Genomic DNA, 110868 nt, shown 5'->3' on the forward strand with positions numbered 1-110868 from the left:
GCTGCCTTCTCAAGCTCTCTAGAAACAGCAACATTTAATTTTATAACATAACCAGGGGGTTTATTCCACAATAGAAACTGCAACATTTGATACAAGCTACCCAAAAAAGGAGAAAGCCAAAATACAGCTGTGGCAATTCATTACTTTACAGACTCTGTGTTTCCTCTTCCTGTCTTCTACCTCCCTGGGCCATCAGTGACTCTAGGCTCTACCTCTGCTCCCTGTGCACCCAGACCAACGCTAGAAGCAAACCCCCTCTGAGAGTTGTCTTTCCAGTCACTGAAACCGAGACAGAGAAGTTATTGCTCAGATAAATAAACCTAAGTCTACAAAAAAAAACCCCAAACCAACAAAAAAAAAACCCCAAAGTGGGAAAAACCCCAAAGCAAACCCTGAAAGAGTCCAAAGAGAGTAAACAGAGGGAGCTCCTCCCAGGAGGGTTCATTGGAACACTGGTGGTGCAGGGGTCTGGATCTCTGGGCTGTGTGCACCTAGCCAGGGTGAGCTCAGGGGGCTGGGCCGAGGCCAGAGGTAACTGAACGCTGTACAAGGAGAGCTGCAAGTGTCCGGCGCCCGCCCAGCCCCTGCCACAGCCAGCATCGCCGGCCCCAACCGCCACAAACAGCTCAAGGGAAATACAAAAGTGTCAAAAATGGGGGTGGGTCGCTTGGGGTTTTTGTTTTGAGTTCTGGAAAAGTGATCCCATGAGGATAGAAGTAGCACCATTTGCAGCCTGGCTCTTCAGGCAGCCCCCGGGGCCCCGGCCGCAGTCCCGAGCGCCGCGGCAGCTTCACTTGCGGTGCTGAGAGTCCTTCCCCGAGCAGCTGGTGCAGATGTAGTCCTCCTTCTCTGCCAGCTCTGCAGAGATGCCCACACACACCTGGTGGAACCACTGGTTGCAGCTGCCATCGCACTGGACCCAGTCCACCTGGTGCAGAACAGACAAGGAGGTGCTCAGGGCAGGACCAAACACCTGCGGCCCTCGGCTGCCGCCTCTGCAGCACTGCTGCTGGGGACACAGCTGCTGCTCCCTGGCCTCCTGTGGAGCTGAGCAGGGAACTCTGCCCTTAGCCCTCCTACAGGCAGGCTGTGGATGGCAGTGCCACCAGGGCCCTCCCAGACACCCAGGGACGTCCCTGCTCTGCCTTCTCTGGCTGGGCCTGTGCAGAGCTCCGCTGCCTCCAGCTGCAGAAAGGCTGCAGCCCAGCCCTGCGCCAGGAGCAGAGCTCAGCACCTCCTCCTCCTCCTGCCTCCATGCAGATGCTTTGATGCCCACCTGCCCTCCCCAGCCCCAGCTGCACAGCTGCCCCTGGAGGAGGTGGGAAGCATGGCCCCAGTGTCCCAGCAGCAGCAGCCACTGTCCCTGCATCCCCAAGCAGCTCCTGCTCCTTTCTGCAGGGCAGCTGAGCCTCCTCAGCATGCAGAACCAGGCAGCAGCTCTGCCTCCACTGACCTCATCCCCCTCAGGCTGCAGGCAGTTCACGGCAGGGCAGATGGCATCCTCATCCTCAGAGTCCTCCTGCTCCGAGGACACGTCCGAGGCCAGCAGCTGGCTGTCACTGCAGCGCTGCAGCTCCAGGAGCCTCTCCCTCTCCACTCTGTTGCTGCTCAGCTCCTTGGAGGGGCTCAGTTTCAGCTTCTTCTTCTTGGGGGTTCTCACTTTTTTCACCCTGGCTCTCTTCTCCTCGCAGCAGCTCTCCCTCTCCAGGCGCCGCTTCAGCTTCCTCTCCATGGAGCTCATCCCCTCCCTCCTGCCCCGGCAGCACTCGGCCTGCTGGGGAGGCAACAGGGCAGAGCTGTGAGCACCCAGCTGCCCCCTGCCCTGGCACTGCTCTGCCCACCCAGCTGCCCTCCCCTGCCCTGGCACTGCTCTGCCCACCCAGCTGCCCTCCCCTGCCCTGGCTCTGCTGTGCCCACCCAGCTGCCCCCTGCCTGTTACTCCAGCCCCTGCCTCAGGCCAGGCTGCAGTGCAAGCACAGTGGCAGGGTGAATGCTGCAGTGGAAGGGGGAGCAAAGGCTGGGGGCACAGGGACAGACCTGCAGAGCCTACTGCTTCAGAGGCAGCTCCTTGGAAGCCTCATCAGCACTGGGCAAGAGTCAGCTTAGGAGATGGACTCAAACCAGTCCCCACAGAAAGCAGATTCAAGGGGCAAGGAGGCACTGGGCCCCGAGCTGAACAGTTTGTAACAAGCTCCTTATCACCTTCCTGCCCCTTCTGCACAGGGCAGAAGTCCTTCAGCCAGAGCCACAAACCTCCTTGCAGAGCTCATGGGTTGAGGTGGAGGCTTTGCTGCAGGGGCCCTGAGCTCCCTGCTGCTGCCAGACATTTACCTTCTCGTTGGTGGCTCCCACAGGTGACCTCTGCTCTGCCTGCACCCCAGGGCTTGGCTTTGTGAACAGGGCCTGGTACAGCTCCTGTATTTCAGGCAGGGAAACTTGCAGCAGCTGAGCTTCCATCATCAGCTCATCCAGCTCTGTGCTGATGACTGTGGTGAAAGACAGAGAGGAGAAGAGGAATTCTTCAGTGTCAGCACAGAGAATGAAAATCCTCTTGGGAGCACATTACAAAAGCTGTGAAGGCTTTAAAGTCTGCCCCTGTATGAATTAGCTCTGCTCTGGTCCCTCCTCCTCACTGCTTTGCTCTGTTCCTTCCTCCTCACTGCTCTGCTCTGTTCCTTCCTCCTCACTGCTCTGCTCTGGTCCCTCCTCTTCACTGCTCTGCTCTGTTCCTTCCTCCTCACTGCTCTGCTCTGTTCCTTCCTCCTCACTGCTCTGCTCTGGTCCCTCCTCCTCACTGCTCTGCTCTGGTCCCTCCTCCTCACTGCTCTGCTCTGTTCCTTCCTCCTCACTGCTCTGCTCTGTTCCTTCCTCCTCACTGCTCTGCTCTGGTCCCTCCTCTTCACTGCTCTGCTCTGTTCCTTCCTCCTCACTGCTCTGCTCTGGTCCCTCCTCTGCTCATCCTTAACAGCAGAGTTAAAAAGAGAAAGGCTGGGGCAGAAGTTCCTGCTGGGGCTCTGTGCCCTTCCACACTTCATCACTTCTGGCCCAAGGATAAACAATTCCTCCCACTCCTGGCAACTTCTCTGCCCTCTGAAGCCACAGGAGGTGTGATGATCCCCTCCCTGTGGCTACAATGAGCTGAGTGAAAGGCACAGGGGAAGCCAAGGGAGGAGAGGAAGAAAAGCTGAGAGGAGGAGCCTGGCAGCTGGGTGCTGCTGCAGTCACCACCTGCTTGCCTTGGGCTCCTGAAGCAGTCCCAGCCAGGGGAGGCCAAGGTCAGTGGGGCAGTAGCAGCAGTTCAAGAGGGAACTCAGCACCACTCAAACAGGGCCTGGAAAATGAAGCTGGCAGCAGAGAGGCCTTGTTTGGTTCTAACTGTGACACTGAACTGCAGTAAGCATCTTCTGTACTCTTGCAGGGGCTTGAAAAGCCAGAGGGGAGCCTAGCCCTGAGGCCCTGGAGCAAGGGGCACCAGGAGGAGAGGAACACAAATCACTTCTCCCAGCTGTGAAGTGATGCAGTTCACAGCAGCTCTGTGCCAGCCCAACACAAAGTCTGAGGCAGGGACTGAGCAGCCTGGAGCACAGAGCAGCCACAGCAGCTGAGAGCAGGAAATTCTGTGGGTCTGTGGCAGCTGTGCTGCAGCAAAGCTCCCCTGGAGGCCCTGGCCTCCAGCTCTGCTTCCCCATGCTGCTCCCATCCAGCCTCTGCCATTCCAGTGGTCTCTGCTCCCTGGCAGCCCTCTGGCTGCTCACAGCCCGCTGCGTGCTGGGCAGGTGGGGCAGGGCCAGCTCTCCCTGGCACCTCTGGGTGCTGCTGGCTCACAGCCTTCCGGCAGCTGTGTGAAACCTGCCCCCTCTGCCCAGGGTGGCCACCAAGTGCCCAAGGTGCCGAGGGGAGGGAGAAGCAGCCAGGAGCCGTGCAGGCAGCTGCCTCTGCGCCTCAGGCACCTCCTGCAGGCCCTCTCCTCCCCACGGGGGCGGCAAGAAGGGAGCCGAGGATTACAAACCATGCAGGGGGATGCAGGGCTGTCCTGTGCAGAAGGGAGAAGGGAAGGAGATGCTGCTGCTGCTGTCCCGGTCGTGGGGCACGGAGAAGGACATCGCTCCGATGGGCTGGGAAACCTGGGGAGGGAAGAGAAGCAGCAGCTCAGGCACTGCAACCAGCTGCAGCTCAGGCACTGCAGCTCAGGCACTGCAGCCAGCTGCAGCTCAGGCACTGCAGCTCAGGCACTGCAGCCAGCTGCAGCTCAGGCACTGCAGCTCAGTCACTGCTGCCAGCCACAGCTCAGTCACTGCAGCTCAGTCACCGCAGCCAACTGCAGCTCTGTCACTGCTGCCAGCTGCAGCTCAGTCACCACAGCCAACTGCAGCTCTGTCACTGCAGCTCAGTCACCGCAGCCAGCTGCAGCTCAGTCACCGCAGCCAACTGCAGCTCAGTCACTGCAGCCAACTGCAGCTCAGTCACTGCAGCTCAGTCACTGCAGCTCAGTCACTGCAGCTCAGTCACCGCTGCCAGCTGCAGCTCAGTCACCGCTGCCAGCTGCAGCTCAGTCACCACAGCCAACTGCAGCTCAGTCACCGCAGCCAACTGCAGCTCAGTCACTGCAGCTCAGTCACCGCTGCCAGCTGCAGCTCAGTCACCGCAGCCAACTGCAGCTCAGTCACCGCAGCTCAGTCACCGCAGCCAACTGCAGCTCAGTCACCACAGCCAACTGCAGCTCAGTCACCGCAGCCAACTGCACCTCAGTCACCGCTGCCAGCTGCAGCTCAGTCACCGCTGCCAGCTGCAGCTCAGTCACTGCTGCCAGCTGCAGCTCAGTCACTGCAGCTCAGTCACCGCAGCCAACTGCAGCTCAGTCACCGCTGCCAGCTGCAGCTCAGTCACTGCTGCCAGCCGCAGCTCTGTCGCTGCAGCCAGCCGCAGCTCAGGCACTGCTGCCCTGTCACTGCTGCCAACTGCAGCTCAGTCACTGCTGCCCTGTCACTGCTGCCAACTGCAGCTCAGTCACTGCAGCCAACTGCAGCTCAGTCACTGCTTGTCTGTCTTGCAGTGGTTTCCATCAGTGGAAACTGCTCCACCTGGCACACCCAAACCCTTCACCCACAGCAGGCAAAAGCAGCTTCGCTGCCACAGCTGGCAGGCTCCAGGGGACTCAGTGATCAGTTCCAGAGGGCAGACACCAGCCCCAGGGTGCAGAGCAGGGCCTGAGGGGCAGGCACTGTGGGGATGATCCAGGCTCCATCTCCAGGGAGGACAGCACAGCCTCCTGCACACTGTGTTGGTCCAACCAGACCCTGAGCTGTCCCAAGGCCATTCCCTGCCTCAGCACAGGGATGTGCCAATGCAAACCATGTCCTTAGTTGGGCATAGGCCACAGGCTGCCAGCCTGGGCCCTGTGAGTGTCAGGCACCTCACCAGATGCCTGCCACAGTGTGGTCTGCCTGGCAACCCCCAGTGTCTGGGCCCCTTCCTAAAGCTGCTCTCCTCAGCCCTCACTGCTCCTCCTCATATGCTCCACACTCCTCACTTCAGCCAGTGCCCAGCTCCAGCTCCTCTGGGGCATCACCTCAGGGAACAGGGCAAACAGAACTGGTGCAGGACAGGACACTGCATGCACCAAAATCACATCTCAGATCCACCAGGAACAAGATTCAGCTCAGTGCCTGTGCTGAGATAGCTCTGGGGGCTACCTCTGACCTGCCCCCAGCACCACTGTCCATAGCAAAGCTCCTCAGCTGAGGCCAGGCAGGGACCCAAGCTGGTGCCCATGGTCAGATGCTCTCCCACTGAGCTCCCCTGGCACTTCTGCTGTGGGAAGTGCAATCACAAGGGCCTGGAGTAGCTCTGTTGGAGCCACCTCGGTTTAGGAGGTTTCCTGAGTTGAGCTCCAGACTACACAGGAATGGTTAAACTGCTTCCAGGCTGGAGGAAGCTCACAGTGCCACACTCAGCTATGAAACTAAGCTCACTGCTTCCAGTTCTGGCCCAAACCTCACCTGACCTGCCTAAAACACTGCCCAGTTCCTCTCAGCTGTTGTGGCTCTGCTGAGGAGATCCTTTCAAATGATCAGACAGATTCCTGGGTGTCTGAACACAATCTTCCTTCCCTGCCTGTTGAAGAATCTGCTCAGCACAGGCACCTTGGAACAGCTCCCTGGGAAGCAGCTCCAGCATCTCTTCAGGTGTGTGGCAGCTCTAATGTCTGAACACAACTGAGTGTGAGAGCACAAGGCACAGACCAGCTCTGACAGGCCTGGGCCAGCAGAGCTGAGGGTGTCCCTCAGAAAGCAGAAGTGCAGCTCATTGTGGGGGGGGTTGATGCTCCTGGTGCTGCACACAGCTCTTGTCTCAGGGTTTCTTCCTGCATTTACCCTCTCAGGAGCACCAGGAATGCTCAGCCCACTGCCCACTCTCCCTGTGTGCTTTGCTGAAGGATCTTTACTGGAGGAAGTCTGAGACTCCCCCACGGCCACAGCAGGAGCAGCTCCTTAGCAGTGAGAGCAAAACATCAGCTGTGAGTGCAAGTGATAAGGGAATGGAGGAGCAGCAACTGATGGAGATGGCCTCTGAAGGCAGCCCCAGCCTGAGAGCTGAGCTGGTGACACTCTGCACACTTGGAGCCTCTCTCACCAACTCTCAGCACTGAAAACTGCATTGCAATACCTGCAAGCACAGAGTGGCAAAGCTAAGTGACCACTAAGCACCCCGGGATCCATGGCTCCAGCAGCTCTGTGCTAACAGCACCAGAGAGCAGGACATGGGAGGAGGAGAAGGGGAAACAGACCCTGAGGGGTAACTGCTCCCAGGACTGCAGCAGAAGAAGCTGCTGCTGCAGGACACCATCCTGGCTAACAGCCAAGGCAGAACCCAAACTCCTCTCTGTGCAGCAACACAAGCAGTGCTTCACAGAATCACAGAATGCTCTGGGTTGGAAGGGAGCTCCAAAGCTCCTCCAGTCCAGCCCCACTTCAGGGACATCCTCCACTGGGTCAGGCTGCCCAGAGCACTGTCCAGCCTCACCTTGGATATCTCCAGGGATGGGCCCCAGCCCCCTCCCCCTCCCTGGGCAACCTGCTGCAGTGCTCCAGCAGCCTCCTGCTGCACAACTTGTTCCTCACATCCAATCTCAATCTGCTCTGCTCTCATTTCAAATAATTGCCCCTGGGCCTGGCCCTGCAGGCCTTTGGGAACAGTCCCTCTGCAGCCTTCTTGTAGCCCCTTCAGATACTGGAAGGCAGCTCTAAGGTCTCCCTGGAGCCTTCTCTTCTCCAGGCTGAACACCCCCAGCTCCTTCAGCCTGCGCCCAGAGCAGAGCTGCTCCACCCCCACAGCCAGAACCAACCCAGAGCACTCCTGCTGCCCACCCCCCCGCAGCCCCTCACCTTGTTAGCCTCTGGCAGCTGCCCTGCTGTGGTTTGCCACCTGCTGTACAATAATCCTGAGCCCATTTTGTCCTGTATGAGTTTGAGGTTCCCTGAGTAGAGCATCTGCTGTGCCCTGTGCTGCCAGCTGACAGTTCTCTCGATCATGTAGCGCAGGGCATCCCCCTCGGGCAGCCGCACTCGGATGCGCTGCAGGGCGGCCAGCAGGGGCAGGATCCTCTCCAGGGGAGGCTTCTCGGAGCGGTGGCACTGCGGGCACAGCCACACGGCAGGGCCCTGCGGCAGGCCGGGCGCCGGGACGCAGGCGGTGTGGAAGAAGCCCCTGCAGAGCTCACACTGCAGCATGGGCGCCGCAGGCTCCTTCTGGCACAGGCAGACCCTCAGCTCCGCCTCCTCCTCGCCGCCCAGCACCTTCCCCTCGTTGGCGGCCCGCAGGGAGCGCAGCGCCTCCATCTCCTTCAGCCTGGCCTCCCCCAGCGTGGCCATCTGCGAGGGACAGCAGAGGAAGGGAGGTCAGCTCAGGGGAGCGCCGCTGCCCCCTCACCCCCTCCGCGGCCTCGGATCACCTCCGGGCTGCTCAGCCCCCAGGCCTGCCCCTGCCTCGGTGCCTGCAGGGGAGCAGGGGGGCAGGGGCAGCAGGGGAGCAGGGGTGGCAGGGGCGGCAGGGGGGGCAGGGGAGCAGGGGCGGCAGGGGCGGCAGGGGGGGCAGGGGAGCAGGAGGGACAGGGGGGCAGGAGGGGCAGGGGAGCAGGAGGGACAGGGGGGCAGGAGGGGCAGGAGGGGCAGGGGAGCAGGGGAGCAGGAGGGGCAGGGGGGCAGGAGGGGCAGGGGAGCAGGGGGGCAGGGGGGGCAGGGGAGCAGGGGGGCAGGGGGGGCAGGGGGGCAGGAGGGGCAGGGGGGCAGGGGGGGCAGGGGGGGCAGGGGGGGCAGGGGGGGCAGGGGAGCAGGGGGGGCAGGGGGGCAGGGGAGCAGGGGGGCAGGAGGGCAGGGGGGCAGGGGCGGCAGGGGAGCAGGAGGGGCAGGGGAGCAGGAGGGGCAGGGGGGCAGGAGGGGCAGGGGGGCAGGGGAGCAGGGGCGGCAGGGGAGCAGGGGAGCAGGGGGGCAGGGGGGCAGGGGGGCAGGGGCGGCAGGGGAGCAGGAGGGGCAGGGGAGCAGGGGGGCAGGGGAGCAGGGGGGCAGGGGAGCAGGGGGGCAGGGGAGCAGGGGGGCAGGGGCAGCAGGGGAGCAGGAGGGGCAGGGGAGCAGGAGGGGCAGGGGAGCAGGAGGGGCAGGGGAGCAGGAGGGGCAGGGGAGCAGGGGGGCAGGGGAGCAGGAGGGGCAGGGGAGCAGGAGGGGCAGGGGAGCAGGAGGGGCAGGGGAGCAGGGGGGCAGGGGAGCAGGAGGGGCAGGGGAGCAGGAGGGGCAGGGGAGCAGGGGGGCAGGGGAGCAGGAGGGGCAGGGGAGGCAGGAGGGGCAGGGGCGGCAGGGGAGCAGGGGGGCAGGGGAGCAGGAGGGGCAGGGGCGGCAGGGGGGCAGGGGCGGCAGGGGGGCAGGAGGGGCAGGGGAGGCAGGAGGGGCAGGGGAGCAGGGGAGCAGGGGAGCAGGGGAGCAGGGGGGCAGGGGAGCAGGGGAGCAGGGGGGCAGGGGAGCAGGGGAGGCAGGAGGGGCAGGGGAGGCAGGAGGGGCAGGGGCGGCAGGAGGGGCAGGGGAGCAGGGGAGCAGGGGCGGCAGGGGAGCAGGGGGGCAGGGGAGCAGGGGAGGCAGGAGGGGCAGGGGAGGCAGGAGGGGCAGGGGCGGCAGGGGGCAGGGGCGGCAGGGGGGCAGGAGGGGCAGGGGAGGCAGGGGGGCAGGGGCGGCAGGGGGGCAGGGGCGGCAGGAATGTGAACTCAGTTCCCTTCTGCTTCCTCATCAGGCCCAGAGACACGAAGCTAATTCCTTTGTAAAGCACAACCTTGCATCTCCCTCCCTCTCCAAATCTCCTCAAACCCCTGACCAAAACAGCTTCAGTTCTGCTGTGGCTTGCAGCTGCTGCTCTCAGCCTGCCTCTGGCTGACCACAAAACTCTTCTGGGCAGTTTTCAGGAACACAAAAGCATCTCTGGTGTGAGCCATGCCCAGAGCCCTGCCCTGAGCCCTGCCCTGCCTCATGCACTCCCTTTGGAGTTTGTAAACCCCAGAGGAGCTCAGCTGTGCTCCAGAGGATGTCACAGAGTCATGGAATGGGTTGGGTTGGAAGGGACCTTAAAGATCTTCCAGTTCCAACCCCCTGCCGTGGGCAGGGACACCTCCAGGGAGACAGCAGCCACAGCCTCCCTGGGCAGCCTGTGCCAGAGTCTCCCCACCCTCACTGCCAACAATTTCTTCCTCCTCTCCACTCTCAGTCTCCCCTCTCCCAGCTCAAAGCCATTGTTCCTCATCCTGGCACTCCCAGCCTTTGTCCCAAGTCCCTCCCCAGCTCTCCTGGAGCCCTTCAGGTCCTGCAAGGCTGCTCTGAGGTCTGCCTGGAGCCTTCTCTAGGCTGAACAGCCCCAGCTCTCCCAGCCTGTCCCCACAGGGGAGGTTCTGCAGCCTCTGCTCATCTCTGTGGCCTCCTCTGGACCTTCTACAGCAGCTCCAGCCCCATCTTGTGCTGGGGGCACCAAAGCTGGAGGCAGTGCTGCAGGTGGGCTCTAAGCAGAGCAGAGGAGCAGAATCCCCTCCCTGTGCTGCTGCTCTCCCTGCTTTGGATGCAGCCCAGCACAGGGTTGGATTCTGGGCTGCCAGTGACCATTGCTGGCTCATGTTGAGGTTTTCTGCCCCTCCTACACCATGACCCTTTCCTCAGCTTCAGCACCAGCTATTGAAGGCAGCAAAGGATTCCAGTTTCACAAAGGCAGCTGGGAGCAGCTGCAGCTAACAAATCCTCTGCTTTCAGTTATGTGTCTATCAGTAACTATGTACAGGAGGGTTTCTAAATCCTCAGACCCAGGTATTTCACACATCAAGGCTTTGAAATGTGATGACTGGAGAGAAATCAGCTGTGGAAGCACTGGGCAGGTGCCCTAGCACAGGCAGCACTAGGGCAGAGCATGGGTGCTGAGTGCTGCAGCTCCAGCACTGGGCTGTGAAAGGAGCCAAACCCCCACTGCAAGAAGGTTCGTGGTCCCTTCATGTCAGAAACCAAACCTGGCACACAAAATGCATTGTCCTGGGTGCAGCTCATGGGAGCCTGCTGCTTGTGCAACATCCCAGCTGTGAACAGGAGATTACAGCACTTGGAGAGATGCAGCCTTTAAGTCTGGATTTCCAGACCAGGGAGGCCTAGAGGAAAGCACACAGCTGGCACCCAGGGAGCACCCCCAGAGCTGGCACCCAGGTTTCAAGCCATAGGTTCAAACTTCAATGGCCCATACCCTAAGGGACAGTTAGATTCAAGGCCTACTGCTCCTCACTGCTCATGGGACCTTGCTCAGCCTGACCATGGTGGAGGCTCTGCAGCAGAGCCTCTGGGATGCAGCACTTCAGCCCCAGCTAAGCCTGCTCCACCCAGCACCAGAGCTCTGCTGACTTCATAATGCAGGAGGCTCTCTTCAACCATTTGTGGCCTTTCTTTTAATCATAAATGGTGCTGGGCTGTGTTCTTGGAGAGGCCCAGACTGGAGGAAGCCCCTTCTGTCTTGGCTGAAGCCCCATCCAGCCTGTCTTGAGAAGGCTGTGGCACTTCCCAGGCCTCCCCGTGCTTGGGCAGCCTGCAGGCACTCTTTGCCTACTGCCACACTAAGCAGAGACTTTGATTACTTTTTCCCCACTAAAAGCAATTTGGGGCAGCCTGAAGCAAGCACAGAAAAGCAGAGTCCCAGAAGGCCTCCTGCAGAGCAGAGGGGAAGGTGGCAGCGCTGCAGGGGAGGCAGCAGGGGGTGCAGGGGGCCGGGGCGCAGCCCTACCGCTGAGGCTGTGTCTTTGCTCTCCGACAGCGCCCGCTCCAGGTCGCTCAGAGTCTCCAGCTTAGTGCTCTTCTTCTTTCCACCTGGGACTGGCTCCTTCAGCTTCTTCTGCTTCCTCTTCAGATTCAGCATGCCGATGTCACAGCGGGGACACAGCACCTGCGGGGCAGAGCAGCACTGCTGCCGTCACCTGCGGCGGGGTCGGGGCCTCCCTCCTGCCCTCGCGCCGCCGCAGACCGCTGCCCGGCTCAGGGCTGGCTGGGGGCCTGGCTGAGCTCAGCCGGGAAGTGAGGAGAGCTGCGAGCTTGGAGACTCAGTTTCATACAACAGGCAGACCTCTGTGTTTGCCCTGGACTGCTGGTACCTGAAGAGCCTCCAGTGAGTCAGGCTGCAAGCCCTGGAAAGCAGCAGCGGATTCCTAGGGCTGTGCTGCACTCCCACTGGCCCCACGGGGGGCTGGGGCGTTCAAGGGGCTCAGCACAGACCGGGGAGAGGAACTCAGGTGGTCACACAGGCTCAGGGTGCAGCTGCAGCAGAGACAGCCTCACCCTCACCATGGCTAAACCCAAGGTGCCTCAAGCAGGTTTGCAGTCTGGCAGCCGCAGCCTGACCCTCTGCAGTGCCCTCAGCACCACAAAGCTGCCACCACTGCCATCTGTACCCTGCACAGGTCAGCCCGGGGCACTGCTCACTCTCATTACCACTCATTAAAAGGAGCAGAGAAAGCACAGCTAAAGCATCAGCACTTGAAAAGTTTACAGAGGCACAGATTGCAGTGGGCTGGAAGGGACCCTCCAAGGTCCCCTTGTGTACCCCCAGGGACACCTGCAACCAGACCAGGCTGCCCAGGGCCACACTGACTCTGATCTTGAATGCTCCAGGGACAGGGCCTCAATCACATCCCTGGGCAGCCTGTGGCAGTACCACTGCACAGGGTGCTGGGAGTTGGGTTGGGTTCCTTATACCCAACCCAAATCCACCCTGCTCCAGCTCAAAACCATTGCCCCTTGTCCCACTGCCACCAGCCCTTCCAAGCAGTCCCTTCCCAGCCCTCCTGCAGTCAGCATGAAAAGCACAGGCCAAGCTAAGAGACTTCATGCTCAAATCATTAACAGACTCCTATGAGATAATCAATGTAAGCCAGCAATGAGTATCACTCAATGATGAGTGTAACCCAGTAACTGAGTGACAGAATGCACATGCTCAGAGGATGGTATTAATTCTTTTGCAGGATTGTATTCATGGCTTTCTTGGATTGTATTCAGAAACCCCTAGGCCAGTTCTGGAGATGTGCTGAATGCTCCCTGAGGCAGCAAAGCTCTGCTGTGCTTTGGCCTCTCTTACCTCCAGCAGGGAGTAAGGGGAGTTCTCACACAGGAAGGTATTTGCTGCACACTCCTTCCAGGCTTGAACTTCTGCCACCAAGGCCTCCAGCCTGGGCAGGTAGTCCAGGTGCACTGGGATAGACCTGCCCCTTGTGACCAGCTCTGCCAGGGTGTCCAGCACAGGCACACGTCCTCCAACCTGCCAGGGGAGAAAGGAAGAAGTGCCTGAGGTGTCACAGCAGTCAGCTACACTAACTGCAGGTACAGCCTGAGAACACAAAGGTACTGCTCAGACACTTGAGGCACCTGCAGAGCTTCCATTTGTGCTCCTCATGCTCAGGAAGCACACAGCAAAGGCAGTCAGACACTATGGGGGGAGAACAGAACACAGTCACCAAGGGAGAGTTCAAAGGGAACAGAGAGGCTGCCAGCCTGGCAATCAGCATTCAGAGCACAAAACAAATCAGTTTTAAGCAGACCCCTGAGGCAACTAACCCAGTCCCTGCCATTCCCAGGAACCATCTCAAGTGCCCCATGTGCCATCTGGAAGTCTGCCCTCCTTGCAGCCCATGCCTAAAGCCACCCAGCCACCAAAGCCCAGCAGGAAAGCAGCACCAGGAGCTGACTTCCAAACCAGACAGACCAGAGAACAGCTCCTCCAGAACAACCCCAACAGCTCAAAGCACTGACACCAAGAACTTCCTGCAAGTCACAAAGACAGCAGGGACTGGGCCAAAGGCAGCCTGGGGTGGATTAGGAGGAATGTGGTAAGTCAAGAGACAGAGGTTCTCCTTCCCTTCTACTCTGCCCTGCTGAGGCCACAGATGGAATATTGTGGCCAGTTCTGGGCCCCTCAGGTCAAGAAGGACCTCAGGGAACTCCTTGAGAGAGTCCAGCACAGAGCCCCAGAGCTGCTGCAGGCAGTGGAACATCTCCCTGGGAGCACAGCTGAGGCAGCTGGGGCTGGGAGCTGGGAGCAGAGCAGCCTGAGGGCTGCCCTCAGTGCTGGGGATAAAGCTGTGCAGGGCTGGAGCCAGGCTCTGCTCAGGGATGGCCAAGGGCAGCACAAGGGGCACTGGGGGCAAGCTGGAGCAGAGCAGCTGCCAGGGGAGCAGGAGGGAAAACTTTGTCCCTGGGAGGGTGCTGGAGCCTGGAGCAGGCTGCCCAGAGAGGTTGTGGAGTCTCCTCTGGAGCCTTTCCAGCCCCACCTGGATGTGTTCTGGGTGCCCTGCCCTGGGTGCCCTGCCCTGGCAGGGGCTGGGACTGGATGAGCTCCAGAGGTCCCTTCCAGCCCCTAATGTTCTGTAGTTCTGTGACTTGCCACAACCTCTGCAGAACTGAAGCCAAATGTCTTGGCCCTCCCAGACACATTTTCCATTTCAGGAGGCAGAATGTCAGAATCCAAAGCAAGCAATTAGCAAATGCCAAGAACTGAAGCCCTCTCAGGACAGCTCTCAGGCACAAGTGACTATTACAGGAGCTTTATTCCTTCAACAGTTTCAAGCCCAGGACAACATTTTGCTGCTTCATCTCCAAAGCTTCCAATAGAAGCTTGATCCAGGTCACAGAGCTCTGTAAGTCTCAGCCAGAGTTCACTTCATGGACACAAACAGGGGGACAAATGAAAATGTAAGGAACTGTTTGGCAGCCTCTATTAGAAGTTGAACTTTGGGCTATTCCAGTCCAAGCCTTTCCTCATGGGTGCAGTCCCACTGACCCCTGGCTGGAGCTCTTGTGAGGCTGAGCCATGAACCACTTCAAGAGTCAGCTCAGGCTATGTTGACTCACTTGGCCTTGAGCCAGTGCCTGCTGCAGGAGCAATCCTGCTAACACAAGGGGGGAGGTGGGAAGAGAGAAGGGAGATTGAAGCTGACAGGAACTGTACAAGGAGCAAAGGACCTAAAGAGAACAGGAAAGAAAATTGGATGGACAAATAGAACTGGGGGGAAAGGGAAAAGCAGCTCTGAGTGGTAAGTGCCAGAAGCCAAGGTGAAAAACTGTGCAGGTCTCTATCAGACTCTGGTTGTGTTCCCAGCCACCAACATTGCTCACCTGAAGAGCTGCCTCAGGGTGTAAACATGGAAATGGAAACCAAGGCTGAAAGAAGCCTTCACAATGGAGGAAGTTAGAGGGGAGAGGGGAGGAAGAAGAGGCCAGCCAGCAGCTTCTGCCTCAAACCACAGACAGAACTGCTGCAAAGTTAGAAGCATTCAGTCTCTGAAATGCAAGGCTGACCACACAGGGCCTTGGGACTGGCTAATGGCTGTCACACAGGGGAATGCCTCTGCATCAGGATGGCTGAAGCAGCCCTGCTGAGACAGATGTGGGAACAGGAAATGAATTCTAAAGGGCCTCAGAAGAGGCAATTTCAGCACCAGTAAGGATTAATAACCTTGTGGCATCAGGTCTGGGGGAGACATGACTGCAGTGCAGCACATGAGGAATGAATGCTCCAGAAAGCTGCATTCAAAACTGGAGAGAATACAGACAGGAGGCCAGAAGCACTCCTGGATCAAGAATGTTCCTGGATCAGGGAACAGCCTTTTCCCCTCTTTTTTGAAGATGCTAGAGCAAAGTTGTTTGTTTAGTTGAGCAAATGAAGGCAGTGGAAAGCTACAGCTGCTGACTTCAAACACTTCAGGTGATGCTGTGGTTACTCAGGAGTCAGCAAGTGGAAGTGTGACTGTGCCACCTGCTCCATCCTCTGTGTGCCAGGAGTGCAGCAAGAGGATTGCAGGTAACAATGAGAGACTGATCAAAACTTACCTTGAGGTTCCATCATGTAATCTTTTCACCTTTAGTTCTGGGTTGCTAGCTCCTTTCTAGGTTTTAGCTGCAGTCAGTTAATTGCAGAGGGGAAGGAATGGAGCTCAGGCCCCGAGGCAGCAGGAAAGGGACAGCGCCTGTGTGTGTGCAGCAGCAGCCACCCTGGCAGACACTGAGGGTGAAGCTCTCCTCCTCGCCCAAGTGCACAGCCTGGGGCTGTGACCCTGCAGGGGTTAGTGTCCCTAAGAGCACAATTCACCAACCTGCAGAGCCTCCACCTCCTGCAGCCAGTCCTTGGCCTTCTGGACCGCGTCCTTGAGCGCGGCGCCGCTCGGGAGGTACGCAGGGATCTCCTCCAGCTCCTTCACTGCCGCTGCCAGGCTGCTCAGCGACTGCCGGGGCCTGGGGGGAGAGAACAGCTCAGGCTGCAACCCTGCAGCACACCTGGGGCTGCTCTACTCATCTGACTCAGCAGAACCTCAGGGTTAGACCCAAGAGCGATGCTGCGGCCAGCCCCAGCGAGGCGCTGGGCAGCCAGGGCGCTCCCGGGGCAGGGCTGCTCCGCTTGCTTGCCAGACACAGTGCTGCTTGTGGGCACTGACTTCTGAGTGCAAACCCCTTGGGTCCTCAAACACAGCCTGAACCCTACAAGTGTCAGCTGGGAGGCCCTGCACTGGAAAGGTAAAACCCCCAAGGATGGTTCTCCTGTGTTTCACCATTTGTGATGCCTTGGAGAGGTACAGAAATGCTCCTCCACTCTGCAGGTCAAACCCAAGCTGCTCTCAGTTTGCTGCCCTGTGAAGCTACCACTTGCAAACTGCTGTGGGTGCTACACAGCAAAGAACCACTGAAATGCTTTGAGACTGGGGGAGGAAGGTGAAAAAGATATACAAGCAATTGAAAAGTCAGAGATCCTGAGAGAAGAAACTCTGCAGCCTGGGCTCTGCTTGTGCCACCCTCCTGAGCTTCCACAGCCTGGGCTCTGCTTGTGCCACCCTCCTGAGCTTCCACAGCCTGGGCTCTGCTTGTGCCACCCTCCTGAGCTTCCACAGCCTGGGCTCTGCTTGTGCCACCCTCCTGAGCTTCCACAGCCTGGGCTCTGCTTGTGCCACCCTCCTGAGCTTCCACAGCCTGGGCTCTGCTTGTGCCACCCTCCTGAGCTTCCACAGCCTGGGCTCTGCTTGTGCCACCCTCCTGAGCTTCCACAGCCTGGGCTCTGCTTGTGCCACCCTCCTGAGCTTCCACAGCCTGGGCTCTGCTTGTGCCACCCTCCTGAGCTTCCACAGCCTGGGCTCTGCTTGTGCCACCCTCCTGAGCTTCCACAGCCTGGGCTCTGCTTGTGCCACCCTCCTGAGCTTCCACAGCCTGGGCTCTGCTTGTGCCACCCTCCTGAGCTTCCACAGCCTGGGCTCTGCTTGTGCCACCCTCCTGAGCTTCCACAGCCTGGGCTCTGCTTGTGCCACCCTCCTGAGCTTCCACAGCCTGGGCTCTGCTCCGCTGCCCTTGGTCAGTCAGAAGGTCAAAGCAGTAAGGAAGAGATTTTTTTCTCAGTAAGGATTTATTTGGCTTAATTCCTTCTCCCTTGCACCAACTGACCAGGAAAAATCTCCTGAATGTTAGAAACAAAATGTTCCCAGTTGGTGGTGTGGCTCTGGGCTGCATCTGGACATGCCCCCTCCAGCCTGACAGCTGGGAAGGGCAGCAGGTGAGAAGGAAGCAGGAGGTGTCTTAAAGCCCTTCCTAGTGGCAAAGGGAGAGTTTGCACCACAGACACTGCAAGCCAACAGCAGCTGCTCAGTCACTCATCTCCAGCCTCCATCCCTGCCCCTTCTGCATGGCACAAGTTTTGCCTTCCTGTTGTGAACTGGATGACCAAGACAGGTCCCATGGAGGGGACAGGCTCTGCTCCATTGCACCCTGGGATAGGACAAGGGGCAATGGATAGGGACTCCAGCACAGGAGGTTCCACCTCAACGTGAGGAGGAGCTTCTGCCCTGTCCCAGAGCCCTGGAGCAGGCTGCCCAGGGAGTTTGTGGAGTCTCCTTCTCTGGAGCCTTTCCAGCCCCATCTGGATGTGCTCCTGTGTGACCTGTGCTGGATTCTATGCTCCTGCTCTGGCAGGGGGGCTGGGCTTGATGATCTCTGGAGGTCCCTTCCAACCCCTAGCATCTGTGATCCTGTGACAGAGCCCCTTCAGAAGTGAAGCCAACTGCCTGCAGCCTGAGCAGCTCCCGGAGCTCCCAAACTCAGCACCAAGCTTCAGCCTCTACCTGGCCTTCAGCAGGTTCCTGGCCTTGTCATCCCAGTGCTCAGACACAGTAAGGAGCTCCTGCAGCTTGGCCATGGCTTTCTCCACTGCTGGGTAGGGAGCCAGCCCCACACCCGAGTCGATGAGGCGCCTCATGTCGTCCAGGGTGAGGGAGCTGTGCTCGGCGGACGCCAGCTGCACGTCCTGCAGCCAGCGCGCCTGCTCCAGCCGCGCGCGCAGCTCCGCCAGCTGCGGCAGCTCCACGTCGAACTCGAAGCTGACGTCCAGCAGCTCCTGCAGCTCTGCAGCGCTGGGCATGTCCTCAGAGAGCAGCTTCTGGCTCTGCTGCTGAAAGGCCTCCACACGATCCAGAAGATCCTGGAACGCAGGAAGGCAAAGAGAGCTCAGGAGCAAAGCCACTGGCAGAGCTCGGGAAGGCTTCAGCGCAAGCCTCCTGCAAGCACAGCCTGCAGCAAGCACAGCCTGCAGCAAGCACAGCCTGCAGCAAGCACACCCTGCAGCACCCAGGCTGCAGGGCAGAGCACTGCCACAGCTGCAGCACCCAGGGTGCAGGGCGGAGCACCCAGGGTGCAGGGCAGAGCACCACCACAGCTGCAGCACCCAGGGTGCAGGGCAGAGCACTGCCACAGCTGCAGCACCCAGGGTGCAGGGCAGAGCACCACCACAGCTGCAGCACCCAGGGTGCAGGGCAGAGCACTGCCACAGCTGCAGCACCCAGGGTGCAGGGCAGAGCACTGCCACAGCTGCAGCACTGACACAGTGCCCTCAGCACACTCTGTATCAGCAGCTCCTCACACAGATTGTGGCCATGAGGCTGAGGACCTCAGCACAAGGGCATTGCCCTCCAAGCTCCTTTGGCTAAGGGACAGGTGTCAAAAAGAGGTCTCAGAAGGATGCAGGGCCTGGCCTTGCCCTGCAGTGAGCTGGAAGGCTGCAGAACTGCAAGGTTAAGGTTACAAAGGCTTTGAAGACTGCTGGGAAGGGCACAGAGCTTCTGGGGTCCGTTTGTGCTGCACTTCAGGGGTTTGAGCTGGCACACAGCCCCAGCAAGCCACAGGCACTTTCCTTTCCCATGCAGTTTAACTCCTCTGTTTTCAAGTGCTCCACAGCCAATTACCCCCAAAAGGCAGCTCTGAGGCTGCCTGCACAGCACCCAGGACAGCAGGAGAGAATTCTTTGGGTTGGCAAAGCCCTCTGAGATCCCCCAGGCCAACCCCAACCCAACCCCCCCATAGCCACCAAACCATGGCCCCAGGTGCCATGGCCACAGCTTGCTGCAACCCCTCCAGCCATGGGGACTCCACCACCTCCCTGGGCAGCCTCTGCCAGGCCCTGACCACTCCTCCAGCAAAGACATTTTGCCTCCTCTCCAACCTCAGCCTCCCCTGTCAGGCCAGTTCCTCTCCTTCTGTCCCCTGAGCCTGGGGAGCAGAGCCCAACCCCCCCTGGCTGCAGCCTCCTCTCAGGGAGCTGCAGAGAGCAATGAGGTCTCCCTCAGCCTCCTCTGCTCCAGGCTCAACCCCCCCAGCTCCCTCAGCTGCCTCTCCCCAGCCCTGCTCTCCAGACCCTTCCCCAGCTCTGTTGCCCTTCCCTGGCCCTGCTCCAGCCCTCAATGTCCTTGTGGGGGACCCCCTTGGAGTGAGGGGCCCAAAGGTGACAGGCAGTTAGGCAGAGTGTGCTCACTGCTCCTGCTGCCACTGCTCTGCATCCAGCCCTCCTGCCCAGTGCCTCCAGGGCTGGCTGGAGTGCTGCTCCAGCAGGGAATTCTCCCTTCACAGCTGACACCTTGGGATTTTGCCAGCTGGGTTGTTTGCCAGGGGAGGCAACCTGACTGTGATGGAAACAAAGCCCTTGCAGAGCTACAGTGCTGATCTCCAGGAACTGCTTCTCATTTCTGTGAGCAGCCTCACTTGCTGCAGAGCATGCAGCAGGGGTGGGAATGACAGAAGAGAATCCCCTGACCATATGTGTTGGATATCTCCCTGCTCAGAATGCCAGATGGAGAAGAACTGTTTGCATGTCTGGCACTGCTGAACTTCTGCTTTTTAACTAGCAAAACAACCTCAGAGCTGCAAAGCTATAAACAAATCACTGCAAGCAGGGTGACAGCAAAGCTGATCCCCAGGCTGCAGACCTGGGAAAGCTTCTCCAGCAGCAGGCAGAGAGCTGCCCTCAGCTGGGCTGTCCTGACTCAGCCACACAGCACTGCCTGGGTTCTTGGTGGTCTGTGGACACTGCAGAGATGGTTCAGGAGCTGGACACAGCAGCTCTTGGTTCTAGGAGTCACAAACAGTCCAAGCAGGGCTGTACAGAGAAATGCTTCAAGCTGCTGACAGCCTCAGGGAAGAGGAAGATGATGAGATCTGGAGTGGTGGAGCTTTGCAGAGCACACTGTGATGGAGCTCCAGCCTGCACAGCTCACTGCTGTGGTGAGACCTCATCTGCAGGCTGAGTCCAGCTCTGGGGTCCCCAACACAGGAAGGACCTGGAGCTGATGGAGAGGGTCCAGAGAAGGGCCAAGAAAATGCTCAGGGGGTTGGAGCAGCTCTGCTGTGGGGACAGGCTGAGGGAGCTGGGGCTGTTCAGCCTGGAGAGGAGAAGGCTCCAGGGAGACCTTAGAGCAGCTTTTCAGTACAAGAAGGCTGCAGAGGGACTGTTCCCAAAGGCCTGCAGGGACAGGAGCAGGGGCAATGGCTTGAAATTAGAGCAGATTTAGACTAGATGTGAGGAACAAGTTCTGCACCATGAAGGTGGTGGAACACTGGAACTGGTTGCCCAGGGAGGTGGCTGAGGTCCAATCCCTGGAGATATTCAAGGTGAGGCTGGACAGGGCCCTGGGCAACCTGATCTGGTGGAGGATGTCCCTGCTGAGTGCAGGAGGTTGGACTGGATGAGCTTTGGAGCTCCCCTCCAACCCAGCCCATTCTGGGACTCTGAATATGTGAAGTCTTTCTCCTTTAAGATTGGATTTGCAGCTGCCCAGAATCTATGTTCTTATTTTGCCCAATTCCAAACCCAGCTCTGGAATTATTTTCAGCTTGTCTGAGGGCTGATCATCAACAGCAGCATGAGCTGATGGTGGGAGAGGGAGAGCCTCCATCAGCAGCAGGCCCTCTGCTGGAGCAAGTGTTGAGCTGTGGCCTGGGTTCTCTCTGTGCTTTCCTGGGCCAGGGGCTGGCAGCAGGAGGAGGCATCCAACTGCAGAACCCTGAGGAAGCCAACTGTGGGTGGAGAAAGGAGGACAGGGCTGTGAATGGGAGACCTGTCACTGGCAGCAGGATGGAGCTGTGACTGTTCTCAAACCTAGCTTCATTCTGAAGAGGAGACCCCAGTTAACTGACCCCAAACATCTTATCTGCAGCTCCCCAGGCCACCCTGCTGCTTCTTTCACATCACCTGGTACAACATCAATGCTCTGATTGCCCTGCACCAAAACCTGCTGACCATGAACACCAGCAGGGCAGACAGCTCCCTTCTTCAGCAGCCCCTGTGCATGCTGCCCAGCACTGATGGCCCTAAGGTGTTTATTCTTGGAGCAAACAGAAAGGTAGGAAATGAAAGTTGGGGCTGTTCAGCCTGGAGAAGGCTCCAGGGAGACCTCAGAGCAGCTTCCAGTACCTGAAGGGCTCCAGGAGAGCTGGGGAGGGACTCTTGACAAGGCTGGGAGTGCCAGGCTGAGGGACAATGGTTCTGAGCTGGGAGAGGGGAGACTGAGACTGGAGATGAGGAGAAATTGTTGAGAGTGAGGGTGGGGAGAGACTGTGGCTGCCTCCTGCCTGGAGGTGTTCAGGACCAGGCTGGATGAGGCCTGGAGCAAGCTGTGCTGGGGGGAGGTGTCCCTGCCCATGGCAGGGGGCTGGAGCTGGATGCTCTGGAAGGTCCCTTCCAACCCAACCCCTTCTGTGACTGAAATCCATCACTATACCAAATGCTGTGCTCCCTCCCCGGGCAAGCTGCAGGTTACCTTCAGCAGGGGGGTCTGGCTGAGCACACAGGGCAGGGCATAGAGCTGCCTGACGAAGAGCCGCAGCTCCGTCACCGTCAGCTGGTTCTGGCACTTCCCTCCTCCGGAGCGGTACCTGCAACGACACAGCTCAGCTCGTGGGGGCCAGCACGGAAGGAAAGGAACAGCCTGACCTCCTCAAACATCTGCTTGTGAGTCCTTGGAAGCCAAGCTTCAGTCACAAGTAACAGAACATTCAAAAGCACCCAGGCAGCCCAGGGCTTCCCCAGCTGGGCAGCCAGGCTGGCTCCAGCAGCCTATTGTTGGATGTCCTCACATGGAAGGGGACTCTGGAACAGCTACTCGGCCTTGGAAGAGCAGCGCTGGTTATTAGGCACTAAAATTAAGCTCTTTTCCAGAACACAAAGCAGTTGTGGATGAGCCATTCAGCTCTGTTGCAAGAGCTATTGTAGTAAGCTCTCCCCATGCCCATAGCTACAGAGGACAAATCCCAGCCCTGAATGGGTTTTCCATTTGCAGGTCGTGTAGGCACTTCTGAAAAATCCTCTTCAGGCTGAAATCATCATTTCCATTTTCAGCTCACTGCTGTGGGCCCCTCCAGTGGCTTAGGAGTGTTAACAAATTGGCCAATGCTAAACCCCTCTCTAAAGTCCAGCCAATACCAGCTAGGTCTGAGCAGCCCAAACAGAAAAGGAAAGAAAGCTCTTACAGTGCTGGCTCCAATTTAATCCCCACACAAAAGAGGCACCCAACCCCCCCAGCAGGACGTGCAGCAGGCCTGGAACGTGAGCACTGTACAACAAAGTCTCATTTGCCATTCTGTGTTAAAAATAGGCATTTTTAAAGGGTGTGCAAAGATCACCTTGGGAGTTCCAAAGCCCACAGGAAACTGAGCAATGAAATGGATTCCAGGGCCCAGGAGCAGCAGCAGCTGGGGGCTGGGCTGCAGGGTTTCCCTGGGATTGGTGGAAGTTCTGCAGCATCTTCCAGGACAAGGCCCCAGCTGAATAAGTGACTCAAGATCTTTGTCCACACACACAGAGCCAAACTCCAAGATGGTTTTGATAACCAGAAATTACATCAGCCTGCAAAAAGGCACAGCCAGAACAGCCCAGCCCCAGCCACAGAGACCTCTGCACTCTACAAAGTGCCTCACAAGCTCCCTGGACTCCTGCAGGAGACTCCCAAGAAGGAGAAAACATTTCCTGAGACCTGAAGTAGGGAAGGGCTGGACAGTGAGACAATCCCTGTGTGCTTGCTCTGCTGCCACACTGCTCCCTGCAGTGCCCCAGAGAGCCATCAGACCAATCCTCCAAGCAGCAGCTGTTGGGACTCTGCAATCACCCATCCCAGAGAGAGCCAAAGCAGACAGGGACGTGCAGCCCTCCTGCTGCTGCCACAGAGAAGATGGTGAGCAAGAGTCTCAGCATTTACTCTCAGTATTTATCATCTCTTTTGGTCTTTTCTCCCCATCAGCTGCTGTGTGTTCTCCACAGGAGGAGATCCTTGAGTGTCACCAACTACCATGATTAACAGGGATGAACTTCTTTACCTCACTTCTTTACAGTGAGGGTGCTGGAGTGGAACATCTCCCTGTGGGCACAGCTGAGGCAGCTGAGCTTGGAGCAGAGGAGCCTGAGGGCTGCCCTCAGTGCTGGGGATAAAGATGTGCAGGGCTGAAGCCAGGCTCTGCTCAGGGATGGCCAAGGGCAGCACAAGGGGCACTGGGGGCAAGCTGGAGCAGAGCAGCTGCCAGGGGAGCAGGAGGGAAAACTTTGTCCCTGGGAGGCTGCTGGAGCCTGGAGCAGGCTGCCCAGAGAGGCTGTGGAGTCTCCTCTGGAGCCTTTCCAGCCCCCCCTGGATGTGTTCTGGGTGCCCTGCCCTGGGTGACCCTGCTCTGGCAGGGGCTGGGTCTGGATGAGCTCCAGAGGTCCCTTCCAGCCCCTCACACTCTCTGATTCTGTGCAGTTTCCAGTGGAGTGAAGCCTCCTGCAGAACTCTTCCAAGCTCAGGATCAGGACAAAATGCTGAGTCCATAAAGGCAAGCTTGCCAAAAGCAGGAACCAAACTCTGGGCAGAATCCTCATTCCTAACCAACAGCTGGCAGCTGGTGTGATGAGGACTGCTCAGGTAAATGCTAAGAGCAGAAAGGACTCTTGGAAGAGCTCATCTGGCACAGAGCAGCTGGGAAGGGCCTGGCTGCTGATCCAGGTTCACCCTCAGGAGGCCTGAGCAAACAGCAAGGATGGAAGAACACAGGCTGGGGAGGCCAGAATGAGAAGAGATGGCTCACAAATAAGTCAAGGCAGAGATGGGGAGGGGACAAGCAGTGCCATGAGTCTGCTCTGGAAATGACCTGTCTGGCAGAGGCTGTGTCTGTTGGGGGTTTTCATCTCCTGTCATATTTTCACACCACTGACAGAAGCTTCACCCTCTTGTGTTTGCAAGACAGTGGAGGTGAATTCTCATCAAGCCCTTGCTGCAAAGCCTTAGGCAAGGATCACTAGGAAAGGAAAGCACAGCTGTGAGAATCTACTCCCAAAGTCCTTCTGAGTCAGCCTTGAAGGCACTGCAAGCACACAGGGTGTGAGGAGCTGCAAGGTTCCTGCTGAGGACACCACACAGCTGCACCAGCACCAGGAGCAGCTGCCCTGACAAACAGCAGGCTGTCCACAGCAGCAGGAACAGGTGAAAACTGTCCAGAGGGGACAAGAGAGGAACAGTTCTCCTGAAGCACTTCACACCATTGAGATGATTGCTCGAGTCCAACACTGTCCTCCAGGACTTTCCTAGTAGGCTCTTCCCACCAGGCCAGATGCAGCCATGGGTGCTCTGGGTGGAGCACCTGCAGCAGGAGGTGGTCATCTGTGACCCCTGAGAGGAAGGTCAGCACAGAGTCACAGCCAGACTGAGGCAGTGAGGAGATCTGACCTGGCACTTCTGGATCTTCTGACTCAACCCATTTCAGACACAGAGGGTCCCAGCAGGACCAGGCAGCCAAGCACCCAGTTCTTAAAGAAGGCTTTACCCAGACCTGGCCCTGCCTTCAAACTCTGTGAGCAAAGCTCCTGGCTAGAAGATGTAACAGGAGAGCTGCCAAAGGGCCAGCACTACTCAGAACAGTGTTTGCATGCAGTGCTCCCATCACAGAGTCTCTCTGGCTGGAAGAGGCCTCCAAGCTCACCTAGCCCAGCCCTCCACCCAGCACTGCAGGCTCAGCACCAAACCATGACCCTGAGCACCACAGCTGCTGGAACAGCCCCAGGGATGGTGACTGCAGCACTGCCCTGGGCAGCCTCTGCCAATGGCTGAGATCCCTTCCAGGGCAGAAAGATTTCCTAGCATCCAGCCTGAACCTCCCCTGGGGCAGCTTGGAACCATTTGCTCTGCTCCTGTCCCTTGCCACCAAGGAGCAGAGGCTGCCCCCTCCTTGCTCCAACCTCCCTGCAGGGAGCTGTAGAGAGCAATGAGGCCTCCCTCAGCCTCCTCTTCTCCAGCCTGAACACCCCCAGCTCCCTCAGCCCCTCCTCACAGCCCAGCTGCTCCAAGCCCTTCTCCAGCCTCCTTGCCCTTCTCTGGAAGTGCTCCAGCCCCTCAAAGTCCCTCCTGGAGTGGGAGGCCCAGAACTGGACACTGTATTTGAGATGTGGCCTCCCCAGTACTGAGCCCAGGGGGATGCTCTCCTCCCTGTGTCCCTGCAGCCACAGTGTCTGACCCAAGCCAGGCTGCCCTTGGCCTTCTTGGCCCCCTGGGCACTGCTGGCTCAAGGTCAGTGACTGCCAACCACCACCCCCAGGTCCCTCTCCAAGCTGCAGCTTTCCAACCACACATCCCCAGGTCTGCAGCTCCCCATGGGGTTGTTGTGACCCAGGTGCAGGTCCTGGCCCTTGGCCCATGGCTCTCACCTGTCCAGATCCCACTGTGAAGCTTCCCTACCCTCATGCAGATGGACACAGCCTCCAGCTTGGTGCAATCTGCAGACTTGCTGAGGGTGCCTCAACCACATCATTCATACAGACATTGAAGGGAACAGGCTCCACTGCTGAACCCTGGGGAGCTCCAGGAGCTAAGACACTTTATTTCCCCCCAAGGACAAGCGGTCTGGGAGCTTTGTTGTGCTGGGTGCTGCTTTGTCTGGACATCCCACCCCAGTCTCCCTTTCAGGGATCTTTAGCTGTCAAACAGAGGAGGCAGAGACTGAAAGCTCAGCTACAGGCAGCAGGGGTGAATGGCCCTGTAGAGAGGCCTCTGCTGTCCATTTTCAAGCCCCACAGAAGACCCCTGGCACCTCTCTGCCCACTGGCACCTCTCCTTGGCGCCCAGGCACCTTTACCTGGTTTGTCTCTTGCCGTTGAGGAGCTGCTGTGCCACCGAGGCACATTTGTCTGCGTCCTGCGTCACCAGCCGCAGGTGCCGCAGCAGGTCGTTGTCTGGGAACTTCTTCACTTCTGACTCTTCTATCAAAGCCTTAAAGCTGATGAGACCTTGGGGAAAGATCCCAGGTTAAAAGCCTTCCTTTGCTGAGGCTGAGTAACAACACTTTCAGTCTACTGCTGTTTCAACTTCAGTTCAACTTGGTGCCAAAGTGATCTCCAGTCTCCTCCCAGGGCAGGCAGACTCTGGGACTGCAGCAGCTACAGCAGAGCCTCTAAACCATGGAGTTACCTACGAGTTCCTCTGCTTGCTGCTACAGTTTAGGGGCTAAAAAGGAGGAGATTTGCCATCTAAACCTGTGTAGCAGACAGCAGGGCAGGCACTCTGTTGTAGGTTAAGGGCAATCAAGAGTTAATTGGTATAACCATAAAGAAAAGCCCTCCCGAGGCTAGAGAGTCCCAGGGGGACAGGCAGCTTGTCCCAGGAGGCTGGAGCCTGTTACCCTGCTCTCTTTCCCTGTGCCTCTCTGCTGAGGCCAAAGCTCTCTCTCTTCTCTCCACCTCGGGCTGTGTGCTGCTATCTTGTGGTGGCCTCGGCCGGCAGTGAATTTCCTGCTACAGCACAGGGCCTGGGGAAGCCTGTAGGAGGCATGGGTCTAGCAGGGGGGCAGGGTGGCCTCCTCTTGGGCCTGCTGAGGCTGAGTGGGGGGAAGGTTTTGGCCTGGCAGGCCCAGGTCTGAGCCTGGGCTGTGGCCTGGATGCCTTTGGGGTAGCTTTGTAAGGAGAGTTTCCCTTTAAACTTCCCAGCCAGGGAGCAGTTTTGTTTCACTCCTTGGGAAGGGTAAAAGATCTTTCGCCCTGGGCAGCAGGGACACAACTCACTCTTCTTGTTGTTGATCTTGGCCTCCAGAGCCTCGCTGACGGCGGCAGCCCACTCGTTGTAGGACTCTGCGCGCAGCTTCAGCGCAGCCATCATGGGGTAGAGCTCCTCCAGGCTGTAGCGGAACCTGCAAGCGCCACAGGGCAGCGCTGGGCACCGGGCAGGAGTGCCGCAGGGCAGCCCTGGGCACCGGGCAGCAGCCCCGCAGGGCAGCGCTGGGCACCGGGCAGCAGCCCCGCAGGGCAGCGCTGGGCACCGGGCAGCGGCACCACAGGGCAGCCCTGGGCACCGGGCAGCAGCCCCGCAGGGCAGCCCTGGGCACCGGGCAGCAGCCCCGCAGGGCAGCGCTGGGCACCGGGCAGCAGCCCCACAGGGCAGCGCTGGGCACCGGGCAGCGGCCCCACAGGGCAGCCCTGGGCACCGGGCAGCAGCCCCGCAGGGCAGCGCTGGGCACCGGGCAGCAGCACCACAGGGCAGCGCTGGGCACAGGGCAGCAGCACCACAGGGCAGCGCTGGGCACCGGGCAGCAGCACCACAGGGCAGTGCTGGGCACCGGGCAGCAGCACCACAGGGCAGCGCTGGGCACCGGGCAGCAGCCCCACAGGGCAGCGCTGGGCACCGGGCAGCAGCACCACAGGGCAGTGCTGGGCACCGTGCAGCAGCACCACAGGGCAGCGCTGGGCACCGGGCAGCAGCACCACAGGGCAGCGCTGGGCACAGGGCAGCAGCACCACAGGGCAGCGCTGGGCACCGGGCAGCAGCACCACAGGGCAGCGCTGGGCACCGGGCAGCAGCACCACAGGGCAGTGCTGGGCACCGGGCAGCAGCACCACAGGGCAGCGCTGGGCACCGGGCAGCAGCCCCGCAGGGCAGCCCTGGGCACAGGGCAGCAGCACCACAGGGCAGCCCTGGGCACCGGGCAGCAGCACCACAGGGCAGCCCTGGGCACCGGGCAGCAGCACCACAGGGCAGCCCTGGGCACCGGGCAGCAGCCCCGCAGGGCAGCCCTGGGCACCGGGCAGCGGCCCCACAGGGCTGCGCTGGGCACCGGGCAGCGGCCCCACAGGGCTGCGCTGGGCACCGGGCAGCAGCACCACAGGGCAGCGCTGGGCACCGGGCAGCAGCCCCACAGGGCAGCGCTGGGCACCGGGCAGCAGCCCCGCAGGGCAGCGCTGGGCACCGGGCAGCAGCCCCGCAGGGCAGCCCTGGGCACCGGGCAGCAGCCCCGCAGGGCAGCGCTGGGCACCGGGCAGCAGCCCATCAGGGCAGCCCTGGGCACCGGGCAGCAGCCCCACAGGGCAGCGCTGGGCACCGGGCAGCAGCCCCGCAGGGCAGCGCTGGGCACCGGGCAGCAGCCCCGCAGGGCAGCCCTGGGCACCGGGCAGCGGCCCCACAGGGCAGCGCTGGGCACCGGGCAGCAGCCCCGCAGGGCAGCGCTGGGCACCGGGCAGCAGCACCACAGGGCAGCGCTGGGCACAGGGCAGCAGCCCCACAGGGCAGCGCTGGGCACCGGGCAGCAGCCCCTCAGGGCAGCGCTGGGCACCGGGCAGCAGCACCACAGGGCAGCGCTGGGCACCGGGCAGCAGCCCCACAGGGCAGCGCTGGGCACAGGGCAGCAGCCCCGCAGGGCAGCGCTGGGCACCGGGCAGCAGCCCCGCAGGGCAGCGCTGGGCACCGGGCAGAGGCCCCGCAGGGCAGCGCTGGGCACCGGGCAGCAGCCCCACAGGGCAGTGCTGGGCATGGGGCAGCAGTGCCAGGCTCAGGGCAGCGGCGCCACAGGGCAGTGCCAGGCATGGGGCAGCAGTGCCAGGCACAGGGCAGCAGCCCCACAGGGCAGCGCTGGGCACCGGGCAGCGGCCCCACAGGGCTGCGCTGGGCACCGGGCAGCAGCCCCACAGGGCAGTGCCGGGCATGGGGCAGCAGCACCACAGGGCAGCGGTGGGCATGGGGCAGCAGCACCGGGCACAGGGCAGCAGCACCACAGGGCAGTGCCAGGCATGGGGCAGCAGTGCCAGGCACAGGGCAGCGGCGCCACAGGGCAGTGCTGGGCACAGGGCAGCAGCGCCACAGGGCAGTGCTGGGCATGGGGCAGCAGTGCCAGGCACAGGGCAGCGGCGCCACAGGGCAGTGCCGGGCATGGGGCAGCAGTGCCAGGCTCAGGGCAGCGGTGCCACAGGGCAGTGCCGGGCATGGGGCAGCAGTGCCAGGCACCGGGCAGCAGCCCCACAGGGCAGTGCTGGGCATGGGGCAGCAGCACCTGAGAGCTGCACACGCCCCAGGGGCTGCCTGGGCAGCTCACACTGGGGGGTGCAGAGCTCCCTTCCTCTCCTGAGGGGACCAGGTTGGTTGGTTGGGTTTTTGATTGAGGGCACACTGCCATTCACTGCGGGGGCAAGTTCAAGCCACTATGATAATGAAGGCCTAGAGCCAGGCTGGTTTCCTCCCGAGACAACTGCAGCGCTGCTTCAGTCTTACAGCTGAAGCCACTGTGGCACTGTCTGAGGGAAGCTGCATTCATCTGGGACGAAGATGCAACAAGAGGAAAGGGAAGATGACCACAGGAAGGCAGCAGAACAAGGACTGCCTGCAAGGGCTGGGTGTGAGGGAGGATGACCTGGCTGTTGCACATAAAAAAGCCAAACTCCTGATGCAGCAACTCTTGCCACTGTAGAGCAAGGAGGGCTGAATGCTGATCACAGAGTCCTTGTATGCCAGCACCAAAAAGGGATTTGGGGGCACTGCATTGGCAAGAGGCAGAGAGAAACAGAATCCTGAGCCTGGCACCGCTGGCAGAGCAGAGGAGGCACCTCCACTGCACCCCCCCAGAACACAGGGGTTTGGCTCTCCAAAGCTTACCCCAGTTTGTATTTGTAGGTGGGACAGGAGCAGAGGTCCTCCACGTGGTACAAGCAGACCAGCAGCCCAGGCTTGCAGGGGCAGTAGACAGCAGACATGAAGCAGGTGGTTTTACACTTCACACACTGCCGCTCGTCGTCGGGCAGCAGCTCGAAGGCCACCCTCTCCGAGTCAGTCACTCCCTGCAGGAGAGGGGGGACAGCACTGCAAGGTCTGGGGCAGAGAGGATTGTTCCAAGCTAAGACATCAGCAGCTGAATTTATCAAAGGAAAGGAGTCAGAAATCAGAGGTAAACCCCAGGCGGACAGAAAGCTGCGCTCAGGAAAAGCCATCGGTGGCTGTTCTGCCTCCATCAGTGCCAGAAGAGCTCTGACTTGAGGAGAGGCAGCGATGGGAAAGGGCAGCTGCTGAAACTAGATGCACCATGAACAACTCCTCACCCAGGTGGTCCTTTGAAACCAACAGTGCTGCTCAGGAGGGTTCTGTGTAGAGCTCTCAGTTATTGAATTACAGAAGGGAAGGGGTTGGAAGTGACCTCTGGAGATCACCCAGCCCAACCCCCCTGCCAGAGCAGGGTCACCCAGGGCAGGGCACCCAGGTGGGGTTTGAATGTCTCCAGAGGAGACTCCACAGCCTCTCTCTGGGAAGCCTGTTCCAGTGCTTTGCCACCTTCACAGTGACAAAGTGTGTTCAAATTTATGTTCATTACCTCTTGTCCTGTCCTGGGACCACTGAGCAGAGCCTGGCCCCATCCTCCTGACACCCACCCTTAGATATTTGTAAGCACTGACAAGATTCCCCTTCAGCCTCCTCTTCTCCAGGCTATCCAGCCCCAGCTCTCAGCCTCTCCTCATGTGAGTGATGTCCCAGTCCCCTCAGCATCTCAGTGGCCCTGCACTGGACTCTCTTCAGTAGTTCTTCCTTCCTGAGCTGGAGTGCCCAGAACTGGATACAGTACTGCAGGTGAGGTCTCACCAAGAGAGAGTACCTGAGAGGAGGGTGGAACAAGGAGAGGGCAGCCTCCTCTCCCTGTGTCAAGCAATGGGACCAGAGGAAATGGTTCCAAGCTGCACCATGGCTGGAGAAGAGGAGGCTGAGGGAGACCTCCTTGCTCTCTACAGCTCCCTGCAGGGAGGTTGGAGCAAGGAGGGGGCAGCCTCTGCTCCTTGGTGGCAAGGGATAGGAGCAGAGCAAATGGCTCCAAGCTGCTCCAGGGAAGGTTCAGGCTGGATGCTAGGAAATATTTCTGCACTGGAAGGGATCTCAGCCATTGGCAGAGGCTGCCCAGGGCAGTGCTGCAGTCACCATCCCTGGGGGTGTTCAAGCAGCTGTGGCCCTGGTGCTGAGGGCCATGGTTTGGTGCTGAGCCTGCAGTGCTGGGTGGAGGGCTGGGCTGGATGATCTCTGAGGTCTCTTCCAACCAGATGTATTCTGTGACTCTGGGGAGAAGAACCTCCTTTGACCTCCTGGCCACACTCCTCTTAATGCACCCCAGGCTGTCACTGACCTCCTTGGCTGTGAGGGCACAGTGCCAGGCGGTGGTCACCCTCCTGCCGTACCTGAGAACAGGCCCCAGGCCGCTCTCGCCCTGCCGCTCCACCTCCCGCGACTCACCAGCTTGTCCACCTTCTCCCGCAGCCTCTTCTCCTCCTCAATCATGATGGCCATGTCCTTCTGGACCGTGGAAGCCACCACCACATCCAGGACATCTGCCTTGGAAGCCATCTTGCAGATCATCTCATCGTGGGAGAAGACGCAGTAGCGGTTCAGCAGTCGGTAATGCTCCACGCACTGGCGGCCCAGGGGCAGCTGCAGGGGAGAGCAGATCAGGAGTTCCCCTGGAGATGACACTGCAGCAGCTGCTGTGCTGCTGACCAAAGCCCACCCAAGTGAGAGAGCAGGACAGCTCCTCCTGGCAGCAGAGCTCGTCGTTCAGAGCCGGGAGCCTGAGCTGCTCGGAGCTGTCAGGGAGGACACTGCGAGATGTGGAGCTGGGGTCAAGGATGTGGCACCTGGGAGAGACCACCACGAAGGGCTGACTCCATGAACCACTACAGGCCCCAGCCTACCCCAGGGAGAGCAAACAGCTCCTCATGCGCTGGGCAGGTTACCTGTAGCTTGATTTTAAGGCTGTCAGTGGCCAGGCACACAGCAATGCTGGCACAGGTGTGAGGGCCCAGTGTGAACCTCATGGGAAGCCAAGAGGAAAACCAAACCAAATCCAATGTGCAAAGAGCACAGAAAGCTTTCCTGCAGTTTCAGTCATCTCCCACTTGCCAGTGATGCTTTTTGAACGTTTTAGATGGGCTGTGTTTACAAACAGCCCAGACCTGGGGGTGGGGAAAGGAGAAATCCCAGGAGGAGCAATCCGGAGTGTGAGCAGCTTCAAAGGGTCTTCCAGGGCTCGAGCAACTCTGTGTGTCTGAGATCTGCTGGCAAGGAGAGATCATTGCCTGCAGCTTTGGAGCAACCATCCTTTACCTGCTTTTGCCTAGAAGAAGGCAAAGGCCACTGAATTCCTAGAACCCACCAGGACTCCTGTGTGCCTGTCTGGTTTCAATGAGCTCACTCCCAGAGCACTGCTCTGTACTGCTCTGTACACCCTGCTGGAGCATGGAAATGTTCAGTTCCCTTCTCTTCTCAGGAAGGTTCTCTTCCCTACAGCCTACAGCAGCACCTCTGTTACCCAAGAGGCTGTACTCACACTGGATGCAATTCTGCTTCTCACCCTCTCCCTCTGGAGGACTCTCAGAGTCTTTAACTGTTCTTCCTGGGTGCTCAATGTGTCACTGATTCAGTCACACAGCTACAGCACAGAAGTCTGAGCTGGCTTTGCTTTTTAGCTTACAAAGCACCTGGTAGAGAACTCCCAGTGCAATGAACAAAGTTCTTCCCAGCTCCTGACAATCTGGAGGGAATTTGGGGACACAGAAGGAGCAGATTCCAGCAGCTGTGGTGCTCCCCATATCCCAGCCATGCCCAGGACCCTGCCTGCCTCCTGCAGCAGAATATGCACCAGCCCTAACGTGTGGCTTCAAACCAGCGCCTTGGAAGCAGACGAGGCCACAGCTCACTGCATGAGGGACAGAGCCTCAGCACATTATGCTTCCAGGACCAGGCTCCTTCTGATCTGTGGACTGGATTTGTGCATCAGCAGTAAATTAGAGCTGCACAGCAGCTAGGAACAGCTTTGGAACGGAATGTTAATGAACAGCTGGGTTTGGAGCTTACCCAATCGACCGTGCAGAAGTTCACAGCTTCAGCAAAATTGAACCCCTGATTGAAGCCACTGTGGTAAGCTCTGGGAAAGGTGATGACAAACTCCCCAGCACACTGGTTGGTTCGATACACCTAGGAGAGGAGACACACAGGCATTAGGTCAAAGCTGAACAGAGCTGGGGCTGTGAAGAGAAGAGGGATTTCCAGCTCCTAGAAACTTCTGTGAGGACTTTGGAGAACTTCAAAACAAAGCCCTAGAAAGCAAAGGGCTTTCATTCAGCCATGCCCTCCCCCTAAGCCAGCCTCAGTCAGCTGCCTGTGCCTCCTGCACACTTACATGGGGGAAGCACAGGCAAGGCTCTGCCCAGTGTGCAGCTGGAGGGGAAGAGCAATTTGGAATCTACTCCACAGTTCATCCTGCTGCAAATCTGCTGCTGCTATACAGCCAGCGTGGAGCAGGCAGCTCTGCCTGCACCTTTCCATTCAGGAGTCTCTCAAAGCACAAAGGACACCACAAATTTTGCTACTTTTTGCAGATTTCCTTTAAAGCCCCAAGGTCAGCTAGCCAAAAGCTAATGAGGTTGTAAAGGGACATAATTCCCATGAGGAATCCAGCACGGAGCATGATGGAAACTGATGGAAAAATGCTTTTAAATACCTAAGAACTTATCCAGGAAAAATAAGAGGATGTGGATGACAAATAATGGAGGAATGGGCTTTGCCAAAACAACTGGTGTCTGATCAGGCAGACACAGGAAGAGCTCCTGCCAGTGCCTCAAAGGTGGAGACTAAACTTCCCATCTGAGCTCCTGAACCAGACATGGGCTAAGGTGACCTCCAGAGAAGAGTTTGCCAAGCGGTTCCAAAAGCAATGATCCCATTGCCCATCTCTTCACACTGGCACATTACACTAGACAAGGAAGAGACAACACACAGGGAAACTACCACAGCATCTCTGCAATACAAGAGGTTTCCATTAGCAGCTTTGCAGCAGAATTCAGTGCAAATGCCAGGGGGTGGCTGGGGGGAGGTAGCACAGGAGTCCAACGACATACAGGCACTCCGTGGGCCATCAAAGTATTCGGGTTCATTATGGTGACAAGTTGGTGCAAGAGATCTGGCTGAGATTCAAAGAGCTCTGGAGCAAGCTTCTTCATTACATCCTCCAGCTGTTCAGCTGCATACCCTGGGGCTCCATACCACGTTTTAGGCTCCCCCCTGCAAGATTATTAAAAACAGTTACATGTAAGCAGTCTTGTCAGTCACACCTTCAGCCTCCTGCCTGCAAACCCTCTGCCAAAGGAAGGCTCCAGCACCAGGGAGGAATGCAGGCATTGCCTGGCTTCCTGCATCCTCCCATGCCACACAGCTCCCTCCTCCAGCACCAAGCTTTTAACTGCCTACACTTCTGAGCACACACTTAGAGTATTATGAGAGGGGGGGGGAAAAAAGAGCCTGAAGAAGTCCTCAGTGAAGTTCTGCTGATTCCAGCTCTTTGTCCTTCACCCTCAGCACAGACCCTTGGATCTAACAACCAAAGGCAGCCCCTTCTGTCTCAATGCCACAACAGCAACTTATCCTGAGCAGGAATCAAACTTCTACATTATGCAGAAGACATCAAGAAAAAAAGTAAATGAATCCATATCCAGGATAGGAACAAAGAGCTCTCAGCAACAGCTTGGCCCAGTGCAAGGCAGCTGAGCAGCTGAGGGCTGTGCAGCTGTGCCCAGCAGATGCTGCTGCAGGGGGACCGTGAAGCTGCACCATCACTGCAGCACAGAGGTGCAGATGCCTGCCAGCCCCTGCTGAAGAACAAGGGGAGAAAAGGCCTTTAGAAAAGAAGGGAACAGGCAAAGCTCCTTCCCCCAAGACTCCTGAAGAGCTGGCAGAGTAAAGCTGTCCCAAGAGAGTTCATTTTCCCCACAGATCATGAAGCAATTGGGAGGATTCCAGAAGCAAAGAGCAGTACCAGTCCAGGAGCACATCCCTCAGCCCTAGGAGCTTACCCTGTGCTCCAGCAGCACATCCCTCAGCCCTAGGAGCTTACCCTGTGCTCCAGCAGCACATCCCTCAGCCCTAGGAGCTTACCCTGTGCTCCAGCAGCACATCCCTCAGCCCTAGGAGCTTACCCTGTGCTCCAGCAGCACATCCCTCAGCCCTAGGAGCTTACCCTGTGCTCCAGCAGCACCTCTGTCATGGGGAAGAGGACAGCCAGTGGGAGGGTCTGTGGCTGGGCAGCTACACTGCTGTCACAAGGAGCAGCACAAGTGGTCACTAAGCAGTGGTAAGTGACTGGGCAGCCTTGGACCTGGCCTGCAACCATTCCATGAATTCATGGGGACCAGCCACAGATGCAGCTACAAACTGCCCCATGTCCTGACCCAGTCCCAGGCCAGTCAGGAGCTCTGCTCCTCGGTGTGTGCCAGTGCCAAGGAGGGGATGCAGTGGACTTGGGCCAGGATGCTGGTACCAGGGGCCTGTGGACTTCAGGAGAGCAGCCAGGGAGAGAGCCACAATCCTAGGGGGTGTGCTCAGGGGTCAGCCTTAGGGAGGCAGAAAGCTGCAGGAATGGATGAAGGTGACAGTTCCACACCTGACAGAGCCACACTGCTTCCTTCAGAGATGATGGCAAGTCTTCCTCTGAGCAGCACTGGCATCTTTAGAAGCCAAAGAGTTTGCTGTCCCCCTTTCATTAGTTCAAAAGCAAACAGAATCTAGAGCCATGCAGGAGAGCTGTTGCCTTCAACCCTGTGGAAGGGCTGCTGCTGGAGCCTGCTTCACCTGGGACTCCCTGCTCAAAACACTCTACCAGGACACAAAGCTCCTTGGAGGCACAACCCTGAAGCTGGACATGCCACCCCTGGTTTGTTACAACAACTCCCTTCTGAAGCCTTCTCAGAGTAGGCAGCACTGTCTCTGCAGCAGCAGCTCATGAAGCCTGACTCCTCTGGCTAAGAACAGCAGCAGCCTCAATTACACTCTGCTCTTGAACAGGCTAAAGCCAGACTTAAACCTCTAAGCTGACAGGAAATAGAGGAGAACATCTGCAGAGGAAAAGGAAAGACATCAAGAGCTTGCTTGGGGGAGAAGTGAACTGAAAGCATGGAAGGGCAACCTTCCCAGGGGTCTGTGAGGGTCTGCACCCCTGTGGGCACTGTCCTGGGGGCACTGTCCAGCTCTGCACACCTGGGTGCACTGTCTCTGGGGGCACTGTCCAGATCTGCACACCTCTGGGCACTGTCCCTAGGGGCACTGTCCAGATCTGCACACCTCTGGGCACTGTCCCTGGGGGCACTGTCCAGCTCTGCACCCCTGGGGGCACTGTCCAGATCTGCACACCTCTGGGCACTGTCCTGGGGGCACTGTCCAGCTCTGCACCCCTCTGGGCACTGTCCCTGGGAGCACTGTCCAGCTCTGCACCCCTGGGGGCACTGTCCAGCTCTGCACCCTTCTGGGCACTGTCCCTGGGGGCACTGTCCAGCTCTGCACACCTCTGTGCACTGTCCCTGGGGGCACTGTCCAGCTCTGCACCCTTCTGGGCACTGTCCCTGGGGGCACTGTCCAGCTCTGCACCCCTGGGGGCACTGTCCAGCTCTGCACACCTCTGGGCACTGTCCCTGGGGGCACTGTCCAGCTCTGCACCCCTCTGTGCACTGTCCTGGGGGCACTATCCAGCTCTGCATACCTCTGTGCACTGTCCCTGGGGGCACTGTCCCTGGATGCACTTCCACACCTTGTGGCCTTGCACACACGTTAGTGCAAGCCAGGACAGGTCACAGGGCAGAGGATGCCACTGTCACAGCAGTGAGGGAAGCTCTCCTAGCAGAGATGTTGCTATTGCAAACCAGACAACCCTCCTCTCCTCCCCAGATTTTTCAGCATGACTGAAGACCCAGACCAAAAAGAAAGGCAAAGAGAAGGCAGCTCCTTCCTAGCTCCTTTGTGCAGTGCTGATCCTGATCACTCATTGCCTTCAGCTCACTCCAACGTTTGTTTGAATCATGTCAAGCACCCAGGAAGAAAGTGACTGAAGTTGTTGACTGCTCAGGCTGTGCTGCAGCAGCTATTTCAAGGAGCAACGATTGAACAAGCAGCACAAAGCTGCTCCTGCACAGCTGCTGGGATGTCATCTGCCCATTTTGCTGAGCACTTGTGTGAACAAGGCAAGGCAAAGAGCTTGCCAGGCTTCAGGAGGAGTGGCAAGAACTCCTCCAGCAAAGCTGCTGTAAGGTGAGGAGTTGAAGAAGTTCAATCTGCTCAGAACATCAAAGGGATGGCAAAGGTCTGTCCTGATTACAGCTGACAAGAGCTTGCTTGATGAGAGGATTTATGACAGAATGATCTAACAGACAAAAAAGGATGCAGGGCCCTGAGGTTGTTAGTTGAAGCTAGATGGTGTTCAAACAAAACCTGCATGGGTTTTAGTTTCACATTGAGCAGAACCAAACACTGGATGGAGTCTGCTGCAGCTCTCATGGATTTGTAGCACTGGGAATGGATGTCTCTTTCCAAAACATGACCTCTTGGTCCCAAAGCAAATCAATGCACCCTGCTGCTAAGGACCCCACAGGTTACCTGTCTGAACTCCAGGAGTCTGCTTTGACTCCACTCATTAAGAGGGGGAGGAGGGGATGAAAGGGAGATTGCTTCTCAGGCTGAGTGTATTCCTCCAACTCACCAATGCAGATAGTTAATGGAATAGCTCCAGTGGTCCTCTATGTGCCAACAGAAGGAAGAGAAGCACATTCCCACATACAGCCAGGGCAGCTTCATCCCACAGATGTCTGCAGTGATGTGAGCAAGCACAGACTGCTCCATCACAGGCATGTTGTTTAAATTCCAGCCACTGTCAAGGTACTCCTGAGAATGGAACAGAGCAGTCACAGCCTCATGGAACACGAAGTGAACAAAGCCAGGACAAGCCCTGCACTGCCTGCTCCCTGCACAGCTCTCAGCTGAGCTGCTCTGCTAAAAGGAGAACTTCTTGGGGTTTTGTTTGGAAGTTATTCATTAATTCCCAGGACAAACCCCTGGCCATTAATGTCTGAGCACAGCAAGTTTGATTCATCCAACCCTCTGGTGCACTTCTCTTCAAGTGCTGTGCCAGACACACAAAGCAAGCACTCTGCAAACCACTGCTGTGCAACACAAACCTCTACAGTGAGCCAGTCAGGACCTACCTCTTCATCTGCTCTAACTTTGAATTTCCCACCCCTGACTGGGAAGCCACTGCCAAATTCCTTGGAAGCAATATCAGCTCCATACTCTACTGTCACATCCTCTTCAATGGTACTGACAAGTCTCCAGAACTCCTTCTCAACCAGCTCGGTGGGGACCATCTAGAGGTGCAGAGAAGAGAAAGAAGGACACAGATAAAGCTCATGTGCATACCAACTGCCCCAGGCAGGAAGCTCCAACCAGCTGAAATATTGCCCTGCTCCAAAATCATTTCAACAAGAGGGGAAAAAAAATGCAGTAGATAAAAGTTTCCACCCAGGACACAATCACAGAATGCTAGGAAGGGACCTCTGGAGATCATTCAGGCCACCCCCCTGCCAGGGCAGGATCACCCAGGGCAGGGCACATAGAACACATCCAGATGGGTTTTCAATGTCTCCAGAGAAGGAGACTTCACAATTCCCCTGGGCAGCCTGCTCCAGCCTCTGTCACCCTCACAGTGGAAACATATTTCCATGGCACTTCCTCTGCCTCAGCTTCCACCACTGCCCCTGGTGCTGGCATTGGGCATTCCCCAGCAGAGCCTGGCTCCAGCCTCTGGGCATCACCCTGCACAGCTTCATCACCAGCAAGGAGGTCACCCTCAGGCTCCTCTCCAACCTACAGAGCCCTCAGCTGCCTCAGGCTCTCCTCACAGGAGATGTTCCACTGCCTGCAGCAGCTCCATGGCTCTGTGCTGGACTCTCTCAAGCAGTGCTTCTTGACCTGAAGGGCTCAGAACTGGACTCAATATTCCAGACATGGCCTCAGCAGGGCAGAGCAGAGGGGCAGGAGAACCTCTCTGACCTACTCACCACAGCCCTTCTAATGCACCCCAGGATGCCCTTGGCCTGCTTGGCCACCAGGGCACGTTGCTGGCTCAGGGTCAACCTTCCACCCACCAGCACCCCCAGGTCCTTTTCCCCTTTCACTGCTCCCCAACAGCTCAGTCCCCAACCTATCCTGGTCCAGATGCTCTTTAGTCCAGGTCATTGATGAATATACTGAACAGTGCTGGTCCCAGTACTGACCCCTGAGGGACTCCAGCAGACACAGGCCTCCAACTAGACACCGTCCCACTGATGGCTCTGGCCATGCTGCTGCTTTGCTCTTTCAGAGAAGGGTGACAGAGAATTCTCTTTCTGCCAGGCACCACTCATGAAGAGAAAAACCCAAAACAACCCCCCCAAGAAGCTGGTGGAACTAGGACCCACGACACCAGCAGGAACAAGGACTCACTGACACCCAGGAGAACCTCTGCTTTGGGATTTCACTCCAGCAGAACCAGAATTCTCCCCTCCCTCTCAAAAGTCACAGATTTTAACTGAGCAAGAAAAAACCCCAAAACAACAACAAAAAAGAACTGCAGCTGATGGCATCAGGCTCACAGATGTCAGGGGCTGGAAGAGACTTCTGGAGATCTTCCACTCCAATCCCCCTGCCAGAGCAGGAGCATAGAATCCAGCACAGGGCACACAGGGGCACATCCAGACAGGGCTGGAAAGGTGCAGAGAAGGAGACTCCACCACTTCTCTGGGCAGCCTGCTCCAGGCTCTGGGAGCCTCACGTTGAGGTGGAAATTCCTGTGCTGCAGTTTCCATCCACTGCTCCTTGTCTGCCCCAGGGCACAGTGAGCAGAGGCTGTCCCTGTCCCTCCCTTCCTGACCCCCAGCTATTGATAGACATTGATCAGCTCCCTCTCAGCCCTCTCCCAGCGTGCAGAGCCCCCTGCTGCAGCAGCTGGACCTACATGCACGGGCATGTTGAAGTAGTCTGACTTGAAGGCGTCGGCCATCTCCCCGAAGGTGCGCAGGGTGTAGTCTCTTGCTGCTTGCTCAAAGCCAAATGCCTCTTGAGGTTTGTTACACTCCTGCAGTGGGAAAGACACAGAGCTTCAAAGAGTGGTTTGGCTTGGAAGAGACTTAAAGATCATCCAGTTCCAACCCCCCTGCCAGGGCCAGGGCCAGGGCCAGGGCCAGGGCCAGGGCCAGGGCCACCTCGCACTAGAGCAGGCTGCTGGAGGTTCCATCCAGCCTGGGGACAGCCACAGCCTCCCTGGGCAACCTTCTCCCAGGTCTCCCCAGCCTCACTGCCAAGAATTTCTTCCTAATCTCCAGTCTAAACCTGCCCTCCTCAAGCCTGAGATCCTTATTTCTGTCAGGTATTGTGGTGGGTTGAGAGAGAAGGCCCAGCTTTCCCTCCCCCACTGAGAAGGAAATGGTCACAGGTGTATTCTGTCAGCCTGCTCAGGTGTTACACTACTGGGCTGCTGTGGCAGCAAGCAGGACACCTGACCAACAACTGCCCTGAGTCCCAGGGGTCAGGGGAAGAAACTGCTCTGCCTCCTTCAGCAAGTCCCAGTCCTGATGAATGAGCTGATTCACATCTCTGCAGATTTGTATGGCTCATTTCTCCTTCCCCCAGCAGAGCCAAGCCCCTGAAGTGCTGAGCTCTGTCAGTTTTTGTGGAGGTCTCCCTCCCCTCACACACAGAGGGGAGATGCCCACTAAACCCCACTGCATTCACTACAGGCACAGCAAGTTTTGGCTTCCCACTTTGTGCAGGCTCCATTCCCCCTCTCAGCTTCTCTCCCAACCTGAGTTTCTGCTTCCCTTTGTCTCTCGTATCCCCAGCACCAATTGACATAGAACACCAACCCCAAACATGAACCCAAAGCCTCACAAACCCCCTCAGGCTGCCTTGCCTGCTGTGTCAGCTTACCTGAGCCAAGCACTGGGGACACCTCCAGTCCCCTTTGGGGACATCATGGAGGGGAGGGATCAGGCAGAAGGTGTGGTAGCTGTCGTCGCAGCCGTCGCACAGCAGCAGGCGGTCCTCGTCGTTGCCGCTGCCGCACAGCAGACACACGTAGAGATCCACCTGGGACAGACAGCCCAGAGTGGGGATCACAGCCACAGCATGGGAGGGGGTGGAAGGGACCTCTAGAGATCATCCAGTCCAACCCCCCTGCCAGAGCAGGGACACCCAGGGCAGGGTACCCAGGAACACATCCAGGTGGGTTTCAGTATCTCCAGAGAAGGAGACTCCACACCCAGCCCGGGCAGCCAGCTCCAGGCTCTGGCAGCCTCACATGAAAACCTATTTCCATGGAACTTCCACTCTCAGGTAGCTGGCTGTAGGTGTGGATTAAACCAAAGAACACTTCTGGGGTTAGGAAGGATCCAAGGAGTGGCATGGGCAGGAAGAACCATAGAATCACAGAACAGTTTGGGTTGGAAGGGACCTGCAAAGCTCATCCAGGCCAACCCCCTGCACTCAGCAGGGACATCCTCCACTGGAGCAGGTTGCCCAGAGCCCTGTCCAGCCTCACCTTGAAGATCTCCAGGGATGGGCCCCAACCACCTCCCTGGGCAACCTGCTGCAGTGTTGCAGCACCCCCATGGCCAAGAGCTTGTTCCTGATATCCAATCTCAGTCTGCTCTGCTCTAGTTTGAAGCCACTGCCTCTGGTCCTGTCCCTGCAGGCCTTTGGGAACAGTCTCTCTCCACCATTCTTGTAGCCCCCTTCAGGTACTGGAAGGTCACTGTTAGGTCTCCCTGAACCTCAGCACCAGCTCCTCAGAAGTGAGACCAAGTCCCATGGCCTTCAGCCTGGGGTTTTGGGGGGTGAGTGGTGGTGTGTGGAGAGCTGGGGCAGGAACAGGCTTGGTATTTTGGGAAGCATTTGAGCAACAAAGTTTCCAAGGCAGTGCTGAAACTGTGGAGTAAGTGGCAGGTCTGCTGGGCACCAGGTGCCAAGCTTGGCAACAAAGAGCAATAGGGAGAAAGATGACTTCAGTTTGGACTCTTCTCACCAAATGCTTATTCTGAGACTGTACCTTGAGAGCAGGAAACAAGATACAAGACACTGAACTCCTCTTATTCTCAGCTTTGTAGCACATGAAGCTTCAGAAGCACAGAAACTGCTTTGTCTCACCCAGAGGGTGACAGGAAGAACCCAGGAGCCCCAGCCAAGGCAGGGCCAAGGCAGCTGCAGGCCCTGGGAAGCAGCAGCAGCAGCAGGTTGTACTCACAGCATTTGTTGGCTTCTTGGCTCGGACTTTGGATTTGTCTCTGTCTGGCTCCCCTGCATGCTCTTTCTTCTCAGCAAGTTTCACTGTGCTGTGCAGCTCCTTTTCTGCTGTACCAGGAGAGAAACCATCAAAATGGAGTTGTCACAAAAGGCTTTGATGTTTGGCATTTCTTGTTACTTGGTAGACTGCCTTGCTCCAGGCTCCTTGCTGCAAGGCTTTGTACCCTTGTTCACACTTGCTTCAGCTAAAGGCAAGACTGGAAGCCCTGCAAGGCCCTCAGAGCCCTGCATCACAAACACCAAGCCAGCAATGGCTACTGCTGTCCACACCTGAGAGGGTATCTGAAACCCCACTGCAAGGAGATTCTGGCTATCTTCATAAGCTAAGACTTTGTTTCCATGTGGTGTTAGCAAAGTGCTTGGATTCCTCCACTGACTGCACAGCAGCATGGCACATGGAGGCATGAAACAGGACCACAGCTTCCTCTGATCATCCTCACCCTGCACCTTCCTGTAGTGGCAGCTTCCATGAACACCTAGGAGAGGTGAGCATGAAGCAAAGGTGGCCTGACAAAGCAGCAGCTCCTCTGCATTCCTCCACTCCTACCTCACCTGAGCAAATCCCTCCTCCAGGCTTCACTCCTGCCATGACACAAACCCCCTAAACCAGCAAACCAAACCCCCAAAGCCAACCTGCTCCCCCTCCAAACAACAACAAAGGGCAACACCTCCCCCCCCAGTCTATCCAACAGAGCATGGAGAGTGCCAGGGCTCTGCTGCTGAGGGCAAAGGACAATGAACACAGAATGCTAGGGGTTGGAAGGGGCCTTGAAAAGTCCAACCCCCCTGCCAGAGCAGGAACACCCAGGACAGGGCACACAGAACACATCCAGACAGGGCTGGAAAGGCTCCAGTGAAGGAGACTCCACAACCTCTCTGGGCAGCCTGCTCCAGGCCTCCAGCAGCCTCACACCAAGGAAGTGTCTCCTCATGTCCAAGTGGAACCTCCTGGGTTCCAGGTTGTACTCATTCTTCCTTGCCCTGTCACTGGGCACCACTGGACAGGGCCTGGCACCTTCATCCTGACCCCCACCCCTCAGATATTGATAGACATTGATCAGATTCCCTCCCAGGCTTCTCTTCTCCAGACTGACCAGCCCCAGGGCTCTCAGCCTTTGCTCATCACAGATGTCCCAGGCCCTCCAGCATCCTTGCTGCTCTCTGTCTCTCTCCAGCAGGTCTCTGTCTCTCTTGACTTGGGGAGCCCCAAACTGGACACAATATTTCAGGTGTGGCCTCACCAGGGCAGAGCAGAGGGGCAGGAGACTCTCCCTAGACCTAGATCCAGCAGTGTCAAGCCTGTCACTAGAGGAAGGCCACTGAGGTGGGCTCAGGGCTCCACAGGACAAAGGCAGGTTAAGAAAGTAGAAACTTGCAGCTGAAATGACCTTCTGCAAGCACAGCCAAGCACTGAAAACACAGAGCACACCATTCCCAGAGCAGGAGGCCATCTGCACAATTAGCTCCAAGTTAATAACAATTAACAGAAATATTCTCTTAACCTATTTTGCATTGCTCCAAGTGCTGAGCTCAGAGGAAGCTTCTACCAAGGAGCAGAAGTGGCACCCAGCTGCTGCTTCACTCCCCACACTCAGTGTTGCCCTGCTCCCCATTTGCCACTCACCACTGTCACACTTGGGGGGGGCACAGCCCATCCTGCGCCTCAGGTTGTGAGTTCTGGCCTCTGGAGTGTCAGATTCACTTTTGAGGTTGGTTGCCTTCAAGAAAAGGAAAACAGAATCAGCAATGACCTTAGCAGGGAGGCTTTGGTTTCACAGCTCTACGTGGGACAAGGCTCTCTGCCAGCTGCAGCCAGGCCACTTGCCTGCAGAGACTCCAACCATTTGGACTCCATCTGGCCTCTGCCTGCAGTGCTGCAGGGAAGGCTGCAGACCCTAGGAGATCCACCTGCATCAACCCTGCCCCCCTCAGAGCTGCTCTGGCTCTGAAGAAGGGAAAGAGCTGACTGTGCCCAGCTCTGGGAGTCCTGACCAGAGAGGGTCTGTTGAGATCCAAACCATGCTCTGCCAGTCCCTGCTGCTCAGCCAGCTTGGGTGGCAGAATCACAGAATGGGAGGGGCTGGAAGGGACCTCTGGAGCTCATCCAGCCCCAGCCCCTGCCAGGGCAGGGCACCCAGGGCAGGGCACCCAGAACACATCCAGGTGGGGCTGGAAAGGCTCCAGAGGAGACTCCACAGCCTCTCTGGGCAGCCTGCTCCAGGCTCCAGCAGCCTCCCAGGGACAAAGTTTTCCCTCCTGCTCCCCTGGCAGCTGCTCTGCTCCAGCTTGCCCCCAGTGCCCCTTGCGCTGCCCTTGGCCATCCCTGAGCAGAGCCTGGCTCCAGCCCTGCACAGCTTTATCCCCAGCACTGAGGGCAGCCCTCAGGCTGCTCTGCTCCCAGCTCCCAGCCCCAGCTGCCTCAGCTGTGCTCACAGGGAGATGTTCCACTGCCTGCAGCAGCTCTGGGGCTCTGGGCTGGACTCTCAAACAGTTCCCTGAACTCCTTCTTGAACTGAGGGCCAGGACTTGGCACCATATGGCAGATGTGGCCTCAGCAGGGCAGAGCAAAGGAGCAGGGGAACCTCTTAGACCTATTCACTGCAGCCCTTCTAATGCACCCCAGAGCAGAGGGGGAGAACCCCTCCAAGATTTAAAATACAGATTCCAACCCTCTCAAGAGCTGAGAGAAGCACAGGGAAGAGAGAACAACTTTGACTTTCAAATTAAAAACCACTCTTTCTTCAGCCACTCTGATTAATGCCACGAGAGGAGTGCAGAGCTTCTGAGAACAAGCTGCTGTGAGACCCAAGCACTCCACTGAGCTAAAACAGAGGTCTTCAAACTTGTAAGCTGGCTTGTTGTAGGCCAGGCAGGCAGGTGGAAATCAGATAAAGCTTTGGGGACTTCATTTAAGCTCAGAGAACCATTTCATACTCACAAATGACTAAGGCTAAAAAGGCAACCTGCACTTCTGAAAGGCTTCTATTCCATTCTCTAACACAGCTCAGGGAGAACTGACAGGGGAACAAGGGAGAGAGATTTGAAATGAAAGCCTGCAAAGCCTGTGCCACTCACACCTCACTTTGAGTTCAGCTTCAGGGGAACTTGATGAGAAGCAAAGCAGCAGCAAGGAACTTTGGGCTGTCAGAGATTCCCTTTCCCTCTGCAGAAGCTCCTAAGCAGGAGCTCACTGGGCAGCATTCAACACAAGGTGGCTCCCAGGTAATCCTCCCCTTCCCTCTGGGAAGCTTTCACACTGTGGGAAGACAATTCTCAGCTCCCCCTGTGCACAGAGAGCATTCTCCAAGGTTGGCTTTTCTGAGCCTAATTTCTCAAGGCAACTCACAGAGGCCAGGCCACTATCAACCCCTCCCTGAAGCCCAGGCAATGGGACTTGGCCAGGCTCTAGCCGCAGCTCCTCTGGCCCAATGCATCCTCAGCTGTGTGAGGGGCTGGGGGTCGCTCCTGTTCTGTTTGGGGTTTTCTGTGGGCTCAGCTTGTTGCTTGGTTTCAGTCTGCACAGTGGTTCTGACATTCCCTTCACTCTGTGTGTTCTCTTTGCCCAGGTTACTCTTTCCATGGGACAGGCAGAGGTTGCAAACAAAATGCTGTTTGTCATATTTAGTGATAGTGAACTGGGGTCAGCCTGCACTCAGGCAATGCAGTATCAGACAACCCATGCTCTGCACCTCTACCTCCCATGAGTGTCTGGATTCTGTGCTTAAGCCTCACAAGGGCAGCTCTTTTTCTCAGCCCAAGCCCTTTCATCACTTCATCTCACTTTCACTTCCTCAGCACTGCTCTGGTCTCTACCTCTACCCTTTTCTCCATCAAACAGCTAAGTTCTCCTCATTTCAAAACCAGCCTGCAGCTCTCACTGCCCTTCTCTAATCATGAACACCTTCTCCTCAGCATTTGCTCACCAGGCAGGACAGCAAGGCCAAACTATCTCACAGCTGCCAGCTAACCCTCATCCCACAGGCTGCACTGTTTGCCGGTAAGAATCATTTACAGCACCTCCCTTCAGCTCACTTCCTGAAAGGCTTGCAGGAGGTGGTTTAAAGCAGCCTTGAGATGCAGGAAACGTCAAGCCAGTGAACATGAGAATAACTCAGGTGTTACAATGCAAGACACTGGCAAGTCCTGGCATGCCTCATGACAGCAAAGTCATTAACCAAACGCTGCTGCTCTGCAACCAGAACAGTGCACAAACCACCTGCTTGTAGCTTCAGTGTAGAATGCATTAAATGAGCTTGCCTGGCTTTGCACTGCCCTGGGACAGAACAATCACATCAACACATCTCAGCTGTTGCAACTTACTGTCTTAAAACACTACAGCTGCTTGATAAGGGAATCAGCCCTGCTGCTCAACTCGGCCCCGGCTGCTCCGCTCAGACCGGGCTGCTCCCCCGGCCCCGGCTGCTCCGCTCGGCCCGGGCTGCTCCCCCGGCCCCGGCCGCTCCCCCAGCTCCGGCTGCTCCGCTCGGACCGGGCTGCTCCCCCAGCTCCGGCTGCTCCGCTCGGACCGGGCTGCTCCCCCAGCTCCGGCCGCTCCGCTCGGCCTTGGTTCTCTCTCTGTGTTTTCTTAACCAAGCATTTTGTTGCCACAACAATTCGGCTCTTGGCCTCCCCAAGGAAAGTGCTGGGAGGGTAGCTTTGTGTTTTGGCTAATTGGGAGCAGTTAGCAGCGACAAAAGCCTGCACTGGGCGGTGTCACCCAACACCACAGTCAGAGGAGCAGCTGCAGTCTCAGTGTGTTTGCTCCCCTTTAAAGGAGAGGTGAGAAGCAGCATCTCTCAACCACAGGCAGATGCTTCAAGTGGGAAGTTTCAGGCCAAACTGTCACAATCATAAATCTGCTGGTGGCTGGCTATTGGAGTGGAAAAGCTTTAGAAAACCTTAATTGTAACTTACTAACTAGGAACAGTCCCAGGCAGGACTTGCAACAGCTAAGCTGAACTGCTCAGTAGTAACAAAGGCCAAGCCTAGAACCGTTGGAGTTAACAGAGGGTCTGAAACAAACTGAAACAGGAACCTGGATGGGGAAGGAAGAGGCAATCATGACCTTCCCAACTCATGATGTCATCACTAACAAATCCATCTCCTGGGAATGAGCCTCCTCTGCTCTTCATCTGCTCTAACAAAAGCAAGTAAACTCTCTGAAGGCAGAGCCTGGGGAGGCTGAAATCACAGCACTGCAGTTTTCCAGCAACATGCCTCAAATGTGGCTGCACAGGAGAGCTCTACACAGAGCCAGTAAAGGTTATGCTTAGCCAAAGACGTGTGATTTCTGAAGCACAAGTTAGACAAACCCTCTCTGACTGTGCACAACCACACTGACTTGGTGCTGGGCAAGCTTTCCCTTACATTGCATGGGCAAAGTATCTCAAATTGATTGAATTGGGACTGAAAAAAGCTAATGCTGGAACAGAGCTTCTCTGCTCTATCATCTAGCTTCATAACCTCACAGATTCAAAGAAGGGGTTGGGTTGGAAGGGAGCTTAAAGCTCATCCAGTTCCAGCCCCCTGCCATGGGCAGGGACACCTCCCACCAGCACAGCTTGCTCAGGGCCTCATCCAGCCTGGCCCTGAACACCTCCAGGCAGGGCACAGCCACAGCCTCTCTGGGCAACCTGTGCCAGAGTCTCCCCAGCCTCACTCTCAACAATCTCTTCCTCCTCTCCACTCTCAGTCTCCCCTCTCCCAGCTCAAAGCCATTGTCCCTTGTCCTGGCACTCCCAGCCCTTGTCCAAAGCCCCTCCTCAGCTCTCCTGGAGCCCCTTCAAGTACTGGAAGGCTGCTCTGAGGTCTCCCTGGAGTCTTCTCTTCTCCAGGCTGAACAGCCCCAACCCTCCCAGCCTGTCTCCATAGGGGAGATTCTCCAGCCTCTGACCATCTTTGTGCCCTCCTCTGGACCCACTCCAACAGCACCATGTCCCTGTGTTGGAGGCCCCAGAACTGGAAGTAGTGCTGCAGGTGGGGACTCGGCAGAGCAGAGGGGCAGAATCCCCTCTCTGCCCTGCTGCTCTCCCTGCTTTGGATGAAGCCCAGGACATGGCTGGCTTCTGGGCTGCAAAAGGACATTGCTGGCTCACACTGAGTTTTTCAGCTCATGAAAGACTCACAGAAACCTCCCAAGACCTGTCCAGAACAACTGCTGTCAGTCTGGGTCTGCTCTGAGGGAATGACAGAGATCAAAGCTGCTGAAGACAAACTTCATTCCTAGCATCTGCCACCTGTATTTTCACCTGAGCCCCACACTATTTCCAGTCCTGCTACAGACATGAGAGCAGCCCCTCACAGCTCACAGCCTCAGCAGAAAGCCTCTCGGCACTCCAGCCCTCACCAACACCCCTAGGGCCCCACACAACCCTTACCACATTCGCCATGGGCTAGGTGTTTGCAAACATTCCAGCAGCTTTTACAAGGCAAAGAAAAAGTTCAACAGCTCCTTGCTGTGCTCAGACATCAGTGAGCAGATCAGAATGGCATCTGGCCTGGCAGCTGCTGGGGCAGCAGGGGCAGCAGGGGCAGGTCCTCTCACCTCCGCTCGCAGGCGCTTGGCTCGCCGCGCCGGGGGGCAGCTCTCGGACGGCTGCACCGACTGCCGCTGGGGAATGTCGTGGGGCTTGTACTCCTTGTCCTTGGTGTCACTGCTGAGGTCTGGCTTCTGCAAGCACTGAAGAGACACAGTTGGATTACTTAATGTCTTCGTTTTAGGGAGCGAGACAGATGCTCTCCAGCCCTGCCCGCAGGAGCCGAAGGCTCCCCAGGGGCGTGGGAAGCATTGGGAGTTTAAAAGGAAGTTATTCATCGCTGCAGGGAGCAGCACAGAGCACACAGAATGCACAACTCCATAGTCCACCTCGGTCATGGCTCTCCAAGAACCTCCTTAGGCCAAAGCCCTCTGCAACTTCCCTCCAAACCAGGCCATAACCCCAGGCCTCCGTGCCCCCTCCCCACCAGACCTCTCTCCGCCCCCCATACCAAACCCGCAGCTGAAACTGAGCTAAAGGCTGAGGCCAGGCTGCAAACCTCCTCCTCACAGCACAGGGAAGGTTTGCACCACGAAGGGGAGAGTGAGGGAGAAGGAGGAGGGGAACCAGCTTGTGCTGTTCCCTTATAAAGATGAGATGCAGGCATTCTGCCACACTGTTCCTGATGCAGGCCAGGCTGCCCTTGGCCTTCTTGGCCCCCTGGGCACACTGCTGGCTCATGTTCAGCTCCTGCCAACCACTACTCCCAGGTCCCTCTCTGCCTGGCTGCTCTCAGCCACTCTGACCCCAGCCTGTAGCACTGCCTGGGGTTGTTGTGGCCAAAGTGCAGCCCCTGGCACTTGGGACTTGTTGAATGCCATCCTGTTGGACTGTGCCCACCTGTGCAGCCTGGCAAATGCCAGCTGACCACACAGCCCTGCCTTCACTGCCACACAGCTGTGGCTGAAGGACATGGCAGAAGCTGCATTCTTTGTATGTTTTGGAGAGGACAACTCTGCTGCATGAATTAAGGGCAGAAAGGAAGAAGATGATGCAAGAACTGTTTGAGTTCTCTCAAGCTGCTGAAGGAACACATTTAATTGCTGAAAACTGTGCATACATTTAGCAAGGAGAAAAGAATAATTCATGACAACTCCAAGCCTGCCAAGCCTCACAACATCCAGCAACAGCAGACAAAATCTAGCAGCTCTAATGAGTAAACAACAAAATCACAGACTGGCTTCAGTTGGAAGGGACCTTTAAAGATCACAGAATCATAGAACACAGTCACAGAATGGTCCAGGCCAGAAGAGACCTCCAAAGCTCATCCAGGCCAACCCCCTGCATTCAGCAGGGACATCCTCCTCTAGATCAGGTTGCCCAGGGCCCTGCCAAGCCTTACCATGAATATCTTCAGGGACAGGCCACAACCACCTCCCTGGGCAACCTGTTCCAATGTTCCACCACTGATAAGCAATCTCAATCTGCCTTCCTCCCCTTTGAAGCCATTGCCCCTGCTCCTGTCCCTGCAGGCCTTTGCAAACAGTCTCTCTCCATCCTTCCAGTAGCCCCTTCAGGTACTGGCAGGCTGCTATTAGGTCTCCCTGGAGCCTTCTTTTCTCCAGGCTGAACACCTCTAGCTCCTGTGCTGAGGACTCCAGACCTGGACCCAGCACTACAAGGGGGGTCTGACCAAAGCAGAGCAGAGGGGTAGCATCCCCTCCAACATACTAGAAGAGCCTCCTCCTGTCAGCAAGTGTTTCACCCAAACTGATGGATCCATGTCTCCCCAGCCCTGTTCATCTGTTCCCATTAGCAGCATTATCTCAGGAAGAGAGAAACAGGATGGGGACTGCAAGAGCCACTGCAGCAGCAACAGGGCTGATGCTCTGCACAGAGCATGGAGATCAGACTTTCAGAAGCAAATGAGTCAGAGGAAGGGACAGAAAAGGAGGAAAAAGTGGTATTGTAGGAGAGAAGTCCATGTGTTCAGCAGAAAAGAGCTGCCAGTCAGGAGCAGCAGAGTGGCATCAGCCACCAAGCACAGGCAGCCCACAGACTGCCCCCAGAAACCTGCACAAGCTCTGCTGTATTTAGAACTGCCTTTAGGCTTGGTCTTTGTGAGCTCTAGGCTTCATCTCTGAAAGCAAACATCTGACTTCATCTCAACACCAAACACACCCAGGCCCCCAGCCCTGCACAGCTCCTGCACAGGAGCAGCAGGCCCTGGCTGGGGCTGGCTCTGCTCCCACGCTGCGCACGGAGGCCACGGAGCAGCTCGGTGCAGCTGGCTCGCAGCAGCAGGTGCCCAGGCAGCTCCCACAGAGGATGCTGTGGGTTGTGTGAGCTCCTGCACACTAACATCAGTGGGAGGAAGTGACAAAAAAAGGACAGTTTCTCCTGACAGAAAATGGCCAAGCAGGAAAGGCAAAGTGAAAGCATGGGAGTGAGAGAAAAGGCCGAGAGCAGCGCCAGGCTGAGGGCTCAGCAGCTCTGCTGCCTGGCCCGGTGGCCTCAGGTGAAACACAAACCTCCCACTGGGAAAACAAACTAGCAAAGAATAAAACAGTTTCTCTTCCATCCAGTAACAGAAGACCCTTGGAGGCACACAGCCCTTCCCGGTCAGGAAGCCTTGCAAACCAGCAAGCAGATTCCTGAAGGCTGAGGTTCCAACAGCAGCTGAGGCAGAAACAGCTCCCAGTGCCTCAGGAGCCCAAAGCACAGCAGGGCTGGGAAATGCCTGTTGATCAACACAGAATCACACAATGGTCTGGGCTGGAAGGGAGCTCCAAAGGCCATCTAGACCAACCCTCTCTGCACTCAGCAGGGACATCCTCCACTGGATCAGGCTGCCCAGAGCCCTGTCCAGCCTCACCTGGAACAGCTCCAGGGATGGCCTCAACCACCTCCCTGGGCAACCTGCTGCAGTGCTCCAGCAGCCTCCTGGTGCAGAACTTGTTCCTCACATCCAAGCTCAATCTGCTCTGAAGCCTTTGCCCCTGGTCCTGTCCCTGCAGGCCTTTGGAACGGACTCTCTGCATCCTTCCTGTAGCCCCTTCAGGGGGCTCTACCTAGGAGCAGCAGAGGTCTGTGTGAAGGGTGGGAATTACTCTGAACCTTCTTTACTCCTGGACTGCCTGGTTCAGTCTATGCCAAGCCTGCATTCCTAACCAAGGACACTCACTGCCATCTCTGCAGGTCTCTCCCAACCAGCAGAGCCTTTTTGGTAAGGTTAAGCTTCTGTCCAGCATGTACCAGAAGCTGATCCCACACACTGTGATCTCCTGTGACCATGAGCTCATTACCATCTGAGAAGATGGCTGCACAGCACAGCCAAAATGGTGGCAGACAGCAAGTTAAAAGCCCCTCAGCTGAAGGAGCAGCTCCTCTGGCAGGCAAAGGACACAGCAGGAACATTCACAAGGCCTCCAGGATGTCAAAAGATGGGGAAAAAAACAAATGGGGATGCAAGAGTCCCTCAGGTCGAGATGTTTGTGGGTAGCAATTCACACACAAGCTAATCATTCAGGTTCCCTTGCTGGCACAGTCTGCCCAGGGAAGCTGTGGCTGCCTCCTCCCTGGAGAGGCTCAAGGCCAGGCTGGATGAGGCCCTGAGCAAGCTGTGCTGGTGGGAGGTGTCCTTGCCCATGGCAGGGGGTTGGAACTGGATGAGCTTCATGATCCCTTTCAACCTAAGCTGTTCCAGGATTCTACTTACAGTCACAGAATTGTTCCAGTTGGAAAAGCCCTCTCAGATCATGGAGTCCAACCATCAACCCAACCCCACCATGGCCACTAACCCATGTCCTGAAGTGCCATGGCCACACTGCCCTTCAACACCTCCAGGGATGGGGACTCCACCACCTCCCTGGGCAAGAACACAACTGCTCTACCCCTGCTGTGTACCCACTGTAGCCAGCAGACTCTAGAGGTGCTCATCTTGCTCCAGTAACAATAAGGGGTCCCAGAGAACCCTCTCACACAAACACCTTCAGCAGAGATGTGCACACACAAACCTGTGGCCATGTGATGCCACTCAGGAGGTCAAAGCCTTAGTTTGGAAGAGACCAGACCCAGAGTTACTGGCCCAGGTGTATGCACTGAGAAAGAGCACCACAGGGCCATGCCTGGCTCCCCCACATGCAGCTGCACTCAAACCACACCAACATCTGGACAAGGCAGATGGGCAGAACAGGCTCTGGACATCTCAGTTCATGTAGGGGACATTAATGCCTCTGAGCACACAGCCTGGCTGAAGTGTCACACTGATGGGCACTAGGGATAAGAACACAACCAAGGCACCAGTATGAACCAGTCCACCAAGAGGTTTCCTACAACTGCTCTAAGATCTGTGCAGCCCAGGGCTTCAGGGTAAGGATAAATACAGACAGCCCTGGGGAGAGCTGCCTTGAGCATGACTGAAGGAGCTGCTGCTGTTTGACTGAAGAAGAGCTTTATCAATCCATGCTACCTGCTCACCTCTGGGCAGCTCCACAGGGTCTCACCAGCTGCACACATCCATGGGATCCATGGTGTGTGCCCAGCAGGGACAGCTGGCAAAGTAACTCCTGCAGCCAGTTTCACAGAGATTGAAGCCACAAAGAAGCAGTTAAGGCTATACAGAGCTGGGTTTAAGGTATGGAACAGTCATCAGCAGAAACTACATGGCTTTGGCAGAAGAAGAGTCACAGAATCACAGCAAACATCTGGTTGGAAGAGACTTCCAAGCTCACCCAGCCCAACCCTCCACCAAGTACTGCAGGCTCAGCACCAAACCATGCCCCTCAGCACCAGGGCCACAGCTGCTGGAACAACCCCAGGGATGGTGACTGCAGCACTGCCCTGGGCAGCCTCTGCCAATGGCTGAGATCCCTTCTAGGGCAGAAATATCTCCTCATGTCCAGCCTGAGCCTCCCCTGGGGCAGCCTGGAACCATTGCCTCTGCTCCTGTCCCTTGCCACCAAGGAGCAGAGCCTCCCCAGTGCTGATCCCAGGGGGATGATCAGCTCCGGGCCCTGTAGCCAGTGTCTGCTCCAAGCCAGGAGGCCACTGGCTGACTCTTGCAAGCACTATCAATCACAGATCACTGAGTGAGTGCAAGCACATGAGCAGCCTGGCTGCTGGAGGAGCTCTCAGCAGGCTCATGGAAATGTCACAGGAAGGCACCAACACATCTCAGACTGACAGCTGTCAGACTGAATAGCTTCATCTTCTCCACAAACAAACCTCACAGATGTTTGGATTCCCAGGCAAGCTCTGCACAGACACACATTAAAATGGACACCTACACAAGAAGCATCTGGGGAAGCACCAGACCCTCAGAACACAGGGAAGGAAGCCAAAGAGAATCTCAGCTGAAATTCTTCCTCAAAAAGGGGACTGCAAACCAAGCTCAGCTGGAGGACAACATTGGCAAGGAGGAAAAAACCCAGGAGTCAAATCTTGGTGTGAAAAGTGAGCCCCAGCCAAGGTGCTCCTGGGGCTTCTCTCAGCTCCTCGAGGCACATCTCTGCCACACATGGGAGGGCAATGCTTGCACAGCTTTGGGGACAGGAGTCAAGCAAACAAAGTTAGGCAGCAGGAAGATTTTTACACTGTTTTAGCTACAGAATCAGTGGCCAGGTTGGAAGGGGCCTCAGAGCTCATCCACTCCAACCTCCCTGCCCAGGCAGAGACACCTCTCAGCCAGACTTGGTAGCTCAAGGCCTCATTCAACCTGGCCTTGAACACCCCCAGGCAGGAGGCAGCCACAGCCTCCCTGGGCAGCCTGTGCCAGAGTCTCAGCAGCCTCACCCTGAAGAACTTCTTCCTCAGCTCCACTCCAGCCCTGCTTTGCCTCAGCTCCAAACCCTTCCTCCTTGTCCATATTTTGTATGCTCCTCTTGCAAACCACTCAAACCTCCACAAGTTAGGTTATTTTTTGAGCTGTTTCATCATGGAGCTAAATAAAAACTCTTCCATTCAAACCTTCCTTGACTTAGGCAAAAAGCCTCCCTCGTTTCTGCAGCTCTCTGGAAAAGGTTGGTGTTGATTTCTGTGGACAGGGACAGCTCTGTAGCAGGATTAGGGCTCTCACAGCTTATAAAAGGTCAAGACTCCTTTCTTTGAAAGATCATGGCAAGAGTGTTTCAGACAAATAAAACTGGATGCTGGCAAGGGCAGCCTGTGGTCTTGCAGATAAATGAGTGCTGCTCTAAAAGAAAAGCAGAGCTCACACTGCTTGCACTCAGCCAGCCCTGGAGTTAGCCTTAATGGCCAAATCTAAGCAGGAAGGATGAAGATTTGAGCTTGCAAAGAAAGTCACAGGACCATAGTGTTAGCCTGCAACATCCATGGAGCACTCTTGCACGTGGGCACCCTTGGTGAAGGGAGGTTACTGCCACAAACTGCCCTGCTGGGCTACAGCCCCTCAGCAAAGCAGTGCAAGTGATGCAGAGCACACCTGCTCTGTCAGAGGGGGGCCTGCAGGGACCTGCTGGCTTTAGCAGAGCACTGCTGTGGCAGGAAGTCTGGGAGTCCATTAGCATGAGGCTTCTGTAAACTGCAGAGAGAAAATAGGAGGAGCATTCAAAGGAGTCAGTGAGAGGTTAGAATCACAGAATGGTTTGGGTTGGAGAGGAGCTCCAAAGGTCATCCAGCCCAAAGGTCATCCAGCCCAAAGGTCATCCAGCCCCAAAGGTCATCCAGCCCCAAAGGTCATCCAGCCCCAAAGGTCATCCCAAGGTCACCTTGAGAAGCCAGATTCCGCAAACTCTACTTTTGATGAGAAGTTGGCCTATGCCCTGCTGAGTTGCTTGCATCAACAGCACAGAGTGCACCTTGCCACCTGCATGCCACAAAGCATCAAATGCAGTCTGTGGAAACACTCCAGCAAGAAAAACCCCAGCAGCCTGGCTGCTAAACTCCAGCACACAGAATAAACCAGGCTGGAGAAGACCCTGGAGAACACCAAGTCCAACCTCTCCCCCAGCACCATCTGATCAGCTAAACCATGGCACCAAGGGCCTCAGCCAGGCTCTTCCTAAACACCTCCAGGGATGGGGACTCTACCACCTCCCTGGGCAGCACATCCCAAGGGCCAATCTCTCTTGATGGGAAGAATCTCTTCCTAACATCCAGCCTGAACCTCCCCTGGCAGAGCTTGAGACTGTGTCCCCTTGTTCTGCTGCTGGGTGCCTGGGAGAAGAGCCCAACCCCCACCTGGCTCCAACCTCCCTTCAGGTTGTTGCAGAGAGCAAGGAGGTCTCCCCTGAGCCTCCTCTCCTGCAGGCTAAGCAACCCCAGCTCCCTCAGCCTCTCCTCCCAGGGCTGTGCCCCAGACCCCTCCCCAGCTCTGTTGCCCTTCTCTGGACACCTTCCAGCAGCTCAACCTCTTTCCTGAGGGGCCCAGAGCTGGACACAGGACTCGAGGTGCTGCAGGCAGCTCCAGCACAGCTTACCAGGAGGCTGGCTCCAGACTGGAAGAGGTTGTAGGGGTAGAGGATGCGCTCGTAGTGGGCGCGGATGTGGGAGCCCACGGCCTTGCCCGGCGCGAAGCCCATCCGCGTGGCGATTCGGGTCCACTTCCTCTCCTTGCACACCACATCGAATCCTCCTTCCTCTGCAACTAGCTGAAAAGGGGAAACAAAGTGCTGAGGTATTTACTACTGCTGTGATCAGCATGCAAGGGAAGCACTGCTGCTTTAAAGGGCAAGGCACCACCACCACTGCTGAGTGCAATCAGAGCAGCAGAGACCGAACCAAAGAAACGAAGCGCAGGAACCGCAGAAGCTGCTGAAAAGCTGTAAGTGGAATATCTCCAACGGGATAGGAACTGCAGACTGGTTGAGTTGCTCTACACCCAAGTCAGCAGCTGGATTAGATGTCCAAGCAGTCATTCAGGCTGCTCTGGAGAGCTGGGCTGGCTGCAGTGTGCCACGCCTCCAGCTCTGTATCCCAGCACAGCACGATCCGCTCCTCCCTGGCACAAGCACTGTGAAACAGGCTCAAAAGCAACCACATAAAAACTAGCCCAGGCATAAAGAGAAAGGAGAGAACACATGCTTGGGGCCAGTGAATCCCACCCCTTCCCATCAGCATACACAAACACCTCTGGGAGTTTGCCAAGCTTCACCCTAAAAGCCACTGGATCTCTTCTCCCATATTTCCGGAGGGAAATTGTTTCCCTCACTGCTGTCCTGGCTCAGCAGCTTTCTCCAGGTAAGCCTGAGGTCTGTTCTGGACCAGTTTGTGTCCAGTCTTAAGGAAAAGCTGGAAGTGTCATTGGCTCTCCCAGCTCAGATGGAGACTCCCACTGCATTTGTTACCATTTGGTCCCATCAGCTCTGTTGGATTGCACAAAGCAGTATCCTCAAAGCTCCCCTGAATGCCTGGGATCCCAGCACAGCAGCTGAAGCCACACAACAGCTCTCTAGGCCAGGTGTCTCCCCTGTTAGCAGCCTTACTCTGTTAAGCTGAAATAAATCCAAGATCTTCCTCTCCACGTGGGGAATTTTCAGTGTGCATCCCTGAAGCTCCCAGAACTTGGCAATCTGGTCCAGGAAGTTCAGCTTCACACGAGTCTGGGCCTGAAAAACACCAACCCACAAACAACAAATGAACTGCAGGCTGAGTGCAGGTGGAGCTTCTGCAGCACACTGCCCACAGCACAGCAGCCCCAGCTGCCTGCCTGGCTTCATCCTCTGCAATTCTGCATCTTATTTCTGTCATACACAACCCCCCAAAGCCTTCCTAGCAGCACCCCCAGGGCTTCCTCAAGTCTTTAACTTTCCATGGAAACACAGAGTGCCTCAGCTTGGAAGGGACCTCAGAGCTCACCTACCCCAACCCCCCTGCCATGGCCAGGGACATCTCTCAACTAGACTTAGTTGCTCAAGGCCTCATCCAGCCTGGCCTTGAATGCCCCCAGGGAGGGGACATCCACAGCCTCCCTGGGCAGCCTGCTCCAGTGCCTCACCATCTTCATACTGAAGAACTTCTTCTTGAGATCCAGTGTAAACCTATTCTCCATCTTCCAGCCATGCCCCCTTGTTCTGTCTCTGCACACCCTGGCACTTCACAGAACCACATCAGGAACTTAGCAGCATGAGGAGAAAACTCAGGCAGGCAAAGAGTCACCTTCAGTCCAACTCATACCAGCAGTGAGCTAAGGGCTGTGGTTAATAGGTTAGAGAGGTTTTCCTTCCCCTCCATTCTGCCCTCCTGAGGCCACAGATGGAATATTGTGGCCAGTTCTGGGCCACTCAGGTCAAGAAGGACCTCAGGGAACTGCTTGAGAGGGTCCAGCACAGAGCTGCTGCAGGCAGTGGAACATCTCCCTGTGAGCACAGCTGAGGCAGCTGGGGCTGGGAGCTGGGAGCAGAGCAGCCTGAGGGCTGCCCTCAGTGCTGGGGATAAAGCTGTGCAGGGCTGGAGCCAGGCTCTGCTCAGGGATGGCCAAGGGCAGCACAAGGGGCACTGGGGGCAAGCTGGAGCAGAGCAGCTGCCACTCTGACAGAGCCTGGAGCAGGCTGCCCAGAGAGGCTGTGGAGTCTCCTCTGGAGCCTTTCCAGCCCCACCTGGATGTGTTCTGGGTGCCCTGCCCTGGGTGACCCTGCTCTGGCAGGGGCTGGGGCTGGATGAGCTCCAGAGGTCCCTTCCAGCCCCTCACACTCTGTGACTCTGTAAGCAGGGCTGCTCCTTCCTCCATCCTGAATTCATGCAGGCAGTGAATGAAAGTTGCTTGTGAACAGCACATTTCCACCAACTGAATGCAGAGTCTGTAATTGTCTCTTCCCAAAGGCTGTTATTTTTATGGCACTCTGGAGATGTCTCATCTCTTCTGCTTTTAAAAGATGCTGCACATGTGCAAAATGCAGGCACAGATCTATGGCACTTGAGAAGTTGAGTTTAACCACTTCTAAGCCTCTCTCTGAGGAAAAGGCCTGAGCTGTGCTCCTTTCATCAGCACTAACTTTGCTTGCAACGTTTTTGACTAGGTGCTGAGACAGACAGCTTTCTGTGCTAATTAAAAACTGAGGTTTCAAGGTCCTGAGTGCTGTCAGCTCAAGCCAAACACAGCTCAGGGTCAGGCTAGTGGAAAACAGCACCTCTCCAAACAAAGAGTCAACACTGGGAGCAGGAGGGATGCTCAGCTTTACAGCTTACCTCTAGCTCATTGAGCCTCTGGATCCTCGGTGTAAAGTGAAGCTTATCAACATCACAGGCAAAGGGAGGCTGCCAGTCCTGGGAAAAGAGAAGAGCTTCATCAAAAGACCAGGAACATGCAGGGATCTTCTCTGCCTGACACTCAAAAGCATGGGAGAGGCATCCCCAGCCTCCACACCCTGCTCAGCCCTAAGCAGCACAGCACACTGGCTGCACCCCAGCCTGCCAGCCATCACACCCCACCACTGCTCCAGCCATGCTCAGCTCACCTCTCCTTCCAAACTGCTCTGTGTGGAACAGGCCTGGGAAGCAGGAAGGATGAGAGATGTTGGGTGAGCTTTAAAAAGGTCACTGTGCCCTTCAAAGAGAGAATGAAGCCAGAAAAGCAATGAGAGTGGGGAGCAGGGCCTGCACCTGGGCCAGGCCATCTTCCCCCTACCCACAGAATCCCAGAATAGTCCAGGCTGGAAGGGAGCTCCAAAGCTCATCCAGTCCATGCCCTGCAGTCAGCAGGGACACCCCTAACTAGATCAGGCTGCCCAGAGCCCTGTCCAGCCTCACCTTGAAGATCTCCAGGGATGGAGCCTCAACCAGCTGGCAACCTGCTGCAAGTGTTCCAGCAGCCTCATAGTAAAGAACTTCCTCCTGATAGCCAATCTCAATCTGCCCTTCTCCACTTTGAAGCCATTGCCCCTGGGCCTGTCCCTGCAGGCCTTTGGGAACAGCCTCTCTCCATCCTTCCTGGAGCCCCTTCAGGTCCTGGCAGGCTGCTATTCATCTCCCTGAGCCTTCTCTTCTCCAGGCTGAACACCCCCAGCTCCTTCAGCCTGGCCTCACAGCAGAGCTGCTCCAACCCCCTGAGCATTCTCATGGCCTCCTCTGGACCCTCTCCACCAGGTCCATGTCCTTCTTGTACTGAGGGCTGCAGACCTGGACACAGTACTGCAGGTGAGGTCTCACCAGAACAGAGTGAAGTGGCAGCACCACTCCCCTGGATCTTCTGGCCACACAGCCTTTGATGCAGCCCAGGCTGTGATTTGCCTTCTGGGCTGCAGGCTCACACTGCCTGCCCATGTGCAGCTTCTCCCCCACCAGCAGCCCCAAATCCTTTTCCACAGGGCTGCTTTCTAACCCCTCCTCCCCCAGTCTGTATTGATGGTGAGGATTGTTCCAGCCCAGGTGCAGGACCTGCACTGGCTCTGGCTGAGCTCCTGAGGTTCACCATGCTGCCAGCTGAAGGTGCTGCACAGCCTCACAACAAACAGCAGCTGCACCAGGAACAGACACAAGAACTTCTTTTCTTGATGCCTGGCCTGCAAGCACTCAGCACCAGCTGGAATAGGACCAGTTGGAAACAATTCTGCTTACTGCTTTGCCAAAATACCTGCAAGTGGGAGTGTTATTTATAAACACAGCTACACAGCAGCTTTATCTCTCAGATCTCTGACATCCATGCCATGCAGTTGCTTTGGCACTGCACAGCTCCACTGAACCAAAGCAGATGTGAGTTCAACTTGACAGTCATTTATTGCACATAAAGCTATCTTATTATCACTAATTACAGAAGGAAGATAACACACAGGAGAGCTGCTGATAGTGGAGTAAGACAAGAGCTCTCTGCTAGGACAAGAACCTTTGCTGGGTGCCTGTGGTGTGAGGCAGCCAAGCAAGAGCAGCACCACCAGCAGAGTATGTGTGACTTCAGCAGACACACACAACATGGCAATCAGTGTCAAAAGCAACCAAAAGGTAACTGCTCCACAAATCCTTCAAGTGCAAACACTGAGGCTCAGTTCTGCATCATGCCAAGCCCATCCTGCCACCACAGCAAGCCCACAGCCACTGGAGAGAGGCTGCAGAGCACAGAGGGACAGCAGCTGTGCATCAAACACACCAACCACTGCAGACCTCTGAAGCTCTCTGATCCTCCAGTAATCAAAGTCTGGAGAGAAGGCTGAGAGGGAGCTGATCAATGTCTATCAACAGCTGAGGGCTGGGGGACAGGAAGGGAGGGACAGGGACAGCCTCTGCTCACTGTGCCCTGGGATAGGACAAGAGGCAATGGATGGAAACTGCAGCACAGGAGGTTCCAGCTCAGCATGAGGAGGAACTTCTGCACTGGGAGGCTCCCAGAGCCCTGGAGCAGGCTGCCCAGAGGGGTTGTGGAGTCTCCTGCTCTGGAGCCTTTGCAGCCCTGTCTGGATGTGTTCTGTGTGCCCTGTCCTGGATTCTGTGGCCCTGCTCTGGCAGGGGCTTGGACTGGAAGATCTCCAGAGGTCCCTTCCTACCCCTGACATCTGTGATCCTGTAACTGGCAGTTAGGGGACAAGAGAGGGATCAAGATGACCAATTCTCAAGAGGCTGCTCAGTCCCCAGGCAGTGGGAGATGCTTCTCCCTCACTTTGGTTTTAAGCACAGGGCTATGGCTTGGTGATCTCTGCACAGCACCAGACACAAGGAAAGCAGCAAAGCAAATCTCTGCCATCCTTTTGCAGAGCTCTGCCAGTCAATGAATATTCATGGCCCCAGGATGAGGAACATGACTGGGCACAGTGAGGGCAGGGTTTGAAGTGTCACACTTCAGCAGCACAACTCCAGCTTCAAACTGAACCAATTGGTTTCACCATCTGTCAAAGTCTGGAGTTTGCTGTGTGCTCAAAGAGAGACAGAAGGACAGACAACCAAACCAGGAGAGGACACATTGTGGTGATAGGATAGAATAGAATGAACCAGGCTGGAAAAGACCTCAGAGATCACCAAGTCCAACCTCTCCCCCAGCACCATCTGAGCAACTCAACCATGGCTCCAAGGGCCTCAGCCAGGCTCTTCCTAAACACCTCCAGGGATGGGGACTCCACCACCTCCCTGGGCAGCACATCCCCAGGGCCAATCTCTGGCTGGGAAGAATTTCTTCCTCACCTCCAGCCTAAACCTCCCCTGGCACAGCTTGAGACTGTATCCTCTTGTTCTGGTGCTGGGTGCCTGGGAGAAGAGCCCAACCCCCAGCTGGCTACAACCTCCCTGCAGGGAGTTGCAGAGAGCAAGAAGGTCTCCCCTGAGCCTCCTCCTCTCCAGGCTAAGCAACCCCAGCTCCCTCAGCCTCTCCTCCCAGGGCTGTGCCCCAGACCCCTCCCCAGCTTTGTTGCCCTTCTCTGGACACCTTCCAGCAGCTCAACCTCTTTCCTGACCTGAGGAGCCCAGAACTGGACACAGGACTCCAGGTGTGGCCTCAGCAGTGCTGAGCACAGGGCAGGATGAGCTCCCTGCTCCTGCTGGCCACACTGTTCCTGCTGCAGGCCAGGATGACCTTGGCCTTCTTGGCCACCTGGGCACACTGCTGGCTCCTGTTCAACCTACTGTCACACAACCCCTTTGGGCCATGCTGGGGACACTGCTGAATGGAGAACTGTAAGCTCCTAAGTGCTTTGCTTAGGCTGAGAGAGTAAATGAAAAGAAAGAGGCTGCCTGGCTGCTTAGCTAAGGAGTAAACTGAGGCTGCAGCAGCCCCAAGGCCACAGACTGCCCTCAGCCAGGACCCTGCAGTGAGGATCTGCAGAGGACAAGAAACAAGGAGTAAGTGAACAGGAGCAAGACTTCAGCTCAGGGCTGTTCCTGAGCCTGACAATGTGCTCAGGGCTGTGCATGGCAGATGAGCTGCTGGCAGACTGTCAGTAAAGCCAGAGGAGGGGAGGGCAGGAGACTGTCCCTGGGCACAGAGTCTGCTGCCCTGAGGAGAGTCTCCATCCTAGTGGGGCACAACAGGAGGAACAGGAGTCCCACCTGTGCCTGCAGCCTCCAGCTCATGCTCAAAGAAACAGACAGGAGGCTCCCCAGGCCTGCTGCAGCCTTGGCACCCACTGCTAGAAAGCAGCCTCCAGAGAGGACAGAAGCTGGTCCCCTCCTTTTAGGAAAGCAAAGGAGGAAGCTGCCCTGTGTCCTCTCACAGAAATACCTCACTGGCAGCACAGTGTCCCAGGAGATGCTGCTCCAGACTCACCTGCTGAGCCCCATGCCTCTGCTGCTCAGTGCTGGCTGCTGCACCTTTGGGGGCACTCTCTCCTTTTTGGCTCCAGCCCACACAAGCTTCCACAAGGGCACCTTCTGCACCCTGCAGCGCTGAAGTTTACCACCACTGCCTGAACACTGCCCACACCAGAACCCTCTGCTGGGACCTCAGCTGCTTTACAGAGAGCAGCCCTGGAAACCCCATTACTGACCACAGGCCTTGCAGGCTGGCAGGCAGCTGGGGCCCTCCACCAGAAACAGAGCCCTGGCAGCCTGCAAATGTTTAACTTTTAGCAAGGGGAAAGTCAGAGAAAGAACTTCTGCTGAGACAGAGGAATGGTCTAGCAGGAGGCAGCCCTGGGTTTACTCTGGCTGGGGCCATTGTGGGCAGGCAGAGCCGAGCTGAGCACAGGCTGTGTATTGCATAATGCAGCACAGGAGATTATTATGAAGCCCCTGCTGACTTCAGACACCCTCAGCTGCACATCCCATGTGTCACCAACTGCTTCCTGAGCGGTGGGCACAGGCACACAACCATTCAGCACCTGGAGCGAGTGCAGCCCGTGGGGTAAGCAGGCCTCAGTGCTGCCCTCGGAAGGCACAGCCAGCTGCTGCTGGAGCACCTCACCTGCCCCAGGCTGAGGGAGCTCTGAGTAACAGTTCCCACTTCCCACTCCAGGGGTGGGCAGCTCCACAGCTCCCACACAAGCTGCTTTCAGGCCTCCTTCACTCGGTGCACCGTTTCCTCCACCAAAGCCTGCACACGGTGGGAGCAGAACTCGCTCAGGGCAGCGACGCTCACCGGCTGGCTCGGGGCAGCGATGCTCACCGGCTGGCTCGGGGCAGCGACGCTCGGGGCAGCGATGCTCACCGGCTGGCTCGGGGCAGCGATGCTCACCGGCTGGCTCGGGGCAGCGATGCTCGGGGCAGCGATGCTCACTGGCGGGCTGGGGGCAGCGATGCTCACCGGCTGGCTCGGGGCAGCGATGCTCACCGGCTGGCTCGGGGCAGCGATGCTCACCGGCTGGCTCGGGGCAGCGACGCTCACCGGCTGGCTCGGGGCAGCGACGCTCACCGGCTGGCTCGGGGCAGCGATGCTCGGGGCAGCGATGCTCACCGGCTGGCTCGGGGCAGCGATGCTCACCGGCTGGCTCGGGGCAGCGATGCTCACCGGCTGGCTCGGGGCAGCGATGCTCACCGGCTGGCTCGGGGCAGCGATGCTCACCGGCTGGCTCGGGGCAGCGATGCTCACCGGCTGGCTCGGGGCAGCGATGCTCACCGGCTGGCTCGGGGCAGCGACGCTCACCGGCTGGCTCGGGGCAGCGACGCTCACCGGCTGGCTCGGGGCAGCGATGCTCACCGGCTGGCTCGGGGCAGCGACGCTCACCGGCTGGCTCGGGGCAGCGACGCTCACCGGCTGGCTCGGGGCAGCGACGCTCACCGGCTGGCTCGGGGCAGCGATGCTCACCGGCTGGCTCGGGGCAGCGATGCTCACCGGCTGGCTTGGGGCAGCGATGCTCACCGGCTGGCTCGGGGCAGCGATGCTCACCGGCTGGCTCGGGGCAGCGACGCTCGGGGCAGCGATGCTCACCGGCTGGCTCGGGGCAGCGACGCTCGGGGCAGTGATGCTCACCGGCTGGCTCGGGGCAGCGATGCTCACCGGCGGGCTCGGGGCAGCGACGCTCGGGGCAGCAATGCTCACCGGCTGGCTCGGGGCAGCGATGCTCACCGGCTGGCTCGGGGCAGCGATGCTCACCGGCTGGCTCGGGGCAGCGATGCTCACCGGCTGGCTCGGGGCAGCGACGCTCACCGGCTGGCTCGGGGCAGCGACGCTCACGGGCTCGGGGCACTGGGAGCGGCGCCGGGAAGCTCTGCCGGGGCCTCGCCAGGCAGCAGCACCACAAGAGGGAGCTTTGTCCTGCCGAGCTACTGACCCACATCAGGAGCTCTGCTGTGGAAAGAGCACCCACAGAGCAGCTCTGCAGGGCCACTGCCCCTCACTTCGTGCCTGGGAAGCCTGGGAGCCTCACCGCCTCCATCCACCGGGCACCTGCAAGGTCCTCACAAGCAGCTGGCTCGGGTTCCATTTGCCCTCAACAAGCACTCAAAGCACTACAATGAAGGACATACAAAGAGCAGAAAACCTGAACTCCCTGAAGAAACCAGAGGAGATTTTACAGCACCCCGACTCTCCCCCTCAAACCATTTGGCTGCTTTCTGTCGCCCACAGAGGATTGCCAGAGACCTGCAAGAGAGGAACAATCCCCTGCCCGGGCTGGGGTCAGCTCGGGAGCCAGAGCCAGCTGGCCCCAGGAGCAGGCCGTGCAAAATGGGACTGACAGCAGTGCCCAACTGCCCTGCAGGCACACTCACCCAGTGCAAGCTGCAAATGGCCAGGAGAGCTGTTCTGTACCATTTCTCCATCCCTCCTTCCAGATGTGCCAGAGGGATGGCAGCAGCCTCAGCAGCTGCCAGACCTTGCACCTCACTCAACCTCTAATGAAATGTGCCCACCCCCACGGCTCCAAGTGAAGATGAAATCAGCAGTGTCACTGGGAAGCTGTTCCACAAGCTGGTTAGCTTCCACTTTCCCTCTCCCCTCATCCTCCTCTCACTTTTACCCAAGGATCTCATCTGTTTAGTGGCCAGGGAGCTGCCCAGAAGGCCTCCTGGCAGCCACATTTCAAGACCCTCTTTAATAACCAAATCTCCTCCTGCCTCTCTTTCCAGGAGCAGCTTTTCAGCCCTGCAAAAGACTTTCCTCAGGCTCTTTTTCAGTCTCTCCTTTCTTCCCCCCCAACATCTTTTGAGCACTGCAAGCAGCATTTCAGCTGCACCCTGGCCAGTGCCAGCCACACACAGAGACCTCACTTCCATTCTTTTGCCAGACAGCTCCTCCTAGTCAGGTCCCAAAGAACATCTCAGCACTCCCTGCCAGACAAACACAAACTCATTCACTGAACTATGGCAATTCACTGCTTCCCAGGATGCCCACCCTGCCAGCCTGACCTACATTCTTTGTTCCTGCCTTTGCAAAGGTGTTTCATGAGTGCTGCCTCCAAGAGGGAGGCAGGCTCAGTGACTCAGGAGGTCCCTTCTGCTCTCCTGGTTTTATGACTCTGGTGAAAACAGGCTCAAGAAAACCTCCAAAGGCAGAATCAGTGCAGAGCTGGTGGCTGCTGCCATTTATGGCCCCAGCACTCTGTCCACAAAGCTTCCTCCTGAAGGGCAACTAATCCCTCTCTGACCCTGTTAGGAGGCTAACATTAGTTGGGACTCCAATCATCAGCTAACCCACTTTGTGCTGACACAGTCCTGGCCTGGCCACCCTGGGTGCAGGTGAGGAGCACTGGCCTGCTGCTTGCTAGGAAGGGAGCCTGGGTGCAGCAGCACAGCCCAAGTGCCAGCTCCCCAGGAACAACCTTGGGGGAGTATTTCTCATCTGAGACAAAACTGAGCTCTCTTATGTATTGCAGAGACCACAACCACAAATCCTTCCTGGCTAAGGTCCTCAGCCAAAGAGAAGCTTGTGATGGGAATCACCTCTTTAGATCCCAGTGTTTCTGTACCTGCTCCAGCTGGGAGGGAGAGAGAAGCTCAGGTAAGCTGGAGATGATTCTCAAGGGTTACAGCTCCCTGGAACACAAAGGCAGAGGATGGAAACTACAGATACTGTTTGACCATCAACAGGCAATAGGAGGCATGGTTTGCATGCAGGAGATACCAGCCTGGCCTCCATGGAGGGCACTGCATGCAAGGACCAGATATGGAGGCTCTGGCAGCACCAGGCAAGAACCAGCAGGGTACCAGCAGCACTGCAGGCACAGCTGGAGAGCCCTGGGGCATTGGGGCAGTGCATTGGCAGTGACTCTGGGATCCCCAACTCACTTCAGAGGCATTGACCTAGACCTTGGAGCAGAGCCTGGGGCCAGGCTCAGCTGCCAGTGACCAAGAGCAGCACTGCCATCTTCAGACACAACTCTGTACAGTGTGGATGGACCTCTGCTCTGATCCTGCAGAACACTCCCAGAGGGTGCAGAGTGGCAGAATGTTTCTGGAGCTCTTTGAAGACAGTCTGTACCCTCTCTAGATCTGCAGCCAACAGCTGTCAAACCTGGATTTCAATGCCATAACTCAGATTAAGCAAAGATCTGAACCTAAGAGGCAGCCCAGAACAGAAGCAGAGCAGCTACAGACAATGCCACTGGCTCCAGAGCAGCAGACATGGAGCCTCATCTGACCAGAGCTCTGCTCTGCCCAGGGGCTTCTCCTGTGACTTCCACCATCTGCTCCCTGGGCAGCAGCTGCCCCAGCCTGAGCCACCACCCTGCATGCACTCACTCAGGTTCACTGTCACTTGCAAGGCTCCTTCCAGCAGAGGGAATTTCCCTGGACACATCCTCTGATACTGGAAATTCTCCATGGCTCAGTGTGGTCTCCTACACATGTGCACAGCACCACCCCCAGCACCTCCCACACTGCCCACTAACGTGGGCCTGGGGGAGAGCACATCCCAGGGGACCTGTGGGCATCAGTGAGCTCCATGGGTGAGCAGCTTTAGCTTCAATGCCAGGGAAGTGAACTCTGCTGAGTCTGAAAGTGCTAAACCTCCCCAAATCTGCACCTACCATGGCCCCACATAGAGAGTTCCAGAGTGAACTGTTTCATCTTAAACCTTCAATGAGCTTTAGAGAGCAAGTGCTGAAAACCCCTCACTGGAAGAGGCTGAGTCAAGGAGACAAAGTTCTCCCTGCTCCTGAAGCACACTCCAATGTTCCAAGTGCAGAAATCGCCCTGCTGGTGCCCACAGCAGTGCTCTGTGTGGCAACCATTAGCAACAGAATATTCCTTTCCCCTATTTTTCTGCTAATTAAAGATCAGAGATTAACCTACTCTGAATTTACTCAGCATCACTGATCAACCTCTGTACTGAGCACTGCAAAGCCTCCACCTGGAGTGAGAACTTCCTGATGAGATTTGGTGACTGATCTCCTTTGCTCACCAGAATTTGGCAGCACATGAGCAGGAGGCTCAGCACTCAAACATCTCTTCCCCAAACCTTGATACCAAAGGCCAGAAATGGCCAAGTCCACTCATGGAAAGGTTTGGGTTGGAAATGACCTCCAAAGCTCAGCCAGTCCAACCCCCTGCACTCAGCAGGGACATCCTCCACTGGAGCAGGTTGCCCAGAGCCCTGTCCAGCCTCACCTGGAATAGCTCCAGGGATGGCCTCAACCACCTCCCTGGGCAACCTGCTGCAGTGTTCCAGCAGCCTCCTGGGGCAGACCTTGCTCCTCACATCCAATCTCAATCTGCTCTGCTCTAGGTTGAAGCCATTGCCCCTCCTCCTGTCCCTGCAGGCCTTTGGGAACAGTCTCTCTCCATCATTCTTGTAGCCTCTTCAAGTACTGAGATGTTGTTATTAGGTCTCCCCAGAGCCTCCTCCTCTCCAGGCTGTCCTTTGGGTGTTTTCCCCAGCAGCTGATCCCCTTCCAGGCCCCATGGTCACTCTGCAGTGGACCTGGCTGACGCTGAGCAGGAACCAGCAGCTGCAGTGCTGCTCACCAAGCCTGACACACAAGGCAGCACCTCTGCTGGGCTGCCCAGGAGGCTCACTCTCAGCCTGCAATGCACTTATCTCTCTGTTTTCTTTTTGATAGAATGGACTGGCTGAGCCTCTGAGCATTATCAAATCATGATCAGCTTCCTGCTCAGGTCAAAGTATAAAACTCCTCTGCATTAATTCCTGGGCTAGCCCTGGAATGCTTTGCAGCTCCAGCATGGGGAGATTGCCAGGCCTGCAACAAAGTTGCTCCAAGAGTTATTGGTTCTAGTCCTGAGCTGCATGAAGAGGGTTTGGGCTGCTTTGTGTTTACACTGCCTTCATCAAAATGAAAACAACAGGAGGAAGCAGCAGGAACAGACACTGCTTGAATCAAGGATGCTGCTGAAACCTCACCCCTGGAGCAGCAGCTTCACCCTCAGAAGCCAGCCCTCACCTTTGGGTTTCACCACTCAAGCTTTGCCAGGGTTGCATTTTCCAACCTTTGCTCTGCCATGTGCAGAACTTTCCTGACACTTCTCCCTGCCCTCTCTAGCTGACAATCTTCTGAACATCCTGGAGCCAGTGCAGCATCTTCTGCTCTTCAGGTACCTCAGAGTAAAATCCTATTTCTCGCCCAGATGCTCTACAGTTGCCTCCAGCAGTTCAGCCAAATTTGCTCTAGCCTTACAGTGATCTCCTCCAGGATGCACAGCTCTTTCCCTACAGCCCTCCCTCCTCCAAGACTGATCTCTGCTCCTTTGTTCTTAAAGGCAAAACCTCAGAGGGAGTCCTGCTTAGTGATTACTGTTTCATAACATCCATTGTTTATTGGGCAAGCAGGATCCCTCTGACAAGGAGCTGCCCCTGGAACCTGCCAGCTCTGTGGAACCATTTCTTTTGCTCTTCTGGACTCCTCATGAACATCAGACACCCTTGGCTTGAGACCCTGGAAGATCATTAGACTCATAGCCTTTGTTATTAATTGTCATCAATAGCTGCAAGGATTTGCAGCTCCTTCAGCAGGGATCACTTCTGCACAGTGACAATTACCATAACTAGAGCACTGAAGCACACTCCTAGATCTCAGACCAGGACAACACAACTGCCTTAACCCAGCCTCACAGAGCACAGCAGCACCACTCTGCAATGCCACTTCTCATACAACCAGAGTGGAGCTCCTGCCCAGGGCTGTGCCAATCCTCCTTCCACCCTGCACTGAGAAGTGCTCAACAGCTCTTGCACCCTAAACAGTTTCAACCCTGGAGGAAGTGGATTCCTCCTACCCTCTCCAAAGCTTCCCCTCATTCCAGGATGCACTGAACAATGTGAGCCAACAATGCAGAGATCTCCACTGGCAGTTCCTCCAAGCTTGCAGCTTTCTGATCTCAAAAGGCTGAGTGTTATCAGGGCTGAGTTCAGGAGGTCATAACAGCACATCTCCATATTCACAGCATTTTAAAGCACTGAAACTGGCTCTGCATCTTCTGCCTGGCCAGGACATCCCAGCATTTCCAGTCCACTGTACAACACTGCAGGTTTGGAAGCAGATTCACGTGGCAAACCAGGCCTCAGGAATGGCTGCTGGCTGCTTCTTCATGGCAGCAAAACAACCACACAATGAACTGGGAGGAAAAGTCCATTCCCAAGAACAGCATCACATGCTCAGCCTTTCACCTTCCATTCTTTGCTGGACTGTGTGCTTCCATTAATTACTGGTAATTAACTATTGCTTGACAATGGTACCAGTGCTCAGTGCCTTCAAGAATCTTCCAGGATTATCAGGCCACCACTTGACACCCCAAGTTCTTGACTAAAGCACTGCTGAAAGGAAGAAACCCTAACAAAGGCTATTTTCAGTGCCTGGAAGAAAACTCCAGGTGCAGGACCTGATGGATTGCAAACCAGCTGCACACCACTCTGCTCTCCTGCACCTGGCTCCCCACCTTCAGCTCAGCAGCAGAGCCAAACCCCCTCAGCTTGGGTAGCATCTCAACTGCAAGCAGCAAGCACCACTGGTCAAGCCCTGCACCTCATCTGGACACCCTGCTGCCAGTGGGGCTGTCTGCTTCTGCTGGAGCTGCTGGCAGAAAGCCTTGGCCTGGCAGTGCCAGTGAATATGAGCATTGTTGCACCCTCCACAGGACAGTCACTGCAGGATCCCAGAACCATCCAAACAAGAGCAAACCAAGTCAGCACTGCTGCCTGGAACAAACTGAACTGGAATGAGGAGGCAGAAAGCTTCTTGTGAGTGCTCCATTGGAAGCTGCTATGCAGACACTGCACCTCCTGTGGTATTCCTGGTCCTTCTTTCACCCCATGACCATGCAATGACCACCCAATGCCTACAGTACCTCAGATACCTCCATGCCCCCTCGCAAAACAGTTCACTCTCCCCAAACCCTGCCTCACAAGGACAGCTATCACAGATGTGCCCTTCTCCAAGCTCTCCCAGTGCCCAGCTAGTGTTAGCAAAAAGACAGCAGAGCGAAGGATGACCTTGGTCCCTCAGAGAAGGGAGCTCATCGCTCGGTGGTCTGCTGCTGAAACATCAAAGCTAGCTCAGGGGTAAGGACTTCTGCAAGGGCCCACGGGGAAGCTCCCCTTGGGCTCCAGCAGCCTCGCTCCACGTTATTCCATAGCACAGCTCCGACACAAAAGCACAAACTCCTCTGCTGATCATCACTCAGCAGAGTTCAAGCTGAAAGCAGGCGAGCCCAGCAGCCAGATTTGCCATTCCCTGCCGGGCACAGCTCCTGGCAGCGCTGCCGCCTGCTCCCCGGCACGTACCCGCCCCAGGGGCGCAGGCAGGCGCTGCCCTTGGCTGCAGGCAGAGTTCCCTGCCCCTAAACAATGCCCCCGATGGAGCGCGCAGCGTCGTGAAAGGGCTGCCGCAGCCTGCAGCTCAGGGCACCACAAGCCCCTCGACCACACCGAGCAGAACAATCGGGGAGCGCTCACTGCGGCTCCGGCTTTCAGGAACTACGTCAACTCGAAGGCTTTTTGTGGTGGCTCTGGAAGAGCTCCCTCTATGCTCTAGGCCAGAGAACGAGCAGCCAACGAGCAGCCACCTCGCACCACTCAGCCAAGTCATTATCTAGGGGAGATAAGAGCCACGGCAGCTAAGCTCCCTGGAAGCCAGGCTCCATACAGCTGCTGGGTGTTCAGCCCTCGGCAGCCCCAACTATTTCCATCCCACTTCTAAATCCATCCAGCGAAGCATCACAAACACAGGGCAGGTCTTGGCTCCTTGGAGAGGCTGAGGGCATGCTGCAAACACAGCTGGGCTGAGGGAGTCCTTCCTTGGGAGGAGAGCTATTCGCTTCAGAGTCTCTAACAGACAGCACAGCTCACACCAAGCCTTTATTGAAGGGTTTGGGCTTGTTCTGCTTTTCTACACAAGCAGCCAGGACACAGAGATGAGGTTAACAAAAGAGAAAATCACAAGAGGGGAAAAAAAAACCTTCATCAAAGTTGTGTTCTGCTCACAGCTGCTGAGATGATGCTGACAAGACAGAAGCCAGAGAGATTACTCTACTCAAAAAGGTTACATAAGTTCCATGGTGGCTGTATAATGAAAACCATCTCAGCCCCTCAACTGTGGCAGCGTTTGGCCACGCTGCATGGAGGGAGGCTCTGCCACATTCTACCTACACACAGCCTCAAGAGTGTCCTTCTGTGAAGAGCCTCCACAGCACTGCAAAGCAGGACTCTTCCTCAAGAGCTCTTCCTCTCCCGACAAGATCCACTCTGCCACAAGCATTTCTATCCCCTCAGTAACGCAGCCAGGGAGGAGAAGGAAGGTTACCAACAGGAGTCCCAGCAGCAATCGCCACACAGGGCTGAGCAGCGTGCGTGGCTGAAGACGATTCCTTTGAACTCCAAGGCTCTCTCTCAAAACTTCGGGCAGCGGCAGCAACGTTTTGGCAGCGGCAGCTCTTGCTGGAGGGGCTTAAGGCTCTCGGTCGCTGTTTTGCGTTCTGGTTGTTGCCGTCGCGTTAACTACCTCCAGCCAGCTGCACCACCCCAGCCTTGCACCACCCTCCCCTCGGTGCAACACAGCTTCGCTCCAAATAAAGGTGGATCCCACAAGCTTGCTCTTGAGATTTTGCACCCCCAGCAGCCCCTCTCTGCCCACCAGTGCTGTTGGTTGTCCCTTTAAATGAACTAACAATTCGGACTACACAAACTAAGGCTCTAAGGTCTCCACAGTCATTCGTCAGGAAACTGAGTCGACCGACAAAAGGAAACCCAAATTCACAGCCCAGTTTTGAGCTTACTGCACCACAGGTCGTGATGATGATGATGGAGATGAAGGCTTATTACTCTTCCCACTGTGTGTTGCATTCTAAAATGGTGGCCATGTCTGTCTAGGATTCGGCTCGCAAAGCCACCAGCCAAACTCACTGCTGCGGAGTTTGGTGTTGTTCAAGTTGAAGGAACAGTTACCTGCGTTCAACCCGGGCCAGACCGCGGGCAGGGCCGGGGAAGGCCGCCGGGGGACCAGGGGCGGCCGAGCAGAGGTCCCCACAGCCTTCCAGCACCACAATGCCAACATGGAGGGCAACACCCAGGCAGCTGCCTCCTCCGGGGCTCGGCACGGGGACCGCTCGCCCCCCGCGGCCGCGCCGGGCCCGGGGGTCTGCCCAACTTGGAACTTTTGGGGGTCGAGCAACGGGGGCAAGAGGGAGGCCGGGGCCGGCAATTGGGGAGCGCGGAGCGGCCGGGCAGCCGCTCGCCCATCGCACCCCCGGCCGCTCCGGCGACTTCCCCGCCGGGCAACTCCGGCACTTGGGAGCGACTTTGCGGGCGGGGACGGGAGGGCGGCCGCCCCCCAGACTCGCGCCCCTGGCCCGGGGCCGTTGAAACTTCAGAGCGGCGGAGGGGGCGGCCCCGCCGGCCCTCCCCGGCCGGCCCCACCTGCCCGGGGGTCACCTGCGCGCCCGAGGGCGGCGGAGCGGCCGCCGGCCTGAGCGGGGGCGGGAGAAGGGGCGGGTGGTCGGCGGTGCGGGCCGGGCCGGGCCGGCACACAAAGGCCGTTCCCCGGCGGCGCCATGCGGGCACTCACCGGCGGCGGCCGCACCTTGCAGATGCCGGTCTGCTCGGCGATGGGCCGGATCTTGTGGATGAAGGCGAAGGGGTCGGCGAACTCCTCCCAGCTGGGCTCGAAGACGGGGCACTCGGGCGGGGGCAGGAACTCGGCCATGGCCCGGGCCAAGGGCCGCTCGCCGCCGCTCCGCCGCTCTCTGAACAATCCAACAGCCGCTGGGCCGCCGAGCGCCTCTGAACGGGACGTGCACCTCCGCCGGGAGGGAGGGTGGGGAGGGGGGCAAGGAGCTCGAGAGCGAGAGAAAAAGAGTCCGCCCCGGCCTGGGCGGGGGGAGGGGGCGCGGCCGCCCCGCCCCGTCACGCGCCTTTGTGAGGGGGCGTCGGGGCCGGACCCCCGGGAAGGGCCCGGTGCCACCGGGGCGGCCCACGGGCAGCGCTCTCCCACCTGCCAGGCGGCTGCCGGAGAGGTGTGCGGGGCGGGAGAGCCGCTGGCAGCTGCCCCTACCGAGGGCCGAGGCCGGGTCCGGTCAGCGCCACCTCGGCCCCCGCGCCGCCCTCAGGCTGCTGCCCGGGCTCGGCGCTGAGCGCGGCCTTGAGAGCGCCGCTCGGGATGGCTACCCGAGCGGCCTCCCGACGCGCCGCTGCCCGGCCAGGCCCCAGCCCGCCGCTCCCCTCTCCCGGGCCAGCACACGGCAGCCTTTGTGCGCGGCCCCTCGCCCCGGGCCTCAGGCTCGCCCGGCCCCTCTCGTGACCGCTCCCCCAGCACCGCTGGTTCGGGAGGCCCCTCGGCCCTACACTCGCGTACTCCGTGCCCTCCGCTCTGGGCCACACCACTCCCCAGCACAGCTACCCCCGCTCCGGGGGCCGCTCTCTCCGCACTGCCGGGGCCGGGCGGATGCGGCGCAGCTCGGAGCCGTTAAACCGCCCCGCGTCGGCGAACGGCACATGGAGCCGCGGCCCCTCCGCAGCTCTGTTTACATGCGCGGAGGGATCCACCACAGCTGACAGCAACCGACGGCCGGCGCTTCTTTTTTTAAAGAGCCTCTCCGCTCGTCGCCATTGGCTCTGCCGCGGCTGCGTCACCGCCGGGGCGGGGCCTCGGGCTCCGCGCGGCTGCATTGTCTGGGCCCGGCCCCGGCAGCCCCCGGCGGCCCCGGCGCGGCCCCTTTGTTCCGCGTCCCGCGGGGGGGGTACACCCGAGCCCATTGTCCTGCCGCCGTGGGGGTACGGCGGAACCCCTGCGCCGGCCCGGGGAGCACGAGGAGGAGGCCCCCCCGCCGTTAAGTCTGCACCCCGCTCCCGAGGGAGCCCAGTAGGGCGCCTCTCTCCCGGCACAGGCTGTTAGCTGTGCTCCCCTCCACCCCGCGGGGGGCTCGGTGAGGCTCATCCTGCCCCGGTAACCGGGCTGAGGGGGGCCCGGCCCGGCAGCCCCTCCCCCGCGGGGCAGCAGCAGGCGCGGCACGTAGCGCACGTGCGTGGCCGGGCGCCCCGCCCCCCCGGGCCGCAGCGCTCCGGCCGCCATTTAACGGCGCCCGGGGAACGGCGGCCCCGGCTCGGCCGGCAGTCACCCGGCGTAAGGCGCCGAGCGCCTTCCGTTTCCCCGGGGCAGTGCTGCGGGGCAGCGAAGCTTTGTGCCGGTGCGGCTGGCGCCGAGCAGGAGCGCGCAGGGCCGGAGCCGAGCGCCCAGCGCTGCCCTCGGTGCAGCTCGAACCAAACTTCGCTGATTTGAGCCAAGATCTTGTCCAGAACCTGGAGAGACTCTCACCGCTGCGGGCGGTGGCTGTCGCGGGTGACACAACATTGGGTGGCAGCGTCGGTCTGGAGGGCTCTGCAGAGGCAGCTGGCCGGGCTGCATCCATGGCTGGGGTTAACAAAGCCAAGAGCTGGGTGCTGCTCCTGGGTCACAGCCACCCCATGAGGGCTCCAGGCTTGGGGCAGTGGCTGGAAATCACCCCGCAGAAAAGGCCCTGGGGGTGCTGGTTGACAGCAGCTGAAGATGAGCCAGCAGTGCCCAGGTGGCCATGAAGGCCAGCAGCAGCCTGGCCTGGATCAGTAGCGGTGTGGGCAGCAGGAGCAGGGCAGGGATTGTGCTCCTGTGCTGGGCACTGCTGAGGCTGCACCTCGAATACTTGTTTTCAGTTCTGGGTCCCTCACTCCAAGAAGGACATTGAGGGCTGGAGCAGGGCCAGGGAAAGGCAACAGGGCTGGGGAGGAGCAGCTGAGGGCGCTGGGGGTGTTGAGCCTGGAGGAGGCTGAAGGAGACCTCATTGCTCTCTGCAGCTCCTGAGAGGAGGCTGGAGCCAGGTGGGGGTTGGGCTCTGCTCCCTAGTCACAAGTGATAGGAGAGGAAATGTCCTGAAATTGTGCCAGGGGAGGGTTAGGTTGGAGAGGGGCAAAATTACTGTGCTGCAAGAGTGGTCAGGGCTTGGCAGAGGCTGCCCGGGGAGGTGGTGGAGTCCCCATGCCTGAGGTGATCAAGAAAGGTGTGGCCATGGTGGGGTTGGGTTGTTGGACTGGATGCTCTCAGAGGGCTTTGCCAACCCAAGCCAATTCGGTGAAGTCACAGCCACATGTGGCTCCCAACCACAGGAGCAACAAATGATTCAGGTCCAAGCCCCTCAGGTGGTTCCATCCACTGGAAGCTGCCACCAGCCACAGCCCCTGGCCACATCAGTCCTGGAGCCTTTGGTTGTTCCCCTGTACCACTGAACACTTTCCACATGGACTGCTTTGTGGAAGGAGGAAGCTGTCAGCTGTGAGAACTTCTTGCCCTCAGAATACAAAACAAGAGACACCCAGAGCACAGCTGAGGGTGAGGAGCCTCATTCTTACAAATGGAGGAGGAAGGTAAAAAGGGAACTGCTTTTGTGGGGTGCATCTGTGCAGAGAATGGCAGAGGGAGGGCAGCTCCACTCTGCCCAGCAGCCCTGGAGCCTTTCCAGCTGCAAGCCTGGAGCCGAGCAGGACAATCGCTGGGGCTGCTGGACAGCCCTGGCACAGCAGCACTGTGCTGCCCAGGGCACAGACAAGGAACATGCCCTGAGCCCAGCAGCGTGGCCCCATTCCTCATGCCAAGGGCTCAGAGGCCATGCTCAGGCAGGGAAGGTGCCAGGTGTGTGCTGGGCACTGGCCTCACAGCACTTTCTGTCAGCACCAAGGGCTGAGCTCTGCTGAGGGAGAGGATCTGGCTGGGACCACAGCTTGCAGCAGGAGTGTGACTCCTGGGACCTAAGAGCCAAGCTCCTGTCCCCAGAGCCCTGGGGACATCCCATCCCCTGGGAGCATCCCCTGGGAGCATCCCAACTTCCATGAGCTCTGGAAGAAGCTCCTGCCATCTTCTTTGCACCTACAGCTGCCAAGGCCTTGGACAAAAGCAGCAGCAAGTTCAGGCAGAAACCTCGAAGCCTGCCTGTGAAATGCACCAGGCCTGCTGGTTTGTGCTTTCATCTCACACCAAGGAAAGCTCCACTATAAATCAACTACCTCACATCACAGTCTGGAGAGAACCTGAGCTGCTCATTCACCTTCAAACAGCTGCTCTGCATCACATCCCAACCTCCAGGGTCTCCAGCACAGAGGAGAACATCTTGAGCAACACTACTTTTGTGACTTTGGGTCTGACAGTTTCCCCAGGAGCTTCAAGGATGCTTAAACAGCAGTGGCTGCTGGTGTGCAGCAGGGAAAAGCTTTTTGGTAGCAACTCCCTGAGGACTTGTTCTGTCAGGGCTGGAAGGACCACGTTTAGCAGGACCATTTCTGCTGATACAATCACACACAAATGCCTCCTGAGGGATTCTGATGGGAAAAAATACTCCAGACACAGATGCTTTAACTGGGAAGTTATGATGGGGGAGGAAAAGCACTTGCTACAGAGATCTAATGGTTAGCAGAGCAGGGAGAACAAGACATAACCCAGGGATAAAAAGCAGGTGCCTTGAAGGGAGGGTGAGGTGGCTCAGGTCTGGGTAAGATGGAGATTTAAGGCAAGGAGTAAGCCCCGGAGGGTCTTTCTTGCCCATCAGGCTTCTTGTCTTCCCAGCTTGCTCCCTGCTGGTGGAAGTGCTCCACAAACACAGACCTCTGCTCCCTGCCTTCTCTTGGATCCAGCCTCCTCCTGCTGTGACATCTGCAGTGTTTGCTGTGTCCAGGGGATTAACGTGGCACAGTTCTGTCTGGCTTAGAAATCAACAGCTCAGGGTTCTGGGATGAATTCCCCAAGCACTACAGGAGCACGAACTGCAGAAAGGAAAGCAGATTTCACTGGGCTGGAAGGAGGCTGCAGGAATTCCTCCTTCATGGTTCAGCTGAGTGTCATTAATTAAAGCCTTTTATTAGAGAGGCTTTCTTCAAGCCTGTTGTATTTGTTCCCAGGGAGCAGCAGTTCCCCATTTGCTGCTGCTCAGTATTGTACCCAAGAGACACAGCAGATGCTGGCCTGGCAGGGACTGAGCAGAGACAGCAAGGAATGAAGGATCTCTTGGCCCAAGGAGAGGAGCATCAAAACCTCTTGACTGAAGCTCAGTCACAGAATGGTTTGGGTTGGAAGGGACCTCCAGGGCTCATCCAGACCAACCCTATCTGCACTCAGCAGGGACATCCTCCACCAGATCAGGTTGCTCAGAGCCCTGTCCAGCCTCACCTGGCCTCAACCCCCTCCCTGGGCAACCTGTTCCAATGTTAGAGCAGCCTCCTGGTGCAGACCTTGCTCCTCACATCCAATCTCAATCTGCTCTGCTCCAGGTTGAAGCCATTACCCCTGGGCCTGTCCCTGCAGGCCTTTGGGAACAGTCCTTCTGCATCCTTCTTGTAGCCTCTTCAGGTACTGGGATGTGGCTCTCAGGTGCTCACTGGGCCAGGGATTTTTCCTTGGCAGTTCCTCCACCCCCCCCTCACACAACTCCCAGCTGTGAGCTCCATCCAGAGTCCTTCAGTCACATCACTGTCCCTTGCCACACTGCCCCAGCACAGCTTTCTCCACTTAGCATTTGCTTGCAGAACTCCAACCACCCTGTAGGGACATTTAGCTCATCCTAGTTTGTGTTTTCTTGGAGGGGAACCAGCCTGGGTGCAGCCTGGCCTCCCCCTCCCTCTCCTGCAGTGGCCATCACCCCTCTGGAGCACCTTCAGGTCCACAGGGACTTGCTTGCAGTTCTTTGACCCAGACACTGGGAAAATAAATGGAGGGAGCTGAACATCTTCCTTATGAGGAGAGCCTGAGGGAGCTGAGGCTCCCCAGTGTGGAGAGGAGGAGCCTGAGGGTGACCTCATCAGTGTTTATGTGGAGGGTGAGTGCTGGGGGGATGGAGTCAGGCTCTGCTTGGGGATGCCTGGTGGCAGGACAGGGGGCAGTGAGTGGAAGTTGAGGCATAGAAGGTCCATGTGGACATGAGAAAATGTTTTTCCCTGTGAGGCTGCCAGAGCCTGGAGCAGGCTGCCCAGGGGGGCTGTGGAGTCTCCCTCTCTGGAGATACTCAAACCCCACCTGGCTGTGTTCCTGTGGGGCCTGCTCATGGTGCTCCTGCTCTGGACTGGATGAGCTTTTGAGGTCCCTTCCAGCCCCTCACATCCTGTGAATTCCTCCTTTGTTTCTCCCCCCTTCTGTACCTGCTCAGGCTCCCCAGACCACCCTTCCCCCCAGGAGAGGGCTGGCTGCCAGCTCACACAGCACTGCCCAGGGAGTCAGCACTAACTCAGACTGGTGACTGGTCACATCCCCTCTGCTCCCAGGCACACACAGGGCTGTGAACCCCAGTGCTGAGAAGGGGCAGTCCTGACAGGGAGCAGCCAGCCAGGAGCAGGCTCCTTCCATCCCCCAGCCTGCAGTCTGCTCAGTTTCATCCCACAGCAAAGGCTCCAACTGCAGCCAGGCCCCTGGCACCCACAGAGTGCTGCTTGCATCAGCCTCAGACAACAGGAGATGAGCTTTAGGAGAGGCTCTGCCCTGGCCCTCCAAGCAGGCAGAAGGGATCTGCACTTTCAGCACTGCAAGGCTAAACTGCTCCTAGAGGCTCCACCGGCAGCAGCAAGGTCAGGAGAGATGCTGACATGCCCCAGGCTTCAGTGCAGCAGTAGCTGGAGGAGATCCTGGCCCTGAGTCAATGTCTTTATCAAGGACCTGGAGCAGGGGACTGAGTGCACCCTCAGCAAGCTCCTGCTGATACCAAGCTCCTGCCAGGCTGTGCTGCCCTCCAACAGGAGCTGCACAGGCAGAGAGCTGGCTGCAGGCAAACCTCAGGAGGATCAGCAAGGACAAGTGCAGGGTCCTGCATCTGGGGAGGAACAGCACCAGGCACCAGCACAGGTCAGGCAATGCCCTGCTGGAAGGCAGCTCCATGGAGAAAGACCTTGGAGTGCTGCTGGGACAGCAATGTGCCCTGGGGGCCAAGAGAGCCCATGGGATCCTGGGGGGGCAGCAAAAATGTGGCCGGCAGGGCTGGGGAAGTTCTGCTCCCCCTCTGCTCTGCCCTGCTGAGCACAGCTGCAATCCTGTGTCCAGTTCAAGAGAGACAGAGAGCTGCTGGAGAGAGTCCAAGGGACAGCCACAAGGATGCTTAGGGGACTTGAGCATCTCCCCTGTGAAGAGAGACTGAGGGCCCTGGGGCTGTTTAGTCTGAGAGGGATCTGACCAATGTCTGTCCATAGCTGAGGGCTGGGGGGCAAGGGGAGGGGGCCAAGCTTTTTTCAGTGGTGCACAGTATTAAGACAAAGAAACAGGGACAAGCTGGAACAGAGATTTCACCTCAACATGAGGAGAAACTTCTTTGGTGTGAGGGTGCTGGAGCCTGGAGCAGGCTGCCCAGAGAGGCTGTGGAGTCTCCTGCTCTGGAGCCTTCCAAACCCACCTGGATGCATCCCTGTGCAGACTCCCCTGGGGGATCCTGCTCTGGCAGGGTCATTGGAATCAATCTCTGGAGGTCCCTTCCAACCTCTCACGTCCTGTGGGAGTGGAAGGCCAAGAACTGGACCAAAAGCTGCCTGCAAACTCCACAAGTTATGGGCAGGTGAAACTCCACTGGAGTCAAAGCCTCATTTCATCAGCAGGGCCTGGCCTCATTAAAACTCTCCCTGCTCAGATGATCACAGCAGAGGGCAGGGAGGGAAAGATGCTGATCCTCTCAGCCCTTGTAAGAAAATAGGTTCCTGGGAACAAACAGATTTGGTAAGCAGAATCTGTGACAGATCAAACCAAACCAGTCTGCCTGGGCAAACCAGCAGCCTGCACCAACCTGCAGAGCTCTTTCCTCAGCAGGGCAGAGCCAGCAACGTGTCAGGCCTGGAGGAGGACTTGCACAGAGCAGCTGCAGGCTCTGCCTGCTGGACAGAAACCTGGATCACCGTGGGTGCAGCAGGCTGGGGACAGCTCCCAGGGGACTGAGTCTTGCTTTGATGCCCAGGCTGTCTCTCATTGTGTCCTGGCTGGCTGAGTCTCACCAGCATCGCTCTCGGCTGCAGACCTGGGTACTCTGAAGCAACTTTTGCTACAAGAGGAGCAGTGGTTCTGGTACAAAGATGCCCTGGTACCTTTTTGCCCGTCCTCCAGAAGCTGCACTCCATGCCCCTGCCCTGGCTCCACGTCTCCATGCAGCCTCCTGCACTCTGGGGAAGCCTCCCAAGCCCCCCCAGCTCTCAGCTCTTCAGCCTGGAGATGTCAGCCACAGGAAACCACGCAGAGGGGCCACGCCGAAGGGGGAGGCAGGAAATCTGAGCCTCCTTTGTGGACTACAGCCGAGCTGGCTGAGGAGGGAAGTCCCCCAGCTGCAGGCAGCTCCTAGTGGGGACTATGTCAACAGCCAGGTAAAAACAGCTGCTGAGCATGTGGAGGACTAAAGACCTCTGCTGAAAGGGGGCAGGTCCTCTGCAGCTGTGCAACTGCCTCCAGCATTGTTTTGATTAATAAAACTCTTCAAGCCCCATACCCTCTCATTAGCCACTATTAAAGGCTTGAGCAAAGCCTTACTCCCAGTGCTGGGCCAGGCTGCCTGCCACAAGGCCGAGGATGAGCCAAGCCCAGGCGAGGAAGCTGCTGGGGAGGAGCTGTTCTCACGCCTCGCTGTGCTCCCGGGCAGCTGCTGACTCAGGCTGCAATCAGGGCTGTGCCTGCCTGCTCCTTGCATGCTGGTGGCAAAGGGCAGCAGCTGTGCCAGGCGGCACAGCCAGGGGCTGGCAGCGTTCTGGTGCAGTGTGGAGGCTGACAGGGGCCCAGTCATCACCTGAGCGCTTGGGCAGGCCACGGGGGTGAGGCTCCAGGGTTGGCTGTCTTACAGGTGTCTAAAACAGGTCAGAGAAGCCTCACCCTAAGATCCCTTTACTTCTGCATTGACTGCACAGGGAGCCTCCAGTGACTGCTGCAGGTCCAGACCTTGGGGCCTGGGAAAGTGGAGCCCACTGCAGAGCCCTGGTGGCAGCAGAGCAGCCTGGCAGTGCCACGATGCACAAAGCCACCAAGGGTCTCCTCCTCAGAAGTGAAGGTGCAGCCTTCCCACCCCTGAGCCCTCTGCTGCAGCACACCAGACAGCACCACCACTGCTCCCCCCAGAGCAGCTGCACCCAGCTGTGGTTTCTGCACAGGGTGAGCAGAAGCAGTGCTAAACCTCTTCCTCTGCTGCCAGGCCTGCGGAGCTCAGTGCCGGTGGCGACACCTGGCACCAGCCCTGCTCCCCACAGCACAGGGCCCCAGCAGCAGCTGCTTTTGCAGAGTGTTTCATTACCAAATGCTGCTGCTAGTTACCAGTTTCCTGCCTCTGCTGCAGCTGGAACCCTCTCAGTCCCCCAGACATGCTCCAGGCTTCAGTGGCTTTCAGACACAGCAGGGGAGAAGAGAGGCAAGGAGGAGACTTCATGAGCGAGTGCCAGAGCACAGGATTCAGGGGACCTTGTGCTCAGGTAGCCTGCAGCTGTGTTCAGGAGGGATTTACCTACCCAGGCCAAACAGAGACTGCCCAACCCCCCCCCCAGCAAGCTGCTTTCCAGGCTTCAAATGGCAAATATGGACAAAGACATCCAGGTCCTGGTGGATCACTACAGTAGACTAAAACCCTGCAGCCCAGGTGGAACAGAGAAGGAATCAGAACATAAAGAGCCTGGGTTTAAACCACTGCCAGTCACTGATGAGGCCACATCAAAACTGCTTCTGGAAGGGATTTGAAGCTGCACAAACAGCTGCAGATGGCTCAGGCATGCTGGGGAACCTGAGAGAGCTCAGGAAGCAAGGCAGAGAAATCCTGATGACAAAGGTCCCAGAGTCAGCAAAGCAAAGGTGGTAAGAAGCCACATGAATCACTGCAGGCAGTGGGGCAGCAGCTGGGAGATGGCACAGGTTTAAAGCCAGCTGGGCAGCCAGAAGGCATTCAGAGGGGACAGGAAGTGATTGAACAGCCTGGCAGTGGAAAGAACTTGGGAGATCTACAGTCAAGCAACTACCAAAGCACACAGAGCTCAGGCCCTCAGAGTACCAGATCCTGAGGGAATTCCCAAAGGAAACTTGGCTTACTGTGCTCCTCTGGAAGCACAAACAGCTGCTGAAGGTGGTGTCCAGGGTGAGTGCCAAGAGGCTGGAGCCAGGCTCTGCTCAGTGATGCCCAATGCCAGCACAAGGGGCAGTGGTGGAAGCTGAGGCAGAGGAAGTGCCATGGGAACAGGAGGAAAAATGTTGTCCCTGTGAGGGTGCCAGAGCCTGGAGCAGGCTGCCCAGGGAGGATGTGGAGTCTCCTCTGGAGCCTTTCCAAACCCACCTGGATGTGTTCCTGGGTGACCTGCCCTGGGTGACCCTGCCCTGGCAGGGGCTTGGGCTGGATGATCCCTTCCAGCCCCTAACACTCTGTGATTTCAATGTCTGCAGCAGACTGCAGAGCATCTTTCACAAGGAAGACTGAACAAGAAAAGCTTCCCAGTGACCACAGGTAGCAGGAGGAGGATTGCTCTTGATCTGCCAGACCTGCAATTAGCCCAAAAGGCTGGATCAGCACCGGGGTGCTTTGGAGAAGTGCCTGCAATAAGCACAGGAGTGTTTGATACAGCCCATGGAAAGTAAACAAGCTCTACATCAACATGCAGCCACCAGGCTGCCCCACTCAGCCTCAGCAGGCAAATCTAACACATGCAGCCACTCAGCAGACATGAGATGCTTGCAGGCAGTGAAGATAATGAAGGCTGTGCACATATGCTGCCAGAGACAAAGCTGGGACTCAGCACACTGTTGATATCTGCAACAGCAGTGAACAAGGAGAGAAACAGACAGGGGATTGGAAAATAGAGAGGAAGATAAACACTAAACAGCCAAATGTAAAACAAGAAACAGCAGAGTGCTCTGCTCAGCACTGCCAGAGCTGAACTGCTGCCTGAGTGAGGAGGGGAGGCAGGGAGCAGAGCCCCTGGGTGCCACATGTGCTGACTGCCAGGCACCAGCAGCATCTGCAACAGCACCGCTGGACAATGGCAGAGGCTGCTCTCTGATGTGCTCTGGGACGTGACTGGGACACTTCCAGGCCTCCATCCACATGCTTCTGTTCCACACAAGCACTCCATGCAAGTTGGGAGGAACAAAGGCAGAAAGCATTGTGTCCCCAGTCAGCAGAGCACAGCCCAGCTCCGCGGACTCCCTGCAGCTGATCCGGGGCACCCCACGGCCCCTGAGCCCCACTCCAGCACCCAGCTGAGCCCACACTGAGCCAGCAAAGCCAAAGCCAGGCCCCTTCTTCCCCCAGGATGCCAGTTTCACACAAACCTTGGTGCCAGAGGCAGTGTAGGAGCAAACACACAACTGCATGGGTGAGAACAGGGGGAGGGCTGGGGTGGCAGCAAGCAGCAGCTCAGCTGGTTTCAGAGCAGCCCCAGACACAACTCAGAGCAGCCCTGCTTGGGACACAGCTCTGAGTTTGTGCAGTTACAGCAGATCAGCTCCAGAGCTGCTGGAGAAAGCACTGGCTGGCTGGGCCCAAAGAGCAGTGCCCAATGCAGTCAAATCCAGCTGGTGGCTGGGCACAAGTGGTGTTCCTCAGGGCTCAGTGTTGGGGCCACTTCGATTTGACATCTTCACTGAGGGCAAGGATAGAGTGGTCAGCAGGAGGCTGGCAGACAGCACCAAGCTGGGTGGCTGTGCTGATCTGCACCAGGGCAGGGAGGCTCTGCAGGGGCTTGGGCAGATTGGATCCATGGTCAATGAGCTTCAACGAGGCCAAGAGCCAGGTCCTGCACCTGGGCCACAACCACCCCAAGCAACACTGCAGGCCTGGGGCAGTGTGGCTGGGAAGGGTCTGGCACAAAGGGTCCTGGGGGTACTCAGGGACAAGCAGCTGAAGAGGAGCCAGCAGTGCCCAGGTGGCCAAGAGAGCCAAAGGCCTCCTGGCTGGGATCAGCAATGCCACAGCAGCTACCCCAGAAAGAAGTCTCTCAGCTTATAGAATCACAGAATGGTTTGAGTTGGAAGGGACCTGCAAAGCTCACCCAGGCCAACCCCCTGCAGCCAGCAGGGACATCCTCCACTGGAGCAGGTTGCCCAGAGCCCTGTCCAGGCTCACCTTGGATATCCCCAGGGATGGGGCCCAACCACCTCCCTGGGCAACCTGCTGCAGTGTTCCAGCAGCCTCCTGGTGCAGAACTTGTTCCTAAGCCTGAGCACTGACAGCCACCAACCTCAGAGGGTCCTTGAGAAGTTCACAGATTCACTGCAGGGCAAGAACAGCTTCTCAGGAAGTTTGAATTGCTTTGGAAAGATGAATTGGGGCAGCAAGGCTGGGGAGGGGTCTGGAGCACAGCCCTGGGAGGAGAGGCTGAGGGAGCTGGGGTTGCTTAGCCTGCAGAAGAGGAGGCTCAGGGGAGACCTTCTTTGCTCTCTGCAACTCCCTGAAGGGAGGTTGGAGCCAGGTAGGGGTTGGGCTCTTCTCCCAGGCTAGCAGCACCAGAACAAGAGGACACAGTTTCAAGCTGTGCCAGGGGAGGTTCAGGCTGGAGGCGAGGAAGAAATTCTTCCCAGCCAGAGAGATTGGCCCTGGGGATGTGCTGCCCAGGGAGGTGGTGGAATCCCCATGCCTGGAGGTGTTTAGGAAGAGCCTGGCTGAGGCCCTTGGAGCCATGGTTGAGTTGCTCAGATGGTGCTGGGGGAGAGGTTGGACTGGATGGTCTCAAAGGTCTTTTCCAGCCTGGTTCATTCTATTCTATAAACTCAAGCCTCTGAGAGGTAATTCTGGACCTAACACCTCAGGCCTTCAACAAGCACTTCAGAAATGCACTGAATTCTAGCCCCCTGCTCCTTCTCTTCCTCCTCCTGATCCCCTTGCTGCTGCAGAATCCTGGGGCAGCTAGCTCAGAGCACAGGCAACTCCTCTGCAGATGTCCTGTTTGGGAAAGTGAATCTCAGACATGAGGCAGAGTCTGGGGGAGCCAGGAGCTCTCCATCCAGTGAAGGGAGCAGCAAGCTGGCTGCTGCTCAGGGCTCTGCAGAGACCAGCAGCAGCACCTCACCACTTCAGCCCTGAAGTGTTTAGAGAGTAAAGAGCTGCAGCCCTTCAGGACCTGCTGCACACAGGCCCTCAGCACCATACAGCAGCAGTTACACAGCAGCCATCACCTGCACAAGGTAACAAAGCTGCAGTGGGAGCAGCACTAATGCAACACACTGGGATGACCTTCCTGGAGCTCTGACTGCATCCTCAGGGACAAGCTGAAGCCCTTAAGGTCTCCCAATTCTTTCCTCAGCTTCTCCATGACCATCTGACCTCCAGCCCCAATGCTGGAAAGAATTTCAAGGTCTCTGCTGCTTCTCCCAGCCTCAGACCCCACTCAGTTACTCAGCAGCACAATTACTGCTGCACACAGGGTCAAGATTGAGACCACTGCCACAGGCACTTCAAGATGTCACACAGGAAGCCTTGGGTGGCCTCAGAGCAGGACCAAACTCATCCAATGGGTGGAAGCACTTAAAGGGACTACAACACTCTTCCTTACCCTAAGAGTAAGTCACTTAAGACTTCCTAAGTCCTCCTGCACTCCTGGACTGCATCACAAGAGCCAGTGAGGAGATTCTGCCACTTTGCTCTGAGACCTCACCTGGAGTACTGCATCCAGCTCTGGAGCCCTCAACACAGGAAGAACCTGGACCTGATAGAGAGGGTCCAGAGGAGGGCCATGAAAATGCTCAGGGGCTTGGAGCAGCTCTGCTGTGGGGACAGGCTGAGGGAGCTGGGGCTGTTCAGTCTGAAGGAGAGAAGGCTCCAGGGAGACTTGATAGCAGCCTGCCAGTACCTGAAGGGGCTACAAGAAGGCTCCAGAGGGACTGCTCCCAAAGGCCTGCAGGGACAGGACCAGGAGCAATGGCTTCAACCTAGAGCAGAGCAGATTGAGATTGGATGTAAGGAACAAGTTCTGCCCCAGGAGGCTGCTGGAACACTGCAAGAGGTTGAGGCTCCGTCCCTGGAGATATTCCAGGTGAGGCTGGAGAGGGCTCTGGGCAGCCTGACCCAGTGGAGGATGTCCCTGCTGGAGGAGCTTTGCAGGGCCCTTCCAGCCCAGACCCTTTCTGTGATTCTAATGATCTAAGAATTAGGCAGATGTATTCCCTCCATGCTCCTGGAGCACTTCCTAGCCCCTCACACTGAGGGTTTCCAATTCTTCTTTTCTAGGGAACAAAGAATTTCACTTTTGTTGTGCCCCAGAGCAGGGAAAGCCAAACAATGCTGCAGAGAAACTGAAACGTGCTGCTGGGAGGGTAATAAATCCCTGAGGGAGCAGGACACTGCCACAGCAGCTAAGGTCTTTCAGGTTGCCCTGGCTTGCCACACAGAGCTGGCCATGGGAAGTGGGGGCTGCAGAAAGCCAGGAGCATGGAATCACTGAAAAGCTCCACACAAGGCACCCCTTGGACTCTGACCCCTTCCACATCTATTTACTCTCCTCATATTCCTCAGCCTCTTGTCAGCCAGCACCCACAGCACCTTCAGAGCAATGTCCTCTCTCCCACCTCACCATGCTCTCAATACTTCTCTCCATTACAGCCAGCTCAGCTACAAGTCTTTAATCCTCTTGCCCCACTCTTAGATCTGTAGATCAAAGTCTTTGCACAGCCTGAAGTTGCAGCCAGCCCTCCCCCCCACAGTTCAGACTGAGACAGAGGGAAGGGATTGATCACTGCCACCTTGGCCCTGCACAGAGAACATCCCCAGAGCACTTCCAGTGCAGCTCTGCTGGAGGGTGGAAAATTGGTCCTCAGCTCTTGTTCAAAAGCCAAGTCCCTGCTTTCAGAGGTAAAAATCCCTCAAACATGTCACAGAACCACAGCAGGGCTCAGGGTGGAAGGGACCTCAGAGCTCCTCTGCAACCTCCCTGCCACTGGCAGGGACACCTCTCAGCTGGGCTCAGCTGCTCAGGGCCTCATCCAGCCTGGCCTTCAACACCCCCAGGCAGGAGGCAGCCACAGCCTCCCTGGGCAGCCAGTGCCAGAGTCTCAGCAGCCTCACACTGGAGAACTTCTTCCTCAGCTCCACTCTGACCCTGCTCTGCCTCAGCTCCAAACCCTTCCCCCTGGGCCTGGCTCAGACCCCCTCAGCCAAAGTCTCTCTGCAGCCTTCCTGCAGGATCCCTTCAGGTCCTGGCAGCAGCTCTGAGGTGCCCCTGGAGCCTTCTCCCCTGCAGGCTGCACAGCCCCAGCTCCCTCAGCCTGTGCTCCCAGCAGAGCTGCTCCAGCCCTGGCAGCATCTCTGTGGCCTCCTCTGGCCTCCCTCCAGCAGCTCTGTGTCCTTCTGCTGCTGGGGACAGCAGAGCTGGAGGCAGGATTGGAGGTGAGCAGGGCAGAGCCCAGGGGCAGGATCCCCTCTGCTGCCCTGCTGCCCACCCTGCTCTGGCTGCAGCCCAGCACACAGCTGTCTGAGTGCTGCAGGAGGCACTGCTGGCTCCTGGGGAGCTGCTCAGCACCCAGCACCCCACAACTCTTATTTCTTCATGGCTGCTGTCAACCCACTCTGCACCCAGCCCCTGTGCTTTCCCAATCTTTGTCATTCCCAGATCCTCACAGGAGAAGGGATCTCCTTTCAGCTCCTTAAGTAGCCACTTACTGACCTGGCTGCTTCTGCTGCCCAAACCTTTAAGGCTGCTAAAGCACTGTGGTGAATCCTGGGACACAAATGCATTGGTGGAACAACCTGCAAAAGATTTGGAATCCTCAGCTGTTAGAAGTGACAAAGCCACCCCAAGGCACCAAGAGAGCTGTGACAGCTGTGGAGCATCTCCTGCAGGAAGGCAAAGAAAGTTTTATTTGGAAGGGCTTTAAAACCATCAGAAGAGAAGGGCCCAGAGCAGCACACTGCAGCACTGCAAGTCGTGCCAAGAGCTCCAGTGAGAAGGTGCTCATGGACCTGACTGGCAAGCAGAGTCCGGGACACCTTCCTGGCATGATCTTAGAGCTTGCCAGAGTGGGAGCAGCAGAGCAGCAGAAGGCCTAACAAGGCTGAGGGCCTGGGCAGGGCAATCCAAACCCCTGTCCATTAGAGCAGCTTTCAGCATAGTGACTCTGCCCTGTGCTCTGTCACCAGCTCCTCACCTTCTCACAAGCCTCTCTGAACTGCCCAGGAGACCCCAGGGATCTGCCCCCCCAGGGATCTGCCCCCCCAGGGATCTGCCCCCCCAGGAGCACACTGGGGAGAAACAAAGGGAAAGCCTGAGAATGGGTTGGGTTGGAAGGGACCTTAAAGCTCATCCAGTGCCAGCCCCCTGCCATGGGCAGGGACCCCTCTCACCAGCACAGCTTGCTCAAGGCCTCCTCCAGCCTGGCCCTGAACACCTCCAAGGAGGAGGCAGCCACAGCCCCCCTGGGCAGCCTGAGCCAGTCTCACATTACCAGTTTTCTTCAGCTAATGCTGTGTTTTCCTACCCCAGCCAGCAGCACTCCAATGTGCAGTTTTACCTCTACCTTTTCCACAGAGGAGCAGAATCACCCAGCTGCCCCTTCAAAGTCTCACCTCCAGTGCTAGCTTCCAAGCCAAGCAAGTTCATTCTGCAGCAGTGGGCAGGCAGCACAGGCTGCCCAGGGAGGTGTGGAGTCCCCATCCCTGGAGGGGCTCAAGCAAGCTGTGGCCATCGTGGGGTTGGGCTGGGTGATCTCAGAGAGCTTTTCCAACCCAAACAATCCTCTGATTCAGGTGCTGGAGTCACTCTCACTGTCTGACAGGGTACAAGGTACCTGGGGCACAGGAGCCTTAGCTGTCTGAGGAATGCTGTGTGGGGAGGTGGCAGCACCTGCAGCTCTGTGCTCACGGTGCCTGCACTGTCCAGCAAGCCAGGAGGGAGCTTCCATCCTGCAGTGACACCAGGGCACACTCACTAACCAGAGCTGCATCAGTCCATCTCTAATGCAGACATGAACACCCAACAGGTATTTAGATTGCTTCTCCAGAGGCAGAGGGGGTGGAAAATCACTCTGCTGCACTGCATTCCCCTGGAATGGCAGCAGAACAGATCTCAGATAAGCAATTTACCACAGAGTTCAAACCCATCCACCACAGGCTCCAGCTCACTTCCTCCTCCTCCTCCACTTCATGAGTCACTGAAGTTGTTCTGTATCAGGTGATGGCAATGAATTGCCTCTCAGCACTGGAGGAAGCTGTGTCACCACACAGGTGAAGAGACTTAGTTACCTCTAGCTAATGGCTGCACTCCTGCCACTGCAGACAGAGGGCTTCCAGAGCAGGGTGTGAGGAGCTCCCACCAGAGAGGAGAGGCAGAGGGCTTCCAGAGCAGGGAGTGAGGAGCTCCCAGCAGAGAGGAGAGGCAGCCACAGGGCTTCCAGAGCAGGGTGTGAGGAGCTCCCAGCAGAGAGGAGAGGCAGAGGGCTTCCAGAGCAGGGTGTGAGGAGCTCCCAGCAGAGAGGAGAGGCAGAGGGCTTCCAGAGCAGGGTATGAGGAGCTCCCAGCAGAGAGGAAAGGCAGGCACAGGGCTTCCAGAGCAGGGAGTGAGGAGCTCCCACCAGAGAGGAGAGGCAGCCACAGGGCTTCCAGAGCAGGGTGTGAGGAGCTCCCAGCAGAGAGGAGAGGCAGAGGGCTTCCAGAGCAGGGAGTGAGGAGCTCCCACCAGAGAGGAGAGGCAGCCACAGGGCTTCCAGAGCAGGGTGTGAGGAGCTCCCAGCAGAGAGGAGAGGCAGAGGGCTTCCAGAGCAGGGTGTGAGGAGCTCCCAGCAGAGAGGAGAGGCAGGCACAGGGCTTCTAGAGCAGGGTGTGAGGAGCTCCCACCAGAGAGGAGAGGCAGAGGGCTCCCAGAGCAGGGTGTGAGGAGCTCCTAGCATTTGAAGTTGGAGTTGAGGAAGGGCACTCAGTAGGAATTTTCTTTTCAAGGGAGCTGATCTTAACCTTTGCAACTCTCAGGCACTGACTCTGCCACTCAGATCCATTCAGTGCACATCTCCTCTCCATTCCAGGAGAGAGATGAACACTCATTTGTTAATTCAGCCATCCAGGCAGTGCTTACAACCTGTTTGAGGATTCCTTCAGCCAACTGAAGCAGGAGCAGTTTCAGCAGGACTTTCCTGCTGCAGTTACCTTGGCTCCAGATCTGGGAGGATCACTGCCTCAGCTGAGCTCAGTGTGTGCATGGCTCCAGGGAGCCAAGTGCCCACCTGCCAGGGCAGGAGTGGCTCTTAATGCCAATGAGGAGCATCTCAGTGTGCTGAGAATGTACAAGAGGGCTGCAGCAGCAGTCCCATGGCTCCTGTCACACCTGCCACCAGCAGACACCTGGCAAGCTCCAGCTTCCCAGCACCTCAAGCAGCACCACAGGTTGCTTCTGAAACTGAAAAGCTCAGTGCAGCTCAGCTGCAGTGCCTCCAGCAGGGATTCCCCAGCCAGGCTCAGCATTCAGCAGGCACAAGCTTTACACAGGGATGCTACAGAGTGCTGTGCCCTGCACAGGCTGATCCCTGTGTGCCCAGAGAACAACAGGCTGCAGGCCAGTCCCCATCACAGCAGCAGTGTCCTCCATGAGGGAATCCACAGCTGCAGGAGAAAGCCAGCCAGGGCCAGCAGGGAGCTGAACATGCCAGCCTCAAACAGGAGACCTGCAGGCTGAAAAGCTGAAGCATTGCTGAAGATCACCCCGATGGCCAGGGCAGGAATCCACTCCTGCACAGCTCTTGCAGGCAGCTCTGCTGCTGGCACTGGCAGCCACACAGTCTCACAGTGTCACCAAGGCTGGAAGAGACCTCAAAGCTCATCCAGTTCAAGCTGTCAGCATAAACCTCATGACCAGACCATGGCACCAAGGGCCACATCCAATCCCCTCTGGAACCCCTCCAGGGATGGGGACTCCACCACCTCCCTGGGCAGCACATCCAAGGGCCAACAACTCTCTCTGGGAAGAACTTTCTCCTCACCTCCAGCCTGAACCTCCCCTGGCACAGCTTGAGACTGTGTCCTCTTGTTCTGGTGCTGGGAGAAGAGCCCAACCCCCACCTGGCTCCAACCTCCCTTCAGGGAGTTGCAGAGGGCAATGAGGTCTCCCCTGAGCCTCCTCTCCTGCAGGCTAAGCAACCCCAGCTCCCTCAGCCTCTCCTCCCAGGGCTGTGCTCAAGGCCTCTCCCCAGCCTTGTTGCCCTTCTCTGGACACCTTCAAGTCTCTCAATGTCCTTCCTGACCTCAGGGGCCCAGAACTGGACACAGGACTCCAGGTGTGGCCTAACCAGTGCAGAGTCCAGGGGCACAATGACCTCCCTGCTCCTGCTGGCCACACTCTTCCTGCTGCAGGCCAGGCTGCCCTTGGCCTTCTTGGCCCCCTGGGCACACTGCTGGCTCCTGTTCAGGCAGCTGTCAATCAGCACCCCCAGGTCCCTCTCTGTTTGGCAGCTCTCAGCCACTCTGCCCCCAGCCTGTAGCTCTGCCTGGGGCTGCTGTGGCCAAAGTGCAGCCCCTGGCACTTGGCCTTGTTGACTGCCATCCTGTTGGCCTCTGCCCATCTGTGCAGCCTGGCAAGGTCCCTCTGCAGAGCCCTTCTGCCCTCTGCCTGACCAACCTCTGCCCCCAGCTTGCTGTCATCTGCACATTTGCTGCTGACTGACTCCATCCCCTCCTGCAGATCATCAATGAAGATGTTCAAGAGGCTGGGGCCCAGCACTGCTCCCTGGGGCACCCCACTGGTGCCTGGCTGCCAGCTGGCTGTGGCACCATTCACCACCACTCTCTGGGCTCAGCCTCCAGCCAGTTCCTGACCCAGCTCAGAGAGCTGCTGCCCCAGCCAGGGGCTGACAGCTTGGCCAGGGGTTGGCTGTGGGGGACGGTGTTAAAGGCCCTGCTGAAGGCCTGCATGGCCTGCCAGCAGCACCCAGACCTCTGTAAGGCATGAAACAGCCCCTGGCACATTCCTCTTGTGGGCACTGCCACTGCATGAAAGCTGTGTGTGCTCTGAAGTGAAGCTGCTGTGCCTGGCAGCAATGTGCCTGTCTCCTGGGCTGTGCCTGCCACATTTGCTTAATCACCCCAGCCAAGCAGGAAAAGAAGTTAGTCACCAGGAGCTGACATCCTGATGCCTGCCATGGGACATGAAAGCAAGGAAAGCCAAGGGAGAAACTCCCTGAAGCCTCAGACATGCTCAGCTAAGCTGAATGGCAGGGGGATGACTTCCAGTGCCTGCACCAGGCCATGGCTGACAGGAATCTGAGGCACTCCTCTAGTTTACAAAACCTTAGGACTGTTCTCCCCATCTCTGGTAGCTTCCATCTCCAAGGGGTTAATTTCCCATCAGTGTGGCCCAGCCCAACAGCTGCAGGCACACAAACACTGTAGCACTGCAGGCTTCCCAACCTGAGCAGAGCTGTGAGCAGCCCTGGCGAGCAGGCTGCCAGCCCTTCCATCACCAGCAGCAAGCAGCCTGTTGAACCTAAACCCAAGGACCCCCAGGTCACACCTGAGCTAAGGGAAGGCTCCCACTTTGAGCTGATGTCAAATCCGCAGCAGTAGCCAAGCTCTCACATGAAAGGAGGTTAAGGCACTTCTCATAGCACAGCCAAGACCTCTGCTGAGCAGGGGGACCTGCAGCTCCCCGACAGCCATGGCCTGGGCCCTGAGCAGGGACCTGCATCTCCCCCACAGCCATGGCCTGGGCCCTGAGCAGGGTCCTGCAGCTCCCCCACAGCCATGGCCTGGGCCCTGAGCAGGGACCTGCAGCTCCCCCACAGCCATGGCCTGGGCCCTGAGCAGGGACCTGCAGCTCCCCCACAGCCATGGCCTGGGCCCTGCTCTGCTGTTAAATCAGGACTACAAATACAGTTGAAATGGGAAGAGGAACTCTCCAGCTCCAGTCTCGCCTTGGAGTCAGCCTTTGGGATCTCACAGTCAAACCCAGCAGCCCGCTGGCATCTCCACACATGTGACTATTCCACCCTTGCTACCCCTGTGGCAGCCTTCCTCAGTCACCCAGCTAGGTGACACTTAGCAAGAGGTTGTTTGGGTGGTGGATCATGGTCCTGTGTCCCCAGGTTCCCACTCAGACCATGCAGAAAGCTTGACAGAGGCTGCCCACATCTGAAGGTAACCTGATGATCCCAGGGCTCTCTTACAGCATCAGAATCAACCAGACTGGAAGAGACCTCCAAGATCAAGTCCAGCTGATCAGCCAGCCCTGTCTAATCAGCTAGGCTCCATCAGCTTACAGCGAAGGGAGGAGATCCTGTGGGACCTGAACCAAGGGCTAATTACTTCTGCAGGTGAGTGGTTCAGGGCTCAGCCTCAGCCACCTCACCCAGACACATCCTGCTCCAGACAGCTTCAGCAAGAGGCAGACTCCGCAGAAGGCCGGCGGGCAAGGCCTGCAGCCCCTGTGGCAGGAGGACAGAGCAGCCCCCAGGTCCTGACAGAAGTGGCAGGTTCCTCACGCTATGGCAGAGCCTATCTGGGCACCTCCTGCCCTTCCAGGTTACCACATCTTAGTTACTGGCCCATGGCTGAGCCAGCAGAAAGCCAACTCAGCAGCCTTTGCCTTGAGAGGTCTTCCATCTCTAGGGGAACACAGGGTTAGCTCCACCGCCTCTGGGGACACCAGCTTTAGAGCCTGAGGAACACAACTGCTCTCGCAGCTCAGGCACCTCTCTAGCCTCGGCTCTGGGGGAAACCTGCCCTGCTAGGCCTCCAAGGAGCAGCACCCGAGGCCTCATCCAGCCAGAGCAGGACTGCGTCACTCCTCTCTCGGGCAGAGGTTCTGCCTCCCGGGCTGTGCCCGCCGGTGTCGCCGGACGCAGAGCTTGGACACCACAGGAGCTCTGGGGTAGAAGTTTATTCCAATTATCTGAGGGGATTTACAGCGCTCCCCAGGAGGCAGCAGGGGCAGAGCCTGGCGATTGCTCCTCTTGCCAGGTCAGTACTCTTCGCCTTCCTCGTCCCCCTCCAGCGAGTCCGTGCCCACCTCCTCGTAATCCTTCTCCAGCGCGGCCAGGTCCTCGCGGGCCTCGGAGAACTCCCCCTCCTCCATGCCCTCCCCCACGTACCAGTGCACGAAGGCTCTCTTGGCGTACATCAGGTCGAACTTGTGGTCCAGGCGCGCCCAGGCCTCGGCGATGGCGGTGGTGTTGCTCAGCATGCACACCGCCCGCTGCACCTTGGCCAGGTCCCCGCCGGGCACCACCGTGGGCGGCTGGTAGTTGATGCCGACCTGTGGGAGAAGCACGAGAGCCTGAGTCTCCTGGAAGCCTCTGGCGCTGCCCAGAGCCAAACAAGGCAGAAGTTAAGTGCTTCACACCTGAGGAAACAGCTCTGCACGGGCACCTGTCCCCGTTTCTCTCTACAGCTCCCTGAAGGCTGCCCAGGGAGGTGGAGTCCCCGTCCCTGGAGGTGGTCAAGAGGGGATTGGACGTGGCACTTGGGTGTCCTGGGGTCTGTGGTGACAGGTTGGACTTGATGATCTTTGAGGTCTTTTCCAACCTTATTGATTCTGTGACTCTAAGGGAGGTTGAAGCAAGGAGGGGGCAGCCTCCTCTCCTTGCCGACAAGAACCAGAGGCAATGGTTTCAAGCGGCTCTAAGGGAGGTTCAGGCTGGATGTTAGGCTATATTTCTGCACTGGAAGGGCTCTCTCACCACCCAGGGCAGTGCTGGAGTCACCATCCCTGGGGGTGTTCAAGCAGTGTGTGGAGCTGGTGCTCAGGGACATGGTTTAGTGCTGACCCTAGGCACTGGGTCAAGGGTTGGACTGGATGAGCTCAGAGGTCTCTGTGATTCTCAACACACAAAGCAGGTACCCACATGGCACCTCCAGGAGGAAAAGGCTTCCTAAGCCCAGGACAGAGGAGGAGAAGCCTGGAAGAAGCCAGGGTGGGACTTGCCTTGAAGCCGGTGGGGCACCAGTCCACGAACTGGATGGTCCTCTTGGTCTTGATGGCGGCGATGGCGGCGTTGACGTCCTTGGGCACCACGTCGCCGCGGTACAGCATGCAGCAGGCCATGTACTTGCCGTGGCGAGGGTCACACTTCACCATCTGGTTGGAGGGCTCGAAGCAGGCGTTGGTGATCTCGGCCACCGAGAGCTGCTCGTGGTAAGCCTTCTCGGCGGAGATGATGGGCGAGTAGGTGACCAGCGGGAAGTGGATGCGGGGGTAGGGCACCAGGTTGGTCTGGAACTCGGTGAGGTCGACGTTGAGGGCCCCGTCGAAGCGCAGCGAGGCGGTGATGGAGGACACGATCTGGCCGATCAGCCGGTTGAGGTTGGTGTAGGTGGGGCGCTCGATGTCCAGGTTGCGGCGGCAGATGTCGTAGATGGCTTCGTTGTCCACCATGAAGGCGCAGTCGGAGTGCTCCAGCGTGGTGTGGGTGGTCAGGATGGAGTTGTAAGGCTCCACCACGGCCGTGGACACCTGGGGCGCGGGGTAGATGGCAAACTCCAGCTTGGACTTTTTCCCATAGTCAACGGAGAGCCTCTCCATCAGCAGGGAGGTGAAACCTGAGCCAGTGCCGCCCCCGAAGCTGTGGAAGATGAGGAAGCCCTGCAGGCCTGTGCACTGGTCAGACTGCAAGAGAGAACACAGGGGTCAGACACCCAGAGCCCCAGCTCCAGACAGCCAGTTCCATTCTGACTCACCCCAACTGTTCAAGCTTCAGGAAGGCAACACTGAAATGGATCCCTCTGCCAATAATCCACCAGGGGCCCCATAAAAGCATTTACTTTGGGCAGGTTCAAGCCCCCTGTGTACAGGGGGGTGCCCTCCCCACTTCAAATGGCTACCTCAGCAGTTCCCCTAAGCCCCAGCTCTCAGGCCAAGGACAATGACCAAGAGCAGCAGTAACATTCCAAGACCAACCAACCATCTTTCCCTTTGCTCTGACATTCCCTGCCTGCACAGAAATGGAGCAGCTCCCCGTCCCAGAGCTATTGCTGCAGCACTGCCTGAGCTGCACAGAACTCAGTCCAGGCAAGGGAGCTGTCAGAAGGTATCACACTGCCATTGCAGCTTCACCTCCTCAGATGAAGAAGCCAGACTGCCTTGTCCTCAGAAGTGCCACATGATGCTCAGCCTGGTTCCCAGGGCTGACAGGGACTTTCAACAGCTTGTAGAGACATGACAACCACGGTTTTCAGGTCAAAGTACAGCCTGCTGCAAGCAGCTTAGCTTTAATTAGAGATGGTGGCAGCAAGGCACTGAGAGCAGTGCCAGGTTTGATGTGCAGAAGGTGCCCAGCTCAGGCTCAGCACTGCCTCTGAAAGGAGCTGTGTTTGTGTGCACTGAGGGCTCCTTACCTTTGTGACATGGATTCAGGACACTTTGAGAGGGAACTCTAACCTTCTGAGCTGACATCTTCATAAATCTGCCCCATGATCAAAGTACTGGGGAGCCTAAACCATCCCAGCTTAATGAGGTTCCTTCTCTGCTGTTATTGCCTCAAATTAATTCAGGAATCATGGCAGCAGGAAATGCAAACAGCAGTCTGAGCCACAGAAGCAAACACTGCTATTTAAACTGCCTTGCCAGAGCCCCAGCAAGAGACCAATCCTTTTCCAGCAGGAACTATGCAAATCATAATTCCCAGCACTGTCTTTCTGAAGCTGAACATGAAACAAAGGTTTCTGAGCCTCATCAGCATTTTAGACCACTTGAAAGTCCTACCTGGCAGGAGTAATCCAACCATCCCCAGCTGGCTGAGACTAAAACCAGATGCAGAGCGAGTCCACAGATTCTTCTTCCATAGCACAAGTGGAAGCCCAATTTGCAGGGCCATGTATTTTTGATCATCCTAACTGCCAAACCCTGTCAAACAGGCTAAGGGAAGATGTCCAAGAGTCTTCAAGAGAAGGAAAAGCATCTCACCAGCTTCCTGATGCGCTCCAGAACGAGATCAATGATCTCCTTCCCGACCGTGTAATGCCCTCGAGCGTAGTTATTCGCAGCATCTTCTTTACCAGATATCAGCTGCTCAGGATGAAAGAGCTGCCTGTATGTCCCAGTCCTAACTTCATCTGGGGAGACAAGATTTCCAAGTTAGTTTTCTGTGCAGAATGAGCTTTTCAAACCTGAGGGTGTCCAGAGCAAGGTACTGAAGCTGAGAGACAAAAAGCAGCTCGGTTCCTTCCCGTCAGGAGGTGACACAGGCTCAGCACAGACTGGATGCTGGCACCCAACACTCTCCTGCTCAGAAACTCTCCCCTTGCCCTCACTGACAGGTTTGACCTGCCAGGGCAGCTGGAAACTGGGCAGTAGCAGCAGAATCACTCATCCACAGTTTGAGACAACCTGAGGCCCAGATGCTGCAGATCAGCATCTGAAATGCTGCTCTCCTCCCTTGTTTCTCAGGCCCTTCAGGATGTTGCCTTACTGCTTCTGCAGCTGTGGGCAGGCAGAGCCTGCACTGCTTTGTCTCCTTTCCCTCAGTTGTGTTCTCTGCCAAGGATAAAGACTCCAAAGGAACAGGAGATGCTCTTTGTAGCATCTGTTCAGTTATTAACTACTGAGCTGCAAGCTCCAGAGCAAATGTCTGTGTTGAAAAGCTGTGCAGATGGGGGGCTGGATTAGATGACCTTCAGAAGTGCCTTCCCACCCTGCCCATTCTGGGACTCCAGATTTAAAGAGTGGTTCAGTTATGATCTCCACCAGCTCTCAGAAGCATGCACTCACATCCAGCAGGCTCCAGCTCTGTCCTGCCACAAAGGAACTCAGCACAGCTTTGTCTCTGCTTGAGCTCAAGCCCTTCTTGAGTTGTGTGCTAGTGCAGTGCTGCAGCCTTCCATTAAAATCAAGTGGAAAGCAAAGAGCTTTAGCTGCAGATGCTGCTGCCATGGCTGCTGCCTGCTCGCACTGCCGCTGCCTAACCCGAGAGTGAGCAACTCCCAGCCATGGTACTGCCCCCGAGCTGGGGCACACATGCAGCAGCCCTGCTGCTTTCACCCACAGCAGCTCTGGGAGCTCCAGAAATCCCTGCTCCACAGACATGGCACCTCCAGAGCTGCTGCTTGCACAGCAGATCACAGAACTGCTTTGGTTAGGGAACACCTTTAACCATTACCAAGTCTGATGCTAAACCATGTCCCTTAGCACCACATCTCTGCACATCTGGCCTGACCAGTTGGGGCAGGATGAGGGGAAGGAAATCAAAACAGCTGCTGCAGGAGAGGTTATAGGACAGATGCTTTCAGCTGTGTCCATGAACTCAGAGCAGAGGGAAGCAGTGCACAAATGGGACAAGCCATGCTAGCCCTGCCCAGGGAGCCTGCAGCCAGGCAGGGCAGGGATTCAGAAGGCTAGCCCTGAGAAAGGCTCTGATGTAACCTGTAACAAAGCCCTGGCTTTCTTCCTATTGCCAACTGTTTCATAAGACAGCCTTTTGCCCAGCTCCCCATGCTGCACTGGCACCATTAACAAGCACTGGAACACCACCTTGTACCATTTGTCCCAAGACTCACCAGCTACCCACCCCCAGAGGCAAGATGAGAGCTTTGCCACCTGCTCTCCCTCACCTCATTTCTCAGCCTTTTCTGGTTGCTTAGAGCCACCACCTGGCCAGCAGCAGAGGAAGCAAAAGCCATGGGGCTCAGGAAAACAAAGCCAGACCTGCCACAGCTCCTGGGAATTGGCCAAGGGGGCTTTGGGTCTTTTTAGAGGTTCCAAGTCCAGCACCCTCACCTCAACCTTCTGCTCTCCTTCAGGAGTCCTTTCTACTGCATTGGCCACAGAAGTGCTCTGGGGTGCCACAACAAAAGCAACTTGCAGGAGACCCCCAGTTTGAGTCTACAGGAGCAGCCTAAGCCTATTCCCTTGCCCCCCCTTCCCAACCCTGGGCATGGCAGTAAGAAACAGCAGCAGCACAAGAAACAGGCCTCCTGTTCTGTGAGAGCCCCAAAGCACTGAGGCAGTGCAGCCACAAAACTGAGCCCAGGATTCTTCAGGCACACAGTGACAGCAAGCACAAGCAAGGGGGGACCTGTGAAAGTGGGGAGCCCACACTGGGATCCAGCAGGGGCTGATGCAGGGCATCACATCTGAGCACTGAGGATGCTGCCAGAGCATGGGATACAGCAGAGGGGACTGCCATGCAAAGGGAAGGCAGCAGGGCACCTCTGGAAGGCCCTGGATTGAGACTCATTTCTGCAAACACTCTTCAAGCTTCAGGGAGAAAGCACAGGAACCATTGCCAGGCACAGAAACCTGCTCTAATGACACCACGTGGTTAAAAGCTGACTGCTGGACACATTGTGCCATACTGTGCCAAGAGGTTAGAACTCTTACTTCCCTGCATGGCAGAAGCATGAGGCACATTCAGAGGGCCCACAGGCTGGCAGGAGGTCACACTTCAATGCTTTAGAGCTCCAAGAGTGCACCTGTGCCAGTCCCACCAAGTACTTCCCATCACTAGGAAGATGCAGGCAAGCTTTTTGTAGTAAAAATGGTGTTATGGGTTGAAGAAATCAGGATAGAATAGAATGAACCAGGTTGGAAGAGACCCTCAGGATCATCAAGCCCAAGCCATCGTTCAACACCACCTAATCAACTAAACCATGGCACCAAACACCTCCAGTGATGGCAACCCCAGATAGGATGCAGACCTCCAGAAGCAGGAAAGGTCCAGGGGAGGACCAGGAAGTGTCACCTTTGTTATTTCACTCCCAGAATGCCTGCATCTGCCCTTTACAAGGGAACAGCACAAGCTGTCCAGCCCCCTTCTCTCCCTCTGTCCCTTTCCTGGCCAGGGCTCCCTTATCTTTGCTATGCAGAGGGCCTGGAGCTGCCAGGCCGAACTCTAGCTGTCTCCTGGGTGTGGTATGGGGCAGAGAGGCATGGGGGGCACAGCACTTGAGGCCCGGGGTTTTGGCCTGGTTTGGAGGGAGGCTGGGGAAGGCTTTGACCTAAGGAGGCTTTTTTGGAGAGCTGTGGCCGAGGTGGACTATGAAGCTTTGGCCTAAGGAGGTTGCTGGAGAACCCTGGCCAGGGGGGACTGTGGATTTGGTGTATTTGCTATGCTTTGCACTGCTGCAGGCAGTCATGGACAGTACTTCCATCCAAGCTTCCAACCCCTTCCAGTCCAGAGTGGAGCAACCTCCTTTAGCCCCTTGGCAGCACTGGGCAGCACCTGCCCTAGCAGCTCCCTAGAAGGGAGACAACCGAAAGGCCCAAGGCAGTCTGCAGGGCTGGCCAAGCAGATCCTCAGCCAGCGCTGCGGCCCCCACCGATCGCCGCCGGGGCCCCCCACCCACCGGCCCCCCCCACCGATCCCCGCCGGCCCCCCCCAACCGATCCCCGCCGGCCCCCCCCCACCGATCACCGCCGGCCCCCCCCACCGATCACCGCCGGCTCCAGGTCCACGAAGACAGCCCTGGGCACGTGCTTGCCGGCGCCGGTCTCGCTGAAGAAGGTGTTGAAGGAGTCGTCGCCGCCGCCCAGGCTCCGGTCGCCGGGCATGGTGCCGTTGGGCTGGATGCCATGCTCCAGGCAGTACAGCTCCCAGCAGGCATTGCCGATCTGCACTCCTGCCTGGCCCACGTGGACGGAGATGCACTCGCGCTGCGGGGAGAGAACGCGGCGCTCAGCGCGGACGGCAGCGCCCGGGGCGGCAGCGCCGGCAGCGCCCGGGGCGGCAGCGCCGGCAGCGCCTGGCACCCGCGCCCCCGCCCCGGGGCCGCACCGCAGGCAGCGCCCTGGACACCCCACCTAGGGCTGCACCACACGACCGGCCCCAGGCTGCAGAGGCAGCTCCCTGCCCGCAGAGCTCGGCCTCATTGCCCTGGGGTTTGGGGCACTTGGCACAAAGCACAACACAGCAAAAGCCTCTCGCAGGCACCATGCACCTAGGAGGACCCTCGCAGACGCTTGTGTTCCCAAGCCCACTCCTCCTCCTCCCCATCTCCAACCAGGCCAGGGTTTGGAAGAGCTTGATCAACTCCTCCAAACCCTCCAACCAGCTCCTCTCCACCTAGAACCACCAATGCCTGGACCTACCTAAGGATCCCCCTGGGAGCTGCAGCCCCAGGAGGGAAGCCTGCTGCAGGGCCTGAGGCCATTTGCTTGAAGCACAGAAAAGCAGAAACCAGCTCACTGTCCAGAACTCTGAGCAGTCTGGGAACCAACCTTAGCATGGCTTCAGAAACATCTTTGTCAGTGACATGGACACTGGCATTGAGGCACCCTCAGCAGGTCTGTGGGTGGCACCAAGCTGTGTGGTGTGGCTGACACTGGAAGGGAGGGATCCATCCAGAGGGAGCTGGAGGCTGCAGAGGTGATCCCAAGCCCACCTCATGAAGTTCAACAAGGCCAAGGGCAAGGTCCTGCAGCTGGGGCAGGGCAATCCCAAGCACAAATCCAGGCTGGGTGAGGAGTGGCTGAGAGCAGCCTTGAGGAAAAAGACTTGGGGGTGCAGGCTGATGACAAACTCCCCAGCAGCCAGCAATGGTCCCTGGCAGCCCAGAGGCCAACCATGGCCTGGGCTGCATCAAAAGTAGCGTGAGCAGCAGGACAGGGATGGGGCTGGGGCAGAAGAGCTGGGGAGGGACTTGGACAAGGGCTGGGAGTGCCAGGATGAGGAACAATGGCTTTGAGCTGGGAGAGGGGAGACAGACTGGAGATGAAGAAGAGATTGTTGGCAGTGAGGCTGGGGAGACTCTGGCACAGGCTGCCCAGGGAGGCTGTGGCTGTGCCCTCCCTGGAGGTGTTGAAGGCCAGGCTGGATGAGGCCTGGAGCCCATGGCAAGGAGGTTGGAACTGGATGAGCCTTAAGGTCCCTTCCAACCCAACCCCTTGTATGAAACCTGAGGGCTCACACCACACTGCTGCATGCAAAGCACCAAGCCCCTCACCACCAGGCATGACCTCACCTAAGCTGTGCAGAACGTGGTTCCTGGCAGCAGAGGGATCTGATCACAGCAATGCATGGATCCAGGCTGCCTTTGCTACCCAGAGCACAAAGCCAGCTTCCTTGCTATTTGAGCCCTGGGCTGATCACTGAAAGTCAGACCAAAGAGAACCAGCTCCCAGCTCCTGGTCCATCTGCAATGCTTTGTATTTGACAGCTTGGAGTGACAGAGGAAAGGGCTCTAGGGGAGGCTGCACACAGAACAGCTCTGAGTACCAGTCACATGTAACTGCCTTCAGACCCTGGGACTGGATGGCAATTACCTTGGCCTTGGAAATTCCAGCACAAGCAGGACCTGGAACTGTTGATGTGGAATTTCATGGGACAAGTTAATTGTGTCATCCAGCCATAAGGTCTGGACACAGTCCACATCCACAGTGAGTGCAGGAAATCAGGAGCAGCCCTTTCAACCTCCTTGGGAAGTCCAAGAAGTTCAGCCTGTGCTTGCCCAAACCCCCATGGCTTGTTCTCAACCACAGCACTGAGCAGCACAGAACTGTTGGTTTCCAGCTCCCCACCCACTCAAGCCTCCAGAAGAGCAATCCACAGCCCCTCTGCAACCAGCCTCACCCACAGCTGCTGACACCCTACTGCTCTCCAGGCCGAAGCACTGCACTGGGTGCTGCACTGCAGACAACCAGCACTGGCAGAAGGGTGACAGAAAAGGCAGCTCCCAGCATGCAGCCCAAAGCTGCAGCCACTGGAGGCAGCTCCTGGCAATGAATGAGGCCACACCTCAGGAAAGCAGGAGGACATCCTGCAGCTCTTCCTTAGTGAGAGGAGAGAGCAGAGAGTGATAACCCCACTTCAGTCCAGGTCCACACCTGCACTGAGGTTCCATCAGTGACCCAAACATTGTTAGTGAAGCTCCTAAGCAGCTGAGGAAGGGCACTGAAAGGAAGTGCACAGGCCCTTGCTTGCCCAAGGAAGACACCACAGGAGCTTCCCAACATCAAAGGAAGCAGTGCCACTGCTCAAACCACACAAAGCCAGAGCTATGCACATGTCCTTGAAAGCACAGCTTGTGCAACAGAGCCACAGAGCAGGTGCCCCAGGTGCCACGTCAAGAGCATGCCCTGCTGGTTCTGACAGCACAGAGCTCAGCACACAGGGCAGCGACTCCCAGAGTCACCACACAGAAGCAGCCAGCTGAGAAGCAGCCCTGTGGAAAAGATCCTAGGGGTTACCACAGAAACCATCCTCAGTACCCAGCAGAGCTTCCTCCTGCTCAGTGAGGCAAACAACCTGCCAGGCTACAACAGGAGGCACCAAGAAGCCTTCCCTCCACTCTGCAGGAGAGGCCAGGTGTTTGGAAGATGCTGGGAGATTTGGGTTGGGTGTTGGGAAGAGCTTGGCTAGCTGAGAGGTGCAGCCGTGGCACAGGTCACCAGAGAGGGGAAGGGATCTCCATCGGCGGAGGTCAACAAAACTTGGCAAAAAAGAATCAGTCACAGAGGCCTGGCCTGGTGCTGCTGCTGCCCCTGCCTTGGGAGGGCTCCTTCCCCTGCTTCCTGCAGCACCTCAGCACTTGGGTGGCTATTTAGTGGCACAGATCCCTGTTAGACACCAAGAGACTCTGCCCACTCTGCTCAGCCTTTTCAGAGCAGAAGCCTCACCATGGCATAGAACAGAACAAAACCTGAGCCATCTCCAAGGTCTAAGGACAGGGAAGAGGCAACTGTCACAGCTCTGGACCTTCACACACCACTGGTGGAAGTGTCATAGTTAGCAAGGCTTGAGCAAGTCCCACAGACAGCACTGCTCAGTGCTGTGCTCAGGCCACAGAATCCTGAAGCCCCTTAGTGCTCCCACTCACACAGGAGCAGAGACCTTTCCAAGCCCACTCTGAACCCCTCCAGCCTCTGTCTCCTCTGTTTCCTGGTGCTGTGTGACCTGCACCAGTCTGAGCACTGCCTTGTCTTTCCTTACTGTCCTTGCAGTAGCTGCAGGCTGCTACTGGATCCTCTGACAGGCTGAAGCCCAGCTCTCCCCAGCTGTACTGACAGATCAGGCTCTAGGTCCCTTGTCTTCTCCAGGACAATACTTTAGGTGCAGCTTCATTTGTGTAAAGCTGATGGAAAGCCAAGCTTCACAAGAACAGCTGCAACAGCCCAGACCAAGCTCAACACCATCCCATGACAAGCAACCTGCTCTCCCTAGGGTGAAACTCAAGAGAATCACAGAATGCATGGGGCTGGAAGGGACCTCAGGAGATCATCTAGTGCATCTCCCAGCAGGACACCAGGTCACACAGGAAAGCTGCATCCTTTGCAGAGGTGAGGGGCTGCATTCATACTCTTGATCTGGTACCTCAGACAGGTAAGAGCAAAATAAGAGCATCAAAACATCCCTCCAAAGCTGGCCTTACTTCTGTGTTTCAGTGCAACAAGTACGGAGCTAGGTGTTCACAACCCCACTGAAACAATCCCCAGCGCCTCCTCCAACGTAACCTTTGCACAGCCACAGTCTCACTTCGAGCAGGGCTACAGGGCCAATGTCCGCGGGAGCTCAGGCCTGAGCCTCCAGCTGACAGCTCCCACGTGTTGTGCTGCACGGCCCCGCAGCTGGCCCGGCCTGGCCGCCTCAGCTCCCAGCCTTTACCACACCTCTCGCATCTCCCTCCAGGGATGACTCGGAGCTCACAAGGTCATTGCACCTCACCTTTGTTACTCACCAGGCTCACAAAGTCCTCTGCCAGGAGCCCTTCCCCGAGCTCCGCGCACCGCCGCACACCACCCGGCCGGCGGCGGGGGGCAAGGGGCAGAGGCCTCCCCGCGGCCTCCCCTGCCACCGCGGGCCCCACGCAGGTTCTCCCCTTCCCTTGAACACTCCCCAGGCACCCCCGAGAGCTCCCCCGGCGCTCCCCCTCCGCCCGGGCTGGATGCGCAGCCACGTCCCGCTGCAGCGGCACAGGACACGGCCCCGGCGGCTGGCTGCGCCCAGCGGGGCACGACCGGAGCCAGCTCTGCGGAAGCCGCCTCAGAGCCGGCCGGGGGCTGCACGACCCCCGCCAGCGGGCACCGCCGCCATGTTCTCGGCGCAGCCGCCACCATTTTGGGACGCGGCACGGCGCGGAGGGTCCGGGGGGCGCGGCTCGGGGGCCGGCAGCCGCCACGGTCCGGCGCGGGGCCCGTGCCGCCCTTCCTCCTCCTCCCCCCCTTCCCCGCCGCGGACCTGCGACTCCCGCCGCGCACGGGCGGGGCCGCCCCGCCCCCCTTTCCGCATCGGCGAGCAAAGCGGCGCCGGGAGCCCCCTCCCCCGGGCCCGCGCTCACCATGGTTCGGGCTGGGAGCGGGCAGCGCTGGGAGCGGCAGACGCGCAACGGGTCTGGGCAGCAGCACCTCGAAAGCGGCCGCCCTTCTCGGGGCCATTTTATATAGGGAGCGGGGCGGCGCGGCGGGCTCCGCACGCCTTGCTCATTGGCTGTGACTCTCCCGGAGTCCTGACCCTCCTGCGGCGCTATTGGATGGCTGCGCACCGAGCCCGCGCGCTCTCCCAATCGAGGCGGGCAGCGGCCGCGTGGAATGCACCCCGCTGTGCGCCATTGGAGCGCAGATATGAATTTCACGTTTCCGCGCTAGCTATTGGCTGATTCGTAACCAGGGGCGGGGCAGGGGCGGGGTTTCCTCTTCCCGCCGGCGGAGCTCAGCGCCTCCCTTCTCTGCCCCGGTGCTCGTCTGCTCTGTGCCGTTCCCTTGGCCGGGAGCGCTGTGTCCGGAGCCACCGGTTGATGCGGAGGAAGAGGGCAGGGCAGAGCAGCTTTGCCCACCCGAGAGCCCTGGGCCTGCTTCGGCTGCGGCAGGCCTGGTGGTCAGTGCGGCGGGCGGAGGGTCGAGAGCTCAGCGCAAGGGGAGCCCCGGGCAGGCGGCAGCTGCCCAAGAGCCAGGCTGCGCACAAAGGGGCGAGGGGACCGCCAGCCTGTGGGAGGCGAAGGAGCTGAGCCCTGGGGAGCAGCGTGCAGAGCCCTGCAGGGTCTGGAGCTGCCTCAGGGTGGAAGGGCGAGATGTGAGCAAGTGTCTGTCTGCCCCCGTAGGAGGGAGCAGACAGCTCCACTGCACAGCTGCCAGGCACGGCAGGGCTCTGTACAACAGTCGCACAACGGAAAGGACTTAGGACCAGGGGACCAGATCTGGAGACTTCTGCAGATCCTGCTGAAACCAGGACCTTTGGCGCCTAAGTGCCCCAACTTACTTTGGAGGTTTAGATGGGAAGGGTAAAACCTCTGTGATGTGTCCCAAGGGTCTGCATCGAGAGTTTGATACCCTGAGCACTGCTGGCAGCACAGCATCAGCTCCAGGCAAAGGCTTCTTGTCCTGCTCCTGTGGCGGGATAGGTAGCTGAAAAAGCTTAAACCATAACAAAGTGTCTCAGGGTTTCCTCTGCCTGTGTAGGTCCCCAGTCCTGAATGGAAGGTAGGGTGTTGGGGTCACATCATGCTGGGTTACAGCCGGCTGGGATGGGTGCTGGGAGGTGCTGAAGCCTCTCGGGAGGACAGGTAACCCATGCCTGCTAAGGCTGCTGCTGCTCTCAGCGATTTCATTGTAAGCATTTCAACACAGGGTGTGGAGATGAAACCTGCCTTGGCTGCACACTCAGTTACTGAAAGGAGAGAAAGGCAAAAGCGCTCCAGAAACCCAGGCTCAGAGGGTGGGGGGAGGACAGACAACCAACCACAAACAATACACCCGACAAAGAATGATGCCACTTGTCACCAGGGGCTGCAAAACAGGTCAGGTACTAAAGAGCACCGAGCTGCTCTGGAGAATGTGGCTGTCTCCAGGCCAGAGGGAGGCTGCCCGGGGGGCTTGAGCGATGGCTGGGGGTGATGGCACCCAGGTAGTGCATCAAGAAGAAAGCCTCCTCCTGCTCCTGCTCACTGTGAGGATGAAGCAGAAGCCTTTGTCTGCCCCAGGAGCTGGGTGGCTGGGCCGGTGGTCATCGGGGCAGCACACACAGCTCTGCAAAGATCGGATTTTGAACTCTTTGGTGCAATTTAATCCTCGGCAAGCACAGACTCTGCTCAGCGCTGTCAGGTTGGTAATCATTTGAAGAATCCAATCAACAGCACACTTGTGTCGCCCCCGCCCCTGCTCCAGCTAACCTCTGCGAGCTGCAGTCAGCTCAGACCTGAAGGAACTTGTCCTGCTGTGCTTCTCCTCGCCTTTGTTTTATTCTAATTGCCGAGCCGATCTCCCCTGGGGGATGACCTTGGCTGCAAAGTGTCTTTAGCTCAGGTTCCTTAGCGAAGCTGTTTGATAAAGAATCCTAGGATGGCTCAGGTTGGGAGGGACCTGCAGCATAGTGGAGGCCACAAGGTCTCCTCTCTGTGGGAAGATCCTGCCTTGGTTTCAAGAATCACAGAATAGCTTCGTTTGGAAGGGACCTCACAGATCATCTGCTCCAACCCCTCTGCCATGGGCAGGGATGCTCTCAGCTGGGCTCAGCTGCTCAGGGTCTCATCCAGCCTGGCCTTCAACACCTCCAGGCAGGAGGCAGCCACAGCCTCCCTGGGCAGCCTGTGCCAGAGTCTCAGCAGCCTCACACTGAAGAACTTCTTCCTCAGCTCCAGTCTAGCCCTGCTCTACCTCAGCTTCAAACCATTCCCCCTTGTCCTGTCTCCAGACACCCTCATGAAAAGTCTCTCTGCAGCCTTCCCCTAGGATCCTTTCAGGTATTGGAAGGCAGCTCTAAGGTCCCCCTGAAGCCTTCTCTAGGCTGAACAAGAAAACCAAGCCCAGGACAGCCCAAGCTGTCTGAGACAGGCAGAGCTGAAATCCGCAGCTGCAGGGGTTGACAAGGTGCTCAGGAGCCCTCAGAGCACTTGCTCGTGGGAGATGAAAGGGGGAAACAGCTTCAGTAGTTGAATTTCTTTTGTTCTCTTTAGAGGAGAAAAAAAAAAGGCATTAAATGTTTGGGTGGGGTTTGGGTTTGGGTGGTTTTGGGGTGGTTGAGTTGGGGTTTTGGGTGTGTTTCTTGGGTTTTGTGTGTTTGGAGTTTGTTGCTGTTGGTTTGGTTTTCCCTCTCTGTTTGTTTTGCTTTTCTCAGCTGGAAACCAAAAATACCAGCAGGACACAAGTGGTGGAGCTTTGGGAGTCCTTTTCCTGCAGGATGGAAAGTGGCCTGAAATTGGATTTGTGCCAGGGGAGGGTTAGGTGAGGGATTGGGAAGAATTTCTTTTGCTGCAAGAGTGGGCAGGGCTTGGCAGAGGCTGCCCAGGGAGGTGGTGAAGTCCCCATGCCTGGAGGTGTTCAAGCAAGGTGTGGCCATGGCACCTGGGGCCATGGTTTAGTGGCCATGGCTGGGTTGATGTTGGCCTGCGTGACCTTAGAGAGCTTTTCCAACCCAAACAGCTCCAGGATTTTAAGGTAAAAGAGAAGCTAGGCCAGGCTGGATTGCATCTGCCAGATCTTGCCATTGTATGACAAATATGTGCTAAGATTTCAGTGTTCTCTTTCCCCCCTTGGCCTTGGAGCCTCCCAGTGTAGGCAGCAGGGGAATCTGTGACAACTTCCTGTGCTCAGTCCAAAAGATTTATTTAGTTCTGATAGGACTGGGGGGGATGGAAAAAAAAACTTGAAGTGGAGAGATTCAGCTTGGCTGTGAGGAAGAAGTTGTTGGCCAGGAGGGTGGTGAGAGCCTGGCACAGGCTGCCCAGGGAGGTGGTGGAAGCCTCCTGCCTGGAGGTGTTTGCAGCCAGGCTGGAGGTGGCTGTGAGCAACCTGCTGTGGTGTGAGGTGTCCCTGGCCATGGCAGGGGCTTGGAGCTGGCTGAGCCTTGAGCTCCCTTCCAGCCCTGACAGCTCTGTGACTCTATGATTCTGTCCTTTCAAACTACTAAGGAAATCTTCAGCCTATGAGCAAAGGTTGCCCTAAGCTCTAAAACCTACGGAAAATGAGTGCCCCACACTGATTTAGTTGTTCTAAATCTCATTGGTTTTAAGCCAGTCTGAAACATTTGCTTCATGCTTTTGAAATGCTCTGACCTGAAACAACACTCACAATGCTCTGTCCCTCCAGCTCTGCCAGTGCAGTCTAGCAGCAGGTCAGACCATGGCTTGTCAGTGGTACAGAATCACACTGCAGTATTTTATCCTCCCTCAGGAGTGTTACAGGACCAGGAAATCAAGGGCTGGCCCTTGCCAGAGCAGAAGTTTGAGCTGGTGTCATGCTGTGAGCGCAGCTTAGCTGTCAAATGAAACCAGAGGCTCAGGCCAGACTGGGGTGTTACAATGTGCCCTGCTCAGCCTGAGCCGAGGTTCTGACATCCTTCACCAGTCTGTTAATTGCCTGCTGTGATTTGTCTGAACAGGGCAATGGACTCTTGCCCAGTCCTCAGCTCTGCAAAGTGCTGCTGGGGACTCTCCAGGGCTGCTCCAGCTGCACAAAGGCTCTCAGCCTGCCTGTGAGGCCTTGGTGACAAAATCAGGATTTGATGCTACTTGGTCAACTTTCATGCAGCCCCTTGGACAGCTGCAAATCACAGACTCACATCTGCTTGGAAGGGACCTTGGAGACCATCCAGCCCAGCCCTCCACCCAGCGCTGCAGGCTCAGCACCAAGCCATGACCCTGAGCACCAGGTCCATACTGCTTGAACACCCTCAGGGATGGTGACTGCAGCACTGCCCTGGGCAGCCTCTGCCAATGTTTGAGAACCCTTCCAGGGCAGGAATATTTCCTGGCACCCAGCCTGAGCCTCCCCTGGTGCAGCTTGGCACCATCCCTGCTGCTGTGCTGCAGCAGCTGCAGTGAAGTTCTGTTCACCAGGCTTCAGTGCCCTTCTCTGGTGGCATGAAAGAGGGCACCAGGACAGGGGCACTTCCAGCTGCTTTGCCTCTGTGTGCCTTCCCAAGTGACAAGTAAGCCAGGCTTACAGAAACTGGGGCTGCTGCACACCTGGAAAAACATTTCCTGGGGACTGAACTGTGTTGGATTTAGCCTGGCTGAAGAATAATGTCAGGTCCAAGGGGCTGTCATGCAGCCAGCATTTCTTGGACACGTTCTCTTTTCCTGCTGGAGGTTGTTTCTGTGAGCACTGAGGGAGTCTTTTACCTTTGCCCAGGCTTTCTCTGTGTCTGGTAATGCTATCAAGGCCCCCAGAGCTCAGCCTTTGGC

General features: G+C 57.5%; 2 protein-coding genes across 2 annotated transcripts; both read right to left on the bottom strand.

Annotated features, from left to right (window-relative positions):
* Window positions 1–765: 765 nt before the first annotated feature.
* Window positions 766–73984, bottom strand: KDM5B (lysine demethylase 5B). The gene is made up of 27 exons (XM_054176581.1): window positions 73485–73984; window positions 58870–58947; window positions 57168–57290; window positions 56163–56333; window positions 48792–48926; window positions 43872–43965; window positions 42189–42292; window positions 40877–41035; window positions 39906–40025; window positions 38119–38277; window positions 37617–37798; window positions 33994–34156; window positions 32951–33070; window positions 31334–31528; window positions 29720–29901; window positions 26866–26990; window positions 25944–26094; window positions 21611–21725; window positions 17648–18003; window positions 15641–15779; window positions 12631–12810; window positions 11287–11445; window positions 7386–7871; window positions 4010–4124; window positions 2332–2486; window positions 1454–1771; window positions 766–928 (listed from the first exon to the last, which is right to left on the bottom strand). The coding sequence occupies exons 1-27, from the start codon at window positions 73620–73622 to the stop codon at window positions 791–793; spliced, it is 4560 nt and encodes a 1519-aa protein (XP_054032556.1). The 5' UTR covers window positions 73623–73984; the 3' UTR covers window positions 766–790.
* A 20794-nt stretch (window positions 73985–94778) lies between these two features.
* LOC104300161 (tubulin alpha-8 chain) lies at window positions 94779–106114 on the bottom strand. The gene is made up of 5 exons (XM_054176582.1): window positions 106030–106114; window positions 101188–101410; window positions 97727–97875; window positions 95750–96430; window positions 94779–95080 (listed from the first exon to the last, which is right to left on the bottom strand). Exons 1-5 carry the CDS (start codon window positions 106030–106032, stop codon window positions 94787–94789), a joined length of 1350 nt encoding a protein of 449 aa, XP_054032557.1. The 5' UTR covers window positions 106033–106114; the 3' UTR covers window positions 94779–94786.
* Between the last annotated feature and the right edge of the window lie 4754 nt (window positions 106115–110868).

The sequence above is a fragment of the Dryobates pubescens genome, chromosome 35 (assembly GCF_014839835.1).
Source record: "Dryobates pubescens isolate bDryPub1 chromosome 35, bDryPub1.pri, whole genome shotgun sequence".
NCBI classification, from domain to species: Eukaryota; Metazoa; Chordata; class Aves; order Piciformes; family Picidae; genus Dryobates; species Dryobates pubescens.

Bases quoted from the DNA above. Each gene is read 5' to 3' on its own strand.
- KDM5B (XM_054176581.1), bottom strand. From the start codon at position 73,622: ATGGCCGAGTTCCTGCCCCCGCCCGAGTGCCCCGTCTTCGAGCCCAGC. The intron at 31,529-32,950 runs GTAAGCTCCAAA...TCTCCCCTGCAG, and splicing joins ACTTCTGCACGGTCGATTGG to CTGCCCCTGGGCCGCCAGTG. The intron at 11,446-12,630 runs GTAAGAGAGGCC...TCTGCCCCGCAG, and splicing joins CCCCTTACTCCCTGCTGGAG to GTGCTGTGTCCCCGCTGTGA.
- LOC104300161 (XM_054176582.1), bottom strand. The intron at 97,876-101,187 runs GTGGGGGGGGCC...TTGTCTCCCCAG, and splicing joins CCTGGAGCCGGCGGTGATCG to ATGAAGTTAGGACTGGGACA. The intron at 96,431-97,726 runs GTGAGATGCTTT...TCTCTCTTGCAG, and splicing joins TGGAGCGCATCAGGAAGCTG to TCTGACCAGTGCACAGGCCT.